We start from the raw sequence: 103,769 nt of genomic DNA, 5'->3' as shown, positions 1-103,769 counted from the left end.
AAAGGAGAAAATGTTACATTTCTTGTCCTGTTCAGTCCTTCCTCTCATTGTTAGTCCAGACTGACAAAAGTAATTTATGTGGAGCCACAAACTACAAATAAAAGTGTCATAAAGAAAGATTATTTATGTTTCATTTCTTGTTAAATGAAGAGCTTTCAAAGTGTAGTTGTCCACTGAAATAATGCTGCAACAAATTCACCACTTGAAATATAAATATTGTGAGTCAGGAAGAGAGAACACTTTTTGGTAAATGCCTCCACTGTATTATTTAATATTATTGTAATTATATATCATAATAAGTCATGTTATTTCGTTTTACTTTTTTCACAGTTAAATGTGTTCAAAGACTGTTTCCTGTTATTGTAACAGTGAACTCAGGGCCGGCTCTAGCCATTTTGGTGCCCTAGGCGAGATAAGGATTTGGTTCAAGGGTCAGTCTGTTAATATCAATGAGAAAAGCAGATCTGAGTGTTTCTTTATTGTAAAAGAGGAGAGAGAAACTTGACACTGACCTCTAGTGATTTTATAAAGGAAACTGCAACTTTTTTTTACTCCATCATATTATGATTCCACATAATTTGTAGACATTATGTTATCTTAATTTACAGAAATGCTAATTATTCTTAAACATTTCTATTATTATTTGTAGTAGTTTGTATTTTCTTTATTTCACACCCAGACAAATGTATCATGAAAGTTGATGTTTCTCATGTTTAGTAAAGAATATTTTTGAGGAACACACAACTTAACATAATGCAGAGACAAATGTTGCTGTAATTTATTACTAAACACACTCGATTACTAAATGCTACCAGCCCAGAAGATGAGTACTGTAGGATTTTGTACAGCTGCTCAACCAACTCAGTCACTGTGAGTCTCGAGCACAATAATAAACAGCAGAATCTTCAGTCTTCAGACTGTTCATCTGCAGATACAGCTGCTCTCTGCTGTCGTCTCTGGAGATGGTGAACCGGCCTTGAACTGACTGAGAGTAGTATGTGTCACTACCACCATCACTGATAGTCGCAACCCACTCCAGTCCTTTTCCAGGAGCCTGTCTGATCCAGTACATATAGTAGTCACTGAATGTGAATCCAGATGTTGTACAGGTCAGTTTGTGGGATTCTCCAGGCTTTTTAACTGCTGGTTCAGATTCTGTCAGAGTCTGACCACCAACACTTGTCAAGACAGAAAAAAGGGCCTAACATGCATCAAGTTGCTAATACAAATGTAAATATGTCAAATAAAGATCAGTGAAGATCTTCACCTGCCCAGCAGATAGTTAAAAGCAGCAGTCCTGTCCTATAGTCCATCATGTTAAACTGTGTGTCCACTGTTCTCTGTCATCCTCTCTGCAGTCAGATAAGTAGAGGTGGAAGACATCAAAGTTTTGCATTGACTCCTCCTCACAGGGAGAGAGAACCAGATTGAATTTTTGAAATTTTGCTATATCAATTTCGATATTAAGTTTATAGTCATTATAATTGAGTTTTACTAGAGAAAGTACCTCCTGAACAAATTTGGCTTTGTTTTGTTTTTCTCACAAAGTGCTCATAACATTCAGGATGTCAGGGGGAAAGAAAACCCCAGTAAGAATATAAGTGAAGAAAACTGATGAGAATACATGAAAAACATGTAACTCCTCAGTACATGGATGTTATTAATACCCATCTTCTTTAGTCAATAAAAATAAAATGTCCAACGTGAAACATAAACTCTGTTTCTTGAGTAAAACAAATATCAGTGAAAACTACAGTAACCAGTTTGTCTCTCTCTCTGCAGTCGGATCAGTAAAGGTGGAAGACAACCAAGTTTTGAACTGACTCGTCCTCACAGACAAAACAATGATGGAAGAATTGCAACACCAGTTAAATGAATTTTGATTTATTAATCTAAATTTGAAAATTGTACTTAATCAGAATTCTCTTCAAAAGTTGAATTTTGTGTCGCAAGTTTGAGTTACAACAAACTTGTGTTGTTGGATATCAGAGTTTCCCCCAACAAACACATATTTTTAACACACTTGCAACTGAATTATCATGACACAAAATAACTTCACTAAAACATGAGATGACATTATGTTTTGTATTTATTAATCTTAATCTCACCTACCGGGAGATAACTTGGGGAAATGCATGTGGTAATGTTACCTCTTACATGTCTTTTTCATAAATATAAAAGTTTAGACAAAAATAGCATATAATTTTTTTGTCATAGGAATACACACTGTGTTATAATACTAATTAAAACATTAAAGTATCTACAGCACCATGAAATCAATTCTTGTTAAAAATAAATTAACAACATATTTTATACTTTCATACTATAGGTTTTTACAATACATACATAAAGTTTTTTTCTGTTTATTCTTTCCTTTTCATGACAGTGAACTGGTGTTGAACTCATTAGTGGTCTGAGGGCTCCTCCTCTGGTGGCTTCATGTTACAAGTGTTCAGGCACTGAGGGGTTTTTGTTCAGGTCTGCTGATGGTTTGTGTTATTGTGGGTCTCTGGCACAGTAATACACAGCAGTGTCTTCAGGCTGCACATTCTGTCCGTTTAGAGTCACTGTGTTGCTGGAAGAGTCTAAGTCGATACTGAACTTGTTCTTTAGTGAATCTTTGTAGTATGAAGCCCCAGTAAATCTCATTCCAATCCACTCCAGTTCTTTCCCTGCAGGCTGTCTGATCCAAGCTGTGTAATGGCTGCCAACAGAATAAGAGACCTGACAGGTGATGGTCAGACGTTGACCTGGCTGCACAGTCACTGAGGCTGGCTGTGTCAACTGTTCACACTTCACACCTGTTAAAAGAAGAAAATTTTGTGTGACAAATTATCAAGTTACACTGCAAAAGAAGAACTGCTGACTATGACAAATCCAGAGAGACTCACAGGATCCAGCTGCCAACAGCAGCAGCAGAGCTACAGAGAACATGGTTTATGTTGAAACTGATGTGCTGTGATCTCCACTGACAGTCTGATGTGAAGTTTTTATATCTGAGAAAGAAGGAGGATCACTGAGTTTGCATAGAATCAAACACATGAAGCATTAATGTTGGTCTAACTGTAGCTTGATAGAAGAGTCTGATGAGCCTTGATGAAACATTTTAAACTGCAAGTTTTTTTCACTGTAATCTATAATGAGTCCTTTTCAGTGTTATTTGATGTTACACATGTGCTTGTTAACACAAATATTCATTTCAAACACAACAACATACTTGACATTTATTGTTCAATAGTTCATTATGTTGGGACGGGCAGTAGTGCGTTTGGTAATAATTCACAATTATCATAGATAACTGTGAATTATGAAATGCTTGAGGTGTGAAAATCACAAAGCATCCTTGGAAATGGAGTTTGCAATGGACTCCCGTTGTCTGTAAGCAGCATTTTGGCGCTATTCCTTTGTCTCGGGGGAAACAAAGGAAAAAGCACCTCGTGGTCAAGCCTCACAGGTTACATGTAGGCCTTCTCTGTGTGACCTCGTGGTTTGAGGCCCAACAATTATTAATGGTTATTTAATGACACATTCATTCTTGACACAATATCCTTGCATTTAATGAAACAACTGTTCACTTTATCAAATAATATTTTTTCTGCTTTTATTGCAAACTATTTATACCCAAATACATTGTTATGACACCAAATTGTGCAAACTGTGCAAAACGACATGGTGGTGGTGGATTAGGATTGTTGATACTAAATTAATATTAACTTAAACATTAAAAAAAAATAAAATAAAGAAAGAAAGAAAGTTTATGTGGATCTGATCCTGCCTGTAGAGGAATGTAGCTACATTTTCTTTCATATTCTGATTTAGAAAACTTCATTGCATCAATCAGTCAATATTTGTTGAATTGAAGTTTACTATGTGAATGTGGTGAGTTTTTGTACAGCGTTACTTCCTCCTGTGTTACTGTGAGTGTCGAGCACAATAATAAACAGCAGAATCTTCAGTCTTCAGACTGTTCATCTGCAGATACACCTGCTGTCTGCTGTCGTCTCTGGAGATGATGAACCGGCCTTGAACTGACTGAGAGTAGTAACTGCTGCCATCACTATAGATAGCTGCAATCCACTCCAGTCCTTTTCCAGGAGCCTGTCTGATCCAGTTCATCCAGTAGCTACTGAATGTGAATCCAGAGGTTGTACAGGTCAGTTTGTGGGATTCTCCAGGCTTTTTAACTGCTGGTTCAGATTCTGTCAGAGTCTGACCATCAACACCTGTCAAGACAAGCAAAAGAAAATAATCAGTTTCTTTAAGCTGGTAACTTTTTAACAACAACTTCAACTCAAGATCAGTGGAAATCTTCACCTGCCCAGCAGATAGTTAGAAGCAGCAGTCCTGTCCTATAGTCCATCATGTTAAACTGTGTGTCCACTGTTCTCTGTCATCCTCTCTGCAGTCAGATAAGTAGAGGTGGAAGACATCAAGGTTTTGCATTGACTCCTCCTCACAGGGAGAAGTAAACTGCACTGGATTTGTCTCTCAATATTTTTTGGTGAAATTGGAGAATGGATGCTCACTGAAGAGGAATCACTCCTCTACAGAGCTCTTTGCTATTTGTTTTTGACTTTCTCTGTTGTTGTATTTGTAAAAAGATTGCTACAGGAACACAATGATTTTAAAACATGACAAAAATTCTAATTATAATAAACTAATTAACCCTATTTGTAATAAGAATGCTGAAAACGTTCATCTTTTTTCAGCCAGACAACTAACAAACTCACTCTACTGAAAATGATAAAGCAGCAAAAGATTATGAACAGATATATGTATAAATAATCTATTCTATTGATCTGTCACAATAGTTGTGATCATGTTGACTGTTAATCACAGGTTAGATAATGCAACACAGATTTTTTTTAATTGTAAAATGTCAAATGCCAATTTTAGGATTGTTTGTAAATGTAACCATGTATAGCAAATATTCTTTTTGTTAGCTCATTGTTCTACAATCTCAAAATTGTGTGAAATTGTACATACATGACTTGAGTACACATTTTTGTATCACACGCATGATCTTTATGCATGTATTTATTAAATCATACAATTACAGTTTCACTATATACAAAACATTTAACTATCATCATTGTCAACTATCAACAGTCTTTTTACATCTCCTCTAAACATTGCTTCCAAGAAGCAAAATATAAAACATCTTTTTGCTATGAAGAAAGAAATATGTCTCTACTTTAATTTTCTATATTCATGTAAGTTCCTATTGTTTCATTAGTTTAATAAAAAATAAATTAGACAATATAACTCCTAAACATTCAGATTATAACAACAGAATTTCTGTGTCTGACAATAAAACAAATGTTCATCACAGTCAGTTTTATAAGAAAGATGATACTGAAGGAATGAATATTATCAGTGGTGGTAAATAGAGGAAGTAGTTTTTGTATGACTCTCTTATTACTGGCTCTCACTGTGTGTCTCTGGCACAGTAATACACTGCTGTGTCCTCAGTCTTCAGACTGTTCATCTGTAGATAGAGCTTACTGCTGGAGTCATCTCTGGAGATGGTGAATCTACCCTGGACCGACTGGGAGTAAGAGATAGGAGAACTGTAGGTGCCTATATAAGCAATCCACTCCAGTCCTTTTCCAGGAGCCTGTCTGACCCAGGCCATGTAGTAGCTACTGAATGTGAATCCAGAGGTTGTACAGGTCAATCTGTGGGAATTCCAGGTTTTTTAACCACTGGTTCAGATTCTGTAAGAGTCTGACCATCAACTCCTGTCAAGACAAAAAAAGAAAACAGTCCCTTTCTACATATGTTGGCAACAATTTGAAGACAGATTCAACCCAAGATCTGTAAATATTTTCACCTGTCCAGAAGATAGTTAGAAGCAGCAGTCCTGTCCTAAAGTCCATCATGTTAAAGTGTGTGTCCACTGTTCTCTGTCATCCTACCATCCATCTGCAGTCACATAAATAGAGGGAGATATTTTGCATTGACTCCTCCTCAAATGGAGGAACTGGATCGGACTCGGACCTCAGTTCATGTTTGGTGGAGAATGTATGTTCACTGTGCAGGAATGTATCCTCCAAACTCTTATACCTCTAATCCCCTTAGTTAATTTTGAACACTGCAGTACTGGAAATGCTTGTCAACTGACTCATAAGGATTGTGATTCAATTTTCTTTAAAAAAAAAGAAAAATGATTCAAAGTTTTCAGTGCTTCTAAGGTACATGATTGCTTAATTATACTGGAACAGAATAAAAGTTAAAAAATAAACACTTTATACTTTAATAAACATATTTCTCTGCAAGTGTCATCTTTGTAAAAGGCACCACATCAGGTAACAAAAACACCATAGTGAAGAAAATGTGAATGAGTATAGAGGAACATGTAATATATGTAGATCAATTTTGACATGAATCAATGTGAAAATAGTCTGATGTCAGATAAAACCAATCCAATCACTTGTGGTCTTTCTTGACGTTACTTCTAGTGCACATGATTTATCATGATCAGTATGAGGATCAAACCCAGTCAGTTCTAGACCGCCCTCTAGAGGTTTGAAAGAAGTCAATGTGACCTGTGACACCTCATTTTCTACATGCGTGTTATCAAAAATCTTCTTCTTTTTATTGGTTAATTATTCTGCTCATTTTGTGTGCTTCTTGTTGTCATTTATTTTTTGTTGTATGTTCCTAAATTATGTTTGCTCGTTTTTTTTTTCTTCCTTTTTTTATTGTTTGTTTTTCTCCTTAAGTTGAGGGGAGGTCAGTTGTATAAGCTTGTGGCTTCTTGACCTCTCATGACACATCTCTTAACTTTCATTATCTGGATTTTATGCAGTATGTTTGTGCAAAAAAAAAAAAGAAGAAAAACACCAGTGCCTCAGCGTGTAAGAAGACATGAATTTGCGTGACCTTAGAATTACAAGGTTCCACTTGACATTTTTGGCAAAACTGAATTATACACATGAAACTACTCTTACATTATTGACCCTAAAATTTGAGAGAAGTGGAGGTTCTATTAATCAGAAATCAATCTTAAACTTGGTGCCAAGAGGTTTGATCTGCAAAGCGCCAATCAGCGCTTGTAATGTATGGGAATATATGGGAATGGGTTGGCTGTGGCTCGAGAGGATGAGCATGTCGTCCATCAATCAGAAGGTCGGTGGTTCCTCGACTCTTGTCTGCATTTCGAAGTGTCCTTGTGCAAGATACTGAACCCCAAAATGCTCCCGATGGTTACACCAGCATCCTGCCTGGTAGCTTGTCACCATCAGTGTGTAAGTGTGCATATGAAAGGGTGAGTGAGCAGCAGAATACATAGAGCTTTGGTTAAAAGCGTTATATAAACAGCCATTTACCATGTAGACAGGAGGACCAATCAGGTTCTTTCTCTTTACCATGTGACCTCACTGCTCTATGACTGTGTGTCAGGTGGGGAAGCAGGAGTGGACCCAAACGCAGAGGCCAGAATGCAGATTAGATGAAATAATCTCCTTTAATCATGGATAGTCATGAAACAGGCAAACAGAGCTGAACAGAACTAGACGACACAAAACGAATGATCCAACAAGGACTGAACAGAAAACCAGAACTTAAAAAGAAACTGAACTAACGAGGAGATGAGGTGCAGGTGGGGAGATGGGTGGAGAGATCAGGTGAGGGGAGTGAACATACAGGGAGCTGATAGGCTGAGGAAACACAGGGAGCAGGGCAGGGCTGACGAGGCTAACACAGGGCAGGTGTGGGGAAAACAGAGCAGGGCAGGGCTAACGAGTCCAAATGCAGGGCAGGTGTGGAGGAGTACATGAACACACAAGGGAAACAGAAAACAAAAACCCAGAAAACAAACTCAACACCACCTACACTAACCCATCCAAGACTAATGATGCAGTCCTCTAAACCCACCACTCAAATCATAAACAAAACCATATGACCAGAAGGACTGACAACAGAAGTGAAACACGAGAAACTCCAAAGAACACAAAAAGTCCAGAAGAACAAAGTCCAAGCATGATGTGACACTGTGGTTAAAGGAGCTGAAAATATTATGAATTGTTGTTAAATCTTAAGTTTTGAGACCTCCAAACTGATTATTTTATCAGAATAATTATGTATGACACTGATACAAACACCAACTGACTCTAAAGTCAGTTTTTTTATCTTGTTTGAACTCAGTAAGAAGCAGATATTTACCTTCATCTACCATGCTAGTCAGTAAGCTTTCTAAGTTTAATTACTTTATTATCATGTTATTATTAGTGATTTAAGTTGCTATGACTACTTCAAAAATGACAGCAATGAAAACCAAAATGTTAATATGTAAGAATATGAGATACATTCAGGCTGCTACAGTAGCTGCTGATGCTAACGCTATCTGCATGCTGCTAACTGGGTTTGTGTCTGTTTAATGTTATTACTTGAGTCCTGCAGCAGACACAGTGATGACAGTGATGACATTCACAGTTCAGACACTGACAGAGACCCCAGTTTGTCAAAAAAGAAGTAACAAACAAAAACGTAAATTTGGAAATGCTCTGAAAAGAAGAGCAGCAGAATGACAGCAGCAAAAGACCAACAACAAAACAAACCAAATAAATGGATGGCCATAACATTAACCTATCATACTGTCGAGTTATCAAGGACAGTGAGGAAAATGAGCTACTTCCCGGCAGCAACTCCTATGGTCTGCCCACCAGACTGATGCGGTCTGTCTGATACCCAACGATTTGCACTGTGGACCAACATAGCTATTATACATTTTGATGTGAGACTGGGTTGCCTCATGCCTAAACCTAAGCAACCTAACCAACAAACGAAACAAGTCCTAGCCAATCAGAGGCAGAGTAGGGCGAGTAAGTCTGTCGCCATCCAGAGGAAAAAAATTCTGCCTCCAGCATGAGAAAGTTCTATCTGCAGTCTTGCACTAACGTTAGCTTGTAACACTTCCGTCTCCTTGTGGACTTGTGTCTCTCATTGGCTATTGTGGTCCTGCTTGAAAAGTAGTGTCGTAATCATCCAGATTTTAACTCCTAAATATCAAACATGTTTGAAATTATCGGGGCGGCCCTGATGAGTCTGCAAGCAGTTCTGGAGGTTTAAGATTGGATCTGTAAACTCTTCACATTAGCAGATAATCTGGGCAGAACATGAGTGCTGACCGTGGTCCCAGACCAGATTTTTCCTCTGATTGTCTGGAGGGGTGAATCGGGGATAAATCAGCCCAGAACTCCTGTAGTCTGAGCCTGCAATAAGACATCTCCATCTACATGACTAGAAAGACAAGCTGAGTAAATTTTGAGAAGTTAAAGTATTATTATTAGATATGATTTAAAGTGAGGATTAGTGTTTCTAAAATTGAACAGCTTCAGTTATACTGTAGTCTTCACATTATAATAAATACATTGGGGGTCAAAGACATTCTTCAATAACAGAAAATATATGTACAAATATTTTAATTTACTCACTGTAAGTATGTATGTATTGTATTTGCTGCAAAAAGAAATACAGTGACAGCAGTCAGGATCATGTAAATAGTGTGAAAACCTAATCTTGCATAAAAGATTTAATGGTTTCAGTGTTTGCAGGTGTTTAAAGCCACAGACATGGAGCCTCGAGATAAACAGCTGCTCAGGAACTGAAACCTGTGTGACAATATGCAAAAAACTAAATCCTGTAACTTAGAAGAAAACTATTTTAGTTCATGCATTGATTAAATACTTTCTTTAGCAATAATCATCACATTTTGCCTTTATCTGTGGTGGTTACACATGTGTTATGAATAAAAAACTAAATCAACTATAAAGCAGGTGGTTGACAAGGTAAACACTGTAAAAAATAAACAAAACAAATAAATAAATAAATAAAGACACAATTTATGTGAATCTGATCCTGCCTGTAGATGGATGTAGCTTCCTTTTCTTCATATTCTGATTTAGAAAACTTTATTGCCTGTTTTATTCTGTGAATATGGAGATAAGTCAGACAGATAAGTAGAGGTGGAAGACGTATATATGTTTGCATTAACTCCTCTTCACAGGAAGGAGAGAATCAGATTGATCACTGTACTGACACATTTGTAGAAAAAACAGGAGTAAGAAAACCTTATTATATTAATCCATTCACCTTCTGAACTCTATCACACATTACTGCTGAGAGGAGAATCATATAAGAAAGGAGGACGATAAGGAGGACATTGTTTTAGATCAAAAATCACAGGAAATGTTTGTTACTGCAGGATTTGTTGTTTATGTGACTTTAATTACACTCTCACAAACACAAGAATAAACAGTCAGATAAGTAGAGGTGGAAGACATCAAGGTTTCGCATTGATCCTCCTTGCAGGGAGGAAACAACTGGATTGGATTTGTCCATCATTTAGACCTGTTGTTTGTTGAACTCAGACTATTACAATGTATAGTCAGAGTCGTGACTCTGCCAAATTAATTAATACTTTTATGCAATGTGAATTTAAAATTTGCCCTGAATTTGATTCAGAAGTTAAATTTTTTTGGTCTAATTTTTGATTTGTTGTCAGGAAATAGATTTTTATTGTATTTTTTTATTTTTTTAATTTTTTTTTTTTAGTAATAACATTTCAAAAGAAAAATCCCAAAACAGTGCACACTACAAGCAAAAACTGTACTGGAAACAACTACTGGAAAGTTAACCATATACAAAAAAAGGTTTCAGGCAACTCTGAATTGCTGGATGCCAGAGTCTCCCCAGAACAATTGAGCAAAAATAATTTCTGTTCTTATCATGACACAAAATCTTAGTTTTGACAAAAATAAATACTTAATAGGATATATGATATGCTGCTTTCCTATCTCAAACAAGGTCTACAAGGTGATTTTCATACTGTACATGAACTGAAACCAATGGTTGATTGAACATCTAAACATTGACGGATGTATTGAAGATGAAGAATGAAGATGACGGGTTCTAGTGTGTTTTTTTCTCCAGCTCACAAAAACAGAAAAAAAAACAAAAACAGGAAGTTGGTTGATCATTAAAAAAGCTTAATTTTCTATAGTTTTACATAGACATGATACATGATACATGTCACGGGGAAGCCCTGTGCCCTAAAGGCACATATGCCACACACACACACACACACATGGATCAGCAGCTCTCTCCTCTCAATCTTATTGTTGGTCAGAGATTTTTATCCCAAAGTTTGTTTACTTAGTGTGTAGGTGTTTGCTAACATTGACTTGCATTGACAATGCACACATTTAAAATGTTGTGGTAAAAAAGAAGACACATTGTAGTTGTGTTATAAGTACTCAGTTTATTGAGTTTAAATTGTGCTTCACCTGTTTGCTCTGTTGTGCTTTCTCTTCCTCTGTCAGACCAGGAACTGGCAAACTGGAGCTAGTGCAGTTCATCTGGTTAAGTAGAGGGGTTCTCAGGGGAGAGACTAAGTGTGGTAGAGTGGGAGGGGTGTTTTGCCTCTTTTGGGGTATTTGACTGTTAAAGTACTCTTTTTAAGGAAAAACACATTTTAGACTAAACTTCAATGAATTTCTATTTGACAGTATATTGTTATTTAACACTGCTGTCCTTGTTAGTGTTTTGTAAGAGATAATTGATATTGTTCTCTTGAGTAGGTGGAGTCCACCTGTATAAGAGGGAGAAGTCTGGGGTGACTCGAGGCTTTTCTGGTCATACAGAGACAGACACAGCTTCAGTCTGCAGCTCCTGCCTTGGGCCTAATCTCAGGGGGTATAATCAAAGTGCAGTTTCGAGTTGATTTCTTTATTTGTGTGTGTGTATTCCCCTATTTTTGAGAAAAGGGTTATTTTTTTTTACTTTTGGTTAATTAGTTTTTGTTTTTTTTTCCATTTTGGCCAGATATTCATGTCCACTGTAAATATCTGCAAAGGACTCCACTGATGGCAAATAAAATTCACTTGGACTGCTGAACTCTGCCTGTACTTCCTCATTTTTTGTGCCTGGCTGCTCGGCCAACCCTCACAATACATGACACCATGAAGGCTGAAGAGAAGTGATTCAGATAACTTACTAACACTGTAGTTATTCAGATTATAATATATTGTTAATCTTTTTAAATGATGAAGTTATGGAAAAGACATGATTTTTGGGGGTTTCACTGCTTCCTTTTAAAAGCAAGGTGCATGTTAAAATGTTGCTGTTATTCGTTCCTCAATATTCTACATAGAGACATTATGAGTCAGAGAAAGACTATTTAGCAAAAGAATTGACTTGTGCATTTTTAGCTGACACCAATCTCTTTTAATACATGATGGTTTAAGGTTTAATAATGTCTAGTAGTGTAATCCATTTGTTCCATAATGTCATATATCAGTTATTATAATGTTCTAGTATCTATATTATTGCATCATGCAATCAGTGTTTTTTATTACTCTTTTTTTCCACATTCACTCAGTCTATGAGATTCTCCAGACCTTTTAACCACTGATTCAGACTCAGTCAGTGTTTGACCCTCAGCACCTACAGAAAGTTAAACTGCTCATTAGCTACTGTCATGCAGCCATAATTTCTTTATACCAGGTTTGTCAGAAAAACAACGGTTATCCAAACTGCACAACCATTGATTCTGGCTGGATGAGATCAATACTGTACACACCTGTGTAAAGAGAAATCAACATTATCTCCATCATTCATCTGACTATTCAGTGTTTCTAATGTGTTTATTAGTGTGAATCCACTGAACGCTCGTCACAGGATCCAGCTGCCAGCAGCAGCATCAGAGCTGCAGAGAACATGGTTGATGTTGAAGCTGAACTGATGTGAGCTCTTCGGTCCTCTCACTGACACACACACACTTCACTTCCTTATGAGTCACATTTATTTACATATTGTTGAATTAATATTTATTTATTTCTTGTTACTTCTATTTTTCACTTTGAGGTGAAGGGTTCAGTCTTTCTTATCAAGTTTCCAGACTGAATATATAGTGTGTACTATGATATATTGTTAATTTAGTGAACTTAAAATGGTGCTATGATTTTATTTAAAATGAATTACCATTTATTCATGTATTATTGTAGATAAACTGATTTTAGTCTAATACTGAGTGTTGCATGGATAAGATTTTGTGTAATAATTGATAAAAACACATTATCATCCACAAAAAACATTAATAAATAGTTATCAAAATCTGTCTTTGGTGAGTCTACTGTGAATGAATTGAAAGTTATAAATAGTCTCACAAGGATATGTATCTGTAATTTTAATTAAACATTTATTACTGTATATGTAAATTCATCATTTGCCAAGCATTCAGGAGCTGTGTGGAGGTTTGGAGTTTTACATAAAATACTTTTTTGTTGTATCAGTGTTGCACATGTTTGAAGCCACAGACATTCAGAGCCTCTAGAGAGCTGCTCAGATACTGAAATTCATGTAAAAAAATGTTGCTTTAGGTAAGAAGAGAATTAAAATCTTTCTGAAGAACTGTTGTTAGGATTCTTTGTTTAAAAACCCAATTAGCATATTATTGGTTCCAAGAAGGTGTTTGGGTGTGAAGGAATGACATCATTTACTTGAACTAACTGAACTGACAACATTAATCATGTGAGTTAAAGGGGGTCTGATGAGTATTGTAGGATTTTGTACAGATGCTCAACCAACTCAGTCACTGTGAGTCTCGAGCACAATAATAAACAGCAGAATCTTCAGTCTTCAGACTGTTCATCTGCAGATACAGCTGCTCTCTGCTGTTGTCTCTGGAGATGGTGAACCGGCCTTGAACTGACTGAGAGTAGGATTTGGTACTACCATCACTGTTGATATAAGCAACCCACTCCAGTCCTTTTCCAGGAGCCTGCCTGATCCAGTGCATCCAGTAGCTGCTGAATGTGAATCTAGATGTTGTACAGGTCAGTTTGTGGGATTCTCCAGGCTTTTTAACTGCTGGTTCAGATTCTGTCAGAGTCTGACCATCAACACCTGTCAAGACAGAAAAAGGAAAATAATCAGTTGCTTTAAGCTGGTATCTTTTTAACAACTTCAACTCAAGATCAGTGAAGATCTTCATCTGCCCAGCAGATAGTTAAAAGCAGCAGTCCTGTCCTATAGTCCATCATGTTAAACTGTGTGTCCACTGTTCTCTGTCATCCTCTCTGCAGTCAGATAAGTAGAGGTGGAAGACATCAAGGTTTTGCATTGACTCCTCCTCACAACAAGCAGAGAACTGAATTGATCTTTTGAAATTTTGCAATACTGTTACATTTTAACAGAAACAAAAGTATCAAAGTAACTCTTGAATACATGTTCATGTTATTCTTTGTTTTGTTTTTTCTCTCAAAATGTCATATATTCAGGATGTCAGAGAACATAAAACCCCAATAAGAAAAAAGTGAAGAAAACTGACAAGAATACATGAAAAATAACAACTCCTCAGTACATGGATGTTATTAATACCCATCTTCTTTAGTCAATAAAAATAAAATGTCCAACGTGAAACATAAACTCTGTTTCTTGTGTCAAACAAATATCAGTGAAAACTACAGTAACCAGTTTGTCTCTCTCTCTGCAGTCAGATCAGTAAAGGTGGAAGACAACCAAGTTTTGAACTGACTCGTCCTCACAGACAAAACAATGATGGAAGAATTGCAACACCAGTTAAATGAATTTTGATTTAGTTCATCTAAATTTGAAAATTGTACTTAATCAGAATTCTCTTCAAGTGTTGAATTTTGTGTTGCAAGTTTGAGTTACAACAAACTTGTGTTTTTGGATATCAGAGTTTCCCCCAACAAACACATATTTTTAACGCTTGCAACTGAATTATCATGACACAAAATAACTTCACTAAAACATGAGATGACATTATGTTTTGTATTTATTAATCTTAATCTCACCCACCGGGAGATAATTTGGGGAAATGCATGTGGTAATGTTACCTCTTACATGTCTTTTTCATAAAAATAAAAGTTTAGACAAAAAATAACATATTATTATTGATGTTTTCGCCATAGGAATACACACTGTGATATAATAGTAATTAAAACATTAAAGTATCTACAGCACCATGAAATCAATTCATATTAAAAATAAATTAACAACATATTTTATGCTTTCATACTATAGATTTTTACATTACATACATTATGGTTTCTTTCTGTTTATTCTTTCCTTTTCATGACAGTGAACTGGTGTTGAAATCATTACTGGTCTGAGGGCTCCTCCTCTGGTGACTTCATGTTACAAGTGTTCAGGCACTGAGGGGTTTTTGTTCAGGTCTGCTGATGGTTTGTGTTATTGTGGGTCTCTGGCACAGTAATACACAGCAGTGTCTTCAGGCTGCAGATTCTGTCCGTTTAGAGTCACTGTTTTGCTGGAAGAGTCTGAGATGATACTGAACTTGTTCTTTAGTGAATCTTTGTAGTCAGAGCCTCCAGTATATCTACTTCCAATCCACTCCAGTTCTTTCCCTGCAGGCTGTCTGATCCAATGTGTGTAATAGCCACTAACAGAATAAGAGACCTGACAGGTGATGGTCAGACGTTGACCTGGCTGCACAGTCACTGAGGCTGGCTGTGTCAACTGTTCACACTTCACAACTGTTGAAAGAAGAAAATTTTGTGTGACAAATTATCAAGTTTCACTGCAAAAGAAGAACTGCTGACTATGACAAATCCAGAGAGACTCACAGGATCCAGCTGCCAACAGCAGCAGCAGAGCTACAGAGAACATGGTTTATGGTGAAACTGATGTGCTGTGATCTCCACTGACAGTCTGATGTGAAGTTTTTATAGCTGAGAAACAAGGAGGATCACTGAATTTGCACAGAATCAAACACATGAAGCATTAATGTTGGTCTAACTGGAGACTAATAGAAGAGTCTGATGACTGTTATTACTGTATATCTGCAAACTGAAAACACACCTGGAAATCACATCTGCTTTACATATAATATTTTTATTTCATTTCTCACTTACATGTAACACTTTGAAAATGCCACTAACTTCAATGAAACTGTTAACTATTTAAAATAATGCATCTCTGCTTTTACTGTAATTTTTTATGTATTGTTGTGACCACATAATATGAATTATTATATATCTGCAAAGTGACCTCTGCTTTACATATGATATTCTAATTTCATTACATATATTTAATTATTTAATTATTTGTTGACTTTACTTACTTATTTCATTCAAACAGAAATACAGCAACAGCACCAGGATCATGTTAATATCATGAAAAGTTGAGTTTGCATAAAAGACGTTGAATGGTTTCAGTGTTTTCAAATGTTTGAAGAAACAGACACACAGAGAAACTTGGACTTTATAGATTAATGCTGTCTTCTCTCAGCAATGGTTTCAATGAAGCTACAGTATGTGATGGAAGAGTCAGATTTTTAAATTATATTTACATTATATTTTTCCATCCATCATGTTAAACTGTGTGTTCACCGTTCTCTGTCATCCTCTCTGCAGTCAGATAAGTAGAGGTGGAAGACATCAAGGTTTTGCATTGACTCCTCCTCACAGGGAGAAGTAAACTGGAGTGGATTTGGCTCTCAGTTATTATTTGGTGAAACTGGAGAATGAATGCTCACTGAACAGGAGTCACTCCTCTACAGAGCTCCTTGCTACTTGTTTTTGACTCTCTATCAGTGTGTTGTTGTACTATTTGTCAGAAGAATGCCACAGGAACACAATGATTTTCCAAAATGCCAATAACCTAACTAACCCTATTTGTAATTTAAATAAATAAATAAATAGCACAGGAAGTGATCATATGCTTCAAACACCAAAGCCATTAATTTAAATTCTCCCTTTCTAATAGAAAATATTGAAAGTAGCGAAAACTAAAGAACCAAGAGTGACTGATCACCTTAGATATACTTGATTCAATTTAAACTCAAAGTTCAAATGGTCTAGTTTCTACTTTAAATTATTCAATTTAAATTAATACAATAATATTTCAAAAGAAACAAACAGGTAAATGTTCATTGTGGGATGTTTACTATTATCCTGCTTTAAATAGTTTTAACACATCTCTTATCAATGAGAGTGAAAAAATTCAGAGATGATAATAATAATGTTATCAGTGGTGGTAAATAGAGGAAGTAGTTTTTGTATGACTCTCCTATTACTGTCTCTCACTGTGTAATGTCGGGCGCAGTAATACACTGCTGTGTCCTCAGTCTTCAGACTGTTCATCTGTAGATAGAGTTTACTGCTGGAGTCATCTCTGGAGATGATGAATCTACCCTGGACTGACTGGGAGTAATAGATAGAGGAACTGCCCGTGTGTATAAAAGCAATCCACTCCAGTCCTTTTCCAGGAGCCTGTCTGATCCAGTTCATAGGGTAGCTGCTGAATGTGAATCCAGATGTTGTACAGGTCAATCTGTGAGATTCTCCGGGATTTTTAACTGCTGGTTCAGATTCTGTCAGAGTCTGACCATCAACACCTGTTAAACCAAAACAAAAAGAAAATGGTAACTTGCTGTAGGTTGGCAAGTTTTTAAAGACAGTTTAAACACAAGATTTGTGATTTTTCATCACCTGCCCTGAAGATCATTAAAAGCAGAAGTCCTGTCATACACCCCATCATGTTAAACTGTGTGTCCACTGTTCTCTGTCATCCTCTCTGCAGTCAGATAAGTAGAGGTGGAAGACATCAAGGTTTTGCATTGACTCCTCCTCACAGGAAGAAGTGGATTGAATTTGGCCATCATAGACCCGATGTTTGTTGAACTGAGACAATTATAATGTATAATTGGAGTTGTGACTTGAGCCAAATGAATTTGAATTTAAATAAGTTTGTGGTCTGAATTTTTTTTTGCTTGAAATTGAATTTTGTTCTTTTAATCATAAAAATATCATGCATAAGAATCAATCACAAGAAAATCCCAAAACAAAAACTGAAAAATCAACCATATGCAGAACATTAAAACACTTACAGCAAACTCTGAATTGTTGGATCTCAAAAATCAACCATCTGAAATAGTTTCTGCTCATATAATCATAACGCAAAGTCTCAACTTTAACAAAAAATAACTTTTGGGGGATATGATATACCGTTTCCCATCTGAAAGAAAGTCTTCATCATGATTTTTATACTTTACATGCACATAACCTGAAATCAGTGATTGATTAGAAATCTAAAAATTGATTATATATTTTTCTAAATGGTAATATCTTAATAATACAGTAACATAAGATTAAATAATTACATTTAATAAAAAAAAAACATCTAAAAGATAAAATGAGATGATATTAAAAACCAATACAACAAATGACAGTCAGTCAGGAGAAGATGTGAAACTCGTTGGTTGAGATCAGGCAGCTGACGGGTGAGTAGAGCAAAGGCTCAGTCACTCTTATGACAAGGTGAGATTTTGGAACCAGTAGTAGGAACCAACATGAAGATCTCAAGCAGTGATCAGGTTTGTACTGGAGGAAAAACGAGCTGTAAAAAGCTCCTCACAGGATCCAGCTGCCAGCAGCAGAATCAGAACTACAGAGAACTCGGTTGATGTTGAAGCTGAACTGATGTGAGCTCTTCAGGTAATTTGATGGTATTCAAATAAAATAGACTGAAGGTGAAGGCTTCAAGTTCTTTGTTTTTTTTTTTTTTTTACACAACTTGCAGGTTGAGGTGATGTAAGTGGATTGTATTGTAAAAAAGCACATTTTTACATAATGTCACCATGAAGTTGGCTGAAGAGTAATAATTAAGAGAACCTACAAAAGATGTTGTGACCCAGATATAAAACAAATGTATTTCTTTATAACGATGAAGTCATGGATGAGGACAATGATGCAAATTTGTCACTTGAATTCCTTTTCTTCTCACTCTTGTAGGTGTTGACATTATCAGTCAGACGGGAGATAATTTGAGGAAATGCATGTGGTAATGTTACCTCTCACATGTCTGTTTCATATATATAAAAGTTCAGAGTCAAATAATTAAAGCATATAATTAGTGATTTTTTTCACCATGGGAATACAAACTGTGATATATTAGTAATGAAGACATTATTATCTATAAATCATTAAGTATCTAAAGCCCCATGAAATTAATTGTTGATAATATAAATGAAGAACGTGTTCCTCATTTTCAGTACTATACATGTTTAAAGACTGTTTCTCTCTTTACTGTAACAGTGAACTGGTGTTGAAATCATTAGTGGTCTGAGGGCTCCTCCTCTGGTGGCTTCATGTTACAAGTGTTCAGGCACTGAGGGGTTTTTGTTCAGGTCTGCTGATGGTTTGTGTTATTGTGGGTCTCTGGCACAGTAATACACAGCAGTGTCTTCAGGCTGCACATTCTGTCCGTTTAGAGTCACTGTGTTGCTGGAAGAGTCTAAGTCGATACTGAATTTGTTCTTTAGTGAATCTTTGTAGGCAGAGCCTCCAGTATATCTACTTCCAATCCACTCCAGTCCTTTCCCTGCAGGCTGTCTGATCCAAGCTGTCCAATAACTGCTAAGAGAATAAGAGACCTGACAGGTGATGGTCAGACATTGACCTGGCTGCACAGTCACTGAGGCTGGCTGTGTCAACTGTTCACACTTCACACCTGTTAAAAGAAGAAAATATTTTGTGACAAATTATCAAAATAAAGAAGAACTGCTGACTATGACAAATCCAGTGAGACTCACAAGATCCAGCAGCCAGCAGCAGCAGCAGAGCTACAGAGAACATGGTTTATGGTGAAACTGATGTGCTGTGATCTCCACTGACAGTCTGATGTGAAGTTTTTATAGCTGAGAAACAAGGAGGATCACTGAGTTTGCATAGAATCAAACAAATGAAGCATTAATGTTGGTCTAACTGGAGACTAATAGAAAAATCTGGTGATTGTTATTACTGTATATCTGCAAAATGAAAACACACCTGGAAATTACCTCTGCTTTACATACCAGATTTTTATTTCATTACTCACTTAAATGTAACATTTTGAAAATGTCGCTGACTTCAATGAAACAATTATTACTATTTAAAATAATGCATCTCTGCTTTTACTGTAAACTATTATGTATTGTTGTGACCACATAATTATATTAATAATATTAAGGTCTGTTGTTTGGGAAATTTTCATCATGGATAATTGATTAAATATTCATTAAAATTAACGCCGCAAAAAGTGATAATGAGCCCCATGGACACGGGAGTAACCACTGTTAGCGTTCTCTAAGCCATGTTTACAGTGTGATTAGTTTGTTTTCATTTTAAATATGATGTGAACTGGTTTCCTGAGAGAATTGATTCACTGTCAGCTTCTCCTGCATCAGTCTCATAATTAACTTTATAAGTATGAACACAGCATAATACTAAATAAAATGTCGTTTATACAATTTATTAACCAGCAACTGGTGATTTAAGACACCTGCATGACAAAAAGGATGAGCTGAATACATTTTGAGTATTTAAAATATCAAGCTCAAAATTTTGACATCCATCAGAATCCTGCTGTTTTGGAGGAAAACATTATTTTTAAGTTTTCGTGGAGATAATCAGCTTTTTAAAACTGTTAAACTCTTATCAACAAGAGCAGGACATTCAGAGATGATGATGATGATGATGAGGAACACTATGTTATTAAATGTGCTGGAGGTTGTCATGTATGAGTGACTGGACAAAGAACAGCTGAAGGCATTGAAATAGTAGGAAAAAGAGACCCTGCTGCCTTTGGTTTCTAGACTTTTTCCCTTAAAACATATTTTTAAACAGTGAAATGTCTCAGTTTCAGGATTATGTGTGGATTTGGTTATTTATGGCTGATTACTTTTTCTCATATTTTTGTTTCACAACCTATAAATCACATGGAAGCGACACAAATTACCAAAATGTAAATTTTTGAATTACATGCGTGATCTTCATCTTCATGTGAAGATTAACACAGAATATTTCATTATCAGCATTATATGTAGAAGGAAATAATCTTTTTATATCTTCTCTAAACATTACTTACAAGGGAAAGTACACACAAATACATTATTTTTATTATAAAGAAAAAATACATTTCACTATTTTAATCTTATATTAATTTTATTCATGTAGGTTAACAACCAAATTCAGCATTCAGTCAAAGATGATAAAGTACAACTTAAATATTCAGTCAATCACGACTCAGAATCACTGACAAGAAAGATAATGTTGATTACAATTATTACTACAAGAAAACTACTACTAAAGAAATTAATGTCCTTGTTGTTTGTAAAGAGAGGAAGTAGTTTTTGTATGACTCTCCTATCACTGTCTCTCACTGCGTGTCTCTGGCACAGTAATAAACTGCTGTGTCCTCAGACTTCAGACTGTTCATCTGTAGATAGAGCTTACTGCTGGCGTCATCTCTGGAGATGGTGAATCTGCCCTGGACTGACTGGGAGTAAGAGGTAGAAGAACTAGATGTGTGTATAAAAGCAATCCACTCTGGTCCTTTTCCAGGAGCCTGTCTGACCCAGTTCATATGGTAGCTGCTGAATGTGAATCCAGAGGTTGTACAGGTCAATCTGTGGGATTCTCCAGGATTTTTAACCACTGGTTCAGATTCTGTCAGAGTCTGACCATCAACACCTGTCAGGAGAAAAAAAAACCATCAAAAGAAATAAGCTGGTGACACAAAAAACTCTGTTAGATTAAAATCTGTAAATATTTTCACCTGCCCAGCAGAAATTAGAAAAATCCCCAAACAGTACAAGCTACAAGCAGAAACATAAAACATAACTAAAAACTCTACCACATATATTAAAAAAGTTTTGCTGCCAAATTGTTGAGATTCCCCCAAAACAAATTCATATGATTTCTTATCATTGTAACACAAAATATCAAATAACTTAAGTAGACATTATATGTTGTTTACCTCAAACTAAACCTATAATGTGATTTTCATACTACAAGAACTGAAACTAATGGCTGTTTGGACATCTAAAAAACTGATGATGCAATCTCTAGAATAATAATAATTATTATTACTTATTTATGTAGAGAAGCACTATTCAATTATTCATATGTTGCATTGGACAACAGTATTTTTAAAAAATGTTACAAAGTGACTTACTGTAAAACAAGGATAATAATAATATAAGATTAAAAAAATAACAAAATCTAAATTATTATAGATGGAGTGAAATGATGAAAAAATGGATTGTATGTTAATTGTGAAGCTGGATTTGCAGATAAATCCCCCTTTGAAAAATATGTTAGTGGTTGAGTCACATGGTTTCTGGATATTTGTGCAGGTCTGTTGGTGGTTTGTATCACTGTGGGGCGACGTACACAGTAATAAACAGCTGTGTCCTCAGGCTGCAGATTCTGTCCTTTTATTGTCACTGTTCCAGCAGAAGTGTCTCTGCTGTAGCTGAACTTGTTCTTCAGAGCATTATTTTGTATTAAGCTGCCGTCTCCCCACATGTGGAAAATCCAGTCCATTGGTTTTCCTTCACGCTGTCTGATCCAACCTGTTGCATAGCTGCTATCAGTCAGAGAATAACCAGAGACCTGACAGGTGATGGTCAAAGACTGTCCAGGCTGCACAGCCATTGAATCTGACTGGATGAGATCAATACTGTACACACCTGTGGAAAGAGAAATCAACATTATCTCCATCATTCATCTGACTATTCAGTGTTTCTAATGTGTTTATTAGTGTGAATCCACTGAAAGCTCCTCACAGGATCCAGCTGCCAGCAGCAGCATCAGAGCTGCAGAGAACATGGTTGATGTTGAAGCTGAAGTGATATGGGCTCTTCTGTCCTCTCACTGACACACAGACACACACTTCACTTCCTTATGAGTCACACGTATTTGCATATTGTTGAATAAACAATTTTATATTTCTTCTTGTTACTTATATTTATCAGTTTGAGGTGAAAGGTTCAGTCTTTCTCCTCAAGTTCCCAGACTGAATATGTACTTAAACATGATATATGATTAATTGAGTGAACTTATAATGGTGCTGCTATGATTTTATTTAAAATGACATTTGAAATAATTTACCATCTATTTATGTATCAATGTAGAAAAACTGATTTCAGTCTAATATTAAAGCTGTAAAGCTCTTGCATTCTTATGAGTAAAAGGAGAAAATGTTACATTTCTTGTCCTGTTCAGTCTTTCTTATCAAGTTTCCAGACTGAATATGTACTTAAACATGACATATGGTTAATTTAGTGAATTTATAATGGTGCTATGATTTTATTTAAAATGAAATTAAATAATCTACAATTTATTCATGTATTATTGTAGATAAACTGATTGTATTCTAATATTATATTTTTCAAGGATGAGATTTTGCAATAGTTGAATTTGTCTAATAATGGATGAAAATCTATTATCATCCACAAAAACATGAATAAATAGAATTAACTGAAAGTTATGAATAGTCTAACATCTTAAAAAAGAATATGTATGTGTACTTTTAATAAAACATGTATTACTGTATATGTAAATTCATCATTTGCCAACAGAAAGTGAAGTGACAACAAAATCATGTAACAGTATGAGATTTTTGCAGCTGTGTGGAGGTTTGGAGTTTTACATAAAATACTTTTTTGTTGTATCAGTGTTGCACATGTTTGAAGCCACAGACATTCAGAGCATCTAGAGAGCTGCTCAGATACTAAAATTCAAGTTTAAATTTTTTTTTAAAAAATGTTGCTTTAGGTAAGAAGAGAATTAAAATCTTCCTGAAGAACTGTCGTTAGGATTCTTTGTTTAAAAACCCAATTAGCATATTATTGGTTCCAAGAAGGTGTTTGGGTGTGAAGGAACTACATCATTTTCTTGAACTAACTGAACTGATGACATTATTCATGTGAGTTAAAGGGGGTCTGATGAGAACTGTAGGATTTTGTACAGCTGCTCAATCAACTCAGTCACTGTGAGTGTCGAGCACAATAATAAACAGCAGAATCTTCAGTCTTCAGACTGTTCATCTGCAGATACAGCTGCTCTCTGCTGTTGTCTCTAGAGATGGTGAACCGGCCTTGAACTGACTGAGAGTAGTATTTGCTACTACCATCACTACTGATAGTTGCAACCCACTCCAGTCCTTTTCCAGGAGCCTGTCTGATCCAGGCCATCCACCTGCTACTGAATGACAATCCAGATGTTGTGCAGGTCAGTTTGTGGGATTCTCCAGGCTTTTTAACTGCTGGTTCAGATTCTGTCAGAGTCTGACCATCAACACCTGTCAAGACAGAAAAAAGAGTCTAACATGCATCAAGTTGGTAATACAAATGTAAATATGTCAAATAAAGATCAGTGAAGATCTTCACCTGCCCAGCAGATAGTTAAAAGCAGCAGTCCTGTCCTATAGTCCATCATGTTAAACTGTGTGTCCACTGTTCTCTGTCATCCTCTCTGCAGTCAGATAAGTAGAGGTGGAAGACATCAAGGTTTTGCATTGACTCCTCCTCACAGCAAGCTGAGAACTGCATTGAACTTTTTAAAATGTGCAATAATAATTTTAAGATAAAGTTCATACTCATTATCATTAAGTTTTAATAGACAAGGTACCTCCTGAAAAAATGTTGCTTTGTTTTGTTTTTCTCACAAAGTGCTCATAACATTCAGGATGTCAGGGGGAAAGAAAACCCCAGTAGGAATATAAGTGAAGAAAACTGATGAGAATACATGAAAAATATGTAACTCCTCAGTATATGGATGTTATTAATACCCATCTTCTTTAGTCAATAAAAATAAAATGTCCAATGTGAAACATAAACTCTGTTTCTTGAGTAAAACAAATATCAGTGAAAACTACAGTAACCAGTTTGTCTCTCTCTCTGCAGTCGGATCAGTAAAGGTGGAAGACAACCAAGTTGTCTTGGTTGAACTGACTCGTCCTCACAGACAAAACAATGATGGAAGAATTGCAACACCAGCTAAATGAATTTTGATTTAGTTCATCTAAATTTGAAAATTGTACTTAATCAGAATTCTCTTCAAAAGTTGAATTTTGTTTTGCAAGTTTGAGTTACAACCAACTTGTGTTGTTGGATATCAGAGTTTCCCCCAACAAACACATATTTTTAACACTTGCAACTGAATTATCATGACACAAAATAACTTCACTAAAACATGAGATGACACTATGTTTTGTATTTATTAATCTTAATCTCACCCACCGGGAGATAATTTGGGGAAATGCATGTGGTAATGTTACCTCTTGCATGTCTTTTTCATAAAAATAAAAGTTTAGACAAAAAATAACATATTATAATTGATTTTTTCGCCATAGGAATACATACTGTGACATAATACTAATTAAAACATTAAAGTATCTACAGCACCATGAAATCAATTCTTGTTAAAAATAAATGAACAACATATTTTATACTTTCATAATATAGGTTTTTACATTTCATACATTATGGTTTCTTTCTGTTTATTCTTTCCTTTTCATGACAGTGAACTGGTGTTGAAATCATTAGTGGTCTGAGGGCTCCTCCTCTGGTGGCTTCATGTTACAAGTGTTCAGGCACTGAGAGGTTTTTGTTCAGGTCTGCTGATGGTTTGTGTTATTGTGGGTCTCTGGCACAGTAATACACAGCAGTGTCTTCAGGCTGCACATTCTGTCCGTTTAGAGTCACTCTGTTGCTGGAAGAGTCTAAGTCGATACTGAACTTGTTCTTTAGTGAATCTTTGTAGTCAGAGCCTCCAGTATATCTCATTCCAATCCACTCCAGTTCTTTCCCTGCAGGCTGTCTGATCCAATGTGTGTAATAGCCACTAACAGAATAAGAGACCTGACAGGTGATGGTCAGACGTTGACCTGGCTGCACAGTCACTGAGGCTGGCTGTGTCAACTGTTCACACTTCACACCTGTTGAAAGAAGAAAATTTTGTGTGACAAATTATCAAGTTACACTGCAAAAGAAGAACTGCTGACTATGACAAATCCAGAGAGACTAACAGGATCCAGCTGCCAACGGCAGCAGCAGAGCTACAGAGAACATGATTTATGGTGAAACTGATGTGCTGTGATCTCCACTGACAGTCTGATGTGAAGTTTTTATATCTGAGAAACAAGGAGGATGACTGAGTTTCCATAGAATCAAACACATGAAGCATTAATGTTGGTCTAACTGGAGACTAATAGAAGAGTCTGGTGATTGTTATTTCTGCAAAGTGAAAACACACCTGGAAATCACCTCTGCTTTACATATGATATTCTAATTTCATTACATTTTTTAATTATTTGTTGACTTTACTTACTTATTCAAACAGAAATACAACAACAGCAGCAGGATCATGTTAATATGAAAAGTTGAGTTTGCATGAAAGACGTTGAATGGTTTCAGTGTTTTCAAATGTTTGAAGACACAGACACACAGAGAAACTTGGACTTTATAGATTACTGCTGTCTTCTCTCAGCAATGGTTTCAATGAAGCTACAGTACTTGATGGAAGAGTCAGATTTTTAAATTATATATATATTATAAATTTTCTCTAATGAAATGTAACTAACTTAAAGCTCAGTCATACATCAGTGGTACTCAGATGACTGTGTGTTGCGTAATTGTGAATTAGTTGACCTGAGGACATTAATAATGTGAGACTGAGAGTCACAAATGACTTTTGTACATTTCAACGCCATGAACATGTCAAACAGTTGTATCAGGCTTTAGCTCAGTACAGGGTTCAAGAAAAGCAGATATGAGTGTTTCCTTATTGCAAAAGCAAAGAGAGAAACTTGACACTGACCTCTAGTGATTCTGTAAAGGAAACTAAAACTTTTTATCCCCTCATATTATGATTCCACATAATGTATAGACATTATGTTGTCTTAATTTACAGAAATATTTTTTTAAACATCTCTATTATTATTTGTAGTAGTTTTTATTTTCTTTATTTCACACCCAGACAAATGTATCATGAAGTTTGATGTTTCTCATGTTTAGTAAAGAATATTGTTGAGGAACACACAACTTTAAGTAATGCAGAGACAAATGTTGCTGTAATTCATTATTAAACATATTGTATTACTAAATGCTAGCAGCCCAGAAGATGAGTACTGTAGGATTTTGTACAGCTGCTCAACCAACTCCAGCCAGCAGAATCTTCAGTCTTCAGACTGTTCATCTGCAGATACAGCTGCTCTCTGCTGTCGTCTCTGGAGATGGTGAACCAGCCTTGAACTGACTGAGAGTAGTATGTGTCGCTACCACCATCACTGATAAGTGCAAACCACTCCAGTCCTTTTCCAGAAGCCTGTCTAATCCAACCCATCCAGTGGTTGCTGAAGGTGAATTCAGATGTTGTACAGGTCAATCGGTGGGATTCTCCAGGCTTTTTAACCGCTGAAAGAAAAAGAATTAAAATCTTCCTGAAGAACTGTCGTTAGGATTCTTTGTTTAAAAACCCAATTAGCATATTATTGGTTCCAAGAAGGTGTTTGGGTGTGAAGGAACTACATCATTTTCTTGAACTAACTGAACTGATGACATTATTCATGTGAGTTAAAGGGGGTCTGATGAGAACTGTAGGATTTTGTACAGCTGCTCAACCAACTCAGTCACTGTGAGTGTCGAGCACAATAATAAACAGCAGAATCTTCAGTCTTCAGACTGTTCATCTGCAGATACACCTGCTCTGCGTTGTTGTCTCAGGAGATGGTGAACCGGCCTTTAACTCACTCAGAATAGTAGATGTAGCTACTGGTCTCACTGATGGTAGCAACCCACTCCAGTCCTTTTCCAGCAGCCTGTTTGATCCAAACATCCCAGTAATGGCTACTGAACCCTGAATATGTGCAGATCAGTCTGTGAGATTCTCAAGACCTTTTAACCACTGATTCAGACTCAGTCAGTGTTTGACCCTCAGCACCTACAGAAAGTTAAACTGCTCATTAGCTACTGTCATGCAGCCATAACATCTTTATACCAGGTTTGTCAGAAAAACAACGTTTGTTCTTACCTGTCCAGTTAATTGACAGGATGAGAAAAACAACCAAATAATCAGGTCTGATCATTGTAGTTTTATTCCAAATCATATCTTCTACTGCCACCTGTGGGTCTTTGTAAAAACATCGTCTGTGGAGTTTTTGTAAAGCCTCTCTGCTTACTTTAACCAGTGTGTATTTGGCACAGTAATACACAGCAGAGTCCTCTGGCTTTAAGTTGGACAGTCTCAGATAAACCATGTTATTGCTGTTATTTCTGGTGATTTCTATTCGTCCTTGCACACTGCTGGAATATTCAGTTCCACTTGCATCGCCATAAATGCGCCCCATCCATCCCAGTGCTTTTCCTGCAGGTTGTCTGATCCAGTTCGTACTGCAGCAGCTAAATGTGAAGCCAGATCCCCTGCAGGAGAGACTGAGAGTCTCTCCAGGCTTTTTCACTACTGAACTGGAAGGAATGGACTCCATACTCTGACCTGTACAACCTGATGAGATGAAAGGAGTGATGAACCACAGAAGAAAGTGAGACAGTCATCTGGCAAGTTTTCTGGTATCAGTGACTGACCATCAGTTGATGTTGTCTGATAAAAGATAAAACATCAAGAAGCAGGAGAACTCACAGGACAGAGAGAGAGCAACCAGCAGAAGAGTGAGTGTGTTCATCATCCTGAGGCTGGAGATGTGACCTCTGATGCTCCACAAGAACAACAAGACCAGTCAGCAGGACAGAAGTACACTGCACACACTGAAGATTTGCATCAGAGTATCATGGGGAGGGAGTGGATCATTTACTGGCAGTCTGTGTTACGACCCTCGACAAACAGCTCGCCCACAGAAGGCCCAACATAATTAAAAGTCAGGATTTCCCACAAAGATTGAACAAATTTATTCACAAAAACAACAACCAAGTAACAAAAGCTGGTGAGCCGGCTAAAATTAACAAAAAGAAGAGGAGACACCCAGACCAGCCCACAAAGGGCCGTAGTATCTGGGCTCTCCTCTCTGACCTAAATCCACAAAACTAAACCTGACAGAATTAAAGCTGCGAAAAAAAAGGCTACTGGACTCACCAACCCAAACCAAGAAAGTACCAAAGGCAACTACAACATAACAGAACAAACACAAAAAAACAAGCTGCTGCTGATCAGGCTGGGAAGATGAGAGAGAGAGTCCAAGCCCTTCGTTCCCTCTTTATAGGCCCTCCCCTCAATTATCCACAATTATCCACGCCTCCTGAGAGAGAGAGCACAAACAAAAGGATCAGTAACAGGACTATACATATCCCATCCAGCAGGGGGGGAGTATGTAACAGTCTGTTATAAGTTATGACTTGTCCTTCCATGTGGAATACAACATCACATCCAGAGACTTGAGCACTTTTTTATTTATACTTTTTGAAGTTTTGTTATAGACCCAAAAATAGTCAGAAAGACTGTCTGTATGTTACATGTTAAGTTGTAATCATGTATCAATGATATGAGGGAACTTAGGGTATTTGTTCTGGCCTGCTGGTGGTTTGTATCACTGTAGAGTTTACATGTGCGCAGAAATAAACAGTTGTGTCCTCAGGCTGCAGATTCAGTTAATGTCATCTTTCCAGTAGAAAGGTTTGTGTGGTGAAGAACTTCTTCAAAATCCAATCCACTGGTTTTCCTTCACGCTGTCTGATCCAACCTGTTGCATAGCTGCTATCAGTCAGAGAATAACCAGAGACCTGACAGGTGATGGTCAAAGACTGTCCAGGCTGCACAACCATTGAGTCTAGCTGGATGAGATCAATACTGTGCACACCTTATTAAAATAACTCAAAAGAAGAATTTGAATTGCTGACAAACACACTTAGACTGATGATGAAAGCAAAATTTTCTGTAGTTTGACTAATTACTATAACATTAACATCAGGTTGGTGGTTTATGATTCGGATTGAATGTTGTTTATTTTCAAATAATGACGTTTTGGGAGAGAAGCTGCATTTCTTTAGACTGATTTCTTGTCAGATGATGAGCTTTTGAAGACAAGTTGGCAACTGAATTTATTTAATTAATTGAATAATTTAATGTTTAATAATGTATAATAGTGTCATTCACTGAGTGTCATGTATCAGTGATTATAATGTCAAAGTCTTTACATAGATGGAAACTGTTGCTGCCAAATTAAATTAAGACAAACAGTGAATAGGTGTTGAAATGATTAGTGGTCTGAGGGCTCCTCCTCTGGTGGCTTCATGTTACAAGAATTCAGGCACTGAGGGGTTTTTGTTCAGGTCTGCTGATGGTTTATGTTATTGTGGGTCTCTGGCACAGTAATACACAGCAGTGTCTTCAGGCTGCACACTCTGTCCGTTTAGAGTCACTCTGTTGCTGGAAGAGTCTAAGTCGATACTGAACTTGTTCTTTAGTGAATCTTTGTAGAATGTGTATCCAGCTGCTGCACTTCCAATCCACTCCAGTTCTTCCTTGCAGGCTGTCTGATCCAAGCTGTCCAATAGCTGCCGAGAGAATAAGAGACCTGACAGGTGATGGTCAGACGTTGACCTGGCTGCACAGTCACAATCTGTTTTTGATGAGTCTACTCTGAATGAATTGAAAGTTATAAATACTCTCACATGATAAAAATAATATGTATGTGTACTTTTAATAAAACATGTATTACTGTATATGTAAATTCATCCTTTTCCAACAGAAAGTGAAGTGACAAAAAAATGATGCAACAGTACGAGTTTTCTGAGTTTTACATAAAATACTGTCTTGTTGTATCAGTGTTGCACACGTTTGAAGCCACAGACATTCAGAGCCTCTAGAGAGCTGCTCAGATACTGAAATTCAAGTTAAAAAAAAAATAAAAAAATGTTGCTTTAGGTAAGAAGAGAATTAAAATCTTTCTGAAGAACTGTCGTTAGGATTCTTTGTTTAAAAACCCAATTAGCATATTGTCGGTTCCAAGAAGGTGTTTTAGTGTGAAGGAATTACATCATTTTCTTGAACTAACTGAACTGACAACATTAATCATGTGAGTTAAAGGGGGTCTGATGAGTATTGTAGGATTTTGTACAGCTGCTCAACCAACTCAGTCACTGTGAGTGACTGAGTGACAATAATAAACAGCAGAATCTTCAGTCTTCAGACTGTTCATCTGCAGATACAGCTGCTCTCTGCTGTTGTCTCTGGAGATGGTGAATCGGCCTTGAACTGACTGAGAGTAGTATTTGGTGCTGCCACCACCATCAGTAGCAATCCACTCCAGTCCTTTTCCAGGAGCCTGTCTGATCCAGGCCATGTAGTAGCTGCTGATTGTGAATCCAGAAACTGTACAGGTCAGTTTGTGAGATTCTCCAGGCTTTTTAACCGCTGGTTCAGATTCTGTCAGAGTCTGACCATCAACACCTGTCAAGACAGAAAAAAGGGCCTAACATGCATCAAGTTGGTAATACAAATGTAACTATGTCAAATAAAGATCAGTGAAGATCTTCACCTGCCCAGCAGAGAGTTAAAAGCAGCAGTCCTGTCCTATAGTCCATCATGTTCAACTGTGTGTCCACTGTTCTCTGTCATCCTCTCTGCAGTCAGATAAGTAGAGGTGGAAGACATCAAGGTTTTGCATTGACTCCTCCTCACAGGGAGAGAGAACTGAATTGAACTTTTGAAAATTTGCAATACCTATTTTAATATAAAGCTTATAGTTAACTTTTAATAGAAAAAACTGAACTAATGTTGCTTTGTTTAGTTTATCTCACAAAATGCTCATAACATTCAGGATGTCAGGGGGAAAGAAAACCCCAGTAAGAATATAAGTGAAGAAAACTGATGAGAATACGTGAAAAATATGTAACTCCTCAGTACATGGATGTTATTAATACCCATCTTCTTTAGTCAATAAAAATAAAATGTCCAATGTGAAACATAAACTCTGTTTCTTGTGTCAAACAAATATCAGTGAAAACTACAGTAACCAGTTTGTCTCTCTCTCTGCAGTCGGATCAGTAAAGGTGGAAGACAACCAAGTTTTGAACTGACTCGTCCTCACAGACAAAACAATGATGGAAGAATTGCAACACCAGTTAAATGAATTTTGATTTATTAATCTAAATTTGAAAATTGTACTTAATCAGAATTCTCTTCAAGTGTTGAATTTTGTGTTGCAAGTTTGAGTTACAACCAACTTGTGTTGTTGGATATCAGAGTTTCCCCCAACAAACACATATTTTAACACACTTGCAACTGAATTATCATGACACAAAATAACTTCACTAAAACATGAGATGACATTATGTTTTGTATTTATTAATCTTAATCTCACCCACCGGGAGATAATTTGGGGAAATGCATGTGGTAATGTTACCTCTTGCATGTCTTTTTCATAAATATAAAAGTTTAGACAAAAATAACATATTATTGATTTTTTTCACCATAGGAATACACACTGATATAATACTAATTAAAATATTAAAGTATCTACAGCACCATGAAATCAATTCTTGTTAAAAATAAATGAACAACGTATTTTATACTTTCATACTAGGTTTTTACAATACATACATTATGGTTTCTTTCTGTTTATTCATTCCTTTTTGTAACAGTGAACTGGTGTTGAAATCATTAGTGGTCTGAGGGCTCCTCCTCTGGTGGCTTCATGTTACAAGTGTTCAGGCACTGAGGGGTTTTTGTTCAGGTCTGCTGATGGTTTATGTTATTGTGGGTATCTGGCACAGTAATACACAGCAGTGTCTTCAGGCTGCACATTCTGTCCGTTTAGAGTCACTCTGTTGCTGGAAGAGTCTAAGTTGATACTGAACTTGTTCTTTAGTGAATCTTTGTAGTATGAACCTCCAGTATATCTCATTCCGATCCACTCCAGTTCTTTCCCTGCAGGCTGTCTGATCCAAGCTGTGTAATAGCTGCTAACAGAATAAGAGACCTGACAGGTGATGGTCAGACGTTGACCTGGCTGCACAGTCACTGAGGCTGGCTGCGTCAACTGTTCACACTTCACACCTGTGGAGGAAAACATGTTGAGTATTGAATCAGTGTAACAACAGTGAACAGTCAGTGTGCTGTGATCATACTGTCAGTGTCTCTGCCTCAGTGAGACTCACAGGATCCAGCAGCAGCAGTAGCAGCAGAGCTACAGAGAACATGATTGGTATTGAAGGTGATCTGATGGGAGCTTCTCTTCTTCTGCTGCAACTGACAGCATGATATCAAGTGTTTATAGCAGACTGTGAGGAAGTTCACTTTGCATAAAGAAGAACGCTGACAGGCTAGAGAGGAAGGATCCCTCAGAAAAAGTGACACTTTTAAAAGGAGCACATATATTTTGATGCATATTTAAGAAAAATCTATTATTATTTAGAATTTTATCTGTTTTGTTTTTATTCTTCACAACACAGACAAACACATTTACATCAACTGACAATGTAAGACCCTTTCAAACATGGATTGACAGACACTCAGATTTACATAAAAATGACCCCGCTGCTCATTCAGACATGTGACTGACATGTTAAAAAATGAACAAGATTACTGTAAAGAAGTGCATGTCTAAAAGGGGCTTTAGAGATCAGAGCTGCATGTGGGAGGAAGCACAAAGCTACAAAATAACATGTTTGAGTTAATAAAGAGAGACTGTATATTCTGAGTGTTTCAGTGACTTTACAACATCTGCCTGGTTGAGTCTTGCTGGTTTCTGGGTATTTGTGCAGGTCTGTTGGCGGTTTGTATCATTGTGGGGCGACGTACACAGTAATAAACAGCTGTGTCCTCAGGCTGCAGATTCTGTCCTTTTATTGTCACTGTTCCAGCAGAAGTGTCTCTGCTGTAGCTGAACTTGTTCTTCAGAGCATTATTTTGTACCAAGTTGCCTCCTCCCCACATGTGGAAAATCCAGTCCATTGGTTTTCCTTCAGGCTGTCTGATCCAACCTGTTGCATAGCTGCTATCAGTCAGAGAATAACCAGAGACCTGACAGGTGATGGTCAAAGACTGTCCAGGCTGCACAACCATTGAGTCTGGCTGGATGAGATCAATACTGTACACACCTGTGGAAAGAGAAATCAACATTATCTCCATAATTCATATGACTATTCAGTGTTTCTAATGTGTTTATTAGTGTGAATCCACTGAAAGCTCCTCACAGGATCCAGCTGCCAGCAGCAGCATCAGAGTTGCAGAGAACATGGTTGATGTTGAAGCTGAACTGATGTGAGCTCTTCTGTCCTCTCACTGACACACACACACACACTTCACTTCCTTATGAATCACATGTATTTGCATATTGTTGAATAAACGATTATTATCTATTTCTTCTTGTTACTTACATTTATCAGTTTGAGTTGAAAGGTTCAGTCTTTCTCCTCAAGTTCCCAGACTGAATATGAACTTAAGCATGATATATGATTAATTGAGTGAACTTATAATGGTGCTGCTATGATTTTATTTAAAATGACATTTGAAATAATTTACCATCTATTCATGTATCAATGTAAAAAAACTGATTTCAGTCTAATATTAAAGCTGTAAAGCTCTTGCATTCTTACGAGTAAAAAGAGAAAATGTTACATTTCTTGTCCTGTTCAGTCTTTCTTATCAAGTTTCCAGACTGAATATGTACTTAAGCATGATATATGGTTAATTTAGTGAGTTTATAATGGTGATTTTATTTAAAATGAAATTAAATAATCTACAATTTATTCATGTATTATTGTAGATAAACTGATTGTATTCTAATATTATATTTTTCAAGGATGAGATTTTTCAATAGTTGAATTTGTGTAATAATGGATGAAAACTTATTATCATCCACAAAAACATGAATAAATAGAATTAATTGAAAGTTACGAAGAGTCTGACATCTTAAAAAAGAATATGTATGTGTACTTTTAATAAAACATTTATAACTGTATATGTAAATTCATCATTTGCCAACAGAAAGTGAAGTGATAACAAAGTCATGTAACATGAGTTTTCTGCAGCTGTGTGGAGGTTTGGAGTTTTACATAAAATACTTTTTTGTTGTATCAGTGTTGCACATGTTTGAAGCCACAGACATTCAGAGCCTCTAGAGAGCTGCTCAGATACTGAAATTCAAGTTAAAAATAAAAAATAAAAAAAATGTTGCTTTAGGTAAGAAGAGAATTAAATTCTTTCTGAAGAACTGTCGTTAGGATTCTTTGTTTAAAAACCCAATTAGCATATTGTCGGTTCCAAGTAGGTGTTTTAGTGTGAAGGAATTACATTATTTTCTTCTTTCTAACTGAACTGACGACATTATTCATTTCAGTTAAAGGGAGTCTGATGAGTACTGTAGGATTTTGTACAGCTGCTCAACCAACTCAGTCACTGTGAGTCTCGAGCACAATAATAAACAGCAGAATCTTCAGTCTTCAGACTGTTCATCTGCAGATACAGCTGCTCTCTGCTGTTGTCTCTGGAGATAGTGAACCGGCCTTGAACTGACTGAGAGTAGTATTTGGTGCTGCCACCAGTATCAGCAGCAATCCACTCCAGTCCTTTTCCAGGAGCCTGTCTGATCCAGGCCATCCAGTTGCTACTGAATGACAATCCAGATGTTGTGCAGGTCAGTTTGTGTGATTCTCTAGGCTTTTTAACTGCTGGTTCAGATTCTGTCAGAGTCTGACCATCAACACCTGTCAAGACAAAAGAAAATTGTTACTTAAGTTTTTAATTTTTTGAAGACAACTTCAATTTAAGATCTGTAAATATTTTCACCTGCCCAGCAGATAGTTAAAAGCAGCAGTCCTGTCCTATAGTCCATCATGTTAAACTGTGTGTCCACTGTTCTCTGTCATCCTTTCTGCAGTCAGATAAGTAGAGGTGGAAGACATCAAGGTTTTGCATTGACTCCTCCTCACAGCAAAGAGAGAACAGGATTAAAATACTGAAAATTTGCAATAATAATTTCAATATAAAGTTCATACTTATTATCATGAAGTGTTAATAGAAAAAGTACCTCCTGAAAAAATGTTGCTTTTTTTTGTTTTTCTGACAAAGTGCTAATAACATTCAGGATGTCAGGGGGAAAGAAAACCCCAGTAGGAATATAAGTGAAGAAAACTGATGAGAATATGTGAAAAATATGTAAAAAGAAACGGGTAAATATGTATTAAAACAAAACAAAAAGGTCAATATTAATCTTCAATACACATAGGACTAAGACATAAAACGTGTTTTAATTTATAATCATTCAGACCAAGAAAATGATAGTTGTCAGTTATTAATGACATTATTTAATTTTAATACCACAGCATATTTAACTTATTTACAGTTTGCTAATATTTTGATCTACTGAGGTCACCTGTAATGTTTGCATCTATACTGGAGACAGATCGTACCAAAGACTGTGAAAGTGTTTTGTAAAGCTCTTGTATTCTCACGAGTAAAAGGAGAAAATATTACATTTCTTGTCCTGTTCAGTCCTTCCTCTCATTGTTAGTCCAGACTGACAAAAGTAATTTATGTGGAGCCACAAACTAAAACTAAAAGTCACATAAAGAAAGATTATTTATGTTTCATTTCTTGTTAGATGAAGAGCTTTTAAAGTGTAGTTGTCCACTGAAATAATGCTGCAACAAATTCACCATTTGAAATATAAATATTGTGAGTCAGGAAGAGAGAACACTTTTTGGTAAATGCCTCCACTGTATTATTTAATATTATTATAATTATATATCATAATAAGTCATGTCATATTTATTTTACTTTTTATGGTTAAATATGATCAAATACTGTTTCCTGTTACTGTAACAGTGAACTGGTGTTGAAATCATTAGTGGTCTGAGGGCTCCTCCTCTGGTGGCTTCATGTTACAAGTGTTCAGGCACTGAGAGGTTTTTGTTCAGGTCCGCTGATGGTTTGTGTTATTGTGGGTGTCTGGCACAGTAATACACAGCAGTGTCTTCAGGCTGCACATTCTGTCCGTTTAGAGTCACTGTGTTGCTGGAAGAGTCTAAGTCGATACTGAACTTGTTCTTTAGTGAATCTTTGTAGGCTGTGGTGGATCCAACTCTACTTCCAATCCACTCCAGTTCTTTCCCTGCAGGCTGTCTGATCCAAGCTGTCCAATAGCCACTTACAGAATAAGAGACCTGACAGGTGATGGTCAGACGTTGACCTGGCTGCACAGTCACTGAGGCTGGCTGTGTCAACTGTTCACACTTCACACCTGTTAAAAGAAGAAAATATGTTGTGACAAAATATCAAAACAAAAGAAGAATTGCTGACTATGACAAATCCAGAGAGACTCACAGGATCCAGCTGCCAACAGCAGCAGCAGAGCTACAGAGAACATGGTTTATGGTGAAACTGATGTGCTGTGATCTCCACTGACAGTCTGATGTGAAGTTTTTATAGCTGAGAAACAAGGAGGATCACTGAGTTTGCATAGAATCAAACACATGAAGCATTAATGTTGGTCTAACTGGAGACTACTCAAAGAGTATGCTGTATGAGCCTTGATGAAACTTTTAATCTGCATCTTTTTTCACTGTAATCCATACGGAGTTCTTTTCAGTGTTATTTGTTGTCACAAACGTTTTTGTGAACATTGTGGTTCCAGACTAATATTCATTTCAAACCCAACAACATACTTGATATTTATTGTTCAATATTTCATTAGAAATGGCAATTTCATTATACACTCAATTGTAACACAATTTCTCTGCATTTAATGAAACTACTGTCAACTTTCTCAAATAATGTTTTTTCTGCTTTTATTTTAAATGTAATATGAGATCAAGTTGTGCAAACTGTGCAAATTCTAGTATAATCACTAATGACATGATAGTGGTGGATCATGATTGTAGTTACTATGTTAATATTAACTTAGAGGGCTGCTTTATGGACATTTCCATCATGGATAATGAATAACATTCAGTAGCATTGCAATATAATGATCACTGGACTCCATGGAACCGAACTGAGCAACCACCAACACTGTCAGCTTTCTCATGTTTACAGTGTAGTTAGTATTTTTGTTGTGTTTGTGTGTGTGTGTGTGTGTGTAAGTGCCTGCATGCATGGGTGCGTATGTGTGTGTGTGTGTGTGTGGAAGCGTGTACTTGTATGATTGTTTTTGTGAGGACCAATTTGAGTTTTAGACCTGGGAAGTGAGGACATTTTAGCTTGTTGTCACTTTCTGACCTTCAAAGGGCTGTTTGAGGGTTAAGACTGAAATGGGTTTAGGTTCAGTTTAGGGTAAAGGTTGGGAATAGGCATTTATGTCCTCACTAAGACAGCTATACAAATGTGTGTTTGTGTGTGTGTTTATACAAATGTGAACATGTATGTGGTCCTTTCTTTAGTCTTTGCATATTGTATGACCACAAAGTTTAGTTTCCATACAGCTGAATACACAAAACAAGTGAGAAAGGTTGAGTCTATCAGCCCAGTAAGGATGAGTACTGTAGGATTTTGTACAGCTGCTCAACCAACTCCAGTCACTGTGAGTCTCGAGCACAATAATAAACAGCAGAATCTTCAGTCTTCAGACTGTTCATCTGCAGATACAGCTGCTGTCTGCTGTTGTCTCTGGAGATGGTGAACCGGCCTTGAACTGACTGAGAGTAGTATGTGCTACTACCACTACCACTATCATGCCAGGCAATCCACTCCAGTCCTTTTCCAGGAGCCTGTCTGATCCAGGCCATGTAGTAGCTGCTGATTGTGAATCCAGAGACTGTACAGGTCAGTTTGTGTGATTCTCCAGGCTTTTTAACTGCTGGTTCAGATTCTGTCAGAGTCTGACCATCAACACCTGTCAAACCAAAAAAAGAAAAATAGTCACTTTCTGTGTTGGCAAGTTTTTAAAGACAGTTTAAACACAAGATCTGTGATTTTTATCACCTGCCCTGAGGATCATTAAAAGCAGCAGTCCTGTCATACACCCCATCATGTTCAACTGTGTGTCCACTGTTCTCTGTCATCCTCTCTGCAGACAGATATGTATAGATGGAGGACATTAATGTTTTGCATTGACTCCTCCTCACAGGAAGGAGCGACCCGGATTGAATCATAGTTGCCTGAGTTTGATGAACTGATACAATTATAATGAATCTTTAGAGTCGTGACTTGAGCCGAATTAATTTGATTCATGTAATTTGAATTCAAATGAGATTGAAATGTCTTCAGAAGATTTATGCTCTGAATTTTAGTTGTATGAACTTGGATTTTGTTCTTATTACAATAATAACAATATTATACATATTAATTATTCACAAGAAATTCTCAAAGCAAACAAACTACAACCAAAAACACAGCACACAACTGAATAATCACCACATACAGTACATTAAAACTTTACCACAGCCAACTCTGAATTGTTGGATATCAGAGTTTTGAAAAAGCAACCAATTGAAATTGTTTCTGCTTGTATTATAACACAAAATCTCAACTTTGAGAAAAAATATATGTACATATATATATATATCAAAATTATCATGAAGTACAATCAAAGCTATGCTAAGATCTTTGTTCCGGACCACTTGATAAACCTTTTGAAATAGAAAAAACAAAAGTCAAAAGTGCCCCGAATTATATATATATGTATATATATATATATATATATATATATATATATATAGAAAGTCTACATTGTGATTTTTAAACTGTACATGGACATAACATTAAATCACTGGTTGGTTTTTCAAACCCTAAAAATCATATTCATTATTTTTACTGTATAGCACTAATTACAAAGAATATTACAAAGTATGGTAACATAATGTTAAATAATTACATAAAATCAAACATATCTAAGAGATAAAATGAGATGATTTTAAAAACCAATACAACAAATGACAGTCAGTTTGGAGAAGATGTGAAATTCGCTGGTTGAGATCAGGCAGCTGAGGGGTGAGTAGAGCAAAGGCTCAGTCACTCTTATGACAAGGTGAGATTTTGGAACCACTAGTAGGAACCAACATGAAGATCTCAAGCAGTGAGCAGGTTTGTATTGGGACAGGAAATCATTGCAGGACAGCAGGGATTGGTGTAAAATCTTCACTGTGATGTAACTGGACTGGGTTGTGATGAAAACATATAGTTTGACTTATTAGTATCACCATGAAGTTGTCTGAAGAGAAATTATTAAATGGACTTACAAATGGTGTTCCAAAAAAAATGATGGATTTGTTGAAATGGTAAAGTTATGAATGAAGAAGTGACTTTTTGGAGAACAATTTCTAGTCAGATGAAGAGCTGTTAAATAAATAATTCCTTTACTCCTCATTATTGTAAGAATAGACACTGATGGGAGATTATTTGGGGGAATTTAGTCGGAATGTTACCTCATACATGTCTTTTTCATTAATGGTAAAATTAAAGGTTTAGTGTTTAATGGCATATAGTAATAAATTGTTGTTAAAATTAAATTAATAATATGTTTTAAAGGCTCTTCTTATAATTCCTGCTATAAATATACTGTAGTCTTTTTTCCTCTTTAGTGATGAACTGGTGTTGAAATCATTAGTGGTCTGAGGGCTCCTCCTCTGGTGGCTTCATGTTACAAGTGTTCAGGCACTGAGGGGTTTTTGTTCAGGTCTGCTGATGGTTTGTGTTATTGTGGGTCTCTGGCACAGTAATACACAGCAGTGTCTTCAGGCTGCACATTCTGTCCATTTAGAGTCACTCTGTTGCTGGAAGAGTCTAAGTCGATACTGAACTTGTTCTTTAGTGAATCCTTGTAGTATGAAGCTCCAGTATATCTACTTCCAATCCACTCCAGTTCTTTCCCTGCAGGCTGTCTGATCCAAGCTGTGTAATAGTCGCTAACAGAATAAGAGACCTGACAGGTGATGGTCAGACGTTGACCTGGCTGCACAGTCACTGAGGCTGGCTGTGTCAACTGTTCACACTTCACACCTGTTAAAAAAAGAAAATATTTTGTGACAAATTATCAAAACAAAAGAAGAACTGCTGACTATGACAAATCCAAAGAGACTCACAGGATCCAGCTGCCAACAGCAGCAGCAGAGCTACAGAGAACATGGTTTATGGTGAAACTGATGTGCTGTGATCTCCACTGACAGTCTGATGTGAAGTTTTTATATCTGAGAAAGAAGGAGGATCACTGAGTTTGCATAGAATCAAACACATGAAGCATTAATGTTGGTCTAACTGGAAACTAATAGAAGAGTCTGATGACTGTTATTACTGTATATCTGCAAAGTGAAAACACAGCTGGAAATCATCTCTGCTTTACATATGATATTCTAATTTCATTACATTTATTTAATTTTTTGTTGACTTTACTTACTTATTTCTTTCAAACAGAAATACAGCAACAGCAGCAGGATCATGTTAATATGAAAAGTTGAGTTTGCATAAAAGACGTTGAATAGTTTCAGTGTTTTCAAATGTTTGAAGAAACAGACACAGAGAAACTTGGACTTTATAGATTACTGCTGTCTTCTCTCAGCAATGGTTTCAATGAAGCTACAGCACGTGATGGAAGAGTCAGATTTTTAAATTATATATATATTATATATTTTTTCTAATGAAGTATAACTTCAGTCATACATCAGTGGTACTCAGATAAGAGTGTGTTGCGTAATTGTGAATTAGTTGACCTGAGGACATTAATAATGTGAGACTGTGCAGAGTCTATCAGTGAGGATGAGAGAAGGAGGACATAGTTTTTGTTCATCCAACTTTAATAAAAATACACAACATCTTCTTCAGGCTTCCTGCTGTTCATCTTGAGATTTACTTCAATAATAACAGTGAAAAAGTGACATTTATATATTTCATTTCTTAATAAGTAAATGCATCTGGCACAGTCTTTTTCCCTAAAACATATTGTTAAGGGTGTAAAATGCCTCAGTTTCAGGAATGTATGTGGTTTTGATTATGTATTGGACAATCAAAACTTATGTTTCTGAAACAAACAAATCAGTGCTTTTGATTTTTTTTAAAAGAATACCAAAATGTACATTTTTGAATCACTGTATTTACAGAGCAAAATTTTTAAAAAAAATTTTGTTGTCTTAATTTACAGAAATATTTTTTTAAACATCTCTATTATTATTTGTAATAGTTTTTATTTTCTTTATTTCACACCCAGACAAATGTATCATGAAGTTTCTCATGTTTAGTAAAAATATTGTTGAGGAACACACAACTTTAAGTAATGCAGAGACAAATGTTGCTGTAATTCATTATTAAACATACTGTATTACTAAATGCTAGCAGCCCAGAAGATGAGTACTGTAGGATTTTGTAGAGCTGCTCAACCAACTCCAGTCACTGTGAGTGTCGAGCACAATAATAAACAGCAGAATCTTCAGTCTTCAGACTGTTCATCTGCAGATACAGCTGCTCTCTGCTGTTGTCTCTGGAGATGGTGAACCGGCCTTGAACTGACTGAGAGTAGTGTTTGCTGCCACCACCATAATTGCTGATAGCTGCAATCCACTCCAGTCCTTTTCCAGGAGCCTGTCTGATCCAGGCCATGTAGTAGTCACTGAATGTGAATCCAGATGTTGTACAGGTCAGTTTGTGGGATTCTCCAGGCTTTATAACTGCTGGTTCAGATTCTGTCAGAGTCTGACCATCAACATCTGTCAAGATGAAAAAGGAAAATAATCAGTTGATTTAAGCAGGTAACTTTTTAACAACAACTTCAACTCAAGATCTGTGAAGATCTTCACCTGCCCAGCAGAGAGTTAAAAGCAGCAGTCCTGTCCTATAGTCCATCATGTTAAACTGTGTGTCCACTGTTCTCTGTCATCCTCTCTGCAGTCAGATAAGTAGAGGTGGAAGACATCAAGGTTTTGCATTGACTCCTCCTCACAGCAAGCAGAGAACTGCATTGAAGTTTTTAAAATATGCAATACTCTTACGTTGCATAAAACAAAAGTCGCAGTAGAAACTAAACAATATGTCATTTTCTTTGCAGTTGGATCAGTGAAGTTGGAAGTCAACCAAGTTTTGAATTGACTCGTCCTCACATGGAGGATAGAATTTGGTCTTTTGTTTGTTGTGCAAAACAAAATGTAATAATTACAACACAAACTAATTTTTTTTTGAATTAGGCAATCAATATTTGAAACTTCTATTTAATCAGAATTGTCTTCAAAAGCTGAATTTTGTGTTTGAAGTTTGAGTTGCAACCATCTCGTGTTGTTGGATATCAGAGTATCACTCAACAAATACATATTTTAAACACACTCACAACTGAATTATCAAGACACAAAATCCTAACTTTGCTAAAACATGAGATGAATCTCACCTCAGATAACTAAAATGATTTTCATGAACATGAACACAAACCAATGGCTGCCTACAAGAAAGGACATCTAAAATCTGATGAACCATTTTTAAAAATGGTGAACATTAATCTACAATATGCAGAGGACTAAGACATCAAACAACCTGTTTAATTTATAATCATTAATAATAGTGCAGAGGAGCAAGAAAGAAGTAACACTGTTGTTAGTTGTTTATAACTTTATTTTATTTTAAAACCACATCCTATTTAACGTATTTACAGTTTGCCAATATTTTGATCTACTGAGGTCACCTGTAATGTTTGCATCTATACTGGAGACAGATCGTACTAAAGACTGTGAAAGTGTTCTGTAAAGCTCTTGTATTCTCACAAGTAAAAGGAGAAAATGTTGTTGAAATATAAATACCGCAAGTCAGGAAGAGAGAACACTTTTTGGTAAATGCCTCTACTGTATTATTTAATATTATTATAATTATATATCATAATAAGTCATGTTATTTCGTTTTACTTTTTTCACGGTTAAATGTGTTCAAAGAATTATTATAACGGTGAACTCAGGGCTGGCTCTAGCCATTTTGGTGCCTTAGGCGAGATAAGGATTTGGTTCAAGGGTCAGTCTGTTAATATCAATGAGAAAAGCAGATCTGAGTGTTTCTTTATTGTAAAAGAGAAACTTGACACTGACCTCTAGTGATTTTATAAAGGAAACTGCAACTTTTTTTCACTCCTTGATTTTATGATTCCACATAATTTGTCGACATTATGTTGTCTTAATTTACAGAAATGCTAATCATTCTTAAACATCTCTATTATTATTTGTAGTAGTTTGTATTTTCTTTATTTCACACCCAGACAAATGTATCATGAAAGTTGATGTTTCTCATGTTTAGTAAAGAATATTTTTGAGGAACACACAACTTAACATAATGCAGAGACAAATGTTGCTGTAATTTATTACTAAACACACTCGATTACTAAATGCTACCAGCCCAGAAGATGAGTACTGTAGGATTTTGTACAGCTGCTCAACCAACTCAGTCACTGTGAGTGTCGAGCACAATAATAAACAGCAGAATCTTCAGTCTTCAGACTGTTCATCTGCAGATACAGCTGCTCTCTGCTGTCGTCTCTGGAGATGGTGAACCGGCCTTGAACTGACTGAGAGTAGTAGATGTAGCTACTACCATCATAACTGATAGTTGCAATCCACTCCAGTCCTTTTCCAGGAGCCTGTCTGATCCAGGCCATCCAGTAGCTACTGAATGACAATCCAGATGTTGTACAGGTCAGTTTGTGGGATTCTCCAGGCTTTTTAACTGCTGGTTCAGATTCTGTCAGAGTCTGACCATCAACACCTGTCAAGACAGAAAAAAGAAAATAATCAGTTTCTTTAAGCTAGTAACTTTTTAACAAAAACTTCAACTCAAGATATGTGAAGATCTTCACCTGCCCAGCAGATAGTTAAAAGCAGCAGTCCTGTCCTATAGTCCATCATGTTAAACCGTGTGTCCACTGTTCTCTGTCATCCTCTCTGCAGTCAGATAAGTAGAGGTGGAAGACATCCAAGCTATGCATTAACTCCTCCTCACAGCAAGCAGAGAATTGCACTGAAGTTTTTTAAATATGCAATACTCTTACGTTGCATAAAACAAAAGTCGCAGTAGAAACTAAACAATTTGTCATTTTCTTTGCAGTTGGATCAGTGAAGTTGGAAGTCAACCAAGTTTTGAATTGACTCGTCCTCACATGGAGGATAGAATTTGACCTTTTGTTTGTTGTGTAAAACAATAATGTAATAATTTCAACACAAGCTACATTAATTTTGAATTAGGCAATCTACATTTGAAACTTCTATTTAATCAGAATTGTCTTCAAAAGTTGAATTTTGTGTTTGAAGTTTGAGTTGCAACCATCTCGTGTTGTTGGATATCAGAGTATCACTCAACAAATACATATTTTAAACACACTCACAACTGAATTATCATGACACAAAATCTTAACTTTGCTAAAACATGAGATGAATCTCACCTCAGAAAATTAAAATGATTTTCATACACATGAACAAAAAACAATGGCTGCCTACAAGAAAGGGCATCAAAAATCTGATGAACCATTTTTAAAAATGGTGAACATTAATCTACAATATGCAGAGGACTAAGACATCAAACAACCTGTTTAATTTATAATCATTAATAATAGTGCAGAGGAGCAAGAAATAAGTAACACTGTTGTTAGTTGTTTATAACTTTATTTTATTTTAATACCACAGCATATTTAACTTATATATATTTTGATCTACTGAGGTCACCTATAATGTTTGTATCTATACTGGAGACAGATCGTACCAAAGACTGTGAAAGTGTTTTGGAAAACTCTTGTATTCTCACAAGTAAAAGGAGAAAATATTACATTTCTTGTCCTGTTCAGTCCTTCCTCTCATTGTTAGTCCAGACTGACAAAAGTAATTTATGTGGAGCCACAAACTAAAACTAAAAGTCACATAAAGAAACTCTTATGTTTCATTTCTTTTTAAATGAAGAGCTTTTAAAGTGTAGTTGTCAACTGAAATAATGCTGCAACAAATTCACCACTTGAAATATAAATACTGCAAATCAGGAAGAGAGAACACTTTTTGGTAAATGCCTCCACTGAATTATTTTATATTATTATAATTATATATTATAATGAATCATGTTGGTTTTTTTTTTACTTTTTATGGTTAAATATGATCAAATATTGTTTCCTGTTATTGTAACAGTGAACTGGTGTTGAAGCCGCAAACTAAAACTAAAAGTGTTCTTGTTAAATGAAGAGCTTTTAAAGTGTAGTTGTCCACTGAGATAATGCTGCAACAAATTCACCACTTGAAATATAAATGTTTTGAGTCAGGAAGAGAGAACACTTTTGATAAATGCCTCCACTGTATTATTTTATATTATTATAATTATACATCATAAGTCATGTTATTTTTGTTTTACTTTTTTCACAGTTAAATGTGTTCAAAGACTGTTTTCTTGCTATTGTAACAGTGAACTGGTGTTGAAATCATTAGTGGTCTGAGGGGAGCTTCTCTTCTTCTGCTGCAACTGACAGCATGATATCAAGTGTTCATAGCAGACTGTGAGGACGTTCACTTTGCATAAAGAAGGATACTGACAGGCTATAAAAGAATGATGGACTATTATGTCACAAGTAATCAAAATCCTGATTTGTGTCATGACCACTTATACTATTATAAGCAAGGGAATTTATTTGGATATGAATACATATGAGAGTGGAATTGATCTTCACATTTAACTCTCAACAAGATAGAAAATAAGTATATTTCCCAAAATGTCTAATTATTCCTTTAAGGTGACTGTAGGCTGGTTTTGTATCTTGGTGTTATCTTTGTTTAACTGAAACATATTTTGGCACATCCAAATATTAATTTGTTCAATGCACTTATTTAGTGACTATACTCACCACAGTCACTTGATGACATCCTTTGTCATCCACATAACTATCTTAGAATATGTTGTTGCTTTCCATAAACTGGGCTAGTGGGAGCTTTCGGAGAATGGACCCCTGTTGGACTCCACTTATTAATTTGATCACTCAGATGTGTAATTGCTGAATTACACAACTTATTACATACTTTTACAGCCTGGAAGAAAATGTTATTATTTCAAACAATATCTAAAAATTCAATTTTGTTTTCTTCATACGTCTAATAAAACAGAGAAAGAAAAACACATTTAGACATTATCAGTCATCAAACAACAAAGACTCAGGAAGTGTTGCTCTTTGTTCGTGTGTATTGTATGTTTGGTGTCATTGTCATTCTGCTCTCACTGCCATCATATTTCGGGTCTCCTGCTGCCCCCTGTAGGTGTTTTAGGTTTTTGTAAAGCCTCTCTGCTTAATTTAACTAGTGTGTGTCTCTGGCACAGTAATACACAGCAGAGTCCTCTGGCTTTAAGTTAGACAGTCTCAGATGGACCATGCTGTTGCTATCATCTCTGCTGATTTCTACACATCCTCTCACACTCGTAACATAAGTGTTACTACTAGCAGTGGACCAGCTGACCCCTATCCGTTCTAGTGCTTTTCCTGCAGGTTGTCTGATCCAGTGCATTGTACAGCAGGTAAATGTGAAGCCAGATCCCCTGCAGGAGAGACTGAGAGTCTCACCAGGCTTTTTCACTACTGAACTGGAAGGAATGGACTCCATACTCTGACCTGTACAACCTGATGAGATGAAAGGAGAGATGAACTACAGAAGAAAGTGAGACAAACAGTCATCTGGGAAGTTTTCTGGTATCACTGACTGACCATCAGTTGATGTTGTCTGATGAAAGATAAAACAAGAAGCAGGAGAACTCACAGGACAGAGCGAGAGCAACCAGCAGAATAGTGAGTGTGTTCATCATCCTGAGGCTGGAGATGTGACCTCTGATGCAAACAACATACAACATACAAACAACAAGACCAGTCAGCAGGACAGAAGTACACTGCAGACACTGAAGATTTGCATCAGAGTATCATGGGGAGGGAGTGTCTCATTTACTGGAAGTCTGTTATAGTTTAAGTTATTTTTTTTATTATTTTTTAATATGACTTGTCCTTCCATGTGGAATATAATATGACATCCAGCAACAGGAGTACTTATGTATTTTTATTTTTTTGTTTTGTTGTGGTATAGACCCAAAAATAGAAAGAAAGACTGTTTGTATGGTACATGTTAAATTGAACTCAAGTATCAGTGATATATATAGAAAATTTGTGGTTGGGTTACTTGGTTGCTGGGTATTTGTGCAGGTCTGTTGGTGGCTTTGTATCATTGTGGAGTTTATACGTATGCAATAATAAACAGCTGTGTCCTCAGGCTGCAGATCAGATTCTGTCTTGTTAATGTCACTGAACTAGTAGAAGTGTGTATGTGATAGAGGAATTTGTTCTTCAGAGCATTATTTTGGTAAAAGTCACCTCCTCCTCATCGTTGAATAGTTGATTACATTTTATTTAAATAGGTTGTATTAAAGGTGAAAAGATCAGCATTTCTTCTCAAATTGAGACTGAAGTAGAAAATAAATGATTGAATCAAATATCTAATTTACTTTGTCAACTAAGGACAATAATCACACATTAATCACATTAAATACTTTTTCAGCCCAGTGATGATGAGTACTGTAGGATTTTGTACAGCTGCTCAACCAACTCAGTCACTGTGAGTGTCGAGCACAATAATAAACAGCAGAATCTTCAGTCTTCAGACTGTTCATCTGCAGATACAGCTGCTCTCTGCTGTTGTCTCTGGAGATGGTGAACCGGCCTTGAACTGACTGAGAGTAGTATTTGCTGCCACTACTATAGATAGTTGCAACCCACTCCTTTCCTTTTCCAGGAGCCTGTCTGATCCAGGCCATATCATAGCTGCTGAATGTGAATCCAGAGGTTGTACAGGTCAGTTTGTGGGATTCTCCAGGCTTTTTAACTGCTGGTTCAGATTCTGTCAGAGTCTGACCATCAACACCTGTCAAGACAAAAAGAAAATTGTTACTGAAGTTTTTAATTTTTTGAAGACGACTTCAATTTAAGATCTGTAAATATTTTCACCTGCCCAGCAGATGGTTAAAAGCAGCAGTCCTGTCCTATAGTCCATCATGTTAAACTGTGTGTCCACTGTTCTCTGTCATCCTCTCTGCAGTCAGATAAGTAGAGGTGGAAGACATCAAGGTTTTGCATTGACTCCTCCTCACAGGGAGAGAGAACTGGATGGAACTTTTTAAAATGTGCAATAATAATTTCATACTTATTATCATTAAGTTTTAATAGAAAAAGTACCTCCTGAACAAATGTTGCTTTTTTTGTTTTTTGAAGTGAAGAAAACTGATGTGAATATGTGAAAAATATGTAAAAAGAAACAGGTAAATATGTAAAATAAAAAAACATTAATCTACAATACACAGCGGACTAAGACACAATTTGTTTTAATTTATAATAATTTATACCAAGCAAATAATAATATTATTGTCAGTTATTAATGACATTATTTTATTTTAATACCACAGCCTATTTAACTTACTTACATTTTGCTAATATTTTGATCTACTGAGGTCACCTGTAATGTTTGCATCTATACTGGAGACAGATCGTACCAAAGACTGTGAAAGTGTTTTGTAAAGCTCTTGTATTCTCACGAGTAAAAGGAGAAAATGTTACATTTCTTGTCCTGTTCAGTCCTTCCTCTCATTGTTAGTCCAGACTGACAAAAGTAATTTATGTGGAGCCACAAACTAAAACTAAAAGTGACATAAAGAAACTTTTATGTTTCGTTTCTTGTTAAATGAAGAGCTTTTAAAGTGTAGTTGTCAACTGAAATAATGCTGCAACAAATTCACCACTTGAAATATAAATACTGCAAGTCAGGAAGAGAGAACACTTTTTGGTAAATGCCTCCACTGAATTATTTTATATTATTATAATTATATATTATAATAACTCATGTTATATTTTTTTTACTTTTTATGGTTAAATATGATCAAATACTGTTTCCTGTTATTGTAACAGTGAACTAGTGTTGAAATCATTAGTGGTCTGAGGGCTCCTCCTCTGGTGGCTTCATGTTACAAGTGTTCAGGCACTGAGGGGTTTTTGTTCAGGTCTGCTGATGGTTTGTGTTATTGTGGGTCTCTGGCACAGTAATACACAGCAGTGTCTTCAGGCTGCACATTCTGTCCGTTTAGAGTCACTGTGTTGCTGGAGGAGTCTAAGTAGAGGTTGAAGACATTAATGTTTTGCATTGACTCCTCCTCACAGGGAGGATAGAACTAGATTAGATTAGGCTCTCATTTTGACCTACTGTGTGTTGAAACCATAACAAATAATTTAGATGTGATTGTAGTCAAATGCATTTAATTCTTGCAATATTAATTAGGTTTTTGTTCTGAATCTGAATTGTCTCTTCAGATGTTGAATATTATACAGTCTTTTCTTCTATTCTAAAAATAATAACAGCAACATTCTGCTTATTTGATATTATGTAACTCTGAACCGATGGATGTCAGAGAAATTTTCCAAAAGAAACTAGAAATTGTTTCTGCTCACAACTCCATTATCAAAACAAATAAAAACATAATTGACATTCTGATAAATACTGCATTCCCGATTGAAATCTACAAGTAAAGAGTGTGTAAGTGTTACCTGTACTTGTAGAAAGAGAATCAACATTATCTCCATCATTCATCTGACTATTCAGTGTTTCTAATGTGTTTATTAGTGAGAATCCACTGAAAGCTCCTCATTAATTATATTGTATTAAAAATAAGATCCACAGAGGAGGAAAAGATCAGCCTTTCTTCTCAAATCCTGACTGAAGTAGAAAGAAATGATTGAATGAAATAACTTTATATTTGAATTGCACTGTTACAAAGAACATTTATAAGGTCTTCAATCTAACCATTCATGATTTAATTTAAAAAAATCACCCAAAGCTTATGAAGATACTTCAGGTAATGTAGTGCATCTTTTCTCTGATAGAGTTTTTGAAAGCCAAAGTTTTACTGTTGTTGAATTTATGTTGTGATTTATTTCATATTTTTCACTGTGAGAAAGGAATGTAAAAACAAGAAAGAGAAATAAAGAGACAAAGAGACACAACAAAATATCACTGAAGTTTGAAGGAATGATATAATATTTTTGAACTACTTGAACTGAAGACATTAATTATATGAGATAGTTGTGGTCTATCAGCCCAGTAATGATAACTATTGTAGGATTTTGTACAGCTGCTCAACCAACTCCAGTCACTGTGGCTCTCGAGCACAATAATAAACAGCAGAATCTTCAGTCTTCAGACTGTTCATCTGCAGATACAGCTGCTTTCTGTTATTGTCTCTGGAGATGGTGAACCGGCCTTGAACTGACTGAGAGTAGTATTTGCTACTACCACCACCATGACTGATAGTTGCAATCCACTCCAGTCCTTTCCCAGGAGCCTGTCTGATCCAGGCCATCCAGTAGTTATCAAAGTGAAGCTCAGAGGCTGTACAGGTCAGTTTGTGGGATTCTCCAGGCTTTTTAACTGCTGGTTCAGATTGTATCAGACTCTGACCATCAACACCTGTCAAGATAGAAAAGAAAAGAATCAATTACTTTAAGCTTTTCAGGACAACTTCAACTGAAAATATGTGAAAGTCTTCACCTGCCCAGCAGATAGTTAAAAGCAGCAGTCCTGTCCTATAGTCCATCATGTTAAACTGGGTGTCCACTGTTCTCTGTCATCCTCTCTGCAGTCAGATAAGTAGGGGTGGAAGACATCAAGGTTTTGCATTGACTCCTCCTCACAGGGAAGAGAGAACTGGTTTGGATTTGGCTCTCATTGTAATTTCAACACACAGAAAGCCATGCTGTGTGTTGAAACTACAATATATATTGTAGATTTAAAATATGAAATTTGTGATTCTAGCCTAGTTAATTAGATTCGTGCAATATTATTAATTATGTTTTGTTTTTCGGTCTGCCTCTTTGGAAGTTGAGTTTTGTGTAGAATGTGGCCTTCTGTTTTGTTGTAAAAAATGATAACAACAACATTGTGCGTAAGAAAAGATACCAATAATATACACTGCAAAAACACAGCACACAACAGAAAAAATAACCAGGCACACTGCAGTAAAATATTTGCAGCCTTTTGCAGCGAGCTCTGAATTAATGGATGTCAGAGTTTTTTTTATGTTTATTTATCATTATTCCACAGCATCTTGTCAAGGCCTTGATTCCAGATTAAATATCTAAATACTCTTCGCCAATCAAAATAGTTTTTTAATGATAGCAACTCTATCACTCATTCAATCAATTCCAGTCTCTGTATTTAATGAAACATGTCAAGTGTTTCAAATAATGCATTTCTCTTTTGGCATTTAATTGTTTTATTTGTACCCAGATGTATTTTTTAAATTAACTTTTTTTAAACTGCTGGAATGTATGCATATAAAAATGTATATATATGTATATTTATTACATTAGAGGGGATTCTTGCTCTGGGGGGGAAAAAACAAAGCAAAAAAAAAAACAAACAAAACTAAAAAAAAACTAATTCAAACAAATTCATTAAAATCACTGTTTTAATAAAAGTGATACAGACAAACATTGTGTCTGTATTAATGGTGGTAAATAGGGGGAATCGTTTTTGTATGACTCTCCTATTACTGCCTGACACTGTGTCTCTGGCGCAGTAATACATTCTGTATCTTCAGTCTTCAGACTGTTCATCTGTAGATAGACCTTACTGCTGGAGTCATCTCTGGAGATGGTGAATCTACCCTGGACTGACTGGGAGTAAAGGATAGGAGTACTAGATGTGTGTACCAAAGTGATCCTCTCCAGTCCTTTTCCAAGAGTCTGTCTGATCCACACTGAGCTTCCAAAGTCGAACCCAGATGTTGTGCAGGTGAGTCTGTGGGATTCTTCAGGTTTTTTAACTGCTGGTTCAGACGCTGTTATGATCTGACCTTCAACAGCAGTTGAAACAAACAGAGCAAATACCAAGAGGGTCAGCTTTCTATAAGCCATGTTAACAGTGTGTTTAATATGTTTTCAAATCCATGAAATCTCTTTAAATATAATGTGAACTTGACCCCAGTGAGAATTTTTTTATAGTTACTCCTCCTGCATCACTGCAGCACCATTAACCCAGATATCAAAATTGCTGTGGCCTAGATCCAGCCCACATACCGCATGGAATGATGGCACTTGAGCTCCTGTTTCCCTGGGCCACAAGCAAGCCGTATGTCTAATCATGTTAGATAATTAGAAAACCCATTTAACCACAAAAATGTTGTTTGCTGTTTAGAAACTGTCTTCTCTGAGAAATGGTTTCAATGAAGATCTGTTATGTGTAACGAAGCAGAAGTTTAATGTTTTGAAATAAGATTTTATCAGCTGATAACTGCAGGAACAGACAGCTGGAGAGTTAAAGAGCCAGAGGACAAAATGTGAAGAGGATTTCTGTTGTTTTTGTGACTGCCAGCAGCTCTTCCTCCCTCACGCAGAGAGGGAGGAAGAGCTGCAGAGACATTTCCTCCAGCAGGTCAGTGCTGCTGTTAGCAGCTGTTAGCACTTAAAGCTAAAACTGTCTTCATTAAAATTAAAAAATGACTTCTGGTTCATTTAAATAGTGTTGCACTGTTTGTCTTCCTTTTATCATTATTATTGTTATTATTGTTATTATTATTATTATTTTTCTCCGGCCAGCGGCCCGTTTTAGTGAAAACTCTGAGTTCGTTCACCCTGAGATGAGGGAAACTCTGGGTTTTCAGTTCCAGAAATAGAGCTAACTTAAACTTAGGGTCAGTTGCCATGGCAACTGACTCTGTCAAGCTAACCAGCACGCTGGCAGGTTTTCTTCAACAAACTCTGAGTTTCTCTCTGTCTCCTCCCTCTTCCAGAGTCAGACACGCTGTTCCATTTCCTCGTTCATTCGGTCTGTATCAAAGCACATTCATTAGCGATGTTTTACTGTGTGTCAGAATCAAAATCCTTGTTGGTTGTTGGTTACTCAGAACTTTCTAAAGTTATCGCTTTAATGCGCATCAGTCATTTCTGGAGCAGCTCCTGCACTGAAATATTTATTGCGCATAATGTGTGATCTCAGTTTAAATTTAAACAATCGGTATGAAGCGTTAGACACGTAGGATCAATGAATAATTATCTCTATTACTCATGATCTGATTGGTCACACTGATGGAACATAATTCCTATAATATTGTAGATTATATGTTAATATGCTGAGTGAGCAGGACTGTGGTGCAGCTGCAGAATGCAGTTTGAAAGTGAGATTTTTAAACAGGGAGCATAATCTTAACATGTTTTAACAGAATTTATGTGACAATGTTTAAATTTACTACATTTGTTGAAGTAGCTGAAATAAAGTCACTGGATGCTGTTGAGCTGAGATACAAATAGATGTCTAAATCTGTTTTCTAAAAATTGAAAATATTCTGTATTTTAACCTTGACGCCTTTTCAATTGCAAATCACCAAACACATTATTACTGGATCAGACTGTGAGTTACAGTCGTGTCTTTGATCTACATATGTTTTAAATCTTGAACTATATTTTTCATCTTCAGTTGCTGCCTCCTGTGTTTTGTTCATCAGATTAAAGCTGAACAAATATATTTAAAATGTAATGTAGCTACAGCCTGATACACAGTCAGATTCCACTTTATCATCATTAAGAAAATGTAAGTCTGCTAAATGATGAATCAATGGACAACACTGAATAAAACGTTATTGTGTTAACTTGATCTGGGTGGAGCAATACACAGGAGAGGAAAAAGGACAAACAGCACAGGGAACACATAGAGCCGCAACAGTTGCCATTATGATCATTCTAATGTTATTCCATTAAATATTTTGGAAATTATTATGTCATAATACAGCTAATACTGGTGATTCAACAAAGAATTTTTGCATATTTTTCTTTGTTAAAGTGATTTACTTTCAGTCTCAATTCTTCTGTTATCATGTTTTTTTCTACCTTCAAATAAACTAAATTATTTTAACCCTTCAATGTTTTTATCAGGGCTGCAAGTATATCACTTTATCATACACAAAGGTATTATTGTAATAATAAGTAACTATTAGTTCATGTCCTGAAAATGAATGTCGGATTTCTGTTATTTTTTTGCACTTTATGCAAACTGAATTATCTGAATTACATTATATTTTCTCACAGACTTAGTAAGTTATGAGTTTGGCATTAATCATAAATCATAAATCCCTACTATTAGAACGTAGAATATATATTATTTCCACATTTTTTAACATACAGTAGATTAGAGTAGACGTCTTTTCCCTCAGTGAACTGGTGTTGAAATCATTAGTGGTCTGAGGGCTCCTCCTCTGGTGGCTTCATGTTACAAGTGTTCAGGCACTGAGGGGTTTTTGTTCAGGTCAGCTGATGGTTTGTGTTATTGTGGGTCTCTGGCACAGTAATACACAGCAGTGTCTTCAGGCTGCACATTCTGTCCATTTAGAGTCACTCTGTTGCTGGAAGAGTCTAAGTCAATACTGAACTTGTTCTTTTGTAAATCTTTGTAGTATGATGTGTATCTGACTCTGATTCCAATCCACTCCAGTCTTTTCCCTGCAGGTTGTCTGATCCAAGTTGTGTAATAGCTGTTAACGGAGGATGGGAGCATGTAGAGGTCTGAGAATAGACATATGGGAAACTCCACTTGTTATTTTTGATTGCTCAAAATGTGTAATTACTGAATGACACAACTTATTAAATACTTTTACAGACTGTAAAAGAATGTGATTATTATTTAAAACTCTGTCTAAAATTATCATTTTTTCGTTCTTTGCAGGTTTTAAAAATCAGAGAAAGACAAACACATGTAAACATCAGCAGTCTCAATAAAATGAAAACACTGTCAGTTATTGACCGTGACATTGTTGAAATATCCCTAACAAGCAGGAAGTGTTTCTCTGTGTTTGTGTGTTTGTTTGGTGTCATTGTCATTCTGCTCTCACTGCCATCATATTTTGGGTCTCCTGCTGCCCCCTGTAGGTGTTTTAGGTTTTTGTAAAGCCTCTCTGCTTAATTTAACTAGTGTGTGTCTCTGGCACAGTAATACAAAGCAGAGTCCTCTGGCTTTAAGTTGGATAGTCTCAGATGAACCATGCTGTTGCTATCATCTCTGCTGATTTCTACACGTCCTCTCACACTGCTAGCATAAGTATTTTTACTGGCATCAGAGTAGCCGCTCCCCATCCATTCCAGACTTTTTCCTGCAGGTTGTCTGATCCAGAGCATAACACAGCAGCTAAATGTGAAGCCAGATCCCCTGCAGGAGAGACTGAGAGTCTCACCAGGCTTTTTCACTACTGAACTGGAAGGAATGGACTCCATACTCTGACCTGTACAACCTGATGAGATGAAAGGAGAGATGAATCACAGAAGAAAATGAGACAAACAGTCATCTGGGAAGTTTTCTGGTATCACTGACTGACCATCAGTTGATGTTGTCTGATAAAAGATAAAACAACAAGAAGCAGGAGAACTCACAGGACAGAGAGAGAGCAACCAGCAGAAGAGTGAGTGTGTTCATCATCCTGAGGCTGGAGATGTGACCTCTGATGCTCCACAAGAACAACAAGACCAGTCAGCAGGACAGAAGTACACTGCACACACTGAAGATTTGCATCAGAGTATCATGGGGAGGGAGTGTCTCACTTACTGGCAGTCTGCTATAGTTTAATTTGATTGTATAGTTCTGTTCATTTTTTTCACTGATTGCCCATCAATGTGGGATACAATATCACATCCAACAACTAGAAAAAAAGATAAAGTGAATTTCTTAGCTTCAATATTTGTGAGCTACAAAGCTTTATTTAAGTTCAACAAATCAGCTGAATTGAAGCATCACTTTTCTTTTCTTATTTCAAATATATCCACCATTTTCATCCATGTCTGAGAAATATATCTCCCTATGTTTGTCACTTGCATGAAAAAACAAAACAAAACACTTTATTACAGATGAAAGTACATTATTGTAATACTTGAATATTGCACTCATCGCTCGCAACTGGAGTCCTCCACCAAGAAGACAAAACAGAGAGCTTGGAGGCCTGCAACGTGAGAGCAGTGGGATGCTGATGGATAGGGAGTGACGGCAATATCAACAGACAGCAGAATGATAAGCAACGTGCGATCATTGGACTATTGCCTGTACTGTAACTGAACAGTGCATCATCTTATCAGCAACGCCAGGGTGAGAGACCTTTAATGAAAGTGAACTCTGCTCCCAGAAGTGAAAAGCTGCCATATATTTTTTATTCATCACTGCAGCTTCACGTCAGATACTGACCCGTCTCATCGCTCTGGTACTGCTCGTCGCTCTGGGACTGGGTTCAGAGCTGCAGGTCCAGGTCTCTCGATTTCAAGCAGGGAGATGGGACATCTGTTTCTTTTTCACCTGCCCAGAAGATCATTAAAAGCAGCAATCCTGTCATCCACCCCATCATCAACAAAAAGACAAACACCTGAAATAGTTTCTGCTTGTAATATCATTACTCAAAATCTCAACTTTGACAAAAATTAACATCAGGAGATATGATATGCTGTTTACCATCTGAAAGAATGTCTACAATGCAATTTTCATACTGTACATGCACATAACCTGAAATCAATGACTGATTGGAAATCTAAAAATTGAATATATATATTTTTAAATGGTAATTTCTTAATAATAGAGTAACATAAAGTTACATAATTGGATAAAATTAGAAATATCTAAGAGATGAAATGAGATGTATTAAAAACATACAATAAATGACAGTTTGGAGAAGATGTGAAACTCGCTGGTTGAGATCAGGCAGCTGAGGGGTGAGTAGAGCAAAGGCTCAGTCACTCTTATGACAAGATGAGATTTTGGAACCACTAGTAGGAACCAACATGAAGATCTCAAGCAGTGATCAGGTTTGTACTAGAGGAAAAACAAACAGCTGCCAGCAGCAGTATCAGAACTACAGAGAACTTGGTTGATATTGAAGCTGAACTTCTTTCCTAATTCTTGTAGTTTTAATTGTATTGTAATAAAGCAGACTGAAGGTGAAGGCTTCAAGTTTTTTTTTTTACACAGTTTGCAGATTGAGGTGATTTTTAAAATTTTGTATTTGTATTATTATTAGAGATGTTTTAAATTAAGAATTCACTAGATTGCTGTTCTAAAATTCAATAGCCTTGTTGTACTATAGTCTTTATATTATATAAACACATTGGAGGTTAAAGCCATTCTAAAATAAAAGAAAATATATTTAAATATAGTTTTACTTATTTTCTATAGTAGTATGTGATGTAAATAGTATGAAAACCTATTTTTGCATAAAAGACTTTTAATGGTTTCAGTGCTGCAGATGTTTGGAGTCACAGATGTGGAGCCTCTAAACAGCTGCTAAATAACTGAAACCTGTGCGATGATGCACAAAAACTAAATCCTGTTGCTTAGAGGAAAAAATATATATGTTAGTTCACGCATTGATGTGATATTTTCTTTAATAATAATCGTCACATTTTGCCTTTATCTTTGGTGGTTGGAGTTTGTATGACCAAATGAAAAAAAGTGACAAAAATTGTCAAATTGTAGCTACCTTTTCTTCATATTCTTCATCCGTTAGTCAATATTTGTTGAACTGAAGTTTATTCTGTGAATGTGGTGAGTTTTTGTACGGCGTTCCTCCCTCCTGTGTCACTGTGAGTGTCGAGCACAATAATAAACAGCAGTATCTTCAGTTTTCAGACTGTTCATCTGCAGATACAGCTGCTCTCTGCTGTTGTCTCTGGTCAACATTATAGCAACAAAGCACAATTTATGTCATCTGACTAATTATATTTAAATAATAAGCAGTAATCAGTGTAACAGTTGTGAACAGCACAACTCGATGAGGCATTGTGATATATTTTTGGTCATTTCTTGGCAGAAAAGTTGGTAACAACATTTTTAGGAACAGAGTATTAATAGTTGGGTATCAGGTAAAAATAAATCACTTCTTTCCTTCCATAATATTGCCTCTAGTTTATGCACATAACTGGGAAAATTGTTACAGCCAGTCAGTCCTTGTCTACCCTCTCAAGTTTGGAAACTGGGATGGTAACTATTTTGTACTTCCAGGTTACCCAAAGTATACACATGAGATTCACTTAAGAACCAACAGGACAGTGAACACAGAAAAGTAGAAGATGAACTGTTGTAATTGATGTTTTCCTGTAAAGGACTATTTCCTTTATTTGATCTACTTCATTCTTTAATTATGTTTTATTGTCTTTGGATATTTTGAATTTACCCTTATTTATCCTCTTTTATCTAAATTAAACCTCCAACATATCAGAATGTTCCACACAAATACCTAATATCTCATTTCCATGATTCTGAACCTTATTAAAGTGTGAACTGTGAAATGAAATGTATTTTGTACGTGAAAAAGCGTGGATGTATACTTAATGAAGATTAATCATGCAAGATGATCTACCAGCCCAGTCAGAATGAGTATTGTAGGATTTTGTACAGCTGCTCAACCAACTCAGTCACTGTGAGTCTCGAGCACAATAATAAACAGCAGAATCTTCAGTCTTCAGACTGTTCATCTGCAGATACAGCTGCTCTCTGCTGTTGTCTCTGGAGATGGTGAACCGGCCTTGAACTGACTGAGAGTAGTAGATGTAGCTACCACCACCACTGCTGATATAAGCAACCCACTCCAGTCCTTTTCCAGGAGCCTGTCTGACCCAGGCCATCCGGTAGCTACTGAATGTGAATCCAGAGGTTGTACAGGTCAGTTTATGGGATTCTCCAGGCTTTTTAACTGCTGGTTCAGATTCTGTCAGAGTCTGACCATCAACACCTGTCAAGACAAAAAAGGGAACACTTATTTGCTGTAAGTTTTAAACTTTCTTATGATGTCTTCAACTCAAGATCAGTGAAAATCTTCACCTGCCCAGCAGATAGTTAAAAGCAGCAATCCTGTCCTATAGTCCATCATGTTAAACTGTGTGTCCACTGTTCTCTGTCATCCTCTCTGCAGTCAGATAAGTAGAGGTGGAAGACATCAAGGTTTTGCATTGACTCCTCCTCACAGGGAGGAAACAACTAGACTGGACTTGGCCAGCATTTTGGTTGGCTGTTAAAATTACAGTATAAACTGTATTTGTGCTTCCAGCCAAATGCGTTATGATTCATGCATGATGTCTTTTGAAATCAGACTTTTGATCTGAAAATAAAAGTAATAATAATTAGAAGCACAAACACAACAGAAAAATCAACCAGGCACATACATAACAGAAAAAAATGTTGCAAGATTTTGTTGCCAACTCTGAATTAACAGATGCAGGGTTTCCTAAAACACACAGCAAACTACTCACAACTGTATTATCATCCAAACAAAAAATATTTTCATACTGTACTTACACGAGCAGATAATTTAATTAATGAAATAATGGGCACTAATGTTAAGTATATGCAGGAGTAAAAACAGCAATATGGGCCTTTAAATATTTTGATATTCATCCATCTGTCTGGCAAGGAGCAAAAGGCCAAACATACTGAGAGCATTATATGGTCATCAGTATCACCATATAAATGGTTAATTCACTGAAAGAATGTTACAGTAATGCTGCTGTGATTAGATTTTAAACTCTTGATTAAAACTCTTGAGGTTACTGTAGAGAAACTAAGTTTTTGTCAGATGCAGGCCTTTAGAAAGACCACATGTTACTGTAGTTGAATTTGTTTTATGGTTCATTTTGCATTTTTGAAAATGCAGAATCTACTGTGAGCCATTAATGGTGGGAGATAGATTAAAGTACTGAGTAACTAATTACTGAACTTCTAAATGTATTTTTTATTTCATAATCTCACAGTCCTAAACATGATGTTTACATTTAGCAGGTGATTTTTGTACTGTACATGTGTTGCTTGTTTGTGTCTCCAGAAGACAGAAACACAGCTGCATCTGTCCTCTACTGTAAGTGTCTGTTGGATGTGTGGCTGCCTGAGAGGTTTTTGTTCAGGTCTGCTGATGGTTTGTGTTATTGTGGGTCTCTGGCACAATAATACACAGTAGTGTCTTCAGGCTGTAGATTCTGTCCATTTAGAGTCACTCTGTTGCTGGAAGAGTCTAAGTTGACACTGAACTTGGTCTTTAGTGAATCTTTGACATCTGTGTCAGAACTCATCCACTCCAGTTCTTTCCCTGCAGGCTGTCTGATCCAAGCTGTGTAATAGCTGCTAAGAGAATAAGAGACCTGACAGGTGATGGTCAGACGTTGACCTGGCTGCACAGTCACTGAGGCTGGCTGTGTCAACTGTTCACACTTCACACCTGTTAAAAGAAGAAAATGTTTTGTTACAAATGATCAAGTTACACTGCAAAAGAAGAACTGCTGACTGTGACAAATCCAGAGAGACTCACAGGATCCAGCTGCCAACAGCAGCGGCAGAGCTACAGAGAACATGGTTTATGGTGAAGCTGAAGTGAGCTTCTGATCCTCTTTCACCTCCACTGACAGTCTCATGAGAAATCTTTATAACTGCGTAACAAGGAAGATCACTGAGTTTGCATAGAATCAAATATAGAGCATAAGAATGTGTGACAAACTGGAGCTAAATAGAGGAAGTTGTTATTAATATTATTTTATTTACACTGTCTTGAAATGATAATTTCAGTGTCCTTTTTAATTATTATTTCACAGAGGTAGAATCAAGGCCTTGATTCCAGATAAAATATTTAATAAATATTCATCACCAACCCACTTGTATCTAAACAGTTTATTAATGGTAGCAGTTTTATCACTCATTTAATCAACTCAAGACCCTGTATTTAATGAAACATGTCAAGTGTTTCAAATAATGCATTTCTACTTGGAGAAGGAGGTGATATTTATATGACTCTCTTATTACTGTCGGTAATACAGTAATAAACTGCTGTGTCTTCAGTCTTCAGACTGTTCATCTGTAGATAGAGCTTACTGCTGGAGTCATCTCTGGAGATGGTGAATCTACCCTGGACTGACTGGGAGTAATAGATAGAGGAACTAGATGTGTGTAACTCTGTTATGGTTTGACCTTCAACAGCAGTTAAAACAAACGGAACAACTACCAAGAGTGTCCGCTTTTTGTAAGCCATGTTAACAGTGGGCTTAGTATTTCAAATCCCTTCATGTATCATGTTAACTGGACCCCTGAGAATTTGTTTACAGGAGCTCCTCCTACATCACTGCTTTGAAAGTCAAGTTTAAAGTTGAGAACACAACACAAAATAAATGAATAAATGAAATACTCATTTAAAACATTTAAGAAAGATTTGTTTTGCTAAAGTTTCATATATTTATGAAGAGATTTATTTTATTTTATTTTGTTACTGCAAACACAAGAGATGTGAAAGCAAAATAATCTAAATACTATCGATGCTTGAGTTTGCTGCAGCCGATTTATACAAACTTTTTATGGGTTTTAGTGTTTGCATATTGCAGATGTTTGAATATACAGACATACAGAGAAACCTGGGGCCTCTAAAGGAAATTAAATACTAAGGACCTGAAACCTTGTATGACCACATGCAAAAAGAAGTATATATATATATATTTGCTGTAGTTAGGTAGAAAATGTCTGCTGGCTTATCGGTCAAATAATTTGTGATCTTTGCTATCACATTTAAGACAAGTAAACAAAACAGAGGAAAATGTGGACAGTTAAGTGGGTTTGCAACTGAAAAACACTTTTGACATCCATTTATCCTCTTAGTTCACAGCCTTTGCAGTTCTCTGTGTATATTGTACTGTAGTTTTAATCCCACTCCAAACTAAGAAATGTTCATCAACTGCCTTCAGACTCTGACATCTCAGTTTAGATAGTTAGAAAAGTAATTTAACTACAGAAATGCTGTTTACTGTTTAGCAGTGGTCTTCTCTGAGAAATGGTTTTACTGAGGCTCTTATATGGAATAAGCAATAAATGCTTATTTAGTATTATTATTTGTACATTCATATCACTGTTAGGAAATACACTTTTAATCCCCATTCAAAACCCCATTAATGGTTCTCAAAATGTGTTTGGTTAATTGACATGTTTTAGTTTAATGTGTGTAAAATGTGTCCATAAATATTACTATTAAATTCATGTTCAGACATGAGACACATTAACATGCATGGTTTAATCAAATCAGTTTAAACATGATTTATTTTGTTATCAAGTTTCTCATTACTCCCTGTGAGCGTAATTGGCAGCATATAAGAAGATAATATAAATATTCTATTGTTTTAGTCACCAACATACTGCTACTTGAAAACTGCTTCATCTCTGATCAAATGTTGTGTCTGTGGAGGTTTTTGTGCAGCTGCTTCACTGTCTTCAGTCACTGTAACTCACCGAGCACAGAAGTAAACAGCAGAATCTTCTGCTGTCAGACTCGTCACCTCCAGGTACTGATTGCTGCTGGACGCAGTTTCAGTTATGATGAAACAGCTTTGAAAGGAGCTGACATAGCTAGCAGAGTTTGAACCTGTGTTCATCCTCCAAATCCACTCCAGAGCTTTACCTGGTCTCTGTCTTATCCAGTGAATATAGTAGCTTGTCAGGCTATAACCAGATATGACACATGACATCTTCACTGTCTCTGCAGGTTTTTTTCACCTCAGAGGGAGACTGGTCCAGTTTGATCTCACTCTGAACTCCTGTAAGCAAAGAAATGAACATCATCATCCATCAAACTTGAAAATCACATGTTGAACATTTAAATAAGAAGTAAAAGAATTGTTTTTCTTACCATGAATAGTAACTACAAACATTAAACTCCAGGCAAGTGTAATTTTTATTCTGTAATAAACACTGTGGTTCAGTGCTTTTTATTGAGTGTTTCTAATTTGTATAAAACTGTTGTTTTGCCACAAACTACTATATGACATTTGCTGTTGGTGTTTTTATAGGGAAGAAAGAGTTTGCATAGACCTCCCTCTACAGGTTTAAAAAGGAAATATGCAACACAGATATGTTTTCTTAAGTAAAGTATCTACAACAACAGAGGAAAATATAAAATATCCAAATCCTGTCAGCTAATTTGTGACCTGGTGGAAAAGGAGAACAAGCTGTTATGTTCAACAATCTTTAATTGATGGTGTAGCAAGTTACAGCTGTGTTTCCTTTTGGCCAAATAAGAAAAAGGAAATGTGCACCCTATATGTGTATTTATTCCTGCCTTTAAAGAGATAGAGCTATCATTCATTTTGTCAGATAATATTTTAGTTTCCACACATTATAGAAACAAAAAAATATATATAGAAAAATGTGTCATATCCTTTATGTAATGATGTCAAATGCAGTTGAAGTCAAATGATATCTACATTTAATACTCAACTTTTCTTCTGTCTATGAGGAAAAAATGCCTCTACTGTTCTGTGAATTCCATAAATACAATTATTTATCAACTAAGCAGAGAGCACTATCTTTATTAATGTTCAAATTTAGAACATGTTTGTGTGTGTTTCAGTCACATGAGTCTCTGGGTATTTGTGCAGGTCTGTTGGTGGTTTGTATCACTGTGGGGCTGCGGACACAGTAATAAGCAGCTGCGTCCTCAGGCTGCAGATTCAGTCCTTTAATAGTCACTGTTCTAGCAGAAGTGTCTCTGCTGTAGCTGAACTTGTTCTTCAGAGCATTATTTTGTTCCAAGCTGCCAGTGCTTCCTCCCCACTGATGGAAAATCCAGTCCATTGGTTTTCCTTCACGCTGTCTGATCCAACCTGTTGCATAGCTGTTATCAGTCAGAGAATAACCAGAGACCTGACAGGTGATGGTCAAAGACTGTCCAGGCTGCACAACCATTGAGTCTGGCTGGATGAGATCAATACTGTACACACCTATGGAAAGAGAAATCAACATTATCTCCATCATTCATCTGACTATTCAGTGTTTCTAATGTGTTTATTAGTGTGAATCCACTGAAAGCTCCTCACAGGATCCAGCTGCCAGCAGCAGCATCAGAGCTGCAGAGAACATGGTTGATGTTGAAGCTGAACTGATGTGAGCTCTTCTGTCCTCTCACTGACACACACACACACTTCACTTCCTTATGAATCACATGTATTTGCATATTGTTCAATAATTTATGTCATTTTATTTAAATAGGTTGTATTAAAGGTGAAAAGATCAGCATTTCTTCTCAAATCCAGACTGAAGTAGAAAGAAATAATTGAATCAAATAAAGTTATTGTTGAATTACATTGTTATAAAGAACATTTATATAGACCTGAGTTCATTCATCATTTTGATTTTTAAAAATCATATAAAGATTTTGACAATACTTCAAATTAATGTGAATTTTTTCTGATAGAATTTTTTTACAGCCAAGATTTTACTATTTTAATTGTAATTTTTGTTGTATTTTATTTCATATTTTCTAAATCTCTGTGAGAAAGGAAAAATGAAGACAAGAAAGAGAAAGAAAGATTAAAAAATATATATTTTAAAGTAAAAAAAAATAAGTGTCAACAATCGACAAATATTTTATTGTGTGTCTGTATGTACAGCATATATCTATTTAATTACTGCAGTGAAGTGACAGGGGAAATACTCAAATAGCATGAAGACTTGAGTTTGTTCTGGTTAGATGGAGGTTTGGAGCTTTGAATACAAAAGTTTGAATGTTTTCAGTTTTTGCAGATCTTTGAAGTCACAGACATGCAGCCCAGACAAACTTGGAGACTCTGAACAGATGTTCAGGAACTGAAACCTGTGTGATGATCTGCATAAAACTATTTGTTTTCCTTAAAAGATAATTATAAAAGATAATTATATTAGTTTAAAACAATCTTTAGTGGGGTGTCTGTGAGATAAACTGACAATGTTGACAGTGTAATGTTGTTGCTGAAGTAGTTTGAAACTTCATTGATACCATACTAAACATCCTGTTTTATATTCAGTGAATATTGAAGCTTTGATTTCTTATTAATTTTGCAAACTGAGAAAAGGTGAAATAATCAGACTGTTAACAATTAACTCTCAGATTAAACATTTAGACAACTAATGTTTTAATTAAGTGATTATCTTATCTTTTAAGCTAAAGGTGTAAAACACACTAAAAATATAAAAATAATAAAATAAATAAATAAGATAAAATAAAATAAAATAAAATAAAATAAAATAAAATAAAATAAAATAAAATAAAATAAAACTCTATCTCTCACCCTGGTTCCAAACCAGAGATCCTCCACAACACTGCAGCTTTCCATTTCTTTTCTTCTCTACTTTTTCTTCTTTCTTTTTTATCCTCTCTTTCTACTTCTCTTTCCTTCCCTCTGCTCTCTTCCCTCTATATCCTTACACACCAACACTAACACACACACACACACACACACACACACACACACACCACGTGCATTTTGTACTAAGCCAAAAGTGTATTTATTTATTTTTATTTATTAATTTATTTTCATGTTATTGTTTTCTTGGGGTTACTGTCTGGTCCTTTTTGCTCCTCCTGTATGTACTGTCCTGTGTCATAAGAGTTTCATGTTAATCACTTGTCCTGCACTCAATTTGTATTATTCACACTCTGCACTAAATAAAACAAAAAAAACTTTTCTGTCTTGTTCAAATACTGAGTCCAAAAACTGTAACTGATGGTAATCTCTTGAGTGTCAGACATCTTAATTTAAGCTCTTTGGTAATAATGAAGACAGTTCTGTCTATTAATATGATTTACATATCCAAGCGATATACTTCTCTTATTAGAAATATTTTTTTCTCTTGTAAAATGTATCTTTAAGGCCCAAAAAAATATCACATTGTTCTCCAAAGATGAATAGGAGTAGAGGAATTACAAAATTTTCTTGAACTACTTAAACTGAAGACATTAATCATATGAGATAATTATTGTGATCTATCATCATAGTAAGGAGAACTATTGTAGGATTTTGTACAGCTGCTCAACCAACTCAAGTCACTGTGAGTCTCGAGCACAATAATAAACAGCAGAATCTTCAGTCTGAAGACTGTTCATCTGCAGATACAGCTGCTCTCTGCTGTTGTCTCTGGAGATGGTGAACCGGCCTTGAACTGACTGAGAGTAATATTTGCTACTACCACTGCCACTGATAAGTGCAATCCACTCCAGTCCTTTTCCAGGAGCCTGTCCGACCCAGTTCATGCTGTAGCTACTGAACATGAATCCAGATGTTGTACAGGTCAGTTTGTGGGATTCTCCAGGCTTTTTAACTGCTGGTTCAGATTCTGTCAGAGTCTGACCATTGACAGACCATTTAGTGATTTTAGTTTTAGTGAGTTTGTTCACCCTGAGATGAGGGAAACTCTGGGTTTTCAGTTCCAGAAAGAGAGCTAACTTAAACTTGGGGTCAGTTGCCATGGCAAGCTAACCAGCACGCTGGCAGGTTTTCTTCAACAAACTCTGAGTTTCTCTCTGTCTCCTCCCTCTTCCAGAGTCAGACACGCTGTTCCATTTCCTCGTTCATTCGGTCTGTATCAAAGCACATTCATTAGCGATGTTTTACTGTGTGTCAGAATCAAAATCCTTGTTGGTTGTTGGTTACTCAGAACTTTCTAAAGTTATCGCTTTAATGCGCATCAGTCATTTCTGGAGCAGCTCCTGCACTGAAATATTTATTGCGCATAATGTGTGATCTCAGTTTAAATTTAAACAATCGGTATGAAGCTTTAGACACGTAGGATCAATGAATAATTATCTCTATTACTCATGATCTGATTGGTCACACTGATGGAACATAATTCCTATAATATTGTAGATTATATGTTAATATGCTGAGTGAGCAGGACTGTGGTGCAGCTGCAGAATGCAGTTTGAAAGTGAGATTTTTAAACAGGGAGCATAATCTTAACATGTTTTAACAGAATTTATGTGACAATGTTTAAATTTACTACATTTGTTGAAGTAGCTGAAATAAAGTCACTGGATGCTGTTGAGCTGAGATACAAATAGATGTTCAAAAAATTAAAAATGTTTTTTTATTTTAACCTCGACGCCTTTTCAACTGCAAATCACCAAACACATTATTACTGGATCAGACTGTGAGTTACAGTCGTGTCTTTGATCTACATATGTTTTAAATCTTGAACTATATTTTTCATCTTCAGTTGCTGCCTCCTGTGTTTTGTTCATCAGATTAAAGCTGAACAAATATATTTAAAATGTAATGTAGCTACAGCCTGATACACAGTCAGATTCCACTTTTTCATCATTAAGAAAATGTAAGTTTGCTAAATGATGAATCAATGAACAACACTGAATAAAACGTTATTGTGTTAACTTGATCTGGGTGGAGCAATACACAGGAGAGGAAAAAGGACAAACAGCACAGGGAACACATAGAGCCGCAACAGTTGTCATTATGATCATTCTAATGTTATTCCATTAAATATTTTGGAAATTATTATGTCATAATACAGCTAATACTGGTGATTCAACAAAGAATTTTTGCATATTTTTCTTTGTTAAAGTGATTTACTTTCAGTCTCAATTCTTCTGTTATCATGTTTTTTTCTACCTTCAAATAAACTAAATTATTTTAACCCTTCAATGTTTTTATCAGGGCTGCAAGTATATCACTTTATCATACACAAAGGTATTATTGTAATAATAAGTAACTATTAGTTCATGTCCTGAAAAAAAAAAAAAATTACATTATATTTTCTCACAGACTTAGTAAGTTATGAGTTTGGCATTAATCATAAATCATAAATCCCTACTATTAGAACGTAGAATATATATTATTTCCACATTTTTAACATACAGTAGATTAGAGTAGATGTCTTTTCCCTCAGTGAACTGGTGTTGAAATCATTAGTAGTCTGAGGGCTCCTCCTCTGGTGGCTTCATGTTACAAGTGTTCAGGCACTGAGGGGTTTTTGTTCAGGTCAGCTGATGGTTTGTGTTATTGTGGGTCTCTGGCACAGTAATACACAGCAGTGTCTTCAGGCTGCACATTCTGTCCATTTAGAGTCACTCTGTTGCTGGAAGAGTCTAAGTTGATACTGAACTTGTTCCTTTGTAAATCTTTGTAGTATGATGTGTATCTGACTCTGATTCCAATCCACTCCAGTCTTTTCCCTGCAGGTTATCTGATCCAAGCTGTGTAATAGCTGTTAACGGAGCATGGGAGCATGTAGAGGTCTGAGAATAGACCCATGGGAAACTCCACTTGTTATTTTTGATTGCTCAAAATGTGTAATTACTGAATGACACAACTTATTAAATACTTTTACAGACTGTAAAAGAATGTGATTATTATTTAAAACTCTATCTAAAATTATAATTTTTTCGTTCTTTGCAGGTCTTAAAAAACAGAGAAAGAAAAACATATGTAGACATCAGCAGTCTCAATAAAATGAAAACACTGTCAGTTATTGACCGTGACATTGTTGAAAAATCCCTAACAAGCAGGAAGTGTTTCTCTGTGTTTGTGTGTTTGTTTGGTGTCATTGTCATTCTGCTCTCACTGCCATCATATTTTGGGTCTCCCGCTGCCCCCTGTAGTTGTTTTAGGTTTTCGTAAAGCCTCTCTGCTTAATTTAACTAGTGTGTGTCTCTGGCACAGTAATACACAGTCCTCTGGCTTTAAGTTAGACAGTCTCAGATGGACCATGCTGTTGCTATCATCTCTGCTGATTTCTACACGTCCTCTCACACTGCTAGCATAAGTATTTTTACTGGCATCAGAGTAGCCGCTCCCCATCCATTCCAGACTTTTTCCTGCAGGTTGTCTGTTTCAGAGCATAACACAGCAGCTAAATGTGAAGCCAGATCCCCTGCAGGAGAGACTGAGAGTCTCTCCAGGCTTTTTCACTACTGAACTGGAAGGAATGGACTCCATACTCTGACCTGTACAACCTGATGAGATGAAAGGATAGATGAACCACAGAAGAAAATGAGACAAACAGTCATCTGGGAGGTTTTCTGGTATCAACCATCAGCAACCAGCAGAAGAGTGAGTGTGTTCATCATCCTGAGGCTGGAGATGTGACTTCTGATGCTCTACAAGAACAACAAGACCAGTCAGCAGGACAGAGGTACACTGCACACACTGAAGATTTGCATCAGAGTATCATGGGGAGGGAGTGGCTCACTTATTGGAAGTCTGTTATAGTTTAAGTTAAGTTTGCTTTTTTTCCAATATAACTTGTGCTTCCTCTTACAATATAATATCCAGAGACTTGAGCACTTATTTATTTATACTTCTTGAAGTTGTGTTATAGACCCAAAAATAGAAAGAAAGACTGTTTGTATGGTACATGTTAAATTGAACTCAAATATCAGTGATATATATAGAAAATTTGTGGTTGGGTTACTTGGTTGCTGGGTATTTGTCTGTTATCTGTTGGTGGTTTGTATCACTGTGGAGTTTATACGCACGCAGTAATAAACAGCTGTGTCCTCAGGCTGCAGATCAGATTCTGTCCTGTTAATGTCACTGAACTAGTAGAAGTGTGTGTGTGATAGAGGAACTTGTTCTTCAGAGCATTATTTTGGTAAAAGTCACCTCCTCCCCACCGATGCAAAATCCAGTCCATTGGTTTTCCTTCATGCTGTCTGATCCAACCTGTTGCATAGTTGTTATCAGTCAGAGAATAACCAGAGACCTGACAGGTGATGGTCAAAGACTGTCCAGGCTGCACAACCATTGAGTCTGGCTGGATGAGATCAATACTGTACACACCTGTGGAAAGAGAAATCAACATTATCTCCATCATTCATCTGACTATTCAGTGTTTCTAATGTGTTTATTAGTGTGAATCCACTGAAAGCTCCTCACAGGATCCAGCTGCCAGCAGCAGCATCAGAGCTGCAGAGAACATAGTTGATGTTGAATAAATAATTATCTATTTCTTGTTACTTCTATTCATCACTTTGAGGTGAGGAGTTCAGTCTTTCTTATCAAGTTTCCAGACTGAATATATAGTGTGTACTATGATACATTCTTGATTTAGTGAACTTAAAATGGTGCTATGATTTTATTTTAAATGAATTACCATTTATTCATGTATTATTGTAGATAAACTGATTTTAGTCTAATACTGAGTGTTGCATGGATAAGATTATGTGTAATAATGGATAAAAACACATTATCATCCACAAAAAACATTAATAAATAGTTATCAAAATCTGTCTTTGGTGAGTCTACTGTGAATGAATTGAAAGTTATAAATAGTCTCACATGGAAAAGGATATATATCTGTAATTTTAATTAAACATTTATTACTGTATATGTAAATTCATCATTTGCCAAGTATTCTGCAGCTGTGTGGAGGTTTGGAGTTTCACATAAAAAACTTTTTTGTTGTATCAGTGTTGCAAATGTTTGAAGCCACAGACATTCAGAGCCTCTAGAGAGCTGCTCAGATACAGAAATTCATGTAAAAAAAATGTTGCTTTAAGTAAGAAGAGAATTAAAATCTTTCTGAAGAACTGTTGTTAGGATTCTCTCTTTAAAAATCTAATAGATAATGAGTGATTAACCATATGAGATAGTTGGAGTTTTTCAGTCCAATGTTGATGAGTATTGTAGGATTTTGTACAGCTGCTCAACCAACTCAGTCACTGTGAGTGTCGAGCACAATAATAAACAGCAGAATCTTCAGTCTTCAGACTGTTCATCCGCAGATACAGCTGCTCTCTGCTGTTGTCTCTGGAGATGGTGAACTGGCCTTGAACTGACTGAGAGTAGTAGATGTAGCTACTACCATCATTACTGATAGTTGCAACCCACTCCAGTCCTTTTCCAGGAGCCTGTCTGATCCAGGCCATGTAGTAGCTGCTGAATGACAATCCAGATGTTGTACAGGTCAGTTTGTGGGATTCTCCAGGCTTTTTAACTGCTGGTTCAGATTCTGTCAGAGTCTGACCATCAACACCTGTCAAGACAAAAAAGGAAACAGTTATTTGCTGTAAGTTTTAAACTTTCTTATGATGTCTTCAACTCAAGATCAGTGAAAATCTTCACCTGCCCAGCAGATAGTTAAAAGCAGCAATCCTGTCCTATAGTCCATCATGTTAAACTGTGCGTCCACTGTTCTCTGTCATCCTCTCTGCAGTCAGATAAGTAGAGGTGGAAGACATCCAAGCTTTGCATTAACTCCTCCTCACAGCAAGCAGAGAATTGCATTGAAGTTTTTTAAATATGCAATACTCTTACGTTGCATAAAACAAAAGTCGCAGTAGAAACTAAACAATTTGTCATTTTCTTTGCAGTTGGATCAGTGAAGTTGGAAGTCAACCAAGTTTTGAATTGACTCGTCCTCACATGGAGGATAGAATTGGACCTTTTGTTTGTTGTGTAAAACAATAATGTAATAATTTCAACACAAGCTAAAATAATTTTGAATTAGGCAATCTATATTTGAAACTTCTACTTAATCAGAATTGTCTTCAAAAGTTGAATTTTGTGTTTGAAGTTTGAGTTGCAACCATCTCGTGTTGTTGGATATCAGAGTATCACTCAACAAATACATATTTTTAACACACTCACAACTGAATTATCATGACACAAAATCTTAACTTTGCTAAAACATGAGATGAATCTCACCTCAGAAAATTAAAATGATTTTCATACACATGAACAAAAACCAATGGCTGCCTACGAGAAAGGACATCTAAAATCTGATGAACCATTTTTAAAAATGGTGAACATTAATCTTCAATATGCAGAGGACTAAGACATCAAACAACCTGTTTTAATTTATAATCATTAATAATAGTGCAGAGGAGCAAGAAAGAAGTAACACTGTTGTTAGTTGTTTATAACTTTATTTTATTTTAATACCACAGCATATTTAACTTATTTACAGTTTGCTTATATTTTGATCTACTGAGGTCACCTGTAATGTTTGCATCTATACTGGAGACAGATCATACCAAAGACTGTGAAAGTGTTTTGTAAAGCTTTTATATTCTCACGAGTAAAAGCAGAAAATGTTACATTTCTTGTCCTGTTCAGTCCTTCCTCTCATTGTTATTCCAGACTGACAAAAGTAATTTATGTGGAGCCACAAACTAAAATTAAAAGTGTCATAAAGAAAGATTATTTATGTTTTGATGAAGAGCTTTTAAAGTGTAGTTGTCAACTGAAATAATGCTGCAACAAATTCACCATTTGAAATATAAATATTGTGAGTCAAGAAGAGAGAACACTTTTTGGTAAATGCCTCCACTGAATTATTATTATTATAATTATATATTATAATAAGTAATGTGATATTTATTTTACTTTTTATGGTTAAATATGATCAAATACTCTCTCCTGTTACTGTAACAGTGAACTGGTGTTGAAATCATTAGTGGTCTGAGGGCTCCTCCTCTGGTAGCTTCATGTTACAAGTGTTCAGGCACTGAGGGGTTTTTGTTCAGGTCTGCTGATGGTTTGTTTTATTGTGGGTATCTGGCACAGTAATACACAGCAGTGTCTTCAGGCTGCACATTCTGTCCGTTTAGAGTCACTCTGTTGCTGGAAGAGTCTAAGTCGATACTGAACTTGTTCTTTAGTGAATCCTTGTAGTATGTGGTGGATCCAGCTCTCATTCCAATCCACTCCAGTTCTTTCCCTGCAGGCTGTCTGATCCAAGCTGTGTAATAGCTGCTAACAGAATAAGAGACCTGACAGGTGATGGTCAGACGTTGACCTGGCTGCACAGTCACTGAGGCTGGCTGTGTCAACTGTTGACACTTCACACCTGCGAAGAAAACAAGAAAATATTTTGTGACAAATTATCAAAAAACAGGAAGAACTGCTGACTATGAAAAAAAACAAAGAAACTCACAGGATCCAGCTGCCAACAGCAGCAGCAGAGCTACAGAGAACATGGTTTATGGTGAAGCTGATGTGCTGTGATCTCCACTGACAGTCTGATGTGAAGTTTTTATATCTGAGAAACAAGGAAGATCACTGAGTTTGCATAGAATCAAACACATGAAGCATTAATGTTGGTCTAACTGGAGACTAATAGAAGAGTCTGATGATTGTTATTATGGAAATCACCTCTGCTTTACATACCAGATTTTTATTTCATTACTCACTTAAATGTAACATTTTGAAAATGTCACTGACTTCAATGAAACAACTGTTACTATTTAAAATAATGCATCTCTGCTTTTACTGTAAACTATTATGTATTGTTGTGACCACATAATAATATTAATAACAGTAAGGACTGTTGTTTGGGAAATTTTCATCATGGATAATGGAACACATATTCATTAAAATTAACGCCGCAAAAAGTGATAATGAGCACCATGGACACAGGAGTAACCACCAACACTGTTAGCGTTCTCTAAGCCGTGTTTACAGTGTGATTAGTTTGTTTTCATATTAAATATGACGTGAACTGGTTTCCTGAGAAAATTGATTCACTGTCAGCTTCTCCTACATCAGTCTCATAATTAACTTCAAAAGTATGAGCACAGCATAATACTAAATAAAATGTCCTTCATACAATTTATTAATCATCAACTGGTGATTTAAGACACCTGCATGACAAAAAGGATGAGCTGAGTACATTTTGAATTATCAAAATATTAAGCTCAAACCTTTGATATCCAGTTTTTTTAAGTTTTTAAGTTTTCTTGGAGATCATCAGCTTTTTAAAACTGTTAAATGTATGATCTGCATTCATGTGTTGTGGTTATTTAATAAAACAATATTTCAAAACAAACACCCAAACAGGTAAATATTCACTGTGGGAGGTTTACTATTACTGTTAACACAACACTTATCAATGAGAGCTGAAAAATTTAAATGATGAAGTTATGGAAAAGACACGACTTTTGGGGGTTTCACTGCTTCCTTTTTAAAGCAAGGTGCATGTTGAAATGTTGCTGTTATTCGTTCCTCAATATTCTACATATAGACATTATGAGTCAGAGAAATAAGACACTATTTGGGAAAAGCATCAACTTGTGAAATTGTAGCTCACACCAGTCTCTTTGAATATATGATGGTTTAAAGTTTAATAATGTCTAGTAGTGTAATCCATTTTTCCCATCATATCATATATCAGTTATTATAATGTTCTAGTATCTATATTATTGCATTATGCAATCAAATGCTTTTATTATACTTTTTTCGACAGTTACTTTTTCAGTACTAATGTACAGTAAACAGTATTCATAGACTGTTTGACTTAGACTTGAAATCATTAGTGGTCTGAGGGCTCCTCCTCTGGTGGCTTCATGTTACAAGTGTTCAGGCACTGAGAGGTTTTTGTTCAGGTCTGCTGATGGTTTGTGTTATTGTGGGTCTCTGGCACAGTAATACACAGCAGTGTCTTCAGGCTGCACATTCTGTCCGTTTAGAGTCACTCTGTTGCTGGAAGAGTCTAAGTCGATACTGAACTTGTTCTTTAGTGAATCCTTGTAGTAAGAGCCTCCAGTATATCTACTTCCAATCCACTCCAGTTCTTTCCCTGCAGGTTGTCTGATCCAAGCTGTGTAATAGCTGCTAACAGAATAAGAGACCTGACAGGTGATGGTCAGACGTTGACCTGGCTGCACAGTCACTGAGGCTGGCTGTGTCAACTGTTGACACTTCACACCTGCGAAGAAAACAAGAAAATATTTTGTGACAAATTATCAAAAAACAGGAAGAACTGCTGACTATGAAAAAAAACAAAGAAACTCACAGGATCCAGCTGCCAACAGCAGCAGCAGAGCTACAGAGAACATGGTTTATGGTGAAACTGATGTGCTGTGATCTCCACTGACAGTCTGATGTAAAGTTTTTATATCTGAGAAACAGGGAGGATCACTGAGTTTGCATAGAATCAAACACATGAAGCATTAATGTTGGTCTAAATGGAGAATAATAGAAGAGTCTGATGACTGTTATTATTGTATATCTGCAAAGTGAAAACACACCTGGAAATCATCTCTGCTTTACATGTGATATTCTAATTTCATTACATTTGTTTAATTATTTAATTATTTGTTGACTTTACTTACTTATTTCATTCAAACAGAAATACAGCAACAGCAGCAGGATCATGTAAATATCATGAAAAGTTGAGTTTGCATAAAAGACATTGAATAGTTTCAGTGCTTTCAGATGTTTGAAGACACAGACACACAGAGAAACTTGGACTTTATAGATTACTGCTGTCTTCTCTCAGCAATGGTTTCAATGAAGCTACAGTATGTGATGGAAGAGTCAGATTTTTCATTTATATTAACATTATATTCTTTGTAATGAAATCTTACTTTTAAAGCTCAGTCATACATCAGTGGTACTCAGATGACTGTGTGTTGTGTAATTGTGAATTAGTTGACCTGAGGACATTAATAATGTGAGACTGTGCAGAGTCTATCAGTGAGGATGAGAGAAGGAGGACATAGTTTTTGTTCATCCAACTTTAATAAAAATACACAACATCTTCTTCAGGCTTCCTGCTGTTCATCTTGAGATTTACTTCAATAATAACAGTGAAAAAGTGACATTTATATATTTCATTTGTTAATAAGTAAATGCATCTGGCACAGTCTTTTTCCCTAAAACATATTGTTAAGGGTGTAAAATGCCTCAGTTTCAGGAATGTATGTGGTTTTGATTATGTATTGGACAATCAAAACTTATGTTTCTGACACAAACAAATCAGTGCTTTTGATTTTTTTTACAAAGAATACCAAAATGTACATTTTTGAATCACTGTATTTACAGAGCAAAATTTAGGTTTCAAGTGTAATATAATGAATTCAATCATCAGCATTGTATGAAACCAAAAATAGTCTTTTTACATCATCTGTAAACCTTGCAAATACACAAAAATATATCTTCATCAAATAAAAACATTTTTCTATTTTAGTAATATATATTTATGTAGGTTACAAATCAGACTTAAATATTCAGCCAATCACTACTTTTCATCACTGACAGTTCATCACAATCAGTATTGCAAAAAAGTGATAATAAAGGAATGAATGTTATTGAATGTTATCAGTGGTGGTTCTAGTGGTTATGAATGAAAACAAAAAAAACCAAAACATTAAAATCAGCAATTCAGGACAATTATTATTGCTATTTAGACCATTGAATGTTCCAAGTCTTTGAGGTAAATAGAGGAAGTAGTTTTTGTATGAGTCTCCTATTACTGTCTCTCACTGTGTCTCTGGCACAGTAATACACTGCTGTGTCCTCAGTCTTCAGACTATTCATCTGTAGATAGAGCTTACTGCTGGAGTCATCTCTGGAGATGGTGAATCTACCCTGGACTGACTGGGAATAAGAGACAGCAGCACTGCCTGTGTGTATAAAAGCAATCCACTCCAGTCCTTTTCCAGGAGCCTGTCTGACCCAGTTCATATGGTAGCTGCTGAATGTGAATCCAGAGGTTGTACAGGTCAATCTGTGGGATTCTCCAGGTTTTTTAACCACTGGTTCAGATTCTGTCAGAGTCTGACCATCAACACCTGTCAGGAGAAAAAAGAAAACATAACGTGAATGAAATCTGAAATGAATTATATGTCAGGTCAAGATCAGTGAAAATCTTCACCTGCCCAGCAGATAGTTAGAAGCAGCAGTCCTGTCCTAAAGTCCATCATGTTAAACTGTGTCCACTGTTCTCTGTCATCCTCTCTGCAGTCAGATAAGTAGAGATGGAAGACTTCTGAGTTTTGCATTGACTCCTCCTCACAGGGAGAAGTGAACTGGATTGGACTGGATTACTTAGTTCTTCTATTTATCACTTTGAGGTGAGGAGTTCAGTCTGAAGTTTCCAGACTGAATTTGTACTTAAGCATGATATATGGTTAATTTAGTGAACTTATAATGGTGCTATGATTTTATTTAAAATGACATTTTAAATAATCTACCATTTAATCATGTATTATTGTAGATAAACTGATTATATTCTAATATTGCATTTTTCAAGGATGAGATTTTACAATAAGTTGAATTTGTCTAATAATAGATGAAAACTTATTATCATCCACAAAAACATGAATAAATAGAATTAATTGAAAGTTATGAAGAGTCTGACATCTTAAAAAAGAACATGTATGTATACTTTTAATAAAACATGTATTACTGTATATGTAAATTCATCATTTGCCAACAGGAAGTGAAGTGACAAAAAAAATATGTAACAGTATGAGATTTTTGCAGCTGTGTGGAGGTTTGGAGTTTTACATAAAATACTTTTTTGTTGTATCAGTGTTGCACATGTTTGAAGCCACAGACATTCAGAGCCTCTAGAGAGCTGCTCAGATACTGAAATTCAAGTTAAAAAAAAAAAATGTTGCTTTAGGTAAGAAAAGAATTAAAATCTTTCTGAAGAGCCGTCGTTAGGATTCTTTGTTTAAAAACCCAATTAGCATATTATTGGTTCCAAGAAGGTGTTTGGGTGTGAAGGAACTACATCATTTTCTTGAACTAACTGAACTGATGACATGATTCATGTGAGTTAAAGGGGGTCTGATGAGTACTGTAGGATTTTGTACAGCTGCTCAATCAACTCAGTCACTGTGAGTCTCGAGCACAATAATAAACAGCAGAATCTTCAGTCTTCAGACTGTTCATCTGCAGATACAGCTGCTCTCTGCTGTTGTCTCTGGAGATGGTGAACCGGCCTTGAACTGACTGAGAGTAGTATTTGCTACTACCACCAGTATTGATAGTTGCAATCCACTCCAGTCCTTTTCCAGGAGCCTGTCTGATCCAGGCCATCCAGTAGCTACTGAATGACAATCCAGATGTTGTACAGGTCAGTTTGTGGGATTCTCCAGGCTTTTTAACTGCTGGTTCAGATTCTGTCAGAGTCTGACCATCAACACCTGCCAAGACAGAAAAAGGAAAATAATCAGTTGATTTAAGCTGGTCACTTTTTATTAACAACTTCAACTCAAGATCTGTGAAAATCTTCACCTGCCCAGCAGATAGTTAAAAGCAGCAGTCCTGTCCTATAGTCCATCATGTTAAACTGTGTGTCCACTGTTCTCTGTCATCCTCTCTGCAGTCAGATAAGTAGAGGTGAAAGACATCAAGGTTTTGCATTGACTCCTCCTCACAGCAAGCAGAGAACGAGATTGAAATACTGAAAATTTGCAATAATAATTTCAATATAAAGTTCATACTTATTATCATTAAGTTTTAATAGAAAAAGTACCTCCTGAACAAATGTTGCTTTTTTTGTTTTTCTGACAAAGTGCTCATAACATTCAGGATGTCAGGGGGAAAGAAAACCCCAGTAGGAATATAAGTGAAGAAAACTGATGAGAATATGTGAAAAATATGAAAAAGAAACAGGTAAATATGTGAAAAAAGGTCAACACTAATCTACAATACAAATAGGACTAAGACATAAAACCTGTTTTAATTTATCAATCATTTAGACCAAGCAAATAATTATGTTATTGTCAGTTATTAATGACATTATTTTATTTTAATACCACAGCCTATTTAACTTACTTACAGTTTGCTGATATTTTGATCTACTGAGGTCACCTATAATGTTTGCATCTATACTGGAGACAGATCGTACCAAAGACTGTGAAAGTGTTCTGTAAAGCTCTTGTATTCTCACAAATAAAAGGAGAAAATGTTACATTTCTTGTCCTGTTCAGTCCTTCCTCTCATTGTTAGTCCAGACTGACAAAAGTAATTTATGTGGATCCCCAAGCTGAAACTAAAACTAAAAATGACATAAAGAAACTTTTATGTTTCATTTCTTGTTACATGAATTGTTTTTAAAGTGTTGTTGTCCACTGAAATAATGCTGCAACAAATTCACCACTTGAAATATAAATATTGTGAGTCAAGAAGAGAGAACACTTTTTGGTAAATGCCTCCACTGTATTATTTAATATTATTATAATTATATATTATGATAAGTCATGACATATTTATTTTACTTTTTATGGTTAAATATGATCAAATACTGTTTCCTGCTATTGTAACAGTGAACTGGTGTTATTAGTATATTAGTGGTCTGAGGGCTCCTCCTCTGGTGGCTTCATGTTACAAGTGTTCAGGCACTGAGGGGTTTTTGTTCAGGTCTGCTGATGGTTTGTGTTATTGTGGGTCTCTGGCACAGTAATACACAGCAGTGTCTTCAGGCTGCACATTCTGTCCATTTAGAGTCACTGTGTTGCTGGAAGAGTCTAAGTCGATACTGAACTTGTTCTTTAGTGAATCTTTGTAGTGAGAGCCTCCAGTATATCTCATTCCAATCCACTCCAGTCCTTTCCCTGCAGGCTGTCTGATCCAGGCTGTGTAAAAGCAACTAACAGAATAAGAGACCTGACAGGTGATGGTCAGACGTTGACCTGGCTGCACAGTCACTGAGGCTGGCTGTGTCAACTGTTGACACTTCACACCTGCGAAGAAAACAAGAAAATATTTTGTGACAAATTATCAAAAAACAGGAAGAACTGCTGACTATGAAAAAAAACAAAGAAACTCACAGGATCCAGCTGCCAACAGCAGCAGCAGAGCTACAGAGAACATGGTTTATGGTGAAACTGATGTGCTGTGATCTCCACTGACAGTCTGATGTAAAGTTTTTATATCTGAGAAACAAGGAGGATCACTGAGTTTGCATAGAATCAAACACATGAAGCATTAATGTTGGTCTAAATGGAGACTAATAGAAGAGTCTGATGACCGTTATTACTGTATATCTGCAAAGTGAAAACACAGCTGGAAATCACCTCTGCTTTACATGTGATATTCTAATTTCATTACATTTATTTCATTATTTGTTGACTTTTCTTACTTATTTCATTCATACAGAAATACAACAACAGCAGCAGGATCATGTAAATATCATGAAAAGTTGAGTTTGCATAAAAGACATTGAATGGTTTCAGTGTTTTCAGATGTTTGAAGAAACACACACAGAGAAACTTGGACTTTATAGATTACTGCTGTCTTCTCTCAGCAATGGTTTCAATGAAGCTACAGTATGTGATGGAAGAGTCAGATTTTTCATTTATATTAACATTATATTTTTTGTAATGAAATCTTACTTTTAAAGCTACATCAGTGGTACTCAGATGACTGTGTTGTGTAATTGTGAATTAGTTGACCTGAGGACATTAATAATGTGAGACTGTGCAGAGTCTATCAGTGAGGATGAGAGAAGGAGGACATAGTTTTTGTTCATCCAGCTTTAATAAAAATACACAACAGCTCCTTTAGGCTTTCTGTTGTTCATCTTGAGATTTACTTCCTGTCTGTTGAGATGATGAATTGACACTGACAGACTGAGCTGCAGTCACTGCTGATGGTAAATATCATATTGAGTCAAAATATATGATTCAAAATAGGCTCATTCAAATTCAGAAATGACTTTTGTTTCAAGCACATTTTGACACCATGTACATGACAAGCAGGAGAATCAGGCTTTAGTTCAGTGCAGGATTCAAGTGTCAGTCAGTTAAGATTAATGAGAAAAGCAGATCTGAGTGTTTCCTTATTGTAAAAGAGAGAAACTTGACACTGACCTCTAGTGATTTTGTAGAGAAATCTACAACTGTTTTTTCCCTCCTTCATATTATGATTCCACATGATTTATAGACATTATGTTGTCTTCATTTACAGAAGGTTTACAGGTCCTTTTTAAGAAAACATCTGAATTATTATTTGTAGTAGTTTGTATTTTCTTTATTTCATCTTAATCTTAACAGCAATCTTAACAATCACAGGGAAAATGCAAGTAAAATGAATGTAAAAGAAATAGGATGTGTTGTAAAAATGTTGATGAGCAATATCTTTTGAACAGACTCCAGCAATGTCATTGTTTCCTCCTGATATTCAACTGTGAACTATAGCAAGATGTGAAGAGGACAGCCAGGGTGGTAGTGAAGTCAGTCAGTCTCCATCAGCAGCATCCACTTAGTCGTACACAGGATCTCAGGTTCAGGTTCTCCTGATGAGTAATAAAACACTGAATTAACAACAATTGTATTACCTTAAAGTACTGTTTTTTCTGTGAAAACTAAACTTACACAACAGAGACAATATCGTTTCTGAGTTAGTACATGAGAACAGATCTAATCAGATGACTGCTGAGATGCTTGTGGTTAAGCCAAAATAAATATAAAATATAAATATAAAATATCTACAAACAGGCACATAGTATGACAAGCACAACTGCCACAAGAGCTAACTAACTTGGCTTTGTCAATGGATTTTAAATCTTACTTTACACAGTGAGACCTGAGATGATGGAGAGACTGGACTCTGACATCAGCAGGAGTTGTCATCAGCTGTGAGGAGTAGAAAGAAATGATGAAGAAAGGCATCAGGATTTAGAGCCGTGCATGACTTTGGAAAACATTGCTTTTACTGAGAGTGATTACTTTTTAATTAATAGTCCTATACACGCAGGCGCGCGCACACACACAAACATACATAAATACATATACATCTTGGAACACATTAATTTCACACAGTTTGGTAGTAGATGATAGACTATCAGAGCATTTTGCCATCTTTATCAGACCTAACGTTAGAATAGAATAAATAATAAACTATTAAGTTACAGTGAAAACATCACCGTTTTCTTAACAGTGTTGAGTTAGCCAGGGGGTGACACGGGCTAAACACACATAACAGTGCTCTCACATGTCCCAGAATTTATAAAGCTAACATCTGTAACGTTAAGGCGTGTTGACAAGTTTCGTAACATGAAGCTGTTTCAGTTTAACACAATGCAGTCAGGTTGGATTTCTGTGGATTTCTGTTAGCTAACAGACCACTAGCTAACATAAGAATGTTAGCACAGCACACTTCTGAGCAGCCAGAAATCGATGTGAATAATTTAAGTACAAAAACTAGCTTGGTGTAATCTCTGGTGTTAGTCAGGACCGAGTGTTTTAATGTTGAAGACACTTATTGATCAGCTGCTGATGTCAGTGACTCCTGCTGCTGCTGCTCTGGACTGACGGCTAACGTTACTCCTCACCACGCTGCAAGAAGTGCACTGTCCACACTGCAAAAAATATCTGTTGAACATTCGACTTTGTGTTCTCCCCTATCTTCCAGTGCTCATTTCTGAATGTTCCGAGTTTGTTGCGTCCTTTATTTCAGAGGACTCTGCAGTTAAATGTTAGCTGGTGAAGTTAGCAAGCTGTAGTAGGTCAGAAAGTCCATCTATGATACCGTCTGACAACTTTACACCGAGCAAAAACAGACAAGAACATGAGCACTCTTAAGTAAAAAAAAAAAAAAAAGATAATGTAGTGAACCAAAGAGCTGTTAAATCCCAAACCGGCTGCAGTGAAGTAAATTACTTTGGCGCCCAGACTGACTCAGTGACGCTGTTCAAATTTGAGATCATGTGATGTTTTTCTTTGGTTCAACCAATCAGTTCACGACTTCACTGACAGCCTGTCATGACCGTAGACTGTGGTCATGACATAGACTGTATAAAAGGTTATGACCTGATAAACGTTGAGACAAGTTTAAAACCTGAAAGTAACAGCCTGCAGAAGCATGAACAAACAAGGTCATCCTGAAGTATTTGATAAGTAATTCATATGAAAAGAATAATTATTTCAAACTAAGGTTTAAATTATTTAATCTGCACCATGAATTTGAGGGTTTTATTTGAAGGTATTACAAAATAATCTTCAAATTAGTGATTTTCTTTACAAAAGGGAAATTTGTTACCTCATATAGAGTAACATAATGGTGTCTGCAGTAGTATCAATATTACTGTGATTTTCTACAGTAACATGATGGTTACTGTGATTTTCTACAGTATCATAATGGTTACTGTTATTTTCTACAGTAGTGTGTTCACCACTGTGATTTCTACAGTATCATTATGATTACTGTGTTTTTAGGCCTAATATACAATACTATACTGTAAAAATATTCACCGTAATTAACTGTGCAGAAACACAGTAAATTACTGTGGATTTCACATTAATTTTTTACAGTGTACTGTAGGATTTTGTACAGCTGCTCAACAAACTCAGTCACTGTGGATATCGAGCACAATAATAAACAGCAGAATCTTCAGTCTTCAGACTGTTCATCTGCAGATACAGCTGCTCTCTGCTGTCGTCTCTGGAGATGGTGAACCGGCCTTGAACTGACTGAGAGTAGTATTTGCTACTACCACCACCATTGCTGATAGCTGCAATCCACTCCAGTCCTTTTCCAGGAGCCTGTCTGATCCAGGCCATCCAGTAGCTACTGAATGTGAATCCAGATGTTGTACAGGTCAGTTTGTGAGATTCTCCAGGCTTTTTAACTGCTGGTTCAGATTCTGTCAGAGTCTGACCATCAACACCTGTCAAGACAGAAAAAGGAGAATAATCAGTTTCTTTAAGTTGGTAACTTTTTAACAACAACTTCAACTCAAGATCTGTTAAAATCTTCACCTGCCCAGCAGATAGTTAAAAGCAGCAGTCCTGTCCTATAGTCCATCATGTTAAACCGTGTGTCCACTGTTCTCTGTCATCCTCTCTGCAGTCAGATAAGTAGAGGTGGAAGACATCCAAGCTTTGCATTAACTCCTCCTCACAGCAAGGAGAGAACTGCATTGAAGTGCATAAAATGTGCAATACTCTTTTACCTTGCACAAAACAAAAGTCGCAGTGGAAAGTAAACAATTTGTCATTTTCTTTGCAGTTTGATCAGTGAAGTTGGAAGTCAGCCAAGTTTTGAATTGACTCGTCCTCACATGGAGGATAGAATTTGGTCTTTTGTTTGTTGTGCAAAACAATAATGTAATAATTTCAACACAAGCTAAATTAATTTTGAATTAGAAAATCTATATTTGAAACTTCTATTTAATCAGAATTGTCTTCAAAAGTTGAATTTTGTGTTTGAAGTTTGAGTTGCAACCATCTCGTGTTGTTGGATATCAGAGTATCACTCAACAAATACATATTTTAAACACACTCACAACTGAATTATCATGACACAAAATCTTAACTTTGCTAAAACATGAGATGAATCTCACCTCAGATAACTAAAATGATTTTCATACACATGAACAAAAACCAATGGCTGCCTACAAGAAAGGACATCTAAAATCTGATGAACCATTTTTAAAAATGGTGAGCATTAATCTACAATATGCAGAGGACTAAGACATCAAACAACCTGTTTTAATTTATAATCATTAATAATAGTGCAGAGCAAGAGAATATTAACACTATTGTTAGTTTTATATAACTTTATTTTATTTTAATACCACAGCATATTTAACTTATTTACAGTTTGCTAATATTTTGATCTACTGAGGTCACCTGTAATGTTTGCATCTATACTAATGAAGTGTTCTGTAAAGCTCTTGTATTCTCACAAGTAAATGGAGAAAATGTTACATTTCTTGTCCTGTTCAATTTTTCCTCTCATTGTTAGTCCAGACTGACAAAAGTAATTTATGTGGAGCCACAAACTAAAACTAAAAGTCACATAAAGAAAGATTATTTATGTTTCATTTCTTGTTAGATGAAGAGCTTTTAAAGTGTAGTTGTCCACTGAAATAATGCTGCAACAAATTCACCACTTGAAATATAAATACTGCAAGTCAGGAAGAGAGAACACTTTTTGGTAAATGCCTCCACTGAATTATTTAATATTATTATAATTGTTGTTTCTTTCTTATATTATAACAGTGAACTGGTGTTGAAATCATTAGTGGTCTGAGGGCTCCTCCTCTGGTGGCTTCATGTTACAAGTGTTCAGGCACTGAGGGGTTTTTGTTCAGGTCTGCTGATGGTTTGTGTTATTGTGGGTCTCTGGCACAGTAATACACAGCAGTGTCTTCAGACTGCACATTCTGTCCGTTTAGAGTCACTCTGTTGCTGGAAGAGTCTAAGTCGATACTGAACTTGTTCTTTAGTGAATCTTTGTAGTCTGTGGTGTATCCAACACGTGCACTTCCAATCCAACCCAGTTCTTTCCCTGGGATAATAATCTCAAATCTTGGCAGAGAAGTTGAAAGTGTTTTTTTTTTTGTTTTCTTGGCAAAATTACAAAAAAAAAAAAAACAGTTTTTTTTCTTTGTATGGAAAGGAAAATGTTTTTTTAGTGTAATCAATAAGAATCATAAAACAATGATATAAAAATATTTAAATTAATCACATCCTTGTGGTCTGGAAAAGTCAAGCATCTCAAATGCTCCTTTATACTGATATATATTTCAGGTCAAAAACATTTAAACACCCAACAACTTCTCTGTCAGAGAGTAACTGGACACATATACTCTGCTGAATATTATTCATTTAATTTTATATTTACAACATCTGCCTGGTTGAGTCTTGCTGGTTGCTGGGAATTTGTGCAGGTCTGTTGGTGGTTTGTATCACTGTCGGGCGACGTACACAGTAATACACAGCTGTGTCCTCAGACTGCAGATTCTGTCCTTTTATTGTCATTGTTCTAGCAGAAGTGTCTCTGCTGTAGCTGAACTTGTTCTTCAGAGCATTATTTTGATAAAAGTCACATCCTCCCCACTGATGGAAAATCCAGTCCATTGGTTTTCCTTCACGCTGTCTGATCCAACCTGTTGCATAGCTGCTATCAGTCAGAGAATAACCAGAGACCTGACAGGTGATGGTCAAAGACTGTCCAGGCTGCACAACCATTGAGTCTGGCTGGATGAGATCAATACTGTACACACCTGTGGAAAGAGAAATCAACATTATCTCCATCATTCATCTGACTATTCAGTGTTTCTAATGTGTCTATTAGTGTGAATCCACTGAAAGCTCCTCACAGGATCCAGCTGCCAGCAGCAGCATCAGAGCTGCAGAGAACATGGTTGATGTTGAAGCTGAACTGATGTGAGCTCTTCTGTCCTCTCACTGACACACACACACACACACACACACTTCACTTCCTTATGAGTCACATTTATTTGCATATTGTTGAATAAATAATTATCTATTTCTTAGAACTTCTATTTATCACTTTGAGGTAAGGAGTTCAGTCTTTCTTATCAAGTGTCCAGACTGAATATGTACTTAAACATGATATATGGTTAATTTAGTGAACTTATAATGGTGCTATGATTTTGTTTAAAATGACATTTAATATAATTAACCATCTATTAATGTATTAATGCAATTAAACTGATTTTAATCTAATATTAAGTGTTGCAAGGATAAGATATTACAATAGTTGGATTTGTGTAATAATGGATTAAAACACATTATCATCCACAAAAAACTGAACAAAAAATTGATAAATCGTTTTCAAAATCTGTCTTTGGTGACTCTACTGTAAATCTATGTAAGTTTAAAATAGTCTGACATGGTGGAAATTATATTTATGTCTACTTTTAATTCTAAAAATATTGTATTTATTGACTTTACCCATATAGTTAAATTCATCATTTGCCAACAAAATGTGAAATGACAACAGAACAATGTAACAGTATGAGTTTTTTGCAGCTGTGTGGACGTTTGGAGTTTTACATAAAATACTTTTAATGGTTTCAGTGTTGCAGATGTTTGAAGCCACAGACATAAAGATAAACTTGAGCCTCTAGCGAGATGCTCATATACTGAAATTCATAAAAAAAAAGTTTACATGAGAAGAGAATTAAAATCATTATTAACAGTTATTGTTAAAAATGATTCTCTCTCAGGAAATGTACTTTAAAACCAAATTATAGTATCACTGTTTCCAAAAAGGATGTTTGGGTTTGAAGGAATTACATCATTTTCTTGAACCACAAAAGCTGAGAAAAAACATTAATCATGTGAGTTAAAGGGGGTCTGATGAGTACTGTAGGATTTTGTACAGCTGCTCAACCAACTCAGTCACTGTGAGTGTCGAGCACAATAATAAACAGCAGAATCTTCAGTCTTCAGACTGTTCATCTGCAGATACAGCTGCTCTCTGCTGTCGTCTCTGGAGATAGTGAACCGGCCTTGAACTGACTGAGAGTAGTATGTGCTACTACCACCATAACTGCTGATAGCTGCAATCCACTCCAGTCCTTTTCCAGGAGCCTGTCTGATCCAGGCCATGTAGTAGCTCCTGAATGTGAATCCAGATGTTGTACAGGTCAGTTTGTGGGATTCTCCAGGCTTCTTAACTGCTGGTTCAGATTCTGTCAGAGTCTGACCATCAACACCTGTCAAGACAGAAAAAGGAGAATAATCAGTTTCTTTAAGTTGGTAACTTTTTAACAACAACTTCAACTCAAGATATGTAAAGTTCTTCACCTGCCCAGCAGATAGTTAAAAGCAGCAGTCCTGTCCTATAGTCCATCATGTTAAACTGTGTGTCCACTGTTCTCTGTCATCCTCTCTGCAGTCAGATAAGTAGAGGTGGAAGACATCAAGGTTTTGCATTGACTCCTCCTCACAGGGAGGACAGAACCGGATTGAATTTTTGAAATTGCTATACCAATTTTGATATTAAGTTCATACTTATTATCATTAAGTTTTAATAGAAAAAGTACCTTCTGAACAAATGTTGTTATTTTTGTTTTTCTCACAAAGTGCTCATAACACTCAGGATGTCAGGGGGAACGAAAACCCCAGTAGGAATATAAGTGAAGAAAACTGATGAGAATATGTGAAAAATATGTAAAAAGAAATGAGTAAATATGTGAAAAAGGTCAACATTAATCTACAATACACATAGGACTAAGACATAAAACCTGTTTTAATTTATCAATCATTAAGACCAAGCAAATAATAATGTTATTGTCAATTATTAATAACATTATTTTATTTTAATACCACAGCATATTTAACTTATTTACAGTTTGCTAATATTTTGATCTACTGAGGTCACCTGTAATGTTTGCATCTATACTGGAGACAGATCGTACCAAAGACTGTGAAAGTGTTCTGTAAAGCTCTTGTATTCTCATGACTAAAAGGAGAAAATGTTACATTTCTTGTCCTGTTCAGTCCTTCCTCTCATTGTTATTCCAGACTGACAAAAGTAATTTATGTGGAGCCACAAACTAAAACTAAAACTAACATAAAGAAAGATTATTTATGTTTCATTTCTTGTTAGATGAAGAGCTTTCAAAGTGTAGTTGTCAGTTGAAATAATGCTGCAACAAATTCACCACTTGAAATATAAATATTGTGAGTTAGGAAGAGAGAACACTTTTTGGTAAATGCCTCCACTGTATTATTTAATATTATTATAATTATATATCATAATAAGTCATGTTATTTTTGTTTACTTTTTTCACGGTTAAATGTGTTCAAAGACGGTTTCCTGTTATTGTAACAGTGAACTGGTGTTGAAATCATTAGTGGTCTGAGGGCTCCTCCTCTGGTGGCTTCATGTTACAAGTGTTCAGGCACTGAGGGGTTTTTGTTCAGGTCTGCTGATGGTTTGTGTTATTGTGGGTCTCTGGCACAGTAATACACAGCAGTGTCTTCAGGCTGCACATTCTGTCCATTCAGAGTCACTGTGTTGCTGGAAGAGTCTAAGTCGATACTGAACTTGTTCTTTAGTGAATCTTTGTAGTCTGTGGTGTATCCAACACGTGCACTTCCAATCCACTCCAGTCCTTTCCCTGCAGGCTGTCTGATCCAAGCTGTGAAATAGCTGCTAAGAGAATAAGAGACCTGACAGGTGATGGTCAGACGTTGACCTGGCTGCACAGTCACTGAGGCTGGCTGTGTCAACTGTTCACAATTCACACCTGTTAAAAGAAGAAGAAAATTGTGACAAATTATCAAAACAAAAGAAAAACTGTTGACTATTACAAATCCAAAGAGACTCACAGGATCCAGCTGTCAACAGCAGCAGCAGAGCTACAGAGAACATGGTTTATGATGAAACTGATGTGTTGTGATCTCCACTGACAGTCTGATGTAAAGTTTTTATATCTGAGAAACAAGGAGGATCACTGAGTTTGCATAGAATCAAACACATGAAGCATTAATGTTGGTCTGATTGGAGCCTGATAGAAGAGTCTGATGAGCCTTGATGAAACATTTTAAACTGCAAGTTTTTTTCACTGTAATCTATAATGAGTCCTTTTCAGTGTTATTTGATGTTACACATGTGCTTGTAGACACTGTGGTTACAGACAAATATTAATTTCAAACACAACAACATACTTGACATTTATTGTTCAATAGTTCATTATTAATGGTTATTTAATGACACACACATTCTTCACACAATATCTCTGCATTTAGAAACAACTGTTCACTTTATCAAATAATATTTTTTCTGCTTTTATTGTAAACTATTTATACCCAAATACATTGTTATGACACCAAATTGCGCAAACTCTGCAAAATAACATGGTGATGGTGGATTAGGATTGTTGATACTAAATTAATATTAACTTAAAAAATAAAAACAATAAAAGAAAGAAAGTTTATGTGGATCTGATCCTGCGTGTAGAGGGATGTAGCTACATTTTCTTTCATATTCTGATTTAGAAAACTTTACTGCCTGTTTTATTGCATCAATCAGTCAATATTTGTTGAATTGAAGTTTATTATGTGAATGTTGTGAGTTCTTGTACAGCGTTGCTTCCTCTTGTGTCACTGTGAGTGTCGAGCACAATAATAAACAGCAGAATCTTCAGTCTTCAGACTGTTCATCTGCAGATAGAGCTGCTGTCTGCTGTCGTCTCTGGAAATAGTGAACCGGCCTCCCTGACTGGGAGTAGTAACTGCTGCCACCGTCATTTCTGACAGTGGAAATCCACTCCAGTCCTTTTCCAGGAGCCTGTCTGATCCAGGCCATCCAGTAGCTGCTGAATGACAATCCAGATGCTGTACAGGTCAGTTTGTGGGATTCTCCAGGCTTTTTAACTGCTGGTTCAGATTCTGTCAAAATCTAACCATCAACACCTGTCCAAAGAAAAAGGAAATTAAAGTGAAATAAACTGCTGATACCAATAAAAGCTCTGCTAGATTAAGATCTATAAAAATCTTCATATGCCCAGCATAGAGTTAGAAGCAGCAGTCCTGTCCTATAGTCCATCATGTTAAACTGTGTGTCCACTGTTCTCTGTCATCCTCTCTGCAGTCAGATAAGTAGAGGTGGAAGACATCAAGGTTTTGCATTAACTCCTCCTCACAGGGAGAAGTAAACTGCAGTGGATTTGTCTCTCAGTTATTTTTTGGTGAAATTAGAGAATAGATGCTCACTGAAGAGGAGTCACTCCTCTACAGAGCTCTTTGCTATTTGTTTTTGACTCTCTGTGTTGTTGTATTTGTAAAAAGATTGCTACAGGAGCACAATTATTTTCCAAAGTGACAATAATTCTAATTCTAATAATCTAATTAACCCTATTTGTAATAAAAATGCTGGAAATATTCTTCTTTTTTCAGCTGGACAACTAACAAACTCACTGTACTGAAAATAATAAAGCAGCAAATGATTATGAACAAATATATATAAATAATCTATTCTATTGATCTGTCACAATATTTGTGATCATGTTGACTGTTAATCACAGGTTAGATAAGTAGATACTTCAGTTATAAAAAAAAAAAGGCAAAAAGCTTTTGATTTGTCAAATATCTTAACGCAACACAGATTTTTTAACTGTAAAATGTCCCAATTTTAGGATTTTTTGTAAATGTAATTATGTATAGCAAATATTCTTTTTGTTAGCTCATTGTTCTACAATCTCAAAATTGTGTGAAATTGTACAAATGACTTAATTACACATTTTTGTATCACATGCATGATCTTTATGCATGTAGTTATTAAAACATACAATTACAGTTTCACTATATGCAAAACATTTAACTATCATTGTCATCTATCAACAGTCTTTTTACATCTCCTCTAAACATTGCTTCCAAGAAACAAAATATAAAACATCTTTTTTCTATGAAGAAAGAAATATGTCTCTACTTTAATTTTCTATATTCATGTAAGTTTCTACTGAATTTAAAGAGCAACTTGTAGGTTGAATCACTGGATTCACAGTTTATGTATCACGAAAATTATCCTGTAAAATGTTAATGTATGATTTCATTAGTTCAATAAAAAATAAATTAGACAATATAACTCCTAAATATTCAGATAATAACAACAGAATTTCTGTGTCTGACAATAAAACAAATGTTCATCACAGTCAGTTTTATAAGAAAGATGATACTGAAGGAATGAATATTATCAGTGGTGGTAAATAGAGGAAGTAGTTTTTGTATGACTCTCCTATTACTGTCTCTCACTGTGTGTCTCTGGCACAGTAATACACTGCTGTGTCCTCAGTCTTCAGACTGTTCATCTGTAGATAGAGTTTACTGCTGGAGTCATCTCTGGAGATGGTGAATCTACCCTGGACTGACTGGGAGTAATAGATAGGAGAACTGATTGTGCCTATAAAAGCAATCCACTGCAGTCCTTTTCCAGGAGCCTGTCTGACCGAGGCCATGTAGTAGCTACTGAATGTGAATCCAGAGGTCGTACAGGTCAGTCTGTGGGATTCTCCAGGCTTTTTAACCGCTGGTTCAGATTCTGTCAGAGTCTGACCATCAACTCCTGTCAAGACAGAAAAAAGTAAACAGTCACTTTCTACATATGTTGGCAACAATTTGAAGACAGATTCAACCCAAGATCTGTAAATATTTTCACCTGTCCAGAAGACAGTTAGAAGCAGCAGTCCTGTCCTATAGTCCATCATGTTAAACTGTGTGTCCACTGTTCTCTGTCATCCTACCATCCATCTGCAGTCACATAAATAGAGGAAGATATTTTGCATTGACTCCTCCTCAAATGGAGGAACTGGATCGGACTCGGATCTCAGTTCATGTTTGGTGGAGAATGTATGTTCACTGTGCAGAAATGAATCCTCCAAACTCTTATACCTCTAATCCCCTCAGTTAATTTTGAACACTGCAGTACTGTAAATGCTTGTCAACTCACTCATAAGGATTGTGATTCAATTTTCTTTAGAAAAAAAGAAAAATGATTCAAAGTTTTCAGTGCCTCTAAGGTATGTGATTGTTTAATTATACTGGAACAGAATAAAAGTTAAAAAATAAACACTTTACCCCTTAATAAACATATTTCTCTGTGTCATCTTTGTAAAAGGCACCACATCAGGTAACAAAAACACCATAGTGAAGAAAATGTGAATGAGTATAGAGGAACATGTAATATATGCAGATCAATTTTGACATGAACCAGTGTGAAAATAGTCTGATGTCAGATAAAAACCAATCCAATCACTTGTGGTCTTTCTTGACATTACTTCTAGTGCACATGATTTATCATGATCAGTATGAGGATCAAACCCAGTCAGTTCTAGACTGCCCTCTAGAGGTTTGAAAGAAGTCAATGTGACCTGTGACACCTCATTTTCTACATGCGTGTTATCAAAAATCTTCTTTTTCTTATTGGTTAATTATTCTGCTCATTTTGTGTGCTTCTTGTTGTCATTTATTTTTTGTTGTATGTTCCTAAATTATGTTTGCTCGTTTTTTGTTTTTTTTTTTCCTTTTTTTATTGTTTGTTTTTCTCTTTAAGTTGAGGGGAGGTCAGTTGTATAAGCTTGTGGCTTCTTGACCTCTCATGAAACATCTCTTAACTTTCATTATCTGGATTCATTATCAGTATGTTTGTGCAAAAAAAAAAGAAACAGAGACATGTCTCAGCGTGTAAGAAGACATGAATTTGCATGACCTTAGAATTATAAGGTTCCACTTGACATTTTTGGCAAAACTGAATTATACACATGAAACTACTCTTACATTATTGACCCTAATTTGACAAAAGAGGAGGTTCTATCTCAGAAATCAATCTTAAACTTGGTGCCAAGAGGTTTGATCTGCAAAGCGCCAATCAGCGCTTGTAATGTATGGGAATATATGGGAATGAGGTGGCTGTGGCTCAGGAGGATGAGCATGTCATCCATCAATCAGAAGGTCGGTGGTTCCTTGACTCTTGTCTGCATTTCGAAGTGTCCTTGTGCAAGATACTGAACCCCAAATTGCTCCCGATGGTTGCACCAGCATCCTGCCTAGTAGCTTGTCACCATCAGTGTGTGAGTGTGTGTGAAAGGGTGAGTGAGCAGCAGAATATATAGAGCTTTGGTTAAAAGCGTTATATAAACAGCCATTTACCATTCACTATGTCGACAGGAGGACCAATCAGGTTCTGCCTCTTTACCATGTGACCTCACTGCTCTGTGACTGTGGTTAAAGGAGCTGAAAATATTATGAATTGTTGATAAATCTTAAGTTTTGAGACCTGCAAACTGATTCTTTTATCAGAATAATTATGTATGACACTGATACAAACACCAACTGAGTTGAAAGTCAGTTTTTTATCTTGTTTGAACTCAGTAAGAAGCAGATATTTACCTTCATCTACCATGCTAGTCAGCAAGCTTTCTAAGTATGATTACTTTATTATCATGTTATTATTAGTGACTTAAGTTGCTATGACTACTTCAAAAATGACAGCATTGAAAGCCAAAATGTTAATATGTAAGAATATGAGATACATTCAGGCTGCTACAGTAGCTGTTGATGCTAACGCTATCTGCATGCTGCTAACTGGGTTTGTGTCTGTTTAATGTTATTACTTGAGTCCTGCAGCAGACACAGTGATGACAGTGATTACATTCACAGTTCAGACACTGACAGAGACCCCAGTTTGTCAAAAAAGAAGTAACAAACAAAAAAGTAAATTTGGAAGCCGAAAAAGACAAGAAATGCTCTGTAGAGAGGAGAAACAGACAGACAGCAGCAAAAGACCAACAACAAAACAAACCAAATAAATGGATGGCCATAACATTAACCTATCATACTGTCGAGTTATCAAGGACAGTGAGGAAAATGAGCTACTTCCCGGCAGCAACTCCTATGGTCTGCCCACCAGACTGATGCGGTCTGTCTGAGACCCAATGATTTGCACTGTGGACCAATGTAGCTATTATACATTTTGAAGTGAGACTGTGTTGACTCATGCCTAAACCTAAGCAACCTAACCAACAAATGAAACAAGTCCTAGCCAATCAGAGGCAGAGTAGGGCGAGTAAGTCTGTCGCCATCCAGAGGAAAAAAATTTTGCCTCCAGCATGAGAAAGTTCTATCTGCAGTCTTGCACTAACGTTTGTAACACTTTCGTCTCCTTGTGGACTTGTGTCTTTCATTGGCTATTGTGGTCCTGCTTGAAAAGTAGTGACGTAATCATTCAGATTTTAACTCCTAAATATCAAACATGTTTGAAATTATCGGGGCGGCCCTGATGAGTCTGCAAGCAGTTCTGGAGGTTTAAGATTGGATCTGTAAACTCCTCACATTAGCAGATAATCTTAAAAAAATTGAACAGCTTCAGTTATACTGTAGTCTTCACATTATAATAAATACATTGGGGGTTAAAGACATTCTTCAATAACAGAAAATATATGTACAAATATTTTTTCTTACTCACTGTAAGTATGTATGTATTGTATTTGCTGCAAAAAGAAATACAGTGACAGCAGTCAGGATCATGTAAATAGTGTGAAAACCTAATCTTGCATAAAAGATTTAACGGTTTCAGTGTTTGCAGGTGTTTGAGGCCACAGACATGGAGCCTCGAGATAAACAGCTGCTCAGGAACTGAAACCTGTGTGACGATATGCAAAAAACTAAATCCTGTAACTTAGAAGAAAACTATTTTAGTTCATGCATTGATGAAATACTTTCTTTAGCAATAATCATCACATTTTGCCTTTATCTGTGGTGGTTACAGATGTGTTATGAATAAAAAACTAAATCAACTATAAAGCAGTTGGTTGACAAGGTAAACACTGTAAAAAATAAACAAAACAAATAAATAAATAAATAAAGACACAATTTATGTGAATCTGATCCTGCCTGTAGATGGATGTAGCTTCCTTTTCTTTGTATTCTGATTTAGAAAACTTTATTGCCTGTTTTATTCTGTGAATGTGGAGATAAGTCAGACAGATGAGTAGAGGTGGAAGATGTATAAATGTTTGCATTAACTCCTCTTCACAGGAAGGAGAGAATCAGACTATTACAATGTATAGTCAGAGTCGTGACTCTTGCCAAATTAATTAATACTTTTATGCAATGTGAATTTAAAATTTGCCCTGAATTTGATTCAGAAGTTACATTTTTTGGTCTGATTTTTGATTTGTTGTCGTGAAAAAGATTTTTATTGTAAGTTTTTTTTTTTTTTTTTTTTAAAGTAATAACATTTCAAAAGAAAAATCCCAAAACAGTGCACACTACAAGCAAAAACTGTACTGGAAACAACTACTGGAAAGTTAACCATATACAAAAAAAGTTTTCAGCCAACTCTGAATTGCTGGATGCCAGAGTCTCCCCAGAGCAAATGAGCAAAATAATTTCTGTTCTTATCATGACACAAAATCTTAGTTTTGACAAAAATAAATACTTAATAGGATATATGATATGCTGCTTTCCTATCTCAAACAAGGTCTACAAGGTGATTTTCATACTGTACATGAACTGAAACCAATGGTTGATTGAACATCTAAACATTGATGAATGTATTGAAGATGAAGAATGAAGATGACGGGTTCTAGTGTGTTTTTTTCTCCAGCTCACAAAAACAGGAAAAAAAACAAAAACAGGAAGTTGGTTGATCATTAAAAAAGCTTAATTTTCTATAGTTTTACATAGACATGATACATGATACATGTCACAGGGAAGCCCTGTGCCCTTAAGGCACATATGCCACACACACACACACACACATGCATCAGCAGCCCTCTCCTCTCAATCTTACTGTTGGTCAGAGATTTTTATCCCAAAGTTTGTTTACTTAGTGTGTAGGTGTTTGCTAACATTGACTTGCATTGACAATGCACACATTTAAAATGTTGTGGTAAAAAAGAAGACACATTGTAGTTGTGTTATAAGTACTCAGTTTATTGAGTTTAAATTGTGCTTCAGCTGTTTTCTCTGCTGTGCTTTCTCTTCCTCTGTCAGACCAGGAACTGGCAAACTGGAGCCAGTGCAGTTCATCTGATTAAGTAGAGGGGTTCTCAGGGGAAGAGACTAAGTGTGGTAGCGTGGGAGGGGTGTTTTGCCTCTTTTGGGGTATTTGACTGTTAAAGTAATCTTTTTAAGGAAAAACACGTTTTAGACTAAACTTCAATGAATTTCTATTTGACAGTATATTGTTATTTAACACTGCTGTCCTCGTTAGTGTTTTGTAAGAGATAATTGATATTGTTCTCTTGAGTAGGTGGAGTCCACCTGTATAGGAGGGAGAAGTCTGGGGTGACTCGAGGCTTTTCTGGTCATACAGAGACAGACACAGCTTCAGTCTGCAGCTCCTGCCTTGGGCCTAATCTCAGGGGGTATAATCAAAGTGCAGTTTAGAGTTGATTTCTTTATTTGTGTGTGTGTGTATTCTCCTATTTTTGAGAAAAGGGTTATTTTTTTACTTTTGGTTAATTAGTTTTTGTTTTTTTTTTCCATTTTGGCCAGATATTCATGTCCACTGTAAATATCTGCACACTCCACTGATGGCAAATAAAATTCACTTGGACTGCTGAACTCTGCCTGTACCTCCTCATTTTTTGTGCCTGGCTGCTCGGCCAGCCCTCACAATACATGACACCATGACGGCTGAAGAGAAGTGATTCAGTGAACTTACTAACACTGTAGCTATTCGGATTATAATATATTGTTAATCTTTTTAAATGATGAAGTTATGGAAAAGACATGACTTTTGGGGGTTTCACTGCTTCCTTTTAAAAGCAAGGTGCATGTTGAAATGTTGCTGTTATTCGTTCCTAAATATTCTACATATTGACATTATGAGTCAGAGAAAGACTATTTAGCAAAAGCATTGACTTGTGCATTTTTAGCTGACACCAATCTCTTTTAATTCATAATGGTTTAAGGTTTAATAATGTCTAGTAGTGTAATCCATTTGTTCCATAATGTCATATATCAGTGATTATAATGTTCTAGTATATATATTATTGCATCATGCAATCAATGTTTTTTATTACTCTTTTTTTCCACATTCACTCAGTCTATGAGATTCTCCAGACCTTTTAACCACTGATTCAGACTCAGTCAGTGTTTGACCCTCAGCACCTACAGAAAGTTAAACTGCTCATTAGCTACTGTCATGCAGCCATATTTTCTTTATACCAGGTTTGTCAGAAAAACAACGGTTATCCAGAATGCACAACCATTGAGTCTGGCTGGATGAGATCAATACTGTACACACCTGTGGAAAGAGAAATCAACATTATCTCCATCATTCATCTGACTATTCAGTGTTTCTAATGTGTTTATTAGTGTGAATCCACTGAAAGCTCCTCACAGGATCCAGCTGCCAGCAGCAGCATCAGAGCTGCAGAGAACATGGTTGATGTTGAAGCTGAACTGATGTGAGCTCTTCTGTCCTCTCACTGACACACACACACACACACACACTTCACTTCCTTATGAGTCACATTTATTTGCATATCGTTGAATTAATAATTATCTATTTCTTGTTACTTCTATTTTTCACTTTGAGGTGAAGAGTTCAGTCTTTCTTATCAAGTTTCCAGACTGAATATATAGTGTGTACTATGATATATTGTTAATTTAGTGAACTTAAAATGGTGCTACGATTTTATTTAAAATGAATTACCATTTATTCATGTATTATTGTAGATAAACTGATTTTAGTCTAATACTGAGTGTTGCATGGATAAGATTTTGTGTAATAATGGATAAAAACACATTATCATCCACAAAAATCATTAATAAATAATTATCAAAATCTGTCTTTGGTGAGTCTACTGTGAATGAATTGAAAGTTATAAATAGTCTCACAAGGATATGTATCTGTAATTTTAATTAAACATTTATTACTGTATATGTAAATTCATCATTTGCCAAGTATTCTGCAGCTGTGTGGAGTTTTACATAAAATACTTTTTTGCACATGTTTGAAGCCACAGACATTCAGAGCCTCTAGAGAGCTGCTCAGATACTGAAATTCAAGTTAAAAAAAAAAGAAAAATGTTGCTTTAGGTAAGAAGACAATTAAAATCTTTCTGAAGAACTGTTGTTAGGATTCTTTGTTTAAAAACCCAATTAGCATATTGTTGGTTCCAAGAAGGTGTTTGGGTGTGAAGGAATGACATCATTTACTTGAACTAACTGAACTGACAACATTATTCATGTGAGTTAAAGGGGGTCTGATGAGTATTGTAGGATTTTGTACAGCTGCTCAACCAACTCAGTCACTGTGAGTCTCCAGCACAATAATAAACAGCAGAATCTTCAGTCTTCAGACTGTTCATCTGCAGATACAGCTGCTCTCTGCTGTTGTCTCTGGAGATGGTGAACCGGCCTTGAACTGACTGAGAGTAGTATTTGCTACTACCACCACCATTGATAGCTGCAATCCACTCCAGTCCTTTTCCAGGAGCCTGTCTGATCCAGGCCATCCAGTAGCTACTGAATGACAATCCAGATGTTGTACAGGTCAGTTTGTGGGATTCTCCAAGCTTTTTAACTGCTGGTTCAGATTCTGTCAGAGTCTGACCATCAACACCTGTCAAGACAGAAAAAGGAAAATAATCAGTTGCTTTAAGCTGGTAACTTTTTAACAACAACTTCAACTCAAGATATGTGAAGATCTTCACCTGCCCAGCAGATAGTTAAAAGCAGCAGTCCTGTCCTATAGTCCATCATGTTAAACTGTGTGTCCACTGTTCTCTGTCATCCTCTCAGCAGTCAGATAAGTAGAGGTGGAAGACATCAAGGTTTTGCATTGACTCCTCCTCACAGAAAGCAGAGAACTGGATTGATCTTTTGAAATTTTGCAATACTGAATTAATATATTAATACATTTTAACAGAAACAAAAGTATCAAAGTAACTCTTGAATACGTGTTCATGTTATTCTTTGTTTTGTTTTTTCTCTCAAAATGTCATATATTCAGGATGTCAGAGAACATAAAACCCCAATAAGCAAAAAGTGAAGAAAACTGACAAGAATACATGAAAAATAACAACTCCTCAGTACATAGATGTTATTAATACCCATCTTCTTTAGTCAATAAAAATAAAATGTCCAATGTGAAATATAAACTTTGTTTCTTGTGTCAAACAAATATCAGTGAAAACTATAGTAACCAGTTTGTCTCTCTCTCTGCAGTCGGATCAGTAAAGGTAGAAGACAACCAAGTTTTGAACTGACTCGTCCTCACAGACAAAACAATGATTGAAGAATTGCAACATCAGTTAAATGAATTTTGATTTAGTTCATCTAATTTTGAAAATTGTACTTAATCAGAATTCTCTTCAAAAGTTGAATTTTGTGTCGCAAGTTTGAGTCACAACCAACTTGTGTTGTTGGATATCAGAGTTTCCCCCAACAAACACATATTTTTAACACACTTGCAACTGAATTATCATGACACAAAATAACTTCACTAAAACATGAGATGACACTATGTTTTCTATTTATTAATCTTAATCTCATCCACCGGGAGATAATTTGGGGAAATGCATGTGGCAATGTTACCTCTTGCATGTCTTTTTCATAAAAATAAAAGTTTAGACAAAAATAACATATTATTATTGATTTTTTTTGTCATAAGAATACACACTGTGACATAATACTAATTAAAACATCAAAGTATCTACAGCAGCATGAAATCAATTCTTGTTAGAAAATAAATGAACAACATATTTTATACTTTCATACTATAGGTTTTTACATTACATACATTATGGTTTATTTCTGTTTATTCTTTCCTTTTCATGACAGTGAACTGGTGTTGAAATCATTAGTGGTCTGAGGGCTCCTCCTCTGGTGGCTTCATGTTGCAAGTGTTCAGGCACTGAGGGGTTTTTGTTCAGGTCTGCTGATGGTTTGTGTTATTGTGTGTCTTTGGCACAGTAATACACAGCAGTGTCTTCAGGCTGCACATTCTGTCCGTTTAGAGTCACTCTGTTGCTGGAAGAGTCTAAGTCGATACGGAACTTGTTCTTTAGTGAATCTTTGTAGTATGAAGCTCCAGTATATCTACTTCCAATCTACTCCAGTTCTTCTTGTCTGATCCAAGCTGTCCAATAGCTGCTAACAGAATAAGAGACCTGACAGGTGATGGTCAGACGTTGACCTGGCTGCACAGTCACTGAGGCTGGCTGTGTCAACTGTTCACACTTCACACCTGTGGAGGAAAACATGTTGAGTGTTGAGTCAATGTAACAACAGTGAACAGTCAGTGTGCCAACTACATTAAAACAAAATGTGAAGTGACAACAAAATCATGTAACAGTACAAGTTTTCTGCAGCTGTGTGGAGGTTTGGAGTTTTATATAACAGTCAGTGTGCTGTGATCATGCTGTCAGTGTCTCTGCCTCAGTGAGACTCACAGGATCCAGCAGCAGCAGCAGCAGAGCTACAGAGAACATGGTTGGTATTGGAGGTGATCTGATGGGAGCTTCTCTTCTTCTGCTGCAACTGACAGCATGATATCAAGTGTTTATAGCAGACTGTGAGAAAGTTCACTTTGCATAAAGAAGGATACTGACAGGCTATAAAAGAGGGATGGACTGTTGTGTGACACACAGTCAACTTGGAATTGTGTTATTGGCATTTATTTTGACACATACAAATGTATTATTTAAAACAGTAACTTAAAGTTAATGTTCTTTCATTCTTCACAAAACTTCTAACACAAGTCAGACAAATGCATTTAAACTCAAATAAACAGACAATTTAATTTTTCCATTCTGCCTCAGTTACAGAGAACATCAGAGATACACAAGAGCATATCTGAGATAATAACGCTGTTTTATCATATTGTCTAACCATCATTTCTCAAATCATATCATATCATTTCTTCAAACCTTCTCCTGTCCTTAATCAGGATCTTATCTCTGTCAGGTAGTCGAGTAATGTACACTGAATTGTCCAAATTTGTAGCCCATTGTACAGGTTCAGTTATTATCTGACTTTCAAGGGAAAAAGCCACAAATTTCTGGCAACATATTAAACAATATAAAAGTGTATGCACCCTTTCTCTGCTTAAAGAGTTTAAATAAACACTAGTTAGTCCTTGGCTCTAGTAATGCTATGGTTTTAAAATAGATAAATAAGTATAGTTCTGCATTAGTGTTATTTGTAGTAGTATAAAGAAAGGCATTGTTATTACAATGATACATCTGTTAAGATGGATTAAAAGAACTGTGTCAGTGATACACAGAGGAGAAAAATAGATGTTTTAAGTCTTGAATAACTTCTTTTCGGTTTTTACTGTTTGTTAATGTGTATGTGCGTGTTTTTGCATGTGACTGTATGGTCCAGCATTTACTCTTTACATACTGTACTGTATTACTCTACTTTATTATTTCCATACAACTGAACACACAAAACAAGTGAGATAGTTGGGGTCTATCAGCCCAGTAAGGATGAGTACTGTGGCTCTCGAGCACAATAATAAACAGCAGAATCTTCAGTCTTCAGACTGTTCATCTGCAGATACAGCTGCTGTCTGCTGTCGTCTCTGGAGATGGTGAACCGGCCTTTAACTGACTCAGAGTAGTAGATGTAGCTACTGGTCTCACTGATGGTAGCAACCCACTTGAGTTATTTTAGCTCAAACAGCAGCCTGTTTGATCCAAACATCCCAGTAATGGCTACTGAACCCTGAATATGTGCAGATCAGTCTGTGAGATTCTCCAGACCTTTTAACCACTGATTCAGACACAGTCAGTGTTTGACCCTCAGCACCTACAGAAAGTTATACTGCTCATTAGCTACTGTCATGCAGCCATAACATCTTTATCCCAGGTCGTCAGAAAAACAACGTTTGTTCTTACCTGTCCATTTAATTGACAGGATGAGAAAAACAACCAAATAATCAGGTCTGATCATTGTAGTTTTATTCCAAATCATATCTTCTACTGCCACCTGTGGGTCTTTGTAAAAACATCGTCTGTAGAGTTTTTGTAAAGCCTCTCTGCTTACTTTAACCAGTGTGTATTTGGCACAGTAATACACAGCAGAGTCCTCTGGCTTTAAGTTGGACAGTCTCAGATACACCATGTTATTGCTGTTATTTCTGGTGATTTCTATTCGTCCTTGCACACTGCTGGAATATTCAGTTCCACTTGCATCGCCATAAATGAGCCCCATCCATCCCAGTGCTTTTCCTGCAGGTTGTCTGATCCAGTTCATACTGCAGCAGCTAAATGTGAAGCCAGATCCCCTGCAGGAGAGACTGAGAGTCTCACCAGGCTTTTTCACTACTGAACTGGAAGGAATGGACTCTGTATTCTGACCTGTACAACCTGATGAGATGAAAGGAGAGATGAACCACAGAAGAAAGTGAGACAGTCATCTGGCAAGTTTTCTGGTATCAGTGACTGACCATCAGTTGATGTTGTCTGATAAAAGATAAAACATCAAGAAGCAGGAGAACTCACAGGACAGAGAGAGAGCAACCAGCAGAAGAGTGAGTGTGTTCATCATCCTGAGGCTGGAGATGTGACCTCTGATGCTCCACAAGAACAACAAGACCAGTCAGCAGGACAGAAGTACACTGCACACACTGAAGATTTGCATCAGAGTATCATGGGGAGGGAGTGGCTTGTTTACTGGCAGTCTGTGTTACGACCCTCGACAAACAGCTCGCCCACAGAAGGCCCAACATAATTAAAAGTCAGGATTTCCCACAAATATTGAACAAATTTATTAACAAAAACAACAACCAAGTAACAAAAGCTGGTGAGCCGGCTAAAATTGACAAAAAGAAGAGGAGACACCCAGACCAGCCCACAAAGGGCCGTAGAATCTGGGCTCTCCTCTCTGACCTAAATCCACAAAACTAAACCTGACAGAAATACAGCTGCGAAAAAAAAAGGCTACTGGACTCACCAACCCAAACCAAGAAACTACCAAAGGCAACTACAACATAACAGAACAAACACAAAAAAACAAGCTGCTGCTGATCAGGCTGGGAAGATGAGAGAGAGAGTCCAAGCCCTTCGTTCCCTCTTTGTAGGCCCTCCCCTCAATTATCCACTCAGGCCTCCTGGGAGAGAGAGCACAAACAAAAGGATCAGTAACAGGACTATACATATCCCATCCAGCAGGGGGGGGAGTATGTAACAATCTGTTATAAGTTATGACTTGTCCTTCCATGTGGAATACAACATCACATCCAGAGACTTGAGCACTTTTTTATTTATACTTTTTGAAGTTTTGTTATAGACCCAAAAATAGTCAGAAAGATTGTATGGTACATGTTAAGTTGTAATCATGTATCAATGATATGAG

The 103,769-nt window shown here is 36.2% G+C and overlaps 1 protein-coding gene, 1 pseudogene and 16 gene segments (V, D, J or C); all 18 read right to left on the bottom strand.

Annotated features, from left to right (window-relative positions):
• Positions 1-2,391: 2,391 nt before the first annotated feature.
• On the bottom strand, positions 2,392-2,977 carry LOC121883788. The segment is given in 2 exon segments: positions 2,392-2,801; positions 2,892-2,977. Coding segments are annotated over 2 exon segments (348 nt in total).
• A 2,090-nt stretch (positions 2,978-5,067) lies between these two features.
• Positions 5,068-6,091, bottom strand: LOC121883767 (annotated as a pseudogene).
• Positions 6,092-13,563: 7,472 nt separating this feature from the next.
• On the bottom strand, positions 13,564-15,657 carry LOC121883898. The segment is given in 4 exon segments: positions 13,564-13,916; positions 14,005-14,045; positions 15,238-15,524; positions 15,615-15,657. Coding segments are annotated over 4 exon segments (693 nt in total).
• Positions 15,658-19,088: 3,431 nt separating this feature from the next.
• On the bottom strand, positions 19,089-22,674 carry LOC121883814. The segment is given in 3 exon segments: positions 19,089-19,392; positions 22,385-22,501; positions 22,598-22,674. Coding segments are annotated over 3 exon segments (357 nt in total).
• Positions 22,675-25,395: 2,721 nt separating this feature from the next.
• Positions 25,396-25,936, bottom strand: LOC121883779. The segment is given in 2 exon segments: positions 25,396-25,752; positions 25,843-25,936. Coding segments are annotated over 2 exon segments (348 nt in total).
• Positions 25,937-30,112: 4,176 nt separating this feature from the next.
• Positions 30,113-31,351, bottom strand: LOC121883897. The segment is given in 3 exon segments: positions 30,113-30,319; positions 30,910-31,214; positions 31,303-31,351. Coding segments are annotated over 3 exon segments (561 nt in total).
• A 1,017-nt stretch (positions 31,352-32,368) lies between these two features.
• On the bottom strand, positions 32,369-61,083 carry LOC121883784. The segment is given in 2 exon segments: positions 32,369-32,822; positions 61,026-61,083. Coding segments are annotated over 2 exon segments (348 nt in total).
• LOC121883785 lies at positions 36,704-37,274 on the bottom strand. The segment is given in 2 exon segments: positions 36,704-37,008; positions 37,092-37,274. Coding segments are annotated over 2 exon segments (348 nt in total).
• On the bottom strand, positions 39,940-40,890 carry LOC121883781. The segment is given in 2 exon segments: positions 39,940-40,703; positions 40,787-40,890. Coding segments are annotated over 2 exon segments (348 nt in total).
• LOC121883765 lies at positions 59,143-59,597 on the bottom strand. The segment is given in 2 exon segments: positions 59,143-59,459; positions 59,549-59,597. Coding segments are annotated over 2 exon segments (366 nt in total).
• Positions 61,084-64,093: 3,010 nt separating the features above from the next.
• Positions 64,094-64,606, bottom strand: LOC121883896. The segment is given in 2 exon segments: positions 64,094-64,467; positions 64,564-64,606. Coding segments are annotated over 2 exon segments (417 nt in total).
• A 6,580-nt stretch (positions 64,607-71,186) lies between these two features.
• On the bottom strand, positions 71,187-71,629 carry LOC121883802 (the record flags this gene model as incomplete). The annotated part of the segment is given in 2 exon segments: positions 71,187-71,491; positions 71,581-71,629. Coding segments are annotated over 2 exon segments (354 nt in total), but the record flags the coding sequence as incomplete, so codon positions are not given.
• Positions 71,630-74,714: 3,085 nt separating this feature from the next.
• LOC121883780 lies at positions 74,715-75,358 on the bottom strand. The segment is given in 2 exon segments: positions 74,715-75,163; positions 75,251-75,358. Coding segments are annotated over 2 exon segments (348 nt in total).
• A 1,099-nt stretch (positions 75,359-76,457) lies between these two features.
• LOC121883813 lies at positions 76,458-82,446 on the bottom strand. The segment is given in 6 exon segments: positions 76,458-76,822; positions 79,736-79,934; positions 80,022-80,126; positions 81,063-81,487; positions 81,763-81,827; positions 82,118-82,446. Coding segments are annotated over 3 exon segments (426 nt in total).
• Positions 82,447-83,534: 1,088 nt separating this feature from the next.
• Positions 83,535-84,000, bottom strand: LOC121883811 (the record flags this gene model as incomplete). The annotated part of the segment is given in 2 exon segments: positions 83,535-83,860; positions 83,952-84,000. Coding segments are annotated over 2 exon segments (366 nt in total), but the record flags the coding sequence as incomplete, so codon positions are not given.
• A 4,788-nt stretch (positions 84,001-88,788) lies between these two features.
• LOC121883771 lies at positions 88,789-97,846 on the bottom strand. The segment is given in 2 exon segments: positions 88,789-89,203; positions 97,804-97,846. Coding segments are annotated over 2 exon segments (351 nt in total).
• LOC121883795 lies at positions 91,573-92,161 on the bottom strand. The segment is given in 2 exon segments: positions 91,573-92,019; positions 92,113-92,161. Coding segments are annotated over 2 exon segments (363 nt in total).
• Positions 97,847-98,728: 882 nt separating the features above from the next.
• LOC121883895 lies at positions 98,729-102,989 on the bottom strand (the record flags this gene model as incomplete). Its single annotated transcript, XM_042392353.1, has 7 exons — positions 102,917-102,989; positions 102,311-102,781; positions 102,094-102,221; positions 100,862-100,949; positions 100,580-100,656; positions 99,122-99,170; positions 98,729-99,030 (listed from the first exon to the last, which is right to left on the bottom strand). Coding segments are annotated over exons 1-7 (1,161 nt in total), but the record flags the coding sequence as incomplete, so codon positions are not given.
• Between the last annotated feature and the right edge of the window lie 780 nt (positions 102,990-103,769).

Source organism: Thunnus maccoyii, chromosome 18, assembly GCF_910596095.1.
Source record: "Thunnus maccoyii chromosome 18, fThuMac1.1, whole genome shotgun sequence".
Taxonomy (NCBI): Eukaryota; Metazoa; Chordata; class Actinopteri; order Scombriformes; family Scombridae; genus Thunnus; species Thunnus maccoyii.
The sequence above is the reverse complement of the archived record's forward strand: the minus strand, read 5'-3'. Positions and strand labels throughout refer to the sequence as shown.